General features: G+C 38.2%; 1 protein-coding gene, 3 long non-coding RNA genes and 1 other non-coding gene across 5 annotated transcripts; 2 read left to right on the forward strand and 3 right to left on the reverse strand.

Moving 5' to 3' along the window:
* Positions 1-28,977: 28,977 nt before the first annotated feature.
* On the reverse strand, positions 28,978-39,451 carry LOC123590877. Its single transcript, XR_006709012.1, has 2 exons — positions 37,448-39,451; positions 28,978-30,484 (listed from the first exon to the last, which is right to left on the reverse strand). It is a non-coding gene; the product is annotated as an uncharacterized LOC123590877 (long non-coding RNA).
* Positions 39,452-40,767: 1,316 nt separating this feature from the next.
* TSPAN8 (tetraspanin 8) lies at positions 40,768-72,519 on the reverse strand. Its single transcript, XM_045463776.1, has 8 exons — positions 72,098-72,519; positions 59,563-59,625; positions 54,727-54,864; positions 53,198-53,272; positions 52,993-53,100; positions 48,591-48,725; positions 45,728-45,811; positions 40,768-41,062 (listed from the first exon to the last, which is right to left on the reverse strand). Exons 1-8 carry the CDS (start codon positions 72,155-72,157, stop codon positions 41,009-41,011), a joined length of 717 nt encoding a protein of 238 aa, XP_045319732.1. The 5' UTR covers positions 72,158-72,519; the 3' UTR covers positions 40,768-41,008.
* LOC123590531 lies at positions 42,391-44,750 on the reverse strand. The gene is made up of 2 exons (XR_006708826.1): positions 44,207-44,750; positions 42,391-43,961 (listed from the first exon to the last, which is right to left on the reverse strand). It is a non-coding gene; the product is annotated as an uncharacterized LOC123590531 (long non-coding RNA).
* Positions 72,520-73,629: 1,110 nt separating the features above from the next.
* On the forward strand, positions 73,630-77,282 carry LOC123590532. Its single transcript, XR_006708827.1, has 2 exons — positions 73,630-73,757; positions 76,357-77,282. It is a non-coding gene; the product is annotated as an uncharacterized LOC123590532 (long non-coding RNA).
* Positions 77,283-111,806: 34,524 nt separating this feature from the next.
* On the forward strand, positions 111,807-111,910 carry LOC123592280. Its single transcript, XR_006709678.1, has one exon. It is a non-coding gene; the product is annotated as a U6 spliceosomal RNA (small nuclear RNA).
* The last annotated feature ends 32,269 nt before the right edge of the window (positions 111,911-144,179 follow it).

The raw sequence follows: 144,179 nt of genomic DNA on the forward strand, positions 1-144,179 counted from the left end.
CTTAAATAACAGAAATTTATTTTCTCACAGTTTGGAGGCTAGAAGTCCAAGATCAAGGTTCTACCGGATTGGCTTCTGGTGAGAGCTATCTTCCTGTCTTGCAGATGACTGCCCTCTCACTATGTCCTCACATAGTGTTTTTTCATATAGAATTTCTGGTATTTCCTCTTTTAAGTTCATTAATCTTATTGAATCCGGGACCCATTCTTATGACCTCATTTAACCTCAATTACTTCCTTGAAAGATCTCATCTCCAAATACTGTCACACTGAGAGGTTAGAAATTTAACATACAAATCGTGAGGGACAGGGATGGAGAGGACACAAGCATTCAATCCGTTACAAAGATTAAAGCCAGATCTATCAGATTCTGAAACTGGAGGAGAGGAGATGATTTGAAGAAAAACCTCAGTAGGAATTCTGGAAATTAAAAAATACAACACACTAGTAGAGAATTTTAAGATGGAAATGGAGGGAAAAGTAGAATGGTTCAGATAAGCTTGAAGGTTCTCTTTTACCACAGGGAAATCCAAAATCCACTGTATCTATCTCATTAAGTGAATTCACATTTCCTGGTTCCAGGATCCCAAGATGTTTGTGTCAAATGAACTGATGATAGGCAATATGAACATTTGTTGACATAATCCCCCACTCATCTTTAATTCAATCTTGCCCCATTCCCTTGACTATCTCCTTTCTCTCCTCACGCAAACCCTTAGAATTTGAAAACTGGTAATGCTTTTGAGTGTGCAGAGGTCTTTTGTCAGAAAAGCTCTGTTCCCCCTGCAAGCGTGAGTGCAAAATTTTCCCTGGCCAGAATATTTTCCAACATTCAGTTACCATCCAGGGTAACTAGTCTCAGATGCCAAGCGGTTGAGCTCAGGCGTTTTCCATTTGTGACGTCTTCAAGGAGTCTTTCCCCATTTTTGAAACTGAATTTGCTGGTAAGTAAATGCTTGATTCCTTGCTTTCCTATTCCCGGTGAATTAAAAAAATCTAAGGATTTTACTTGTAAATTTCCTCATCCAAATGGTTACGTATTTGCATTTTCAAATTAAAGCAACAATAAAGTGAAGCTATTAAGGAAGCACACTGGAAGAACCAGTTGAAAGAAATTTAAAAAGCCCTTCAGAAATGTCTTTTTGTCTGAGAAGGGAGTAAGCTAACAGACGATGCAGAGATAACGGTGCGGAACCATATATTCATTAACAAAAAGCTGTGTGGGAGTAAATAAAATGAGTCAGAAACTTGGGACAAGGGAGTTTCCCACAGCCTAAACAAGCCCGTTGCTCACTAAGTCTCAGTGTCCTCACCCCTTCCTGAACAGATATATACGTACTTGTTAATTGTTGTTCACTGCTTTCTGGTATAGGACCCTGATTTGTAGACCGTCTCTAGAGCAAGTTTTATTTCAAAGCTTTCCCCCTACTTCCTTGTATTTTAGGTAGTCAAGACAAATCTGGAAGCATTTGAGGAGAGTCTGAATTCCACCTATCTCTGTCTCCCCTGGACCAGATACTGACTTGCCCAGGTCTACATAAATCTACATAAACTCACAACCATCTAGATATACTCAGGTGGAGAGGTAGGGTCACCCAGGTGCCCTCAAGAAAATTTTTTTGAGCAGGAGAATGACATGAATCAGGTATTCAATTTTACACAGGGTGACTCTAGCGTGGCACCTCTGTGCATCAGAGACAATATTGCCTGAAACCTTCTGTGCACAAAGAGAAAATCTGAATTCAGTTAGTATTTTCTCAGACTTTCGGTCAAATCTAGCTTCTCTAATTCTGTGGTTACCTTAAAGCTTACCTTTAAAAAGCAGCTAAAACCTGATTAAAAATGGACTAGATCTCCATACTATGAGCATGGTAGATAGGAGACATGATGAGAGCAGTAAGTTTCAGGTAAACTATTCCCTCATAATTTTGTATTTCTTTTTTTTTTTTTTTACTTTGTTTTTTACTTGAAGAGTTCTCTTCCAAGTATAGTCAGTAATGATCTTTTGACTCTTCTTGTTCATATAGCCATAATGTGCAGAAATTGAAATTCATGCCTGAGAAAAGCATGAGGCATAAGAAGTAATGATATTGTTCCCACAAGCCACTTACAAATACCAGTCTCATGACTTAAAGTATTGTCTTATAAATAGTAAAGGAAAAGTATATCTGGAAAATATGTTTGCGGAGCACTCAAAGAAAAATAAGATATAATACCTTAACATTTACTTCTTTGTTTATAAAACTTAAATATGATGGTATTTCCATTCTGACACAATATCCTAAAACAAATGACATCTGATTTACTCATACCACTTAGAAATCATTCTAGCCCAGGGCGCCTGGGTGGCTCAGTCGGTTAAGTGTCCGACTTAGGCTCAGGTCATGATCTCACATTTCGTGGGTTCGAACCCTGTGTCTGGCTCTGTGCTGACAGCTCAGAGCCTGGAACCTGCTTCAGATTCTGTGTCTCCCTCTCTCTCTGTCCCTCCCCTGCTTGGGCTTTGTCTCTCTCTTTCTCTCTCAAAAATAAATACACATTAAAAATTAAAAAAAAAAAAAAAGAAATCATACTAGTCCTAGTTAAATCGCATAAAAGTCCCACTGATCTCTTCTATATGATACTGTGTTAATTTGGACCTCACTCCTCATTTCTTGATTTATTTGTTTTCTATAATAAGTCCCAGAGCGATGATGCTGGGTCATGAGCCTTGATCTTAAATTGATGATCATCATAGGTCAAAAGTCCACAGAAGAAAGAAAGGCAACATTTGCTGATGAAATCACATGGGTTGATAAAATCCATAAAGAGCAGCTGTTCTTTTCTCTTCCAGTTCACCAAAATTTCTTTAAGAGTAACCCCCACTTTTTTATCTTATTGATGATGGCCCAAGTTTTGTGCTTTGGTGTGTGTTTAAAAAGTTTCCTGTGTGAACTTAGGTAAGATTTCACAGAAATGAACTTAATAAGGTATTGATTACCTGGGTGAAATCTGTGACTTCTTCAGGAAATCCTTGATGGAAAGGAAAACCTTTGTTCCTTCATGGCTTGTTTATATGTCCTCTTATTTGCCTTTTATTATCGAGTTAAAATATCTTTCTCTTTGTGACCTTGCTACAAGCCAGTAAAAACTTCTCTGCTATACAAGAAAGAAAAAGGGATCAAGAGTAAAGCCAGATGCGCAAAGATTGAGCACACACTCATTAAGCCCCTTTTGGTCTGATCTCTACACAATATACTTTTCTAAATGTTTCAAAGGCCACATAGTCTTAACAACTGCACACATACATTGTGATTAATATTTGAGGATGATATTCCTTTCCCAGCTAAGAAGGTAATGGACACAGCCTTCAACAGTAGTTTGTTCAGTCCCAAATTGATGAAAGTTATACAATTTGTAGAGATTTTTGGAAGAATGCCCAAGTGGACTAGGGAGATTTCACTCCACTTAACTTTCAACTTCAACTTTTTTTTAACCTGCAAAATTTAATGTAGTGTCGTTAAAAATGGCATAGAATTATTATTTTCTTTGAGAAAGAGGAATATTATGGCCCTGAAACCCACCTAATTTGAGAAATATAAGATCATTCAACCTACAGTTTCTAGAAGGGACCAGTAGATGGATCATATGATGGCCTATTTTTTTTCTTAAAAATGATTTAAACGTGTGGATATTTGCACCTGGGAATGCTTTTCCCACTAATCAGCCTGAAAAGACTATGAAGTTGGTGTTACCCATTTACTAGCAGACTCTGAACTGAAGTGACATTTCACACATAATGTAACAGTCTTCCTTGATTCCAAACCTCCAAGCAGGGCTTGGACACAGGCCAGCACATCTGCTATATATCCCTGGATATATCATCACCATCTAAATAGAGATACATTTTGAAACTTGAACATTTTTAGAATAATTTTTTTCTTCGTTTCTTCTTTAGAGAATTTAAAACTGTTTCCTTGTCACTTTATTTTCATATTGCCAGACTGGAACATTCACACGATTTTCTTTTTTAAAGATCCTTCTAAATAAGATGTCAGGATAAACACCTATGTTTTGGCACTTTGGTTCAAGCACTCTGAGACACTGGGAATTTTATAGAAAGCATTATCTTTAAAATTTCATATTAGAATTAAAATATGCCCTAATGTCTAACATAAAGCCTTTTGGTTCTCTTCACACAACAGATATTCCTTACGGTTATGTGAATTCCAGGGACTATCTCTTCTCCCTAATGATCAGCCGATTAAGTATTCATGCATGTCCCTAAAGCTTTGCAGAGGATATTTAAACAAAATGTTTGGTTCCCTTCTACAAATCAGTAGGAGAAAGACAGACAACTGATTAAAACATGGGCAAAAGACTTGAATAGATAAGTCCACAAAAGAAGATTTCCAAATGGCCAATAACTAAACATATGAAAAGGTGCTTACGTTAGCCAGCAGACAAACATGAGAATTAAAACTACAGCAAAGTATGGCTAAGACCCACAATGCAAGAACTGCAATGATGTGGAGCAACCAGAGCTCTCACATTGCTGGTGGGAAGGTATACAAATAAAACCACTTTAAAGAAAGGTTTGGCAGTTTTCTAAAGCTGAATATTACATTTCCTATAACCCAATTACTTCCTACCTAGGCACACACTGAACAGAAGTTCCTGCTTATGCTCACCAAAAGACAGGCACTAAAATATTCCTAGCAATACTATTTGCAGAGATCAAGATCCAGAAGCCATCCAAAGGTTCTTCAATAAATGGAATGGATAAATTGTGGTATAGTCCTGTAATGGAATTCTGTCAGTGATGGAACGAACAGTCCTTGACTATATGCCACAATATGAATGAGCCTCCTAAGTGGTGAACACTACATGATCTCATTTATGCAAAGTACGAAAGTTGACCAAGTGGTTTAAGGTACTAGAAGGCAATGTAGTGGTCACCCTTGGGGGGTCATGACTAAAGAAAAGCCCAAGGGGAAGTTGTTCTTTGTTCTAAGTGCTGCTTCAATAAGCTGTACAGTTATGATTTGTGTGCTTTTTGTGAACATGTTATACTCCAATAAAAAGTTTTTTAAGGTGCTCAGACTGTTTTTACCATCAAGTCTTATTCTAGGAATTTAACCTAGGAAATGACAAATTACAATACAATTCAGATATAAATCTTGTAAGGACAGTCATTATGACATTAATTTAAATTGAGAAACAAAACAAAACTAAATGGCAAATAGTGGCAAATAGTAGGAAATGTGTTTAAAATTGTGGATATGTTTAAAAATTAAATTTTTCTAGCTATTTAAAAATATATTTGAGATAAATATTTATTACACATAAATTATTTTGAGATTAAAAAATGAAAAGAGTTAGGCTATGTGAGTTTGCTGGATATGTCCCAATTATGGGCATCAGGGCCACTGCCTCTCATGCCCCTGGAGCACTGTTGACATTTGTATCCTACGTGAAAGGCAATCCCAGCAGCTATGAAAAGCATAACCAGCCTAATTGTGCATGACCACCCTTCCAAGCATCTACCAAAATGTTTTTATTCATCTGTCTGATGAAATCACAGGCATTCTTATTTCCCTCTTTGTAAATTTTCTACACTTTCTGAAATTTCTGTAATGAAAATGTGTTACTTCTTTTTTAAATAAAAAAAGTTCAAACAGTACAAATTCCAACACACTCACTTCAATTGTTATACAAGAAAGCTAGAAACTATAATTCCATTATTTATTATTTTTCACCAATTCTATTCACTGGTGCTTATCACAAAGAGTGAAGGAAAATTTATTCTTTACCTCTTGAAACCTATGATCAAAGTCAACCAACAATAATGCAATGGATGTGTGGCTATCAAGTAGAAACATACAGGAAAATGGATGTTAGACATAGAAGCTATGCCTAACAAATACATTTTTACAAACATCACTCCTCTTGGTAGAACCCTCCACATTCTTCAATACTTAGTTTTAGCTCCAAACTCCTTTATGAAGAACTTCTGGGTCATGCCAGAGCAAATGAGCTGCCCTCCCTTCTCTAACTTTTTCAGTTTTTAGCAAATTCTACATAAGCTGTCTTCCTAATTAGATGGTAAACTTTTTGAGAGCAGGAAGGGCCAAGGTGCATTTTTACTTCTGAGTAACTTTTTCCTTTCCCCACTGAAGCTGCCCTAATTCTCTGTATTACAAATAAAATATCTATTAGTGCTCAATAAATATACAGTTCATTTGGTGAATCACAATGAAGTCTTCTATTAACCCTAACTGGTTAAGGAGGAGATCATGAGCTCCATAGGAAGGAATGGATGTAAAGAGATAATCAGGATCAGTTCTCACCACTTCTAAAATGAATGTTTGAACATAGCAGGACCAAGAATACAGACCATCCACTTAAACCGTTTCAGAGAGAGTCCAGTCCTCCCATGGGCAAAGAGGGCCAAATATTGTGGGAAGCTCTTGAAAGACTGTGTGGGCAGCTCCTGCACCCCCACGCCCTTCGACCCAGCCAGCAGGTGGAAGGGAGTGACTTCCAATGGAGAGGGTCCAGCCATGGACACTGTGTTATCGCTCTTCTCTCACAGCCACTCCAGCCAGATTTATCATCGAATGATAGTCTTAAAGAAGATCAAAGCTAAATTCTCAAGTAAAATATGTATTCAGGAATTAGAGTCTGTGTGAAGTCACTGTAACTAAAAATTCTGAACATTATGATTAACAGAGGCAGGAAAAAATGCAAACCATGACTAAAGTCTCTTTGACAAGTAAATTTCAGGGAAGAGTTTTAGGAAAACAAACAAGATCAGGTGTTCACTGGTCAGAACAATCGTATACATAATGGAAGAAGTTCCACGGCTGAAACTGGGCTCTAGAAGTGGGGATGGGACAGAGGTAGAAAAGGAGTGGGGAGTTTGAAAAGAGGTACAACATGAGGGCAGGCCATCAGACCAGAAAGTTCCCAGGCCTTAAATACTAGGGTTGTCTAGTACCTTTTCTATCTGATCCAGGCTTCAGTTCACCCGCTCTGTTTCTCTCAAGTTCCCTGGGTTGTTCTACAACTAAGATATCAATTTGCATGTGTCGGATAAACCCAACCAATGTGGGAAATCTAAGAGAATAGAGAGAAAAGATTTTATAATATCCATAGGTCAAGGTCACCATCTTTGCACTTTTCTATTTTAGAAAAGAGAATTTCAACATGGTTTTGCTTGTATTTCCTCACTGAAACAGCTAGTTAAAATAGAAACTCATATGCGTTTTTTTTTTCTTTTATGGTCGTTTCATTGATCAAAGTTTAGTTCCTCTTCCACTCAAAATAAAGCCAGCTGTCCTTAAAATCTTTATCATTTGCAGTTCTGCAAGTGACCCCCAGTGAACCAGTTAGTGAGTACAGATGGAGAACTGGAAGAGAAAGGGTGTGGGTTTATAAAAGTGTCTCCTGGGTTTTAACTAGCCTCAGGCTACAATAAAATGTTAATGAAAATATATTAGAAGAAACAGTCAGAGACAACAATGATTAACCACATGAAACACCCCTGAATTATTTAAAACAATGCCTCCCCACCCTCCATCATTACACCTGCACAGGGAGAACAGGTCAGATGGAAAAGATCTCATAGCATTGCCTGAAGGTCAAGGTTCTAGGGCAAACCACAGAGAGCAAAAAAATTCCAGAGGACAGGATGTAACATCTGCCTGAGGTCTGATTTGGGGAGGTTATAGTAAACATATTCCGCTGGATCCTGTCTGCAAATCCATGTTCCAATGCCTTCTGAATAAGAAGTGTTTCGAGGATGGCTAGGGCAATGCAGTCTCTGCTGAAGATGTGGTGTAGACAGTTTACGTGTTAGTAAGCCTAACCAAAATAATAAGAGCTAGTTTACACTTATTCTGCTTTTTTTTCCACAAAAAAAAGCATTTCTGTGCTTCATGCTCTATTCGCCACCATACTGAATGCAATCTAACGTGTCACATTTTGAGAAACTGATTTTGGAAAGAGTCTCATTTGAATGAAATGGAATGAAATGTTTTTGTAGTGCAGATGAGAAAAGTAAGATGCTCTTTCGAATGTTCTCAGGCCCTGGTCTGTCACATCCACAGGTCTTAAATTCCACCAAATTCTTCATGGGACAGAGTGACATTTGCTTTCCTAACCACAGAAGAAGAAACTCTGAAGCCGAAAAACTGTCCCCAGGGACACAAAGTACTGGTAAAGCAACATGGCAACACGCATAATGCAAAAAAACAGGTTAAATTTAGTGATGGATGAACATCAAATGATTTCTAGCTCTGTTTCAACTTAGATACTTATTCCAAGCATGTCGAAATGATATAAACCTTGTGAGCCTACATAACTGAGCTTAAAAATCTTTCTTTTCTGGAGCAGTTTGTCCTCACAACATCCCCCCCGGGCTCCCACCCGCCGGTACTTCTCCCTTCCCTCTCTTTGCCTCTTTGCATAGAAGAATCCGGAATGAAAAGCCAAGGAATACACAAATATGAAAACAAACCTTGCAGAGTTTATAAATATGGTTCTGTCTGTTAGGCTAAAGAAGGACTCTGGTTTTGTTCACTTAACTTTGCCTGCATCACCTAAACCTGATTCTCCTCATGCCACACAGGACAGGGAGCCAACATGCCAAAAATTCCCCATGGTCTTCGAAACATAATTTATGGATAATGAAAAAATATGTCCTCAACTTGGTTATAATGGCAATTTGCTTTCAAATTTTTAAAAGTTTGATTATTCTATTTTTCTAATACTTCAATAATGTATGTAAGAACACATATGTTTGTCCCTATCAAGTGTCACGCAAAAGACAAAAACTTTGGAACCAGTAGGCCTCCCTGAGATACCAGATTTGCCACTCAGTCTCTTTAAAGTGTTGCCTTCAATACTTTGGAAGAATATTAACTGTCTGATGCCCTTGAAGTTAAAATAAGAAAGTGGAAAGGGGCACCTGGCTGGCCCAGTCGGTGGAGTGTGTGACTCTTGATCTCAAGTCATGGTTCGAGCCCCATGTTGGGTGTAGAGTTTAGTTAAAAATAAATAAATAAATAAATAAATAAATAAATAAATAAGAAAGTAGAAAGAGTCACACCTGAAACTTCTAAAGAAAGTAAGAAAATTGTCATGTCGAATTTCAATATAAAGAAGGAAAGACGGAGTGGCTCTGGGATTTGTCCCAGAGTCATGGTCACTGGAAGACCTAGACAAAACCTTTGGAATTCTAGCCCTGTGCTCTCATTCAGTTCCTGATGTCAATGTTTTGAAATGTGCCGGGAGAAATGTTTACTCAATAACTCTTCACATGCCAAAAATGCTACCTAGCAAGAACAGGATCAGAACCAGAAGGAAGAATGGTGAATAAAAAACACAAAACACTGCCATATACCTGAAATTAATATAATATTGTATGTTAGCTATACTTCAATTAAAAAAGAAAGAAAAGATAATAAAATGGAGATCAAAAACAGAAAACAAATCTTTGGACAATCTAAAGCAAGGACTCTAACCTCATGCATTTTTCTTAAAAGAGAATCCTTAAGCCTTTCTTAAGACTATTTACCTTTCCTTTATATAGCAGTCTAACAACATTAATATGATTTGCGGACCTGTAATCAATCAGAAAAGGAAAAAGGGACCACTAGACAATAATGACAATAAATGACATTTATTGTTGAATGCATTAACATTGATGCCAGGGGCAAATTTGAGGCTCAGATATGCCCTGTATGAATTTAGATAACATTACCGCTGGTATCTAGCAGAACCCGAAAATTTTCATTGTGCAGAAATATGTCATGGGAAGAACAAGGGCTGTACATAATTAAAAATTGGACATATGCAGCCAACCATGTTAGATAGAATGAGAGAGGGATGCCACAGTATTCAAGTTACCTAGAGCCCCTGAATAAAAAAAAAAAAAAAATCACCATCATTTTAAAAGGAAGTCCAGAAACTGGACATGATGTATAGAAAAAAAAAAAAGTTGTTCTGGGGTAAAGCATAACACCTGGACTTAAGTCCCTCCATCCCATCACTGAAAGAGTATAATTTCGGGACTCCTAGCAACTCTGCTATAAGGAACACCAAGAGGGGGATGCTAGCCAAAGAGAGAAAGTTAAGAGCCTGAGACCCAGAGGCCCGTGGACCTACTACTACTCAAAGTAGTAGTATTGGAAAGAGCATCCTCAAAGGATCTATTTTATTGTTTGCCTCCTTCCAGTAGAATATTCCAGGAGAGAAGGAACTTTTGTCTATTTTGTTTACTGAGATAGCCCAGGATCATAGAAGAGTGCTTGGAAAATAGTAGGTGTTGATGATTTTGATGGGTGAATCAGTCAACAGACTTGTGCACAAAGTGCAGGCACTGAGTAGATCCCCAGCAATCAGCACGAGAGAAAGTGAGAGCAGCTAGAGCAGAGGAATGATAGAAGCTCGGAAAGCTGTGAATTTCCCTCTGAGGGAAAGAGCGGAGATCCTGTCACTTGACAAGTGGGGGCTGTTGATTCAGCAGAACTGAACACAAATGGGTAGGACGTCTTTGTTTAAGCACCACTAACTCATGGGATCCAGGGGATGGTCAAGTTATGAGTGCGAATAGTTCTATCAAACAGCTCTACGTGTATCAAAAGTTCTTGAGGTCATTACTTCATAGAAATGAAATTTAAAAAAAAATTGTTTATTTTTTTAGAGAGAGAGAGAGAGACAGAGTGTGAGCTGGTGAAGGAGCAGAGAGAGAGGGAGACACAGAACCCGAAGCAGTTTCCAGGCTCTGAGCTGTCAGCACAGAGCCCAACACGGGGCTCGAACTCATCCACGAGACCACCACCCAAGCCGAAGTCAGGCACTCAACCAACCAAGCCACAGAAGCACCCCCATAGAAATGAAATTTTAAAGAAAATGTTCCTGATGCTACCTTGAGGTACCAAAAAAAAATCTGTTATGTTCATTATGCTTTGGGAAAATCCATAATATATTTTAGAACTATTTTCCTCAAAAGTATCTAAAATATCAAGATCGTGAGGCTAGGTTAAGTTATCTGGGAATCTATGCTCTGTAAGACATCTCAACCATAGGCAATGGAGTAGTAACAATGGAGAATCACAGGATCAGTGCTCTGCCTCAGTCACACCAGGTATGATGCCTCCTGATTCGAGATGAACAGGGGTCTGGCATCACAATAGTGAAGATCAAAGCAGTCAATTCATTTTTTCCAACTTTGAGCACTTCACCGAAAAGGAACTTACAAATCTAGTACAAATAAATCTGTTCCGTATCAGTCCAGAATAATTATCCAAGCTCAAACCCAGTTCAGTTGGCCAATTATTTTATCTCAGTTATATTTACATTAACCTTATCAAAATCATCTCTCAAGATTTGGCTTAAGGGCTGCCAAATGAATAATAATAATTTTTAAAAAGTAACAACTTCATGTCAAATCCCACCTTTACCAGCCCTAGAGTGCTAAAAAGAACCTTCAGTATGTTACTGGATGTTGACTTCTATTGTTTTAATTAACAAGTCAATATGGGAGTCTTCCTGCTCTCTCTCTTCTCACAATCTCAGAGGTGCGTTCCCCTGAAAACAGACATATATACTGCCTCATTTTGGCATGATATAAATAAAAGAACTTGGTATGGAATCACTGATCTACCAACCCTCATGAGGGTTTTAATTTTTGAAGATTAACAAATCTGAGTAGGTATATTCATAACCTAAGCCAGATGTACTTTGCGATGCAGATTTTTCAGATTTTGAAAAGGCAATATGGCTCATATACTGAGCATCAGGTAGCCTCCCCTGGAAAGTCTGAGGAAACACCCAGACATATGATCTTGTCAGTGAAACTTATAAATAAATAAAGATTATCAATAGCCCCACATCAATTTAGGACAAGTTTTGTGCTCAAATGAATTCTGGAAAAAACAATTTTCTCTCAAGAACTCTTTGGATTTGGGAGTTGGGGCTAATGGGTGGTAGACTGGAGTGGGAGTAGTGTTAGAGTGTGAGAAGAGAACAAGGAAAGAGAATTCACGTTATTTTAACACTCTGCCATCTAGAGAAGAAGCTATTTTTGCATTTCTAATAGTTAATAGATTCTTTTGAGGGTTGATCCTTTCTAATTGAGACCTCACTGTCACATCTTCAAAAGGATCATTTGAAGTAGACAGCACGTGTATGTGCTTCCAGTGTAGACCCTATAGTAATTTACTGCTTCCAAACTCCATCCAGTTCCTTTTAAAATGTTCACAGTTTCAGAATTCAGTCCTGCTTAAGTCTGAAATAGCAGTCCACCTGGCTCCATTTATCCCCCTTTCATATTAAGGACAATGTAACCCAAAACCCTTATCTTCAACCTTGAAACATTTCACACAGACCATTTGGGAAATTTATTGTCATCTTAAAAAGACTTGTCTTTTTCATTCAGCATACCCCACTACAAAAACCAGCTCAGTACCTGTCGGCCATCTGGTCTCTTTGTACACACCAGGCCAAAATTTCCAGATTTCCTCCTTGGAATTTGCTCTGTAGAAGACAAATCCGATTAGGTGAAAAATAATGCTGGAAGAGTTACAAGCCATTATTCTGAGCACAAATGACATTTTCTTTAATAAGTGTTCCCAGTCTAAATAAGCTTTGAACTTCGTATCTGCCTGGGTGCTGGGGTATGTTTGCAATAGTCATGTCGCCAACATGACGACACCTCTGGCTGAGACCCAGATATTTCTAATCAGCAGAGCTGTAGTGTGTGAAACGGCTTCAAATGGTCCTTCCTTTACCATGTCAGAAATTTCCAGAAACCCAAGTTAGTGATTCTAGCACAGAGCAGAGAAAATTGAACCAAGCTTTGTTGCGTCATAACAGCCAATATGTACCAATAATTTGAAATCTAACAGGCTTTGTAGCAACAAATAGGAAAAGATTTACTTTTTGAGAATATATAGGATTGTATGGCAGTGACAGCACGTAGGGTGAAAGCTCAGGGGTCTAAGTAAGGCATTTTAGTAGTTTAGGAATGATTGCCCTTTCTTCCAGGTCATGGCTTTTCAACCCTACCTGCACATTAGACTCAGCTGAAATACATTTTATTTTATTTTATTTTATTTTATTTTATTTTATTTTATTTTATTTTAACATACCAATGCTCCACTTCATAGCAGACATTAAACCAGAAACTCTAGGAGTGCATTTGAGACATCTTTCTTTTTAACAGTTCTCTAGATGATTCAAATGTGCAGTCAAATTTGATAACAGCTGCTCTGAGCCATTCATTGATTCATTTGATCAATCATTCAACAAATATATACTGAGTATCAGCTATGTCCTGGGACTATTCTAAACGCTTGGGACTCAGAAGAAACATCTTCAGAGTGACTGGAAGATAGGCATCAAGGGTCACAGCTGATGTGGGACAGAGTGCAAGAGCTGGGTCATGCATAACCTTGAAGGACTTTGGATTTCATTCTAACCAATTGACAGCCATGGTGGTGGGTGGGGGAGTATCAAGCAGAGAAGTCACATGATCTGATTTATATTTTTAAAATAACATTTGGCTGCTCTTTGGAGAATACCATTAAAATTAAATCAAGTCCAAGGGCAGAGCAAAACAAGTTTAGTGAGCAAGACAATGGAAACTATTGGACAATTGCTTTTATTATTGCCCTTGTCTCAGACCCCAACAGAGTGGTATGCCTGCTGTTTTAGAAAGTCATCATTCCTCCAGGCCATGTTTGGATGAATTACTCTGGCAGCGACCCACTTAGTGACCTCCCAATGTTTGGAGGAGACTGCATGTGACTTCCTCTGCTACTAGACAGAACTCGCTTTCAGAGCACAGCACACATTTCTCAGTGTGATTATGCATGACTGACTGCTTCCCAGCTTAGGCATTCATGTAGTGATAGGAGTATAAAAAGAATAACAAGCAATGACTCTTCCCAGCTGAGACACAGATGCACCATGTAGAAATAGCAAGTTTGCTATGGGCTGTCAAACAGGTGCTAACATCTACAACCAGGGAGAAAGCTATGGTCTCTAACAAGGCTATGGGCTCTCTATCCTGTTTAGAAGATTATTGAAATAAGGTCTTATGTCTTTCTCATACATTATAATGCAAGTATTTTCCCTGTGGCATGGATTTGTGGGTCATACAAACATGATATAAGTCAAGGCCGATGAATTAACGAACCCAATTTACGTTGTGTTCTCAACCAGATCACAACTGGGAATCAGAGCATCACTTAGAGAATAGGAAAAAAGTAGAGACAACAGAACCTGGAAAACACAACCTGCTCTGGTAACACCTTTTATTTGCCATTGCACTCCTTTCTCTTAAGTTGAGACTGTTCTGAAGTGTGCTCCAAGCTAAATAGTGCAGTCAAGGCCAAGAGTCAGTGAAAGACTCAAAAAGGCTCCTGCATAAATGGGTACAAAGGCAAATGCACCACATTTAGGTTTGGGTCCCACCATTTAGATCCATCAATTCATAAATTTTGGCCAGCATTTGAAAACAGGCAAAAGGATTTTTATAAGCTGATGTCACTGAAATAACATGCACAAAATAATCTTACTTTGAATCAGAAAATCAGTAACTGCTAAACCCCATTTCTCAAGGAGTCACTGTGTTTACAATGCAAGTTTCAATGACACAAATTTCCTGGGAAAGACAATTTTCTCTTAAAGCAGAATAAAAAGAAAATGAAAAAATCATTTGAGATGAGGCAAACTCTACCACAAAGTTATATTAAATGTAAGCATATTTAGTCTGGAAAATTCATACATTGCCATCTACTGACAGATAATAATAACTTTAGTTGGAAATTTACTTATATTTAAAATGATGATCCCAGTTGGTAATGTAAATGAATCAATTAGTCAACAGTGATTCGATGGGCACCTATTCTAGGCACAGGGATAGAAGATAAGATCGAAGTGTTTCTGCGCATGGAGATTTTGTCGAGCTGAGTGCCCACTTGCTCGGTTGCTTCTGTTTCCTGGCCCTTGTCACTAACCAAGGCAATGCATTTAGTTGTTTATTGTCATACTCCTCAGCTATGTTCAAGGAGGAACTGACTTATTTATGCTGTGTCACCAGATACCCAGCTCATAGCTGCCTTTCCATAAATATCTGCTAAATAATGAGTGAATCAATAAGCTGAAAATCACATAATTTGTAAAATACAGAACCCAAACTCAAACCCTGATCCATCGGACTGCAGAACTCATGCCCTTCGGTTATATTCTTCCATAACGTGCACGACTTCTTTAATTACGATGCCCCTACATTGGAAACAACCTACATTTTCTACAATAAGGGTGCCCTTTTAAGTGAATGATAGAACCAATGAAATAAAGTTTTCAAATTACCTTAAATGATGCTGGCAATTGCTGATTACATAATTTTTAGAAAGAAAAAAAAAACCCAGGATATGATATTGTATATATAGCATGAGCAAAATTACTACAGGATATATGTCAAAGCAAGGATTGGAGGCAAATGCATGAAAATGTTTAGACTAGTTCACTCTGGATAATAAGACCGTGGTAACTTTGCTTTCTTTTTTTTTTTTTTTTTTTTTTACTTTTGTAAAACACTATTTTCCAAGTGTTCCAGTAAGGACACACAACCACTTATAACCATAAAAAGATAATTTTGACGCTTAAGAGATATTTTTAGTGGGATATTAGAGCAAAAATGGTGTGGTAGGTAGGGAGAATTTCACTAGCAAAGAAACAGAGGAAGAGATTTCCAGAAAATTAGTTCAGCTGGTCCTGACTCACTGTGTAAGGAGGTAGTAAAGAGACACTCTTTACCAAAGGCATTTTGGAGCTTGATTATAGGAAACCTTTCAGGCTGAGTTTGGGCTTCCTCTCCAAGTAATAGGAAGCCATCTAGGGTATTTGAGTTGACAGGAAAGTGCTACTGAATGCTCAAAGCCTAAGTAATTGTGAGAAAAGTGACACAACCCGAACATTGATTAACCTCCATGTTCATTATTCCCCCTTGCTGACATGTCTTTAACTTTAGCATTCTGTAATTATATCTTAAAGATTCACACAAGAACACATTTACTTGCCAAAAGGCTCTTTGCTGACAAATGTTGCCACTGCAAACGTGCAGTGTCCCTTGTGCCAATGCCTTTGAGGAGACTGGTAATCTTAGAAGTACAACAAACAAAAGATTTTTTTTTCAAGTTATAGGTTCAATCAGGCATTAGTTTGCTCTATTTCTATTTGCTCCTTATGAAATAAATTTATAACAGGGAACTGGGATACAATATAGGAATATACTTATTGTTGAATATTGAGTATTTCTGGTGAAAATTTGTCAGATTTTTAATGCGGGCATGTTCCTTTTTTTTTCTTTTTTTCTTTTTTTTTTTGCTTTTTGTTTTAACATGAATTTTTTTGGTTTTCTTGCACTATATCTAGAATCCAATTAGCCAGGAGCGTCATAAGATGGTAATAGACATGCTCCTGTTATTATGGATTCTTACAAAATCATTGGACTGATTAATCAAACTTTTCTTCTTCTTCTTCTTCTTCTTCTTCTTCTTCTTCTTCTTCTTTCCTCTTTTGCAGAGATAAACATCCATAGGAATTTAAAATCCAAGCATATAATAATTCTCTTTTCTAAGCAGGGATTCAGAAGCCTCACGAAAATAGTTCTGAGTTTTTTCACTCTGAAAAGGAAATACGTACATGTACTAACTTGTATAAAACCTGTCTTTCCACTTGTTCTGCCATTAAACCTCATTCTCACTCTTCCCTATCTGGTTTGCATGTCACTTAATTTTGGGAGGCCAAAGGTGTTAGAATTCTTTTGGTTTCAAGTGAAAGAAATGCAGCTCAAACTGGCTGAAGGGGGGCAGGGGAAGCCCAGTTTGTATAATTAAAAAGTCAGAGGGTGTTTGACTTACATTCTACAAAGCTTAACAACTCCCGCAGAAAAATTGCATCTTTTATCCAACAGCTCGGCTCCTTCAGGGAACCGTAGGTTTGTCTTTCACAGGACTGACTTGGGTATTTTGTCCTTCTCTGAACCCATCACTGAGCCTGGGCATGTAATGCTCTAATTGGTCAGAGGGAATCCTCTCTTGGCAGCCAGGTAGAAGATCCATTCTAAGCAGAGAAAATAACAAGAAAGAAGGACAAAGACTTACAATCAAAGGAAGGTGGAGTTTCTGGGGAATTACAAAGCACAGCATTCAGGAAAAATATTTGGAAAGGAGGAAAACATCGAGATGAGGCAGCAGAGAGAGTTAGAGAGAGACTACTGGATAATGAAGGACCTGGAATGTCCTACTCAGGGCTTGGAGTTCATCCTGAAACCAGGAGGGTAGCAACTGAAGAATTTAAAGCAAGAAAGTGGGATCATATTTGTATTATTAGGGTAGCTCATTCTGAAAGCCAGATGAAAGGTGGATTGGAAGGAGGAAAAGTCTACATATTTTTTAACCTATGTTAAAATACTTATACTATTAAGGATGTAATAGTATACTTAATAGTATAAGTATTTTAATATACTGGGTATATTGAATATATTAATAATATTAACAATATTAATAATAATGTATTAATATATTTAATATATCTGGTATTGCCACTATGGAAAGCAGTATGGAGTTTTCTCAAAAAATAAGAAATAGAACTATCATATGACCCAGGAATCCCACTTGTAGGATTATACCCCAAAGAAGTGAAAACATTAAGTCAGAAAAATACCTGCAGTCCCAGGTATTTTTAATACTGGTAAGTTATTTTCATAAATTTTTATTATAGTATATTATATTATTATTTTAAAATAGTAAGGTATGTTTATAAATAATAGTGCATTATTTATAGTAACCAAGACATAGAAATAACTTAAGTGTCCCTTGATGGATGAATGGATAAAGAAACTGTGATATATATACACAATGGAATATTGGCCAGCCATCAAAAATAAGGAAATTCTATCATTTGTGATATGGATGGGCCTTGCAGGCATTATGCTAAGCAAAATAAGTCAGGCAGAGAAAGACAAATACTATTCGATCTCACTTGTATATGGAATCTTAAAAAAAGAAATTCATGCAAAAGAGATCAGACTTGTGGTTACTAGAAATTTACTAGAAACCCGAGATGGCGGTGGGGGAGGAGGGGATTGGAAGAAGGTGGTCAAAAGGTACAAACCTTCAGTTATAAAGTAACAAATACTAGGGCTGTAATGTACAATATGATGACTACAGCTAACACTGCTACATGATACAGAGAAAAGTTTTGAAGAGACTAGTAGATTCTAAGTTTGTATCATAAGGAGAAGTTGTTTTCCCTTTCTTTTTATTGTATCTATGTGAGACAATGGATGTTAACTAAACCTATTGTGGCAGACATTTCCCAATATATGCAAATAACATCATCATGTTGTACACCTTCAAATTACACAGTGATGTATGTCGTTATTTCTCAGGAAAACTGGAAAAAATTGTAAGCCAATGTTCACGAGCTTTCTCTATTTTCTCTACTAACTGTCAGCTCCACTAGGGCAGGGCCAATTTTTTTTTCATCTTTATAGCCCTAATCTGTCACTGTAAATCCTTGATGAAACTCATTAAAATAAAAGAAAGTGACTTTTCAATGAAACGACCATACGTTTTTCACATAAATCAGATCTGAAAGGTGAAGATATTACTGCAAATTCTAAGCTTCTGGAAAAAAAAAACCCATAAAAATATTAATCTTCTTTTTAAGTTTATTTTGAGGGGCACCTGGGTGGCTCAGTTGTTTAAGCTTCTGACTTCGGCTCAGGTCATGACCTCGTGGTTTGGGGGTTCGAGCCCAGCGTCGGACTCTGTGCTGATAGCTCAGAGCCTGGAGCCTGCTTCAGATTTTGTGTCTCCCTCTCTCTGCCCCTCCCCCGCTCACACTCTGTCTTTCTCTGTCTCTCAAAAAATAAACATCAAAAAAATAAAGTTGTTTTTGTTTTTGTTTTTTTTTTGAGAGAGAGAGAGAGGGGGAAGAATAGAGAGAAAGGGAGAGAGAGAGAATCCCAAGCAGTCTCCACACTGTCAGGCCAGAGCCTGATGCGGGTATCAAATTCATGAACTGTGAGATCATGGCCTGAGCCGAAATCAAGAGTCGGACACTTAGCCAACTGAGCTACCCAGGTGCCCCATAAAAATATTAATCTTAGATTGGTTTCTAGACATTAAAATGTACTGAACTTAAGCCTTACACAAAATTTTTTTGCTGGGTTGAAAAGTTGTCTTTGCTCTAGAAAGAATATTATACTTATGTGGATCCTGAGAAACTTAAGATCATGGGAGAGGGGAAGGAAAAAAAAATAGAGGGAGGGGGACAAACCATAAGAGACTCTCTTAAAAACTGAGAATAAACTAAGGGTTGAAGGGGGGTGGGAGGGAGGGGAAAGTGGGTGATGGGCATTGAGGGGGGCACCTGTTGGGATGAGCACTGGGTGTTGTATGGAAACCAATTTGACAATAAATTTCATATAAAAAAAAAAAGAAAGAGTATTATACATTTAGTAGCCCATGCTCTATTTTATCTTCTTCATTTCATGCTCTACACCACAAATAGGCAGTTTTTTACTGTAAAAGATCAAAAAGTAATTATTTTAGCCTTTGTGTGCCACATGGTCTCTATTGCACCTACTCAAATCTGCCATTTAGCAAAAAAGCAGCCATAAACCATTCATAAATGAATGCAGTTGTGTTCCAATGAAACTTTATTCATGAACACTGAAATTCAAATATTATACAGTTTCGCATATCACAAAATATTACTCTTCTTTATTCTTTTACCAACCATTTAAAGTGTAGAAACCATTCTTAGCTCACAGGCCATACAAAAATGGGTGGCTCAGTTGGTTGAGCGACCAACTTGATTTCAGCTCAGGTCATGATCTCTTGGTTGGTGGGTTCAAGCCCCATGCTATAAGTGTGGAGCCTGCTTGGGATTCTCTCTCTCCTTGTTCTCTGTCCCTCCCCCCACTGGCATGTGCACACGTTCTCTCTCTCTCTCTCTCTCTCTCTCAAAATAAATAAACTTTTTAAAGTTTTTTCTTTTAAGTTTATTTATTTATTTATTTATTTTGAGATAGACAGAGGGAGTGAGTGAGGGAGGGGAAGGGAGAGAGGGAAAGGGAGAATCCAAGCTGGCTCCACACTATCAGGGCAGAACCTGATGCGGGTCTGGAACTCACAAACCGTGAGATCATGACCTGAGCCAAAACCAAGAGTTGGACGCTTAACCGACTAAGCCACCCAGGTGCCCCAACTTTTTAAAGTTTTTTAAAAAGGATGACAGCAGCTGGATTTGACCTGCAGGCTGTAGTTAGTTGCCTATGCTTGCTCTACTATAAATCTGGAGAAATTGATTTTGCTCGCATCAACATCATCAGCAAGTGTATTGAGTGCCCATTGTATGGTCATAGCCTCACATGTTTCCTTTGCCAAATGTAGTTCAGATTATATGTTTATTAAGTGATAGCACTGCATTATCATCTGTCTTTGCAAAACTAAGTTAAATATATATTCCACTATATCCTTTTAAAGTGTTTTAAACTATGTTTATTGAAAATAAATAAAAATATTTATTATTGTGATCATAAGAAGAGCAAGCCTTGAACCTAGCCTGATTCTATTTTTCCTTTAACTATGCTTTAGAATGATAATCAAGCAAGATGTTCATTAGTTTATAGCTGGCTGTCCGGTGAGTATACCTTTACTTACATACTTACTGATTATATTTATTAGTCATCAACGTATGATTTGATTTATGAGTAACTCAGTAGGAGACCAACTTGACATTAAGGAATGTGGGCATGTCCTCTTGCCCCACAAATACCTCCCTATATTCTCGTAGGTGCCAAAAAATACTTGACATTCATTTGTTTGGGTCTCAACCAAGTATTCCTTGCATTTTGTAGGACTTTCAGCTTTATGTTCTAGCACCTTAAAAGATAAAAAAAATAATAATAAGTAGTAGTCAATTAAAAGCCAAATATACACATAAAGTTGAAACACCAGATGTCGGCTCCAAGTTTGTGGCTACAGGGTAAGAAGAGGGTTGAAGGAGCAGTGGAAAGGAGGGTGCTAGGGAAAGAGTTCAGAAAGACAAGGTAGAAGAGAACGAAAGAAACGTATTTCTGACTTCACAGTTATGTCCAAGATGATGCCCCTAGTCCTGGATTTCTTCTGTGAGTCAGAGCACAATGTTTCCATTCTTAAAAATACTAGCTTTCCTTTTCATCTGACACTACCCATTGATAAGATTATTAAGGAAATAAATGGAATTATTCTTATTTCCTGAGCCTTTTATCCCCTTTCAAAGGGTTAAGTTCCTAGAGGATGGTAATAACTGAACCATGGTAGAGCAGTTTGTGGAAATTTTTACTTGACCTGTAACTTCGTTTTATAAGTAATTCTAAGCAGTTCTACAATGACTATGCCTGATAGGTAATTGCTCATTGTGGTAGCAAATAAATTCTATCTGGGCAATTCAACAAGAATATAATCTCCAAAAAAAAAAAAGACTTTCATTCAAAATTGTGGTTTCTAAGTATCATTGTTCATCAACTTGGCTAATAATATAACTTTGTATTTAGGAAATATACATTTTATATACTTAAAAGAAGAAGGAAAAAATACTTTGGTGTTCCAGGATTGTTTTTTGTTTTCTTTTTTTACAAGAGAACATAAGGAGAGGACATAGAGGGGAGGCAGGGCTGGAGAAGACGCAGTTAATGTAAATCAAGAAAACAAACCATAAGAGAGAAAGACATACGTACTGCAATCCCAGAATAGCTAAATAATGCTTTGATGTATGGTAGCAAAGGGAAGGAATAAAAAACACAATATGCTCCAGTGACAGAGGCTTTATTTTTCTTTGTTTCCCAATAATATGGTCTTCCTAATGTCTCCCTTCATTCTCATATTCCAAAATACTTATTGAATTTACTGAATACCAATGATTTGTTACATACTATGCAAGATGTTTTAAATCCTGAGACAAATAAGATACAATTCCTGACCTCTTTTCAGTTTTTTTACTATTATAAATAAGGTTTCTGTGAGCATTCTTGCGTATGACTTTTGGTGCACATAAACATTTTTATTTGTTAGGTATATGCTCCCAAGTGAAATATTTGTGTAATAGAGAATTCTTATGTTTAGCTTTTCTCAGAACTGTCAGTTTTTTGAAACGATTATTCCAATTTTTACCCCCCATCAATGTAAGAGAGGTTCACATCCTCAGGAATGCTTATTAACGCCAGTCTTTAATTTTCGCAATGCTAGTGGGTAAATTGTGGTATCTTACCATAATTTTCACTTGAATTTCTTTGATAATTAATGATGCATATATTTATAGGACATTTTGATGGTCTTTCTTGTGGATTGCCTCTTCAAGTCTTTGTTATTTTTAAATTATCTATCTTTGTAATAATTTGAGGGTCATCCTATATATCTATAAGTCCTTTGAATTGGAGTCTGATCAAAGACTCTCCCCATTCCCAGAACTGGAGGACTTGACAATAATTGGCTGGTGAAATTTCTGGATTTTTATAAGCCATCTCTCATTCTGTCCTTTTTATAATTAGATTGTTTTTGTTCCATCATTTATGTGTATTTTGAATATTTTTGCCCAGTCTCTGATTTACCTTTTCACCCTTTTATTGATGTTTTTTATAAACAGAAGTTTATACTTTATTTAAGTATATTTTATGAATTTTTTAAGGTTGATGGCTCTTGTGGCTGTTTAAGAAATCTTTGCCCATCTCAAGGCTGTCAGACTAGTCTGTTGTCTTCTAAAAGTTTGCTTTCTTTCATTTAGGTCTATGGTCCATCTCGAATTAATTTTATATATGGCTTGAAATAGTGGTTAAAGTTAATTTTTTATCACATGGAAATATAGCTGTTCCAATAACATTTATTCCAAACATTGCATGTGCCAATTTTTTACTAGTTACTGTCTTCCAACTCCAAACCCACCTAGCTGTATGCTGTTTTGTGATGCTGGGGCTGAGACTTTGCAAAGCATGTTTCTGCTTTGCCAGCTGGCTTGCTGTTAAGCTGTACCAATAGAACTTGCTAGAAAGAGGTGTCAAAGCTGGAAGAGAAGGAAAACCTACTGTTCCTGTTTGTTAGTTTGTTGTTTCTTTCCCGAGGGTTTCTGGGGCTGGTGGTCTCTTTGTGTGGCAGCCCATCAACACTTCATCCTTATGGTGGCAAAAGAATGTTTTGCCCTTGTGCAGCAACAACACTCCCTTTTCAGGGGCCTGGGACCCATCACACAGGTTCATCCTCCAGCTGAGGATGTACCAGCTGAGGCCAGCCCTCCTCAGAGCTGAGAAACTGCCCTGCAAGCCCTTTCCCTAACTTCTCAAGCTTTTCCCTTTGATCCCTCAACTACAGGGATGGTGGCTGTAGTTTGCTTTCTGCAGTTGTTACGCTTGGATTCTCTGTTTGCCCTTTTAGTAGTTAATAACATCGTACTCTGTGAGCAATGCTTCATATGATCTTCTCTTTGTTCAAACTACTAGTGTGGTTTCTATCTCCTTTCAGAACCTCGACTGATGCACCATCTGTTCACTCACTGAATTGCGGGGGAATGTCACCGCAAATCAGGTGACTTCATATAAAATGGGTGTGCTCTTGGCTTCTATTCTGTGTCATGAGTTTATTTGTGTGTCCTTGTGCCAGTACCACACTGTATTAATTACTGTATTATTGTAGTAAGTCTTAATATCTAATAGTCATGCGCTTTTGTTTTTCTACAAGTGTCGTCTTGGCTCTTCTAGACGCTACATTTCCACGAGAATTTAGAATCAACCCATCAATTTCCACTTAAAAATGCTCAGATTATTATTGAGATTGCTTTGTGTCTATAGACCGACTTGGAAAGAGTGGACATTTTACAATGTCGATTTTTTTCATGGTAACCAAAGGGATATATTCATGAACATGACAACTCCTACTTTGTATTTAAGACTTGCTTAATTCCTCACAAAACTGTTTTGTAACTTTCACCATAGTGTTTTTACATGTTTTTCATTAGGTTCAAACCTATGTACTTAATGGGTTTTGATACTATTGTAAAAGGCATAATTTTTCATTTCAATTTCCACTTGCTTGTTGTTAGTATATAGAAAAACAATTTTTCAGTATCCATCAACCTTGCTAAACTTACTTATTAGCTCTAATAATTCATAAGCTGTGTTTCTTTTTGTGTAGTTTTGATTAGTTGTGATTCCCAAGGAATTTTTCCTTTTAAGCTGAGCTGTGAAGTTTATCAGCATGAACTTGTCCACAGCATCTCTTATTATCCTTTTAATATCTGAAGGATCAATAATAGTATCTTCTTTTTCATTCTTCATATTGACATTTTTTGCCTCTATTTTATCTTGGTCAATACTACTAGGGGTCGATTGATTTTATCGATTTATTAATCTTTTCAAAGAACCAACTGCTCCCTTTGCTGATTTTATTTATTAAACATTTGGTTTTTATTGCATTGCTTTTTTCTTTCATCTTTAGTGTTTTTCTGTTTTTTTCTTTTTTCTTTTTTTGATTTCTGCATTTTGAATTTAATTTGCTCTCTTTTTATAGCTTCTTGAAAATGCAAGGTCCCTCAAAGCATTGCTTCAGCTGCACCCCTGCAATTTTGATATGTCATATTTTTATTTTCATTTAATTCAAAACACTTTCCAATTATATCTTTCTTTTTAAAACAAAATATGGGTCATGCTGCTCAAAATATGAGTATGTGGCTTAATTTCCAAACATTTGGGAATTTTTCTAGGACCTCTGCTGCTGTTACTGACTCCTAGTTGAATTTCACTGTGGTCAGAGAACTTACAGTCTGATTTCAGCCCTGTACAATTTATTAATATTTACTATGTATCATATGGCCTATTTTGGCAAATGTCCCATGTGTGCTGGAAAAGAATGTGTATCCTGTAGTTGTTAGATGAAATGTTCTAGAAGTATCAATTAAGGCAAGATAGGTAATAACATAATTTGAGTTTTCTATAAACTTTTTTATAGTTTCTTCTGTTAAATACTGAAAATATTTGCTAAAAGTATACAATTCTGAATGTGGGTTTGTCTATTTCTTTTCAAAGTCTTGATGAATTTTTCACTGTTATCTATGTGCAAACACATTTTGAATCATTATGCCTTGTTGGTGAATTTTATTGAAAGATATAAAACAGATGAGAGAGAGAGAGAGAAATGGGAAGATTTAATATTGTAAAGATATTAAATAGTCTATAAGCTAACTGCAAGACCAATCAATAGCTTAACAATTTTCTCTTGTTGTAGTTGTCAAGTTCATTCTGTAAATCACACAGAAGAATTAAAACCTAAAATCAGACAAAACAATTTTAATGAAAGAATTTTAAAGGGAAGGATTCACATTTTACTAATCTTTCAATTACAAACATACAGAAATTAAATCAGAATGAGATTCTACCAAGTTACATAAGAAAATTAAGTGAATGGAAAAGAATACTTAGGAACATATCTATATCTATGTCTGTATCTATGTCTATATCTATATCTATATCTATATCTATATCTATATCTATATATCTATATCTATGTCTACATAAGAGCTTGGCGTGTGATAGAGGTACATTACAAATCAGTGGAGAAAGAACACTTTAATTATTGAATAGTGCTGGTATAACTGGCTATTCATTTGGGAGGTTAAAAAAAATGTGTTATCTCTACTTTCTACACACAAAAAATAAATTACAGGTAGATTAAAGACCTAACTGTGATTTCTGTTTCTGGCACATTACAGAGTAGATATTTTGAATTAAATTGTTAAACTTCTAAGCAAATATGTAAATATTAAAAATCTTTTTGAAGGCTTTGCTAAGCCGGCAACAAACAAAACAAAACAAAACAAAAAGCAAGCACACAGAGGTCAAAACTGGTGGAATGCTAGAATTCTGTGATGCAATGTGTACCAAAGCAGGTTTCCATTCTAGGGTATCTGGCCCCAAGTCCTAAAGACTGTGAGCTTTTATTTTGATGGCTGCATGGGGCAAGGACGGAGGATAAGCCTTGGGTTTAGCTAAAAGGAATACCTAACACAGCCTAAAACTGGTTACCCAAAAACCTTTTTATCCTGTGTCAAAATGAAGAGGAAATAAACCTACTATACAGTAAGTTTACACTTACGGGAAGCTTTCCATTGAGTGAAAGTACAAACCAAAAATCTCCCCTGAGGATTTGTAACAAAGTCATCACTCACAGTCGTGTATGGTCCGAATTTCAGAACCAAGATGGTCTGAAAAACGTCAGTTCACTCAGATTGGTCGTATCCCCAGACAACTAGTACAAGCAAACACAAACCATCTTGGAGAGATTCAACTGCATTTGAGGCCTCAAAAAACTCAAACAAATGAAATAATAAAATTCCAAGGGAAATAGTCATCCAACAGTCAAAACACACAATCAGTGTTGGTTGGTGTGACAAGTAATGAGACGATTATCTGGGAAAGCAGTTTGTTGGTTTGGAGATGTGTGTCCCCGTGTGTCCCCCACAGTGGGCATGGTCCCTAGAGTAACTGTAGTATAGATGTGCAAGGAGAAATGAATATGCTCATGGACGCTGACTACAGCCCACTGGTAATTCAAAAGCAGCAGAAATGAATGAGCTGTTTCTCGGTATGTGAATAAACTGGGGTCACGGAATGCTACATCTTCTAGAATGAATTCACTCCCTTTGAACAACTCTCAGTATCACAATGTTCAATTTTTTTTTAAGTCAATTGCCAAAAGATGTGGGCAGGAGACCATTCATCTAATATTTTAAAACTCAAATCACAAGGTTATTTAAAGCATAAAAAAAAATACATGAGAATTTTAAACATTAACCTCTGGAAGAACATTTTCTTTGTGGGGAGGAAGGAAGAGAAACTTTCTACGAGGCAGAGGAAAATAAGACTTAAGCTGTGTCCAGAAGATTTACATCTTTTTTGTATGAGACAGACCTGTATCAAATAATGCATTTTAGTCATGGGAAGCTGTTTTGTTCTTTTTTTGTCTGTATGTTTTAAATGTTTCAAATTTTATAATTTGAAACAAAACAAAAAAGATAGAAAATCAAAGCGAAACCCATGTTGATAAAAGATATCCATAATTAGTTACCTTGCTCAATTTTACTCAGAGTCTATAATTAATGTCAAATAATTCTTTAAAAATAAGTCTCAAAGAAGAATCTTACTTAGGTGTGATTTGAAGCAGAAAATCTGCTATCCAATAAATATCTCATTTATAACCATATCGCATTCAACTTTCTATCAGTTTATAAGCTAGTATAATTATACTTTTAAAAAATATCTTCCCCAGATTTCGCTATCCCACAGGCTTCTCTTCCCCGGGAAAGGTAGAATGATTCATGTAATGGTAGATTAGGGCCTGCTATAACCTGGGCCTGCTTGGCTTAATTCCTCCTTTTTCCCCTTTGGAAACTGGTATATCTCTTGGGTAGCTCACTCTATGGCAGGATTTTATAATTTGGGGAGTATTACCTCAAATCCAACTGTTGGTGTATGTGCTTTGAACACTAAAAAATAAAATTAGGAATAGAACAGTAGACCAAAATAACACGTCAAGAGGATTCTCACAGGGCTTAGATTCGTGGGCCATGGACTTGAATGTGTGGGGAGGGATGTCCCCTTGGTGGTTCCATAAAGTCTCATATAGAGTCTGGTATGCCAAGAGGGTTTTTACTGTGTAACTGCTTCAGCCTGACCTTGGCAGGTGATTGCTGCTTCTGGCCATTGTGTCCACAGGCAATTAGCTGTTTTGTAGACCAGGATTGTACACATGGGCAGCTTCACACAAATCTTTGGACCACACAGTCCTCAGCAGAGGCATCAGGGTGGTAAGACCTGGGATGGGGTGCAGAGATCCAGTTCGAATTTCAGGAAAGGTATGTTTGTGCCTTTAGACCATCCTAAACCAGATGGTGGAAGCTTTAGAATGCAGGTCACCGCATCTTACTCCACAGGCACACCTGAAGCAAAGGTTCAAGTCTAAAGAAAAGACAACCATTCCACGCTAGACAATGGAAAAAGGAACAATGTTGGCTGCTTTCAACACAAGACTGCTGAGTTTAATATATGCTTCAGAACCCTGGGGAGATAATGGCTATATATTGTTAGAGCCAGTCTCTAGAAAGGCAGCACGGATCAACTGCCTCAAATTCCACTCTGAAGTTAGGGCCAAGATGGAACCCATGGAATGCCCAATGTTGAATTTATAAGGTTGGTACACAGGGTCAAGAGTGGAAAATATTTAATTACTTGATAAAAATATTTAATTACAACAAGGTGATCCTGTTGTAGGTGGTGTGCAGGTACTCTGAGGGAACATGCCTGAGAGAATTTGTGGAATTCAATAGCACAAGAGAAAAAGCCACTGGGGAGCAAGAACCAATTCTCGCTGGACTCCTCTAAGGGTGTGGTTCTCAGCTGCAGCTGCACATTATAATAACCAATTAATTCAAAGATCTTTAAAATAAATAAATAAATAAATAAATAAATAAATAAATAAATAAAATTCTCTGTAAATGGGACCCAGGCATTGGTATTGAGATTCTGAATTGGGGTGTCTAATCTTAAGGCTGACAAATAGTTGGGATCTACTGAGTAAATCTTGTACATGATATGGCCAATTTCTTCATGTACATGGTATGGCCTTTCATTTTCCTAGGATAAGTTACGTAAGGAATTTTATTTCCTTAATTATTTTTTAAATGTTTATTTTTTTAATTTTAAGAGATAAGGAGACAGCCATGAATGGGGTAGGAGCAGAGAGAGAGAGGGAGAGAGAGAGAATCTCAAGCAGAATTGGCTGTGTCAGTGCAGAGCCCAACACAGGGCTCGATCTCATGAACTATTGGATCATGACCTGAGCCAAAATCAAGAGTTGGATGCTTAACCAACTGAGCCACCCAGGCACCCTGTTACTTAAAGAATTTTAATTATGTTATCAACATTTTGTTTCACAACAGATAGTCCAACGTTGTAATTTAATCCAGCAATCTCAGAAAATCTTATATGAATAGCCATTTTTCTTTGGAGGCTTAAAGGCCTCACAATCCCAATACCATTCCTTTTTTTCCTGCTCCCCTGAAGTGAATAATTGAAATTTCTCAGTTCTTTCACCAGACACACATTACTACCATTTAACCGTAAAGATATAGGATAACTACATATGAGAATAATCTGAGTAGTAGGGAAAATAGAATTTCTGCTCAAATATATGCTGTCCAAGATATTTTTAGGCTTTTTATGGCTGGATGCTTCCCAGGAAAGAAAGTTGGTTCTTCCATCAGAAACTTGCTCTTTCTATCTAAGGATTTTTAGACCTTTAGATCTTTGGAAAGTGCTTTCCAAAGTCCAGCATTTTAAACCACTGAGGGGTAATTAATGAGGATAAAAAAGGTATTGGGAGTTTAGCCAGCATCACACAGAGCCAGGCCCACAGCCTGACTTACAACCCATGGCTCCGACTTTCAGACCCATGAGACTGCTTTTCCCAAGTCAACACATACTCACCACATCCTAGTGCTCATTATACACATTTGATTCTCATTTTGTTTCTGAGTACTTATTGGGCTTAGTTTTCTTGACTTGCCTGTTTCTATATTAAGCATTTTTGGGGTTATTAAAAAAAAAAGAAGTCCAATTGCCACTTATTATGGCTTCCAGTTATGAACGTATTAATGATTTCTTGCTTGTTTATGACATTCCTATTTCCATCTCAAAATTTGCCATGAACCCTAACCTGTTTTCCCAAATCATAATTTCTGCAGAGAACAACATGTTCTATTGGAATCACTTGAAATAGTGTCACAAATTACTTTTGGAGGTAGAACAATCCAGGTGCAATGTCGTGTTCGCCTTGGTTAGTTATTGCTCTTGGCTTTGCCACAGTTGATGCTCAGATTGTATTAAATAGACATGACTTATTTGGGTCTCACCTTGCCAGCAATGCCAAAAGAGCTATCTCGTCACTCGGCTTGATGCATGCTGTTGAACATCAAGGTGATTCCCGGATTACATCCCTTTTCATTTGCTGTCTGTCATTCCATGCAGCTCAGTTCCTGGCCCATGAGCCCTTCCCTGTCTTTTTGGTTTCACTGCTCAACATGATTGCTGGATAGCAGTCTTGGAAGGAGATTCTGAGAAGATTTATTATTCTGTGGAATATAGCTGGTGTCAAAATCCATTTTAAAAATTCAAATCTTTGAAGATGAAGTCTCTGATGGTTTTAAACTTTCTTTGAAGTGCGAACAAGCTTCATAATCAAAATCAAAACTTGATAAGTAAATTTTTAAATGCCAACGCTGTATATTTATTCTGATAATAATGATGATATTATAGCTGCTAACACCTACTGAGTCCTAACTGTACCATATGTCCAAAATATTTTGCATGTATTGTCCCATTTAATTTCACAGCAGCCCTGTAAAGAAACCCAGACAAATCTGATTACAGATTCTATAGCTCTTAATCACCACTCATAGATGGAGAAAATCAACAAACCCCTCTCATTAAAAAGGACAGGATATTCTAATCTGCAGATATTTCTGCAGTCAAGTAAATTGGTTGTAAGTCATAGGACTTGTCAACTTTCATTTATGGTATGGCAATTTTAATGTCTTTAAAAATGCAAGCACTCCTTATTCTTTCGTTCAATAAACATTGGTTGAACAAGTACCTGTGAGATACTACGCTATGTGTGGTGAGGACGTAAAGTTAAAAAGGCACACTTTTTTGCCTGAAATTGTCCGTAATCAGATTAAAGAGGCAGACATGGAAACAAAGCCTTGAAATATAGTGTAGTAAAGGTTGTGATGGAGGTGTGCACAAAATAGAAGGGTGAGACCGATCCATTTGGATTTACGGCAATATGTCAATATACTCTGATATTCAATTATTACCCTCAGTTATTTAGCTACTCTGGAAAAAAAACCTAAAACTCTGTTTCTTAAACAAATAGGCTTTTTCTCCAAGAGAAACACTATAGTGTTGTGGTTCAAGAATGGAAGCTGTGGAGCCAGGGTGGCTGGGTTTGAAGCCTGGCTCTATTAATTTTTGGCAACTTACCTAATGTCTCTGTGCCTCAGTTTCCTTATTTGTTACATAAAGATAATAATTCTAATAATAGAATCATTTTGAGAATTGAATGAGTTAACATATATAAATTCCTTAGAGCAACACCTGATATATAATAGTACTATATATAGTAGCTATTGCTATTATATTTTTAATAAAAATATTGATATTCAATGGAAGAGCTGTATAAAATGAGGATGGATAGCTTTCTTCAAATGGACCAGGTGGTACTAATGACAATGTATACTTATGAGCCTCTAATATATTCTAGGTACCATACTAGGGTCTGGGGAACAAATTCAATTCAAGATCTCAGGAATGGGGTTCCTGGGTGGCTCAGTTGGTTGAGCATCTGACACTTGATTTTGGCTCAGGTCACGATCTCAGGGTTGTAGGATCAAGCCCCGTGTCAGGAACTGCACTGAGCATGGAGCCTGCATAAGACCTCTCTGTCCCTCTGCCCCTCTCCCCTGCTCATGCTCTCTCTCTCTTTCTCTCTCTCTAAATTAAAAAAAAAAACCAAAACTTCTTTTAATTAAAAAAAAGAGAGCTCAGGAATACTCCAGAAGCATGTAATAAAATGGAGACAACAGAAAACTAGCCATAATACATCAGAATAAGTGATATTTAAATATAATGTGCTATGGAAAACTGCATATGAATGGAAAAATTCATTAGGTCCCCATGGACTCATAAAAACTTTATTCAGGAGGTCACATTTGAGCCAGACTTTGAAGGAATCCAACTACATAAGTAACAAGGCCATTCCGGACATAAGGAGCAGCATGGCAAAGATATAAAGGGATAACAGAAAAACAGAAAGTTGAAGGTTTGTGAGGTGCTTATGGAAGAGTGTGTGGAGATGAGCAGGGAAAAGTGGAATTAGTTCTTAAAAAAAGTTTTGTAGTCAATTCTAAACCTGGGAGAGAGTAATGTAACATGGTAACATCTGCATTTTAGAAATATCATTCTTGTGGCACCATGGGGAATAGGTTTGAAGAGAAAACAAAGGTAGAAAAAGACATCAAAAGATTATTACAATGATACTGAAGAGAAATGCAGATGTCTCATGCCTGGGCTGGGACTAGGGATGAGGAAGACAGAAGATACAGTAGAGGTGTCAAGATGGAGTGACCAATTAGATATAACAAACAGGAGGTGTTGAAGATGACTCTGAGACATCTGGCTTGGATGACCAAGCATTGGTTAATGCTGATAGCCAAAATCAGAAAGGCAGAAGGAGAAGCAGATTTGTCTAAACCATCTGTATTTGGCAGCTAAAAAATTCAACTCAGGGCTCAGGAGAGCAGTCCTCATAAGGGCTATGGATCTAGAAGTCCTGAGAGTCTGCTGGAAATTTGGAAATAGTTACGATCAGCAAGGAAGAGAAAGGGGAAGGACAAGAAGACTAAGACTAGAAGCCTGAGAAACTCCTAAGTGAAAGGGGTGCCAGGAGAAAGACAATAAGTAATAGAATATAGAACAGATACAGAAAGAGCAGCCAATGCACCGAGTATCTGACTGTGGGTTGGAGGGATGATGACAGTGTTGGAAGCAGAAGAATAAACAGGCAGTAGGACTATGGAAGCTACAAGACAAGATTTCAAGAAAGTTGTGGTGACCTGGAGGCAAAGAGGTCAAGAAGAATAGAAGTCCATACTCTCAATTCGTTGAAATGAATATAAAGAAATGTAACCAAACTTATGTTAGTGTCCACTGTGGGGAGGAGTGGAGAAGGACATGTAGTGTATAGAGGTAGAAACTCGATCTAAGCACATTTCTGGAAGTTTCAATGCCAAGATATTATGGGGGTGTTGGAGGAGCCAGATTGATTATCGCTCACCAGACCCCAGAATTGCACACAGAGCCCCATTAAAAAGACCTCATTTCAGTTCTCATGAACACTTCAGGGACAAATCCATACTTGAAGTAGAGGACAAGACTTTATTCCATTAGTTTGGTACCAAAATTGGGCAGGAGACTGGAACATTTACATGCCTACTCTATATATGCTGTGATGTCCTTCCTTCTGTGAGGGCTTGCTGCCTCCCCAGGTGCTTAGCCAAGTCTTACTTGGGTTCACACATACACAAACACATATACACACAGAGTCACACACAGACACGGTCACACTCACACATTTCTCCTCTCATTCTCTCTTGCCCACAGTTTGGATCTAGGAGATATCTGTTCTAAGATGGTGAGGGGTCAACAACGCCACAATCTCACCCACTTGCTTCTCCCAAATATTTGTCTACACTCCAAATACATAAAATGTCCCCAGGTGGGGACTGCTTACAACAACTGACAGGTTACTTGAATGAAACAGGCGCACGGTGGCGATGCCAGACTGGAGCTCAAGCAGCCCATCTCAAGGAGCAGGCATTGTAGTGTTCTGGCTAATTCCTCCTTGTGAAATTGCAGATCCAGCTGTGTCAGATCTTCCAGACTTTTATGTTACGTGTCCCAATTATTAACTGCTAGGGGCTATTAAAAATATTTTAAACACTGTGAAGCAATACAAAACACATCTGAAGGCAAATAGGCCCAGAACTCATGAATTTAAGACATCTGCCTTCAAATTTTAAGCTTTTGAATGCAAAAGCTAGAAGCACAGCAGACTATGTCTGCTTTCCATTTTTTCACTTCCTCCCTGAGGGTCTTATGTGCCTGAACAGTGTGGGCATTTAGGGGTGGTGGTGAGGCAGGGAAGAGAGAAAGACAGAGATAAAAGAATATAGTCTAATATGTAGAAAATAATATACAACACTACGGACAAAGAAGAATTCTAGCCAACAAGGGGCAGAAAACTAACATTTACTGTATGTTTTTGATATAACCAATAGCATACATATATTATCTCATTTCATTTTCATAATGGTCCTAATAAGTATGAACCATTTTCCCCAATCTACAGGTGAGAAACTGAGCTTTAAAGGGATGGTTTGCCTGTGGTTCTACAGTGATGGAGCTGGGATTTAAATCCAGATTTTTGTATTTTTTTGCAATATATGCACAGTTCATTTTCCTACTCAAACTGTTTTCCACGTGGCTGAATGCTCACTAATGACAAATGTGGATGTTGCTAATATAAAAATAAATGTGTTTAGAACCGTTTCTCTGTAGTCCAATGCCCGTTACCATCTTCCTTGGGGAAAGATATATGTCTGGGGAGCTGGCCCCTGTCACCACTCCAATGCCGTTAGTTACTATTTTCCTGGGTCCAAGTTCTTCCTCCAAATCTCTTTGTTCTTTCAGACTAACGAACCATCTAATCGAGAATGTCACTTAAAATGTTTTTTCTTTACATAAGTCCCCAGGGCTATGCTGAATTTTAGCATAGTTTTGGTTACTTACAAAGCTAGCAGAAGTAAACCCTAATTTCAGAATGTGTAAAAAAAAAGCCTGTGTATCTACATTGCATGCCCATGGAAGATACGACTTCTGTTTAACATTCCACTGGAAGTTTTAGTCAATGAGATAGAGTGGAAAAAAAAAAGAATAAAAATGTGTAAGTATTGGAAGAAGTAAAGCTGTGTGATGAGCCAATGACACAGTGATATATATTGAAAATCCTTAAATAAAATAAGCTATGGGTAAATTATTAAAATTAATTAGTAAGTTTAGCATGGTTACTGGATTCAAGATCAACACACAAAAATTGTATTTCTATATAATTTATTTGAATAATGTTTTATAAATTTTCTGTTAAAAGTCTTGCAATTATTAGATTCATTCCTAGTATTTGACATTTCATGACTCTTTCATAAATGATACCTTTTAAAAAATTTTTGTAATATGTAATTTTTGTCATTGGTATGTAGAAATACAATTTCATGTGTGTTGACCTTAAATCCAACAACTTTGCTAAACTTACATATGATTTCAAGAGAAATTCTAAAACATTATTAGGAGAAATTAAGGGGAATCTAAATAAATGGATAGCTATACCAAGGATGAAAGGTTTAATATTGTAAAGCTGTCAATTTTCCCCATTCTAAGCTATAAATTCAAAACAATTTCAATAAAAATTCTAGTAGGACTCTGTGTACGTGTGTGTGTGTGTGTGTGTGTGTGTAAACTGGCAAGCTGATTTTTAAATTTCTACAGAAAAGCAAGGGCAAAGAATAACCACAAAACTTATGAAGAACAACAAAGTGAGAGAGCTTATTCTATTTTATATCAAGTCTTATAACATTCAACAGTATGGTATCAATCTAAGGACAGAACAAAATGAAGAGTCCAGAAACAGACTCTGAGATGATTTGGAACAATATCCTACTTTGCCAGCTAACTGTGTTTGTCTAGTACTGAGGTAGCTCTAAGGGGAAAGTGTTTGAAAAAGGCTTTCATTATCACCCAAGACAGCCATTCTTCCTGGGGTACGGAAGAAGTTGCACTTTTCAACTGTGCACAGTTCAAATTATGTGACTCTTGCTCAGTTTAGATTACGAACATCAGACAGTGTCTATTATATCGATATGATAAAACTCTAATGCTCTAAGTTGGATCCAGTAAATCCAGTCGTTTAAAAGATGTCCTTACAATATTGTTAGATTAATTAAAAATTGGATCAGCCTACTACTGTGGAAAATGAGAAACACTCACTAATTATGTGTGTTCTTTGCTTGTGTGTTTGTTAAGTATGTTCAAGAGGAGTTTTGGGGCAACCTGGGTGGCTCAGTTGGTTAAGCGTCAACTTCAGCTTAGGTCATGGTCTCATGGTTTGTGAGTTTGAGCCTCACATTGGTCTTTCTGCTGTCAGTGCAGAGCCTGCTTTGGATCCTCTGTCCCCTGTCTCTGCCCCTTACCCATTTGTGCATTCTCTCTCTCTCTCTCTCTTTCTCGATCTCTCTCTCTCTCTCTCTCAAAAATAAATAAACACTTTAAAAAAGGAGTTTCACTACAGTAGGTGATGGGAAACAAAATATTTTAGTTGGGTTCATTGTACTCCAACAAGATCAGGATATACCAGTAAGGTAGACAAAGAAACAAAGGATGTTGAGTAGACTATTACTTGTGTCTATATCCAGAAGGATTGAAAAAGATCACACAGGATTGTAGAAACAGGGAAGCAGAGAAATGGACGGATTTGAGAAGCATTTGTCAAAATCTTATATAATTGTGTATATCTAAATTAGTGCAACAGTACAGTCTTAAGCATAATGAATATAATTCCTACATTTCTCTTAATTGGAAGAAGCATTTCTGTCTACATTATCAATGATCAATTTGATGACATTTACCTTTTATTATTTTATAGCTGTTAAGTAATTTAATATGTCTTTGAATATTGTGGTTAGTTCTGGGAGCCATGAAGGTAAAGTATGAGCTTATTCTGTTTTTTAAAAATTGTTTTTTAGTTTTTTGTAATGTTTATTTATTTTTGAAAAAGAGAGGAGGGGGGAGGGCAGAGGGAGAGGGAGACACAGAATCTGAAGCAGGCTCCAGGCTCTGAGCTGTCAGCACAGAGCCCGACACGGGGCTCAAACTCACAAACCACAAGATCATGACCTGAGCCAAAGTTGGATGCTTAACCAACTGAGCCACCCAGGTGCCCCAAGTATGACTAATTCTTAAAATGAATCTTAATATACTTGAAGAGAATGAAAGCTTTCCTCATAATCACCTTCAGTACCAAAGGCCAAAATTAATATCTTGATGAGCTATCACAAGCAGATAACTACCTTCTTGTAGGTAAAATTTCTTAATTGTAATTGAAGAAACTTCAAGTTAAGTGATTTGCAAAAATCATAAAGCCAGCAGCCTATCAGAGCCTGGTCTAGGATGACTCCTGACCCAGTCCATTTCACTTTCCATGGTAACATACCTTACTGTCCCCTGGAGAGAGGCTATTTTATTCAGATGCAACTCTCTAAAACAGAGTTTCTCAATCAATTACAACAGTGACTGATATGGGCAGTTTGTCCTGATAATTCTTAGTTGTAGGGGCACATTCCTGTGCATGATAGGATATTTAGCAGCCTCCTTGGCCTCTGCCCACTAGGTGCCAGTAACATTCTCCTTCTACCCCAGTTGTGACAACACAAACCGTCTCTAGACGTTGCCAATTAGTCCTCGAAGGACAAATGGCCCCCAGTTAAGAGCAGCTATTCTGAAGTCCTCTCTATCCTTAAAATCCTTAAATTTTGACCAAAACAGAAAGAATCCAGGAAACTGTATAATTTCTCATGAAAATTTTAAATGTCAATTGTACTTTTCACAATCAATAAAAATTCTAGTAGGACTCGTGTGTGTGTACGCGCGCGCGTGCGTAAGTTGGCAAGCTGATTCTAAAATTTCATACTACCTTTAACCATAAACTTCAGGCCCTTGTGCTTGCTCGCTGAATGTCCAGTTGCTAAAACAACAGTCTTCTCGGTCTGCTCAGTCCAGTCCTCGCCATTCTCAGCTTTGCTTTGTATGAGACGAAACTACATTTCCCAGGCTCCCTTGTTCTCAGGCTTCTAGATGAGTTCAGCCAATGGGAGGTACTGGCAAAAGGTTGGAGTGGGCCAGAGGGAAGAAGGCCGGCCCCTTCTCACTTTCTCTGTTGTGACAACAGTTTTTGAGTCACCTCCATAGCTCCTACTCCTGCTAGCCAGTCCTTCCCCTGTGGCCCCTGCCACGGTTCCATTTTCCACCTGGTGACCCTGGATCCTGGGGACACCATCTCTGTCCCTCCGGTTCTAAGGGTGGTATAACTTCCCACTGTTGCTAATCTCTGGTTTATCTTGCCATCCCATTTCTTCCTTCGCTTGTGTAAACAGTAGGTATGGACCCTCAAATTCATATGTTTGGGCTCTAACCCTCGGTGTGGTTATATTTGGAGTAAAGAAGTAATTAAGATCAAATTAAGTCATAAGGGTGGAGGTCTGATTTGATAGCATTAGTGTCCTTGTAAGAGAAGACAACAGAGAGCTAGTGCTCTCTTGCTCCTTTTCTCTGTATCTGTCTCTCTCCCTCTCTCTCCCTCTCTCCCCAGCTCTTGAGGACACAGCAAGAAGAAGGCTGTCTGCAACCTAGGAAGAGAGTTCTCACCAAAAACTTCATCTTACTGGCACTCTGATCTTGGACTTCCAGCCTCCAGAACCGTGAGAAAATTAATGTTTGTTGTTTAAGCCACTGAGTCTGTTGTATTTTGTTCTATCAGCCCTAGCTAATACAGCGATTCTCTGCATTGTATTTCCACTGTTTGAAATAACTAAGAGAATGTTTGCTTTCCTGTTTACTGTGACTGACACGGTTCTTTATATCATTGATACCATAAAATATCCTAGTATGTGCCTGACACTACATAAAATGCACTTCCATATTCATTTCCTTATCTAGTCTCCCAACCATACTGTAACGTAGAGCAAAATGACATGACATAAGGAGCACAGGTTTTGAGACACAGAGATGGAATTACAACTCCACCCTTTGCTGGCTGCATGACCTAAGAAAAGTTCATCTCATTCATCTCATTTTCTTATCTGTAAAATGGACCTAATAGTACTAACGGAAGAAGGTTGTTCTCGATTAAATGAGCTACTCTGTGCAAAGTGCTTAGATTATTTTTAGGTGTATATATATATATGCTTTGAATAATCTAAATATTATTTTTTAGCTACAATTTATTGAGCACCTATTATGTGCCAAGCATTGTGATATGTACAGGAGACATAAAGACAAATAAAAACAACGAATGCCCTCAAAAAGTTGCACTATACCAACAGAGACAAATATATGAACAATGATTAAAATAAAATGTGGCAAGTATATTAAAAGATATATGGGAAAGCCAAATGCAGCATGATCCATTTGGGAGGCAACTGTTTGGAAAGTTTGGAAGACGATTGTCAAGGTTTGGACCCCAGTTCTGTCAATTACTAATGCTTTTACTCTAGACAAGTTACCTAAGTTCAATAAGCCTCTATTTTCCCACTTTCAAAAATGAGGATAATAGGATCTAGCTCATAAAGGTGTGATGAGAAGAAACAAGATAATAAAAAATACAGTTTCTCTGGTATAGTTCCCAGATGATAAGTGAGCAGAAAAGGATTGTTAATTATCTTTATCAGTAATAGGGGAGCACAGAAACAGGCTGCCTAACCCCCGCTCCACCAAGTTTCCCACTCCTTCCCCACTCTGATCTATTTGATAACTACTGACTTTCTTTCCCTTCCTCCTCCTCAGAAGAGATTAAGTCTCCCCTACTTTTCTAGTATGAGGATAGATTAGCAGAACCACTTTAGAAAATTTCTTGGATAGGGGCACCTGGGTGGCTCAGCCAGTTGAGCGTCCGACTCTTGGTTTTGGCTCAGGCCATGATCTCATGGTTTGTGAGTTTGAGTCCCGCGTCGGGCTCTATGTTGAAAGTGTGGAGCCTGCTTGGGATTTTCTCTCTCCCTCTCTCTCTGCCCCTCCCCAACTCACTATCTCTATCTCTCTCAAAAATAAATAAATAAACTTAAAAAATTAAAAAGATAATTTCTTGGGCAGAATCCTTTAAATCTAAATATATGAATACAAAGCAATTCCACTGCCGCGTATCTATCCAGAAATCGGTACTTGTAAGTGCCAAAAGATCTAAAAGAATGTTTATAGCAGCTTTATTTATACTAGCACCATACGGGAAGCAAACCCAATGCCCATCAGCAGGAGGATGGGTAAATACATTGTGATATATTCATATACGATGGAATATTACATAGCAATGAGTGTGAACTAGAGTTGCGTGCAGCAATTAGGAATCTCACAAACAAAATGTTGAGCAAAAGAAGCCAGAGTACACACTTTACTGTTACATTTATAGAAAGTTCAAGAATGGGCAAAATGAAGCTATAGTCATAGAAATCGGAAGAGTGGTTACCTTTGGGGAAGTACTTGCTGAGAGCACTGGTATACTGATAAATGTTTAGCAGCCAGCTCTAGAAAGAAAAGCCTGATTTTACAGCATTTGCCAGGTCCCATGGTATAAATACTCCCACCATGGTGGATTTCAAGTTACCAGTGTGATATCACTGAGCACAGATTACGTCTACAGTCTGCCTGGCAAGCTGGTGTGAGCCAGCCTAGCACACCACTGGGGGGTGCATGAAGGGACAATCTGGTGTGCTGAAAATGTTCTGTATCTTGGTCTGGATAGTGTTTACACAGGTAGAGTCTTAAGAGTTGTTCTTTATTATATGTATATTATACCCCAATAATAAAAAGTAAAATGTAAAAATGTCTGAGAACTAGAAAGACGAAAGCAGTTATATCTACGTCCCAGAGGAAGGTCCAAAGAGGCACCAGAGATTCAAAGACCAAAAGGCAGCACTCGAGCTTCTTGCCTCACCTTCCCCACCCCGTCCCAATAAATAGGAGAAAAAAGAGATACCATTAGTAAACACGAGCACAAATGGAAAAGAGATGTTGACTTTTTTAGCTGGGCCACAATTTTTCAACCTGAGACTCAATTCCGTCTTATCACCAATGGTTGATACGGCACACAAAAGAGATTGTTGCTTCTGAAAAGCCCACATTCACTGCTTTAACTAACTATGGCCTTGTCTGTCACTTAGCAATGAAGATTATTCCACTGGGTGGCTCCAGAAGAAGGTTTTAAGCACAGTACCACCTGAACACAATGATCAGACATGAAAATACACCAGCACAACAGTGTTACTTTTATTTTAAGTAAAAATCACATTCATATCATTTTCCTGGGTCGCTCAAATCTTAAATATGTTCGGTATGTCTGGAATATATCAGTGATCTAGCTAAATGAGACGTTTTAATAAGACAGCTGCTCCTAACATGTACAGCACTCATATATTTAAAGTTACAAAACCAAAGCAAAATTTTAAAGGGGGTTGATGGGTGATACCTCGACACATCCACAGATTCATTTGTTCCCAATCTGGCAGTACAGGACCATAGAAAATACCAGACCAAGTATCTAGAAAATAGAATAACAAGATTAACATGGAACTTAAAATGATGGCAACATTATAAATAGAAAGAACATTACATGTGAAAAGATCCTGACTACTGACAGTTCTAATCTTATTTTATCTAAGTTATCTCTCTTCTTGGGAAATTGGAGCCTCCAGTGGGACAAAAGAGCATTGAGAAAGCTTTCTGAGTATTGTTGTGTTTCAATCAGGGTTTTTAGATGGCCGATCTGCTTCTAACTGGCCCAATTTGATGGTGCAGAACTGGCTACCACCAGAGCACCCTACCTTTCTGGAAAACACACACTGGATCTACACTGTGGGGCATCTACACTGGAGCTCTGGAGAAGTCAGGCCTCTGGGGGCTAAATACACCTACTGCTTCCATGAAAGGGTTATATGATCATCTGGTTTAGATCATCTGCAGAAAATCAAGGAGTCTAGAATTTCTCTTGCCATATTTTTAGGCATCGCCAAGAGGAATGAAGAAAGTAACTTTTTTTTTCTTCTTAAAAAGCTTCTAAATCTGTGGGGAATAGCTTAATTCAGGAATTTCCTTTGAAGTGAAAAAGTACAGCTGAAAATCTGGGGCATAATTTCCATCTCATTAAATGGCTCTCCCAAGGAATGAGGGACCCCAAAACTTGCCCTAATTGGCCCTGCAGTTAGTGCTTTGCATGCTGTGGCTTTGATGTAGAAATGATGGAAAGATCGAAAGTTTCCTCCCCACCGGAAGCAGGAGGATCATGAGGTGCCATTTATGCTTAGTCATCTCCAATGTTCCTACTGTACTGAGGCATCCTGCTTACTAAATCTTTCCTGGAAACGAATCTCAGATGAGAACTGATGGCCAATACCTTCTTAAAAACAAAGCAGTAGACACCAATTCTCTGCAAAAAATATATATATGATTTTCTTCCAGAATGTTCTAAAAGTCATTCTTTTAGAATGACCCGGAAAAGCACTGAAATTCAGTCTTTTTGCCTTTGTCCCAAGCTTGAAGTCTGGGAGACAAGTATCAGGACAGAGTAAAGAAAGTGGTCAAAATACTGGGATAACACAAATCTCTATTGTCATTCACTGTCACATCCTTGAAATGGAAGCCCACCATTCATCGGCAGACAAGACACTTAATGTCACACTTTCTTGCTTTGGAAAAGATAATTTATCGTTGCTCATAAAAATGGAAATAATTAAAAGGGATTCGTCATATGGTAATGCATGCTGAGACTCAGGATAAACTTGCTAAGTAGTGTGCGTGAATTCCCACATTGTGAAGCAGTCTAAAAAAATGTTACACAGTTCTCCTTTCCCTCTTTTAACTGCTCTGTTCCTGGGACCTCCTGCCAAGCTAACTTGTATCCTACAAAGTGGTGACTATCATTATCAACCGCTTCTTCTTCTTTTTTTTTTTTTTTTTCTAATTAAAATGAGAGTGAAAGCACTGCTTATGTCTTATGCTTGTAATTTGCTGTCGTCAAATAAGGAGAGACATGATAACCTGGTCATTTAATTCTGAACAAGGAGAATTCCGATGCCTATAGATAAAATTTTCTTACAAAATAAAGCATCCTGCATAGATCCCTAGCATCTTATCTGAGGAAAATTCCTCAGGTATGTGGTCTTAACAGAGCCTTGAAAATAACCATCGGCCACAGTCTGCTACAGCCTGTGACTAAACAGATTAACACCAAAAGTCTAAATGCCAGTGGGTAGTTTTTTCATGTGATATTTTTCTATGGAAATAGTTTGAATGTAATTTCTGCAGGAAGATCTTTGTTTCTTTTTCTTTCTTAAAAAGAGGTATTACGTGGGGGCCTGTGTAAGTCCTAACCTGTCTGTGGTTTGGGCTTGCTATCTCCCTCATAAAGCAAAGTAAGAGGGTTTGTCTTCTGGGAAGACAAAGTCGTATTCTCCTCTGAAGAAGCCTGCCATATAGTTGGCTTTGGCATCTTCTGGGAATTGGGAGGCAGGGATTGAGGCCTCATGAGTCTGGGTTTTCAGCTCAGGTAGAGAGAGAATACAGTGCTTGTAACCTCCAGGACTCATTGCTGTTAACCCAGTCTGGACTTCATGCGAGTCACACAAGTGGATTCCTTAACAATAAAATAGTAATAATACAGTTTTTTAAAAAAGCTATTAGAGTGATATTTCTATCTATGTATTTTTGTGTTTTCTCGAATTTGAATTTAGGAAACAGAATGGAGATAGGCCTGACTGTTAGGCAAGTAGTATTAACACCTGTAAGACAGACTAATGTACATTTTTTGGATACAGTTTTATAGACTAGATATTTTCAAAGCTCCTTTTTGAATAAAAAGAGAGGGAATATAAAAATGGATTTTTTTTCTCTTGAAATTCTAGAGGGAGGGCAGATTTTAGATTGAGGGAATGAACAACATAAAATGTCAAGCAGTTCTTTGAACTAACTATTTGCCATATCTACATATAGTCTAAAAATCACACTTAATTTAACTGGCATTAACTCATAAAATGGTTATAATTTATGATATTACTGTATAAATTCCATACCTATAAGTTACTCCATGGAAATTTTTTGTTAAGGTCTTTCCTTATACATGTCTTTAGAACAACCAGTAAAATATCTAAATATGCAACAAATACATGGAATATACCAATTTCATAAAATGTTATTCCTCTTATAATGCTATTCCTCTTGTAATCTCATTTTCCATTAGATGTATTTAGATTCTTGGCAATGTCTTTGGCTGAGATATGAGAGACATCAATCTTCCCAGTTGATTATGTCCTCATTTTCTCTGGCTTTGCTTTTGAGAAGATTCTTAAAAGCATCAGTGGGTTGTAGCCAGTCATAGTCAATTGTCTGAATTCGAGTCTAACATGGATTTGACACTTAATAATATTGACACTTACATTGAATACCTCATTTATTTATTTATTTTTTTTAATTTTTTTTTCAACGTTTATTTATTTTTGGGACAGAGAGAGACAGAGCATGAACGGGGGAGGGGCAGAGAGAGAGGGAGACACAGAATCGGAAACAGGCTCCAGGCTCCAAGCCATCAGCCCAGAGCCCGACGCGGGGCTTGAACTCACGGACCGCGAGATCGTGACCTGGGTGAAGTCGGACGCTTAACCGACTGCGCCACCCAGGCGCCCCTGAATACCTCATTTAAAGCCTGATCTTTCAAACATTCATTTGAAGTCTAGTCACCAACATATATTTGTGTGTGTTTTATGCTTATAAATGTATGAGTGCATATGTGTGTGATTCCTAACTCACCTCTACAACCAATAGGGAAAACAGAGAAACAAAGGACATTTTACAAAAGGCAGAATCAAGAAAAATAGACCTAGTATATGGCACCATTTGACTTCCACCATATATCAGACAAAAAGAAAGACAGCCATATCTACCAACAGAGAATGTGTCATATTTAGACCTATTCATTTGGACTACGAGGAAGCAATACTCAACAGCCTAACTTACTGCTTATAGTACCTACCCTTTCCCTAATGGTTGGTGGAAAACTCTACCACTAACCAAAAGACCACTTAGAACACTAAATTGCTTCATTCCCAGCTAAAATTCCTCTCTGTTGGAGGAGCGGTTGGGTGGCTCAGTCAGTTAAGCTTCCAACTTTGGCTCAGGTCCTGATCTCACGGCTCCTGGGTTCAAGCCCAGCATCAGGCTCTGTGCTGACAGCTCAGGTCATGATCTCGAGGTGCGTGGGTTCAAGCCCCGTGTCGGGCTCTGTGCTGACAGCTCAGAGTCTGGACCCTGTTTCTGATTCTGTGTCTCCCTCTCTCTCTGACCCTCCCCCACTCATTCTCTCTCTTTCTTTCTCTCTTTCTCTCTCAAAAGTAAATAAACATGAAAAAAAAATCAAAATTCCTCTCTGTTGGTAAAGTGGCACAAGTAAGAGGTAGAAAGTTACCAGAAATCCCAAGGAGGACATTGTACTACGTTCCATGACAGTGAAGCATAAGTCACTCCTCTGACCTAACCAGCCCTCAGAGGCAGTAACCAGGAAAACACATCACATATTAGAATTCTTGCCAATGTCCTGATAGGGAATCAAGAGTGAATTGACTCATTTGATATCTAAATTAACCAAAATCTGGAATTATTCAAAAAATACTTCTCTGAAATAGTTTTATTTCATCTTTTTAGCAAAGAATTTTAGGCCATATAGAAAGCATCCTTGGATTCTTTAAAAAGTCATGCCAAGAAAGTCCATCAAGATAAAAATCCTACACAGGATTTTTTTTCAACATCAGTAATCACATTGTTGAGAGTAAATATATAAACCTTAAATTTCCTTTAAAACTACTTCAAGTGAGTCCATAGTCCTTAAGGCAACTGTCTCTGGTTTTTAAAAATTGTTAGATTTATCTTGTTAGTCCTTATCTAGGACTAAGAACTGGGTGGAAATTAATTCAATTTTTGTTTCCCCGTAGAGAGATCATTCATAAATAATGGTCTCAGCCCTGCTCGATTGATAAGATTATAATCCTCTCCCCAGACCAAAGACTGCTAGAAAAAGATGCTAGACCTTGGGCGTTGCTACCCAATGTTTTTCTCAAGAACCCGGTCTACATTTGGCTCACTAAAAATATTTGTTGGAAGAATTAATGAATATACAAGGGAATGAATGAAGAATCAACATTGCAAGATAATACTATACCTCAATTACTGCCAGTCCAAACGCAATTCCAATTACTATGAGAATATGTTTCGCAACTACGTCTTTTATCAAAGAAATGCATGGCTGTTAAAAAACAAAACATAAGAAGTTACCTTGAATCAAAACTTGGACCTCACTTTAAGATATTTGCCCATTGGGTTGACTTTTTACATTACTACTGAGGAACACACTCAACCAAGAGGAATTGGATTATATCACTCTGCCCCTCCACACTCCTCAAAAGATTGTAAACTGTGGTTTGTTCATACATTAGAAAGCACCAAGAAGTAAATTTTTGCTTCAACTGTCTCATTGCTAAATCTAGGGATCTTTAGGCATAAATAATAATTTTATCCTAACTTCCAATTTTTCATTTTAGAGTTATTATCACTTTGACTGTGTATTTTTTAGGCTTGTAATCTGTAGCAAAGAGTTTCCTAGTTGGGAACTTTCATTTTCATTTTTAGAACAAGGTTTTTTAAAAAAATCCCTTAATAATATATATCAGGGTTATTTTTACCTTAAAAAGGGGAAAAAATATTATGTCCACTATTTTGTCCTTACTTTAGATAAAAAGAGAATTTAGAAAGCTGCTTATCTGCCACATTTATTGAATTTATTCAAGCTAGCATGCAATTTCAAGCTTATAACATTTCAGACCAAACCTAAAAATTCCAACAATTTTAAATTATATGGCTAATTTTCAAAATGGAAAAATACTACATAATGTAATAGTGGTATTATCCATATTGCCAGAAAATATATCACTATCCCTATGATAGTTATATATGCACAAAGGGCTAACAAAACATTGCTCTGGTTAATAAAATAAGAGTTCTCCGTAAAAATGAGTAAAACATTCTTTTCCCTCTCATTCTTGAATGTAATTGGTTTCTCCATTCACATCTGATCCAAAGTGGTAAACATTAGAGTAAATTATTATGTCTTTTAGGGTTAACTATGAGATTAATGATCTTATCTACTGAGTCACATTTATTATATTTGAGGAGCTTTCTCCCTCTTTCCCTTCCAGATAACCAGGTTATCTTGGCAAAAGGGAGAGGACAAAAAAAAAAAAAAAAAAAAAAAAAAAGAAATGTGAATTATGGCCATTCCAGATTTCTTATTTTTCCAGACTTCTTGCAAACTACAGAAGTTTGCAAGTACAGATGGAAGTATTTTATGAATTTATGACCCTCCTTTTGGGAAACTAGTGCAGCTATCAGCCTATCTTCAGCTGAATTATGTGTGAATTTGAAGGGAATGTCAATTACTTTTTAGGATAATGCTAGAGCTTTGCAAAATCTATCCTGAGGAAAAACATCTTTGAGTTGAATCTTAAACAGATAACAACTGCAACTGAATTTACTAAGTTCCTCATTATCTGAAGTAGAAACTGCACACGTTTACACCATATTTATTTCCCCCCTTCCTTGCAGATACTAAATTAGGAGTATAAAAAGTAAAAATAAAACTGTTTAGTGATACTACTTGGACAATTAAAAAAAACATGGTAGCTCTGTAGTCTGGTAGATAACTTCTCCACATGAATTATTTTAAATATTGGTAATAACAATTTTCCTTTAGAAAAAAGTCTCCTCATTTTGATTGGATTAGTAAAAAGGGATGTGATAGCAGGAGAGAAATTTCCCCTGAGATGCTTTCTATTTCCTAATATGTAACTAACCTTAGTAGCCATTAGTAAGCTAATGGCAAAATCAAACTAATCTTCAGGTATTACAGAAATTAATTCATTGGATTATAATAGCTTTAACATATCCCTCTGCCAACTAGATTATGATCTCCCAGAGGGTCCAGAAGTATGTGCGATTTTAGCAAGGGTCTGTCTGAGACATAGTGGGCACTGAAGAATACCAGCAAATACATTAAACATTAATATTAATTATCATTTTTGTATGCATTCCTCCCAGGCAGAAGGAACAATTTATGTAAAGCCCTCTGGTAAGAGACAGATATCATATCCTCTAGGATACCTTGAACCCTGAAGACTGAGTTAGACAGAGTTCCATAATACCTCGTGCCTGCCCCTATCTAAGAATTACCAATAATTCATTTGATTGAAGTTGCCTAATTATCTCTCTCTTTTCACTATTTGAACATCAGTTCCATGAGTGCAGACATTGTGCCTGTCAAGAATGGATTTCCAGTGGCCAATAAAAGGTCTGGAGAATCGGAGGGAGTCAATATTAATTGATGAATTAAGCAATAATAAGAAATATGACATCCATATATTGATGTTTACAAGTGACACAAATGTGACATTTACAACACATAAAAGATAAACCCAGCTTTTTCAATATACTTTCAATGTCTGAGGCAACTTCTCAACTGGAGCAAAAATTAGGCAGATTTTTTGATAACATTTAGTATCCAGAGCCCAACCCCAAAAGGGCAGGTCTACACAATTACTTGAGAAAAGGAACATTTCATAAGAAAAAGAGGTCTTCATTTGATAACTAAAGTGAAAATATAGATTTCCAGGATTTATGTTAAGATAGGAAAAAAAAAAAAGAGAAGAATAATGATTAAGGTCACCAAAGAAAGGACATGATAAACTTTCATCAGTTAGCTTGTACTTTCATTCTCCTTGCAGTGGGATGTTTCTTTGATCTATTAAAGTTGACTTCAAATGATATCAGACTCAGAAAAAAATGAACTAATTTCACTTTTTTATATCTGCTTTTATCTTTAAATAGGATTTATTTTTTATTTGGGAAATTCCTGGGACTTTTATATCATGATTCCTATTGTAATCGCTGCAATTTAATTTTTCTATAGAGACTTTCATTGTGAAAAAAAATTAATGGAACCACTTACTGTATCAAATTTGATTTGTCCTCACCTGTTTGTAAACATATTTGCCATCATACAATGTACAAGAAGAATCTGATGGACTTGGACATGCACATGACTTGGAATTCTGTTGAAAATTATTTCCCCAGTCAGCAGGTCCATTGACCAAACCACAGCATTTAAACTGTTGGATGAAAAATAGATATAAAAAGCTATCGTTAAAGAAGATAAAAATGTTGTCAATACACTGAATCATATTCCTCTAAAACTATTATTAAGATGTTTCTTATACTAAAATATCATCTAAATCACCTCACCAACTTTTCTGAATGTAGAAGCAAAAATACAGGAATCTTCCATTTTGACTTTAATATTAATGAACGAAAAATAGGGTTGCAGATGCATAAGTCTCAGGAAGTCGGAGAAAAGATGAAAAACCCACCTAGTTTTAAATGACAAAAGAGAGGGGCAGAATCAAATCTATGTATCCTAGATTTTGGGAAAGAAGCTTCCAAAGAGTTCATGAGAGAGTCAAGGTCTCTTTAAAGAACTTTTGCCCAAAAGAGATGAGAGGTTTTAAAAAAATGATATTTCCATCTTTGATCTTTGATCATTTTTGGAGGAGAGGAGGAAAAGAGTGAGAGGCTTCTCAAAGGACAAAGTGGCTTAGCAGGCTTCCCATAAGTCTGAATTTAACATGGACATCTGCAAAATGGGGGAGGGGTGCAAATGAAGGATGAAACTCTTAGGATAATGTCAAGGAAGTTTAAGGCCCAGAATATACTGAAACACTTAGAGAATTTGTGGTCGTGTTTTGGGAAGAAAAACAAGGAAACGAAAAGCCCAATGACTCAGGGTATATGGCACATCATATTATTAGATGAAAGAGAAAAATAACTGTCCCTCATCTTGTCCTATTTGCTCTTCATGAAGAGCATGTCCTTTTCATGTTCTATTCTTCATGTCCTATTCAACTCTTCATGAAGAAAGGTAGAAAAAAAAAATTGCTGAAGAAAACAGAACCAAGAGTACGTTGTTTTCTAGGCTCAGATGCATTGTAATGCCAGGATATTGAGAAAACCTTCACTTCCTCACTGGGTGATCCACATTACTTAACCTCTCCGTGCTACAGTTTTTTCAACTGTAAAAATGCAGATAATAGTAGTTGTTTCCAATAGTATGTAAGTTGTAGATTTGTTGTAAAGATAAAAATGGGAAAATTGATGTGAAGATTTGAAGTGCTTAACCCAGTGCCTGACTTGTAGGAAGTACTCAGTATATGTTAGGTATTATTGCTGTTGTTTCTATTTTGCAGTGGTTGTTGTTTCCATGATGCTCTCACATGAACATGATCTGTTCAACACTGATATCAATAATTTAGATAAATATTTGGAAAGTACCTTTTCAACTCTGTAGTTGATGTAGAGCTGAGAGTGATGGTTAACACATTGAAGACTGGAATCAAGTTCCAAAGTTAGTTCAAACAATGGACTCAAACCAACAAGTTCAACAGAGGCAGATATAAAGCCTTGGACTTTGGCTCAAAGACTTAATTGCACAAATATATGACTCATCAGCCATCCATATGACAAAAAGCTAAAGATTTCAGCTGGTCCCAAGGTCAATCCATATTAGCAAAGAGGGCAATCTTGAAATAGCCTCCTTTCTTGTCTTCCTATCACGTCCACGATAGACATGATTAATTGCGCATACTTTCTGATTAAATAATCTAGAATAATATTAATTTATATAGAGACCTAGATCAAAAAAGAGAAAGTCCCATTGTATGCACTCACAAATCAGTCCATATTTTGAATACAATATACCTCAGGATTCCTCAGGGAAGCCTAGGAACAGAAGACAGGGTAGGAGGTAGAAAGGCTAAACTTGGTATGATATCTGGTCACCAGATCAGTTGTGAGCCAAGTTGAAGAAAAAGTTGGTCAAAACTTGTTGAAAGTGTTATAAAAGCTGAATGAACAAGGCACTGTGCACGGAATAATACAACAACCTCTAGACAAATAGTCATCACCAAGAATCCGAGAGGGGCACGTTCCATTAGTATGTTAGCAGAGAGTTCATGTGAGAATTCTCTGAAATTCAAAGAGAAAACCACTTAGTGTCTACAATTTTTGTCCATGTGTGGAGGGGCCCCAGGTCACCCAGCCAGAGTTTGGTGTAGGACTCTTTATCCTAATCCTATCTGTTACTAAAAGGGAAAAACCCCGGTGGAAGAAAGAAAGAAAGAAAGAAAGGAAGGAAGGAAGGAAGGAAGGAAGGAAGGAAGGAAGGGGAAAGAAAGAAAGAAAGAAAGAAAGAGACTCAAAATGGACATTAAGAAAGAACTATAGTACTGTGAAACAGGAAGCTTCAGGCATAGGATTAGTGTACAAGAACAGAAGTATTTCAGAAGCGTGCTACAACACACAGAACATTTAGAATCCCATGGATGGCACTGAGATCTTGGATATCAGAAACAATGTGCAGCAAAGATGATTCAGGACCCAATCCAGAGATCCAGTGGATACCTACAGTACATTTTGTCTTAGGCCAACCACCTGGGGAGGATCAAGGATGCTCAGTCCCACCCAGGGAAAGAATTGGGCTGCTTAAATCATTCCTGCTTTAAACCTGGATTGGTCTGGGCTCTAGAGTAGGATGCTAGAGGGGAGGGGATCAAGAAATGCAGCTATGGGGAAGCCGGGAAAAGCACAACACAGAGGAAGTGAAGCAGGGACTGACTCCTATCACGTTTCAGCTCTTGGAAATGATGCTTTCAGCAGAATTTTTACAAGCTGGAGTCTATTCAAACAGGAACTGGGGAATGCTCTGGAATAAAAAGTCATCTGATAAATAGTTCAAGAAACCAAGGATGTTTCAACTTGAAAAGCAAAGCTTTTTACAAGTCATACAACAGCCATTGTCAAAGAAATTGCAATGTGCTAAAGCATCAGTAGATTTTCTTTTCCCTCTAAAACTCCAGAAGGAAGAACTAGATGATGTAAATCCTAGGGAAGCAGATTTTGTTTCAAATTAAGAAAAAACATGCTAATCATCAGACATGGACATAAATGGGATGGGATGGCAAAAATCGGGGCACTTTCAATTCTTCAATTTTTTAAAAAAAATTTTTTTAACATTTATTCACTTTTGAGAGTGAGAAAGACAGAGCATGAGCAGGGGAGGGGCAGAGAGAGAGGGAGACACAGAATCAGAAGCAGGCTCCAGGCTCCGAGCTGTCAGCACAGAGCCTGACGTGGGGCTCGAACTCACAGACTGTGAGATCATGACCGGACGCTCAACTGACTGAGCCACCCAGGCACCCCAACAATTCTTCAATATTTAATGAGAGACTGGATGAACATAAATATAAAATACTCCAATCAATGGATCATGTTAAATGAATCATGTCAAGTCACGTCAGGTCAAATGCCCTAAATGTCCAGCTCTCCTCTAAGATTCTGAGAATTTCTATATGTGAAATGAATCTGCCATGTAGCTAATATGATTTGAACTCCGAACAAAGAAGGTGTGATTAGGAGTTTCACAAAGCAATTTTTTAGACACACCTTAAAGCATGTGTCATATTTAAAAGAAAGAGAAAAGGAGTAAGTAATTTCGAAGATAAGGTAGGGAATGATGCCAAGTCAGGAAGGCAGAATTATGTAAGGGAGCCTGAGTAGACAAACCTGACTGGACTAGGGTGGTTTTGTGTTATTTTGTTTGATGGGGTAGTGCTTACTAATGTTAAAATATTAAGTAAGAGCCAGAGAATGTAACACCTTCAACATCTGCCCAAGTTTTGACTATACCCTAATGACAGAGAAGCAGTTTCAATAACTAAATAAGGGAGGGGTTGATTTGCCAGTTTAAAAAATTAACTAGTCAGACAGCTGAGTTCAAATTCCAATCCCATTACTTGTTAGTTGTCAGACCTCTCTAAGCCCTAACCTACTTATCTGTAAAATAGGAATAATAAAGATAATATTATCCATCTCAAAGAGTTGTCTTAAGAATGAAATGAGCTACCAAAGGTAAAGTCTAGTAACACTAAATAGCAATAAATGATAGGTACAATTATTTTTATGACAGAGGGGGCAGATATGGAGGCAGAGAGAGAGAGAGAGAGAGAGAGAGAGAGACTCTCAAAATGCTCCAAACACACTACCCTACTAAATGGTAAATATGAAAACAACTATTGATTTGGCTCAAGTGAGGCTTAATTGATCATAAAGATTTCTTAATCTCTGTCCTTCTAAACTGCTTCAAAACCTCATAAGCTGGAAACAGAGTTAGAAATATTCTTGGATTTTTACTATTGCAGAGTGACAGAATAATCAGTCGAAATCTGCAAAGTGGAGACATGTTTTAACGTTAAATAATATCTTTAAAAATTAGGTAAACACGAAACCTATGGCAAACTACCGAGATGACCTACAAATTCAAATTACCTCTTCTTGAAATTCAGCCAGGGCTTTCTGGAATGCTTTGGCATCATTATCTGCTGCTTCCAAAAGCTTTACATTTTCATAGAGAGTCTCATTCAGAATGCGCTCGGACTGAAAATTGAAAAGCATTGTTAAATTATTCATGCCAGAAAGTACTATTTTGATTTTTCAGACTTTTCCAAAATTATCATATGTCATGTGTACGCACCTCAGACTTGAAAGTAGCTCCTAAGATGCCTGCTGCTACTTGCAGAAGCAGGATCAAAAGCAAGCCTATGAAAAACTGGAAAAAGAAAGAAATGGAACACATATTATCTCCAGGGCATTCAGTGACATCTTGGGACATTTGAGCATGGCGTTTCTTTCTCCAGTCGGGATCATATTACTGTTGGAATAATAACTGTGTTCTTCATTTATTCTACCCTTTGCCTCAAAAAGCCAATTTGGGGGCCATTAGTGGTCAGAAACATTTGCTTCAGACACTAATCAAGCAGTGTTTAAAACAAAAATGTATGGATAGGATTGTAGACATCAGTGTGATGTTGAGTGGAGGGAAGTTTGAAAACTTAGATACAGTTACTTGTGTATTATCTTTCTCCTCTTTCTTCATCAAACACAAACTCACACAAACTTTAAAGCAAATTTCAGAAGTGTTCAAAACAAGTTTTCTACCGCTACCAAAATCACCTGGGGTCTTGTTATAAATGTAGACTCCTGAAACCTGTCTCAGGTCTACTGAATCATAACTTTAAAGAATGCGGTCCACAGATTAGGTTTTCTCTTTTTAAAACCAGCTCCTTGAGTAATTAAATTCCCCAAACTGCAAATGAGACCTATTGATCAAAAAGTAACCACTAGGGATACCATTAAAGTCCTGCTAAAGCTCTGTCTCTACCTTCTCTCTTAATAAACAAACAGTTAACAAATATCTTTTCAAGGACAGACACAATACTTATTTTATTAGAGGAACAAGCTTAAATGAGTTCTGTAAACTCTAATGTTAGATTTTATTTAACAAATACATCTTGGTCTTTATCTAATATTTTTCTACACCCATTTATCATTCTATTGTACATGTGAAAAGTAAATGTCTGTGGGTTATCCCAACCCAATCCATCCACCTTGAAGCTTTCTAAGTAGCAAACTGATTACTTCAGTCCCTTATAATTTTGTTACCATGGGATATGATTTGGTGCCGTCCACATTCAGACCCATCTCCCATCATTTACTGAAAGCAGCCTCTGCCTGCCACACTCCAGCCATACCCAAGGCCTTGTAATTCTCTAAATGTGCCAGCATTGTCCTGCCAGCCTCTCTCCCTGGAAAGCCCATCACACCCTCACCCACACAGCCACCTTATTCCCTTCTGCTCCTAGTTTGAAAATTCTCTCCTCTACTCTTGCCCTCCTCTTCTTGGACCATTCACACTTGTAGCTAATAATTTGTGTGTCAGTCTTCCCTAATGTCTTAATGTCTATGTCTTTTAGCACAGTATCTGGCACACAGCACGTACTCAGTAAGAGTGAATGAATGAATGAATAAATGAATGGATGAATAAATGAAATTTCTCAGGGTACCTCTAATCTAAGCTAAAAATAGTACTCTCTATAATCAAACTCTTTAAACAAAAGTTAAAGTTTCATCAATCTTGGCAAGTTCTTTTGACAGACAACGGGGATGGGAGATAATCCTCCCAAGTCTGAAGACTGACTATTTTGATTTGTCTGGAGAACTCACCAAAAGAAGCATGCAGCGGCTTTCTTTCACGGCACCACAGCATCCCAGGAAACCCAGAATCATGATGACAGAACCCACAGCAATCAAGATATTCACTGAAACATAGGGGTTAGTGCTAGAATCCCCAGGGCTGAGAATCTGAAAATAAGAAAGGAAATTAATGACAGAAAATCCCTTTCTTTGGTGTTTGTTTTTCAACAAATATCCATTGAGTACTTAGTATGTGCCTGACCCTATTCTAGAACCTTGAGATACTTCAGTGATCTAAACAAGCAAAAATCCTTGCCCTTCAGGAGCTTACAATCTATTGAGGTGTTACTTATCTGAATAACATTTCCAACTTCCATGTGGTATGGAAGAAATATAATAGGCTTTTAAAATACCAATTATTTTTAAAAGCTTAGGACAAGTACTCTCACCCATGATGTGATCTTTGGTTTGCATGTTTTGTGTTTTATATGTAAGAGTAGCATTGTAAAGCATGCATTTTTATGCCAATTTAATTATCTAAATTAGAAAGGCAAATTTCTCAAACTACTGACAGACGCGACAATATGAATGAATTTCAAAAAACATTGCGGTGAGCTAAATAAGCCATATTCAAAACTGTACAATTCCATTTATATGACATCCAAGAACAGGTAATTCAGAAATCACAGCGGTGCTTGACTTTGAGCGAGGTAGGAAGGAAAGACGGAACTGACAGCAAAGGGATAGGAGGGAACATCTCTAGGTTTATAAAAATGCTTTGCATACTGACTGCAATGGTGATTACACAGGTCTATATATTTGCCAAGACAAACAAAAACATTTAAACTAAGAAAATAGGGTCGCCTGGGTGGCATCTGACTCTTGATTTCGGCTCAGGTCATCATCTCACGGTTCATGAGTTCGAGTCCCACTTTGGGCTCCACAGCTGACAGCACAGAGCCTGCTTGGGATTCTCTCTATCCCCCTCTCTTTCTCTCTGCTGTTCGCACACTTGTGCACTCTGTCTTTCTCTCTCTCTCTCTCAAAATAAATCAATCAACTTTTTAAAAAGTTTGAAAAAAAACTAAGAAAATAAGTATAGTTCTTGATATTCCATATAATTCTATCTCCTTGTTCCCAGAAAGTATAGTCTGCAGAGTCTTCCAGAAACTCTTTATTTTGCCTGTTAAGTAATGGGATATTGAAGAAAACATCCTAGAGCTCTTTATGTTGGTTTGGGCTACCCATCTTCTGTAATTCAGTTCTTCTCTCCAGCAACACACATACTGTCCTTCATCACCTTCATCATACCCTGCCTCAATCTACCACTTGTCCTCTAGATATATCACAATCAAAAAGTGAAGCCTTGTGCCTGTGTTATACATGAGTACTCCATGTGGCCCATCTGTCTTGTATGATCTCTATCTACTGGGCTATTTCCAAGTGGAACACTACTTGTTAGACTAACTCAGAGACTCTGCCTCCTAGAATCTGCTGCACAGCATGTAAGTTAGCTCCCTTAACAGGAAATACAAAACAATGACAACAACAACAACAAAAAACAAAAACAAAAAAACTGATAATGATGCATACATTTTTAAAGACTTTAAAAATCAACTGATAGCCTAGAGGAAAGCTTCATTCAATGATCAGTGGAAAGTAATGTGTTGAAATTGTAAAAGCAGTAAAACAAAGATTTATATTCTAGTCAGGGTCCTTATATATAACTAAGTTTATTATTTATCCCTGGAACAGTCAACTAACCCTGCTGGGCCCCAGTTTCCCATTTATAAAGGAAATTGGGTCAGCCTCTGTGGTATCTAAGGCCTCTTTGTCTCTAAAAGTCTATGCTTACAGACAATGTTTCAACTTACAGATTTAGAAAGCTGTTATGTCCCAAAGACTTTTTTTTTTTCAGGTTTTTTATTTGTTTGATTTTTGTTTGCTTGCTCATATTGGAGCTAAGAAATCAGTTTTGTTAATAAACATGCATGATATCTGGGTCAAAATAGATAATGACAAGAAAAGGAAAGGAAAGGGAAGGGAAGGGAGGGGAAGAAAAGAAAAAAGAAAAGAAAAGAAAAGAAAAGAAAAGAAAAGAAAAGAAAAGAAAAAAGAAGGCCAGCATTAGGAAATCCACTCTACCCCCTCACCATCAAATACCCCTTCACTAGAATGCCGTGGCTGGTGCAGGCAAAACTTAAGGCTTCTGAGAGGAATAACTCACTGTCTGAGTTATCAGAACTCTGCTTAGATAGGCCAGATATAGAAATAACAGGTCAAATATCTACAAGTGTGATGGACGGTGCAACCAGCATTTATTCAGCAGGTAGTGAAGTACTTCCCTAAGACTGGTCTGGGCAGGGTGACCCCCTGCCAGGTACTACTGGCCAGAAAGCAGTGTGTTGGATGCCTGGAGGTCACTGTTTCAAGTCCAGCTACACAAGTGGCTATTCTTTTTCAGGCAAGAAATGGAAATCTGAGTTCAGCTGTTTGTTCCAGGAGAGGCACAGCAGAGTTTTAAAAGCTGTCTTGGATGAACAGTGTCTGTGTGTATTAGGACAAGGGGAGAATTTCTAATGGCTGAACCTTGATCTTTGGATTATAAGGGATCTCCTGGGACAAGAATGACTGTCCATAGGCTTTTTTCCCTGAGGAAAAACAAAGTGTCCTTATGAGAGAGACATTTTTAGCACAAAGAGATACGCTAGAGGTTGTGCACAAAGACCTCCCTGACATTCTTCCTTTCGGTGTTTACGCTCATGCTTTTCCTTCTAAAACTGTTGCCTTTGTTTTTCCACTGCTAAATTCGGTTTTTTGCAGTCTTGATTCTTTGTCACTGACTGCAGATAAAGACAAATCAAGCCAGTTTCACAGAAGTCAAGCTGGTTAATGATGTCCTGGCAGATAAGGACTTTTATTCAGGGTGTGAGGCTGACAGAACGCAAGAGTAAAAATGTAACCGAAGATGCTGCCTAGCTCTAGTAATTCATTCGTGTCCCCGGATGTGGAGTCCCACCCTCTCAAGGACAGCAGTTTTTCTCTTAATACATTCAATGTGTGGAATTTCTTAACAGACTAAACACCAAATTTGTTTACCAGAAGCACTTGGGGGAAAGAAAATGTTCCCACATCAACCAGAAATAAAAGAACATAAATAAAATACAGGCTGCACACATATCTTAAAAAGGCCAAAGCACCCTCTCAATAGGTGGCTGTTTAATCTCTGTGCTTAATTATGAGTTCCAAAGTCAGACATCCGCTTCTAGATAGCAGAGATTCAGCGCATCTTCAAATACCCTTCTAGAGTTCAAACCCAGAGCCCAAGCCCACCAGGAGGTCACAGTTAACATTTACCAGTATAAAAAAATACATCAAGTCTGGATGGACTAGGGTATTATCAACTAGTTGCTACACCTGTCTCCCACCCAATTTCTTCACCATGGGTAGGCACAGAATGAGGAAGCAGCTGTCACTGTGATTCCCTAGGTTCTCTAAGGGTAGAAAGCAAATTTTAAAAAGAGAAGACAGAGAATGAAGGAAGCGGGGGGGTGGGGAGGAAAGGAAGGGGCAGAAAAGTCACCCAGTTTAGGAAAGGAATCAGAACAGATGTTAATTCGTTTTCAATCTTTCTTACAACGAGGCTGTCTCCAAAGGCATTCAGCTTAATCATGATGTAATAAGTTTTTACAGAAAATACATTACTTTAATTGCTGGCTTAATATATCTTAATGATTATCAACTAAGAATCAAAATTCCTCTTACAGAGGGAAATTTTATTTGGGCAAATAAATACCTTGAAAGGGCGCTAGCAGTAGAAGATGTGATCCTGAATACTGGCAAGAGCCCAGACAACAAAGAACAAGGGGACTACGGTGCATAAGGTTAAAAACAATAATTTAGGAATTTTGTGAGGGTTGGGTGGAGGGAGTGCTCCTGAGAAGAAGGGAGAGAGGAAAATGGGAGCAGGAGAGCCAGGAAACGATGCCAGGTATTATGCCGGGTAAAACCAAGAGAACAGCCTTACACACCCTCCCCTTTTCTCCCACACACTCTCTTTCCACCTTCACAAATGTGTGCGTGGTATGGAACAGAAACAGCACACGTGCAGTCGAAAGACTGGAGCCAAAATTGACTCTATGAACTAAGCTTCCTCCAGACCCGTGGAGATCTTGGTAAGAGCTTTGCCACAGGGCGTGGAATGGTGCATGGTGAAGGAAAGAGGCTCGTGCTAATCTTATCTAGAGAGCAAGAAGCTGGACACCCCCAGCCAGCTGCTGAGTCACACTAGTGTGACCAGCTTCTTACTGCTATAAGGAGTTACCCTCAATGCCAGTTGATGCAGGAATTGCCAACCATCATGGTACCTGTTGCCTTTAAAACACAGATCCAGATTCTTCTTCTCCAAGAGAACTTCTCACCTTCTTTACTTTTGGACCAGCCTCCCACCTTGGGATCAGCCAAATGATTGTCAATACCTCGTATCGCAAAATTTGTTCTTGGTGTGGAGGAATGGTAGTCTGTACCCTCCAGCCACACTTCAGCCTGGCCTATGCAAATAACAAAGGAGACTGATTTCCATTTTGGCCCCTTCAACCCCCACTTTCACGGCAAACTCCCTATCTTTGGCATAACACCTCTCCCTTCTCCAGAAGGCTTGATCCATGCCTAGGAAAGTGCCAGGCACACAGTGAGTGAGTGATCTTGATTAATTAAACTGAATTTTTAAATGATAAAATCACATACCAGCACAAATGACTACATGAGGCAATTAAGGAATATGCTACAGAAATATTTACATTATTATTGTCATTACTTTCATCGTAAGAGAAATAAACTGTTTTGGAAACAGAGAAGCTTATTTACCTCTTGACCGTCTTTGCTTACTCGTACCCAAATCGCTATTGCCAGGATCACGATGCCACATAGCTGTAGAAAGGAAAAAAAAAAAAAATGTTAGACAACCAAGGCGAACTGCAACTCTGATTGAACACACTCCCAGCCTTCCGGTTACGATGGTTTATCATTAATTATATATTACCACCTAAAAGAAAATCTGGTATATTCACGTGCAGGTAATTGATAAAATGTTCTGCTGTGACTGGTAAATTTGATAAGAATAATTCTTTTTCCTGCCCATGATCCATTCATGGGTCTACAGACAAGAAATCATCACCACTACAGGGGAGGGGAAAAATGATTTTTTCATGTTTCAACTCGAACTCTGTTTTCGCTAGATTGTAATACACAAAAGATAAGTCACAACAGCTTAAAGGCAAAATATCCTTACTAGAGCCCTGGGTTTGTTTCTAAGAAGCTGTCTTGAACCAAAAAGGAAGAAAATAACTAATTATCAAACATTCCTTCAAGATTCAAGAAGCAAGAAATCAGGATAGACAGGGAACAGTAGGACATCTGACAAAATCTGCAGGTAAACAACAAGGGTTTACAACACTTTTTGTACCCAAATAAACTCTTTTAAAAACCAGCACTTTTAGGTTGTAAAGCTTACCCAGAGAGGAAGAACAATGAGCGACAGTACTTAAACTCTTAAATGCATTTAATGACTTTACCAGATTATTTAATTTGGACCAAAGCCAACACATAAAATGTGAAACACATTTTACTTTTGTGTAAAGAAAACCCTTGTCTTTCAGGGTTTGGTTTGCTTTTGTTTCGTTTCAGATATATATGTTGCAGCCTCGAAAAAAAAATCAAAGATCTATTATCAAATAGAGATGTTGAGAACAAGCTTGGTAACATAACAGACACAGGAGGCCTTGCAAGACTTTCTAGACTATTCCAGCCGTATGGTGCTCTGACGGAGAAATGCCCGAGTCCTCTGAAGCCCGGTGACCTTGTAGTATCATTGCTTTTGTGCATGGTTGAGCCATATGCTTGGAATGTCAAAACAGCAGTTTCACTTTTTTTGTAATGTTTATTTAATCTTGAAGGACAAAGAGACAGAACATGAGTGGGGGAGGGGCAGAGAAAGAGGGAGACACAGAATCTGAAGCAGGCTCCAGGCTCCCAGCTATCAGCACAGAGTCCAACATGGGGCTTGAACCCATGAGCTATGAGATCATGACTGGAGCTGAAGTCAGACGCTTAACCGACTGAGCCACCCAGGTGCCCCCAACAATCTCACTTTTAATGGCGTCTCGTGAAGCCTGCCGTGGAAATAGAGTCAAAGCCTTTGGGAATAGGACATACCATGAGCAGCTGAATAAGGGCAGAATATCTGTGTTCACTAAAAGATCTCAGAAAACATCATCTGAGTTCAAACCCTTCCTTTCAGGTAAAGAAGCTAGAACCCTGTGAGATAACAGTCACATCCTGAAAATCTGGCACCTCTCCTGATCCAATCCCGCCTTTCTATGTGCTCCAACTCTTACAAAATAACAAACGCAGTAGAAAACCAAAGCTCTTTCTCAAATCGCCAAATAACCTATACAATTTAATGATCTTGTAGGCACACACTCGCACACACTACAAAATACAAACCACTGAAAAGACAGCTTTAGAGCCTGAAAACCCTCATTTTTTTCCTCCTGTTTTCCACTAAATCCTAATTTCCCTTGCAGATGGAGATAAATGCTCATTTTAGCAGTTCTGTGTTAATAAGTAAGTCTATAAAAATTTATGTTGAATGACAATGAGACCCTCTGAGGTTTTCAGTAATCTACAGCAGTTGGATTTTTGTTATTCAATTTGTTCATTGATATTTTCTTTCTTTTCTTCTCAAGCAGATTTACACTGATTGCCTTAATAGTTGGCCTGGCTTTTAGCTTAACTGAAAATAGTATTAATTATCCAAATAGGTATTATAGTTATTATCGTTATCTGATATTTATTTATGAGACTATCAATGAGAAAATTGTAGGAAGTCCTAGAGACTAAGACTGTGGTTTTTTTTAAACTCTTAACTTTTTTGCTTGTTTCTGTGTGACTTTTTAGTTTACTTTTTCAATGCTTTTAGATCTCAAATCATTGAGAAATCTTATGAAATCAACTCTATTTGCTCCCCAAATGATAACTTTTAGTCTTCTCAGTCACCAAAAGTCACCTGTAACATTCATTAACTTTAAAAGAAGGTGTATCAAAATGAGACACTATTACTCGCCCACTGAAATGGCCAAAATCTGAAACGCTGACAACCCCAAATGCTGGCAAAAATGTGAAGCGACAACAGGAACCCTCCCATTCGATGCTGGTGGAAATGCAAAATGTCACAGCCACCCTCAAAAACGGCTTGGCAGTTTCTTACCAAACGAAACATGCTCTTACTATATGATCCAGCAATCATGCTCCTGGGTATTTATCCACACAAAAACCTGCGCAAGGATATTTACAGCAGCATTGTTCACCCTTGCTGAAACTTAGAAGCAGCCAAGATGTCTTCTAGTAGGTGAACAAATGAATAAATAATCTGTGGTACATCCAGACAAGAAAGCATTATTCAGACTTAAACAATATAAGCTATCACATCATGAAGAGACATGGAAGAAGCTTAAAAGCATAGTACTAGGTAAAAGAAGCCAATCCGAAAAGGCTACATACTGCATGATTTGGACTATATGACTCTCTGAAAAAGGCAAAACTATGGAGACAGTTAAAAGATTGGGGGTTGCTGGTGCGGGGGGGGGACAGAATGCAGAGCTAGAGCACAGATGATTTTTAAGGCAACAAAAATATTCTATAAAACATTATAATTATGGATACATATCAAGGCCGTTATACATTTGTTCAAACTCATAGAGTGTATAAAACCAAGAGAGAACCCTAATGAAAACTATGATCTTTGGATGGTTATGATGTGTCAATGGCGGCTCATCAATTATAACGGATGTTTACTGCTCTGGTGAGTGATACTAATAACAAGTTAGGTTATGCATGTGTGAGGGTAGGGTATATGGGAAATTTTTGTACCTTCCTCTCCATTCGGCTGTAAACCTAAAACTGATCTAAAAAATTAAGTATTTTTTTTAATGTTTATTTTTATTTTTCTAAGAGAAAGAGCAAAAAGAGAGAAGGAGACAGAGAATCTGAAGCAGGCTCCAGGCTTCGAGCTGTCAGCACAGAGCCCAATACAGGGCTCAAACTCATGAACTGAACGGTCAGATCATGACCTGAGCTGAAGTTGGATGCTTAACCAACTGAACGACCCAGGCACCCCCCCCCCCAAAATTAAGGTTTTTTTCCTAAAGAAAGAACATCCAATTATTTCAGGAGTCAAGAGTATTTTGCCCAATTTCAATCTTTACAATTAGATCAATTTTCTTAGAAGTCTTGAAGTCGGGCAAACTATCATTTCCATTCCTATCTCTCTATTTTTTCTTCAAACTTCCTCTTAAAAACAAAAGAAACAAATGTTGAGAACACGCCATTCTCATCTTTTTGAAGATACTGGCATGTAAAACTTAGTCTTAAAGATATAAAATTATTAAATTTTATGCTGACTGACTTTAAAAGTAAATTGATTTTCTGTAGAGAATAATCATTCCAGGGGCGCCTGGGTAGCTCAGGTCATGATCTCACAGTGTGTGAAGTTGAATGCCAAGTCCAGCTCTACACTGAAGTGCAGAGGCTGCTTGGGATTCTCTGTCTCCCTCTCTCTCTGCCCCTCCCCCATTCTCTCTCTCTCTCTCCCTCTCAAAAAATAAATACACTTTAAAAAAAAAAAAAAAAGAATAATCATTCTAGAGTCATGGTTGATATTAACCTATGTTATCCCAGTTGTTAAAGACTGGCTATCATAATGGTTCTTTGAGCCTTTTTCCAGTTTGGTTTTGGGCGTTTGTCTCCAGCCTTCTTATGTTGTTTAAATAACTGAGAGTATAAATCAAGAAATAAGTATCCAGCTCTGTCCTACTTTCTGTTGATCAGGTTGTAAAGGAAATGAGTAGATATTTTGGGCCTCTGAGCCCAAAGTAGACGTGGCAGAACAGACCTCCTTCCCCCCAGTGCCCATCTTCTGGCTTCTCTTTGAAGGAAGATCATTGTGGTTGCTACTCAGCTCTCATAAGACCTCTTTCTTTTTATGGAATTAGGCTGCATTTTGTCTGAGCCAGCATTCTAAAAAATTAGGTAATAATTTTGATGTTTGCTTTTGAGCATGCTATGGACTGAATTATATCCCCCCAAATTTACATATTAAAGCCCTACCCTACAGTTTGACTGTATTTTGAGATAGGACTTTATGAGGTTAATTACCGTTTAATGGGGTTCTAATCTGACATTACTGGTGACCTCATAACAAGAGGAAGAGACTTCTGTGTCTCTGTCTCTGTGTCTTTCACTTTCTCTCTGCATTGATGCATGGAGGAAAAACCATGCGAGGACACAGCAAGAAGGCAGCCATCTGCAAGCCAGGAAAAGAGCTCTCACCAGAAATCAAATTGGTTGGCACCTTGATCTTGGACTTCTAACCTCCAAGATGGCGAGAAAATAAATTTCTGTTGTTTAACCCACCAAGCCTGTGGTATTTTGCTTTGGCAATCCAAGCAGACTGAGACAGGAAAGAAGCTGAAAACTACAAAGTGTCAGGAAGAAAAATGGAAGCACCATCTAGATCAAGGATAAATGGCATAGAACAAGCTGATTTGTCCTCTTCTCTGATAGTGTGTCCGCCAATCATCCCTACTCCTTCCTCTCAATTCTATCTTTTTTCAAAGTTTATTTATTTATTTGGGGGTGGGGGATGGAGGGCAGAGAGAGAGAGAGAGAAAACAATCCCAAGCAGGCTCTGTGCTGTTAGCACGGAGCCTGACACAAGGTTTGATCTCATCAACCGTGAGATCATGACCTGAGCTGAAACCAAGAGGCAGACTCACAACCAACTCAGCCACCTAGATGCCCCTCAATTCTATCTTTGGATTTTATCACATGGTATTTGAAGAGTGTTGCACATGGAGGGAAGTGCATAGCACTATGCTATGAGGAAGCATGGATTGTGAGCTACATCATTATTGGTCCAGAATGGATACATTTTAGATAAGCTTAGGGGAAAGCTTCCTAAAAGTTTATGAAAGAATAAGAACACACCCAAACGGATAGCCTGGAAAACTACAAGATTTGTCTTTATGGTAATCCCAGGACACTAGACACCATGATGACAGGCGGTGAGAATCCCAACAGCCCTAATATTTTAGGACAGTACTAACATTTTAGGAAAGTTGTTAATTTTCAAGTTTCTTCTTCTCTTAAGCATTTATTTAAAAGTCTAGTTTCATTGCATCGTGGTAAGATAATGCAGAGTGTGCAACTTTTGCTTATGTGAATTTTTTATATTAAATTACTTGTTTTCCATTTATTGTATCCTCTTCCTCAGGAATACAAATTGCCCTGGCTTTCCGTTCTCTGTTCTACCGTCTTCTTCCACCTCATTTATCTCTTTCTGGTTTTCCTCTGGGAGAGCTTCTCAATTTGGGATTCTGTATCACTGCATCCATTTCATGTAGTTTCTGGAGTGGATTTTAATTCTACCATTGCATATCGGGTTTACATGAACCATTTCTTTATTGTATCCATTTTCCTTTTCTTCCCATTCTATGCTTTTCCGGTTAACTTTTTTTTTTTCTCTCATGGCCTCTCTCCTCTGTTTCACAGGGAGTTATTATTTTCTGGCACTGCATTGTGGAGACCGATTTCAGGATCCTTCTTCCACGATGCTGGAGTGTTTCAGGGATGTGTGCTTGTCCTCTAAGGTTTCAGAGGGACATTCCCTGTCACTTGTTCCTCAGTCCTTTTACTGGGACTTGGGCTAGATTTTCCTTTATTCATCCTTGAATAAGATGAGACCTTGTCTGCTATATTATTCATTGAGAGTAGGGTCTGCGCTTCGCCTCACTCTCTAACAACGTGGGTCATGGTAATTCTCAGACTTCCTGTTGGAGGAGAGGTCACTCTACATTCTCTCCACAGCCATGGCCTAATGCAGCTCTGATTTACTGACACGGCCTCCTGCCACTCACACACGGCTTTTCTGCTCTAAACCAGTGGAGTCAATTAAAAACTTCAATTCTTAGCAGGCTCTGCCTTCATGGTTTTTCTATCTTCAGCCCCAAATGACTGGTATTTATTGTAACAATGAGTATTAAGTACACAGCAAAGTGTCTCTATAGTCGCATTCATGGGTATCTTCTAAACCTAGTAAGTAAGCCAAACGCCCAGTACAACTGCTGCAAATTCTAATTTCAAATAGCTCTAAATGTAGAGGAAAGAAACCAAACACATTCCTTTCTGACATAAGTAGGGTCTGGGTGAACGTGCTTCGGGTTATCTTTGCTGCATGAAAGCACACAATCACTAAAATTTACATAACTTCAAAATAGGTAAAGAGAGATGTTCAGCATTTGATTACCACCCGAATGTTTCTGAATCATAAAACAGATGCAAATTCAGGGATGTTTTTAATCGCTTTGTGTCAAAAGCACAACTGCCATGGCAGTAACAGCTGCAGACCTGAACATACGTTTGCAGGGCCCCCCGGGGGGCAAGGACACAAATCACAGACGGTCCACAGACCACAGGTCTCTATATTGAGAAGTTAGAATTCACAGTAATAAACATATATAAAATGTTTCCTAGCTTCAACCTTGACAAGGGTGCCCACTTAATGACCTGGAAGATGAGGTTTGATTTAGAGTTCTCTGACTCCTCAGAATCTGCTACCAGCAGCTGGTGGCCTGGGGAGAGCCAGCCGCGCCGAGGCCCTCACTTCCGGGTTCCGTCCTGAACTCTGAGGGACATGATAGGAATGAGCGTGGATACCTCAGTGCAAGCCAGCTCTGTTACAACCTGCTCCCCTTCTGCCAAACAGCTCCCCCTCGATCGCTTCAGGAGAAGGGCCTGTGCAGACTCTGGAAACAGGTTTGGAGCCATTTGGGAAGGGAAATTTGGGGTCCCAAATCCCCAAAGTGGAGGCCAGGCTCAGAGTGAGCATAGTTCTCTAGCCCCACAGATCCCTTGCCCCATGAGGCGAGAAGAGGACCAGAGTAGGGCTAAAATAATATTTAAGTTTTAAAAGCCAATTAGGTATAAAATGTTACCATACCAGATTCTAATACTTAAAATGAAAAAGCAATATAATGGTTGGAATTGAGGAAAATTGCATTAATTGAACTATTATTGCATGACAGTCCTTGGTTATAGGCTTTCAGAAAGTATCTTATTTAATCTTCACAATTAACTCTGCTGGGTAAAATTATCATCCTCATTTTACAAATACAGAGACTGGGGCACAGAAAAGTCAAGGGACATGTTCCAGGCCACAGAGCAATATAGAGTGAATTCAGGATTTACATCTCAAGTCGGCTTACAAAAATATGCTTTCTTTCCATTCCCCTAATTTGTAATAGAAGAATTTCTGCCTTCATCATAATTCCTGCCATCTTATTTCCTCCTCTGTTTCAAACTCCAACATTGGAATTGATTTATCACTACACAGAGTACTTTCATATTTTTGTCTCATAAAAATGTCTATACAACATTGGTCGAAATGTCCGTTTCTTGAACATTTCTTTTGCGTTGTTCTGAGTTCTTTCCTATGCATTAACTCAATCAATGACTTTCCCAGCAACGCCATGAGGTAGATACTACTATGATCCCCAGTTTTAAAGATGAAGAACTTTAAAGCACAGAGAAATTAACTAATTTCCCCTAGGTCACACAGCTAGTGATGAAGGAGCTGAGGTTCAGTCTGAACTCTCAACCACTGGGCTTCCATGTTGTAATTCTACACTGGGCTTCTGTCATTGTTGTAATTCTACACTAATGGCACAGTGTCAGAAAGCCACTGTATATAAAAAGTTCACACATTCTAGCCACAGTCAAGTCTTTATCATGGGAGATTTCAACAACTGACAGGATGTAATATAATTGGGCCTGATTGTTTGTTTGTTTGTTTGTTTCTTTCTTTCTTTCTTTCTTTCTTTCTTTTTTGGGAGAGAGAGAGAGCACAGGAGTGAGGGAGAGAGGCATAAGCGGAGAGAGGCATAGACAGGAGAGAGAGAGTACTAAGCAGGCTCCATACTCAGCACAGAGTCCAACATGGGGCTCAATCCCACGACCCTGAGATCATGACCTGAGCTGAAATCAAGAGTCAGAAGCTCAAGTAAATGAGCCACCCAGGGGCCCCTGGGCCTGATTTTTTCAGGTTCCCCTATCTCAGTTATGTCTGCCTTAACTCTCTTCATTGCTCTCAGCACAGCCAGCCAAGAGACCCAGGTACCACATAAAATACAATGAGGAATATCAAAATTCTGGTTCCTGGACTCTCTCCAAGTTCTGACTTCCTTCTGCTCTCTTCACACTGCTTCACACACTGGCTTCCTGCAGTTGCTGATACATTTGGTTTTTACAACCTGGCTTCTCCTTCTCCCCTTACCTCATTTGGGATTGGTAATGTGGCTTCACTCTGCTTTCCTGCACACAGGGCTGGCCTCTCTATAGCTCTCTACTTCTGGCAGGAGTTCCACTGCATCCCTGGGCTAACGGCTGTGTCCCGTGTTTATCTGGACAACCACCATATCCGAGCATCTACCATATGCCCCAGCATCTACCATATTCCCTCTCAGATATCTGAGAGGAGCACAAGAAAATTTGGGCGTCTCATCTGTTCACACACAAGACTTGGAGAAATAGACTTTGAACCTGGAATTTATCCATTCTCTATGGCACCTTCCATTCACTGTAACTTACATCAAGTGCTAGCATCAGTGATTAAGAATGATTTCTGCTTCCACGTGTTCTTCTTCAAATGCTAATTCTGACAAATGAAAATTGCTGCCTATTTATGTGACATATCTCAAGTTCTCTCACAAAAGAAACTGGTATGTTTAGCTTACACGACCATATGCATATCTCAGAGATATTTCAACATCTGGCCCTACTTTGCAAAAGCTTAGTTTTGAAAGTTATACCAGAAAGAATGCATTTGAAAACATAAAGCCATGGATATCTATAAGAAAACCACATCAGTGGGACCATTAAATTTTTACTTAAGTAAACATTAGGAATATGACAAATCGCTAATTTCCTATGAAGAGTCATAAAATCCTAACTGAGAACTTTGGGCTGGGGGATAGAGGGGAGAATAGAAATAGCAGTGATTCCCTAACCTCAGAGACTCCTGCTGTCTAGATTTTGAATGAGAATATTGATGTCACCTGTTGGCTGAGAAGTTATCATTGGTCTTTACCACCATTGTTCTCACTCAAAGACTACATTTCAAGATATGTCATATAGAGATTGTAGGTCATACCAATATGTTGATGGAAAGAACAAGGCCTTACCCCCAGTGAAATTAGAAATGTCTAACTGAAATATAATGCATCAGAAAGACTTTGTATTCATTATCAGAAAACAAAGAGACAATAGCAACCATAAAATAATCAGAGGTCCCCAGGAAAGCAGTGACAATATCTAGGTTCAGCATGGTACAGATCTCTAATCTTACATATATAACCCTAAACGTATAGCATGCCCCTTTCCTAATGTGCCTTTATCATTTCAGTTTAAAATTCAGATCTATTTCAAATTCCCAATTAGCTATTTAATGAAACATTGACCTCTGATGTATTCATAATAGCAACCGGCAATTTATATGCTATTTTTATGCAACAAATATATTTTGATGATTTCATGATTTGAAGATTGCCACCAGTTTAGGCACTTTAGAACATCTTATTAAAGAACATCTTATTAAAATAGGAGCCATGCACTTATTAGCATTTTCACATTTTGGTTGTTTAAATGGCCCATGTACATTGTGTACCATAAAAAGACAATGGTCATAGTTTCTTAAAAACAAATATGAGGACCTCTTGAAGAAAAAAACTGATTCTAGGTGTATTGCAGGAACCAGTGAAGTAAGCCTGGAACATCTTGTCATACCAAATGGGGAAGAAGTTATGTTGTTGAGATCATGTCAAAAGGTCTCACTGAAAATACTCCCCAGTGGTCAAAGGTAAAACAAATTGCACATCAACAAAGATAAGAATGGTGATAGAGTTTAAATCTACTATATCATAAGGCTACTTACAGAAATACTTGCTTATTACTGTTGTATGATCCTGCAAATTAACTCATCATTTTGTTAAGTGAAGAGTAAGAAGCCTTTATGCTGCCTTTTTTTTTAAAATAAAAACTGGATACTACTGGTAACCAATCAGTAAATGCCAAGTTTCTCTTTATTGAAAATATTCCAGCTAATAAATGAAGAAAAGGTGATAGACATAGAGTATCACCAGTTTGTATATGTGCTGCCGAAGCGAGCACAGAGTATCACCAGTTTGGAACTCTTAATGGACTGATTCTTAGGTTCTCCAGCATCAGTGGCAACTAACATCACAAAATGTGACATGGTCAGAGAAGTGTGTGAAGAAAGAACACAACGTCACTTATAAAGTAGTTGTGCTCCTACCCAAATAGCAACCTGAATGTTTTCAAGGTGACAAATGCCATCACTAGATTGGAGATAATACGGAGGACAGGGGAACATGATAAACTATACCATGGATATGTAAATGGCAAACTCCAGCCCGTGGGTAATGTGATAACACAAACAATGACACCAATTCATAAAATTTCAAGGTGGGGAGAAAGAGATGAAGACAGAAGGGGAACCTAAAGATGAAAATGGACATAAAGGATATATCAACCAATCACAATGTCTGAACCTTATTTAGATTCTGATTCAAAGAGGAATATGTATGAAGCAATTAAAAATTTAAACCCTAGGTGGATATTTGATAATCGATTAAGAAATCCTTATTAAACTTTAACATTGTGGTTATATTTTTTAAAGAATTATTTCTCTTTTAGAGATATATATTAAAATCTTTATAGGTGAAATATCTAGGATTTGCTTCAATTTACATAGGGTGGAGAAAGTGGATGAGAGCACCCAGAAGGATTGCCATGATGTCCTGGCTGTTGGGGCTGGGTGATGGGTTGATTATCCTTTTCTGTTCTGTGAATGTTCAAAATTCTCCGTAACAAAAAGCTACAAACAAAGCCAATCAAAAGTACAGAGACATTCCTTTGTTTATATTCTACTCTCAAGCTTTAACCAATTTTAAATATTTCAAGGGAAGAAATTAATCTGGAGTAACTTTAAAAAACTGGTATATATTCATGACCTACATTTAATATTTGCAAAAGCAGCCCATTTTTCCTAGGGAAAAGAGGAAGTAAAAGACAAATTTTCTTCTTTATTTTATTTTATTTATTTATATCCTCATTTGCTTACTTCATCAATATTTCATCTGTAGTCATTAGGGCTACTGACATTGAATGAAAGTAATTTTGGACAATAAGACTGTATTCCTGCAATTGAGATTAATTAGGTACATCATTTTAATTGGACAGAAATTTACCAACATAGATACCAGCTGCCTGTTTACCAAAGGTAACCAGGTAAAAAACAAAACCAGAATTCTCTCCTGCTTACACCGCATAAGCCATTTTTTAATTCAGTATACAAAATGACTTTTTCATTTAAGAACTTTGGGCTATTTTTAATGATTTACTTCTGAACAATCTTTAACTGTACCATATATACTAAAAGTGATAATGGCAATTTTCCAACATCCCAGCCTGCCTTTTACCTTTTGCCTTCCAGATCTTATTTTTCCATTTTTTAACATTTGATACTACTTACCAACTTATTTGCTGTCTTATGTCAATAAGCTTTAAAAAAAAAAAAAAAAAAAAAAACACCTAAGAACCTGCTAAAATACCAATGCTGTTGATTAAGAGGTGGGGTGATGACACATCAAAATCAAAATACTGACTTTCAGTGGTTGATATAAACCTAGTAAGTTTAATTTTTATTTTTTCCATGATGAAAGTTTAATTTTTCCTTGATTAAACAATTTTATTGTTTCCCTCTCAAGTTATTTTATGACTCACTGTTTCTTCTTTGGGTCTCTGAAAACGATCCCTTCTTTATGTCTATCATCTGACAACCCACCACTCACCTGTTTCAGACCCAGATGTAAAGATTAGAATTCAGGGGCTGGGTTCTGGTGGAATCAGACCAAATTTTTCCCACAAGGTCCTTAAAACTAGGGAGGCCTATATGATATACAACTAAGAATAGTTGTCCTTTAATTAAAGGGTATTTTTTCTCCTGTGATTGTTTTGCAACAATATCAAAACATTTATGAAATGTTTACCCTCGCAGATCCTGAAGTCTACTTTCTTGAGTCACTGGCTCATTTTCAATTACTGAAATAACCAAAGAAAGAACAAACAAATCCAAACAAGTAAATGGAAAATACATTTTCCTCCTCCTCCTATTTCTCTAGTGCAGAGTCTGTTCTTATTTGTGCTATTGATATCAAGATCCCCTTTCTTGCATAAAATTGATAATTAGAAAAAAAAAGAAAACACTTACCCAGAACAAGAAGTTGAAGATAAACATAGAATATTTCAAACAGCCACTCACACCTGCCATGTCGAAGAAAGATCAGGAATCCAGATGCTGCAAATGTATCTGTTGGTTATAGGATTGTCCTGCAATATGCTCAGGAGTAATGTGCCTGCAGAGATTTCTGTGCCCACGGCTTCCGAGCAGAAATAGAAAGCAAAGGAGGGGTGGAGGGGAATAATCCAGTTATTAAAGTGGATAAAAAATTAACCCACACATTTAAATATCACAAGGGCTATCTCTAGGCGAGTACGTTCTTTTGCTTGTCATGGCTCCTGGGGCACTGGGCCAGGATATTTATGATCCTTTCTCCAAAACTGCCTCCTCTAAAGTAAACAGATATCAAGTTAAGGAGTGGCGCTGGGTCGGGGAGAGAGTGGCACAGGGATACTTGGTTGTTGGATTTCAGAACCCACAACTTCCCTGCTCTCTATTTCCACTTTAGAGAAGTAAGACTGGTTTTGCTTACAGATAAAGGGGCATTGTGCCTCAACTCGTTTTTGCATTGTATTTTCTCAACAATGCACAATTTCTTCCGTGTGCAATAAAATACATTGAGAAATCTGCAAAATCTGAAGGCTTACACGTAGCCACCTTTCATTCTTAACCCCAGAATAGTGGGAACAACCATTACAGGTACCACCTTGCAAAGCCTCTAAACTAAACTCAAAACAAGTCCACGGAGCTGCTATGAATGACTCATAGAGGAAGTGAGGAAGAAGAGATTGCCCTGCCTATGATAAGACCATCCGGTTTTTATCTTTATTTCTTACAGTGGAAAAGAAAAAAAATTCAGGAGTCATTCTCTGACTGCCCCATTATGTTCATTTTATAATGTGTAGCTATTTTGATAGTTCAGTTTACTGTTAAGGCAGGCACTGTACTTTCCATTCTCTGATAAGTTATACCTAGCAACAGCTCCTCTCCACCAACCCAGTTTCTGGATTCCGGGTCCTCTCGGACAAAAAAAAAAAAAATTCAAAATGTGAAGGTGGTCATAGTTCAGTGACCATAGATGGTACAGTTTGTTTCTAGTGCTAATAGAAGGCAGCTGCTGCAGGTAAAGGCAAAATTCTCTGACCTAATCAGGGAGGTGTGGACTGCTTTTGTATAAACAATTTGGGTCATGCTAATTTTCACATCCTGCATCTAAAAGGGAGTTCTTTTCCCCCTAAAGGAAAGAACCCCATACTTCAAAATGCTGTTGGGGGAAATACCTCTTTAAATCTTTGTTAAGTTCTGTACAATAAGCAAGTGTGGGCTAGTAAAAAAAATGGATTAGTTAGAAGAATATTTTTCTACTTTTCACAAACATACAAAGATGCTTTTGAAACAATTCCACTCCCTGACTATAAACAAAATGTATTTTTAATGTATGAGCACCAATAATGTTTAGTGCTCAGGCCAAATTTAGGATTAGCTCAAAAAGAATGGCTTAATATTTAAATAATCATTAAAATTGTTGGTGTTCTATGCTATTTCTTCTAGAAAATGGAAATAATTTCACTCCTACTTCTACTGAGATAATAATGCATATAGAGCATATCCATCGCTGAAAGAAGAGAGTTTTTGATTAAACTGAAAAACCAAATGGATTTGAAGTCCTACAAATGATTATCATTTAGAGGTAAAATCAAAAGAAATATATAGATAAAAATGCTGTTTGTTGACAAGAATGTATTGAGTACTTATCAAATTTCAGTTTGGAATATACTTTTTTAAATCTGCTTGTAAAGAATATAAGCCTTAGTTAAATCACTGTGGAACCCTGAAACATAAAAATCAATGGATGTGTTTTACAGAAAAATTACTCTTTGTAAAAGAATCCCCAGTCCAATTCAAAATCTGTATGAAGGAGTTCATTCTTCTGAATTCCTATCCTGGTAAATGTTATGATCACATAAGACTTGCCCAAGCTAAATATTGTGGAATCCCTTTGTGGTCCTCTTTTTTTCTTGCCTGGTATCCAGTCACTCCCCACAGTTCGCGGAGCTCCTCAATTTCCTTCAAATCTGGTTCCCTCATCTCTCCTTTAGCTACTGTCATTATTCAACCTGTTATCATCTCATACGTGGGCCATTCCCCTAGAATCTTAATTAGTTTTCCTGCCAGTCTCTTCCCCCTCTTATCTGCCTTAACACTCCAGAATTTTCTCTCTTTCCCTTCCCATAATTCTTTTCATGAATACTTATTGACTATGTAATTCTCCTGGTTAAACACCATTCTAAAGGGCTCCTGGGTGGCTCAGTCAGTTGAGTGCCCGACTTTGGCTCAGGTCATAATCTCACTGTGTGGGTTCAAGCCCCATGTCAGGTTTGTGCTGACAGCTCAGAGCCTGGAACCTGCTCCAGATTCTGCGTCTCCCTCTATCTCTGCCCCTCCCCCACTCACACTGTCTGTGTGTGTGTGTGTGTGTGTGTGTGTGCATGTGCATACACGAGCGTGTCTCTCTCTCTCTCTCAAAAATAAATAAACATTTAAAAAAACATTCTAAGGATGGCTTCCTGTCACAGGAAAAATTTCAGATTTCTTAGAATGGCACTGATAGCACAGGGCAAGCTGTCCTCTACCCACCTCCCAGAGAAAAGATTATATTCTATTTTGTGTTATATATTTTCCCATCATCGCTGTCACTATATAGTATATTGTTTTTTTAATAGCATTGTAAATATTAATTTCCTCAAAGGCTAATAGCACTAGCGAGAGAAATGATGTTGAAGTTTCTCTTCCTTATGACTACTTAGGTGTGGGTGTGTAAGTGCATGAAGACATGAGGTCATGCATTCTAAATAATTAGAGTGAAGAGAAAGTTCTGATGCTCTTTAGCATTTCTCATTTTGAAAAAAAAAACTTTTTTCCTAGTTTTGGAAAATAAAGGTTGCTCACTTACAGGTTTTATGATCCCTTTCACAGGAGCAGAGGCCTGGCTCTTGTCCTCTAGGCCAATTCCAACATTCCCAAGACCAACATTTTTCTTCTGTTTTCATTTGAACATAATACTCTATGCTTCCTATCCTGTGTGCTTATGGAGCCTAGCTCATAAAAACCTCTTGCATATTCCCACTGGGGATGGGAAGCATCTGGTATGAGAATGATCTGTCTCCTTCCATTGCAGGAAATTTTGAAACAACAGTATCTATTTGTGGTGTTAATTCCAGCTCAAAAATAAATGCCTTAGAATTGTCTTTGTAAAGTACCAAAATGGTGTTCATGAACAATGGATAGCCAATGAATATTCTTCCTCTTTTACAGATATTTTTACTCTAAAATTGTCATGATTTGTACCTAGACATAAAGTCACTAACCATATTGGTTACAAAAGGAAAAATATGAAAACGTGCATAAGAAAATAGACCTTAGATCACCAAAATCCATTTTTAAGTGTTTATTAGTGAAGATTGAGGCAAAATAGTACAGTGATTACAAATGCAGTTTTTGACCATGATGGATTAGAGATGCCCATGAATTCTTATTCGATCTCACTACAGTGTTTATACTCTCTTCACACTTTGCAGTAAGATGAGAAAGGGCCCAGTTGCTCGTTGGGGTCCAGGGTCGGGTCCTTGGCTTGACAGCCCCCAAAGCTCAGCTTTGCCAACCTTTCCTGAAGTGATCTGCTTCTTAGGACAGATTCACTTTCAATGATCTCACAGGAGCCAGAATGTCAATTTCTTAGTTTATGGTGAGAAATGTACCCATTAAGCCATCCAGCATAAGACAGTGGCTGACCGGAAAAACCACTCCCTATCAGAAAGCAGCACGGAAGCCAGAGCATGCACACGTGGTCTCTTGGAGGGGAAATTCAGTAAAGGAGTCGGTGGATGCATTGCTAAGATTTGATAGGCTGATAAGTCTAGCACCATCTCAGGGATCTCACAGCCAAACCCACCAAATGACACCCTCAGCAGAGGCAGCAGCCTCTCCATGAACATTGCTGTGACAAACCACAAATTCCTTCTCCTCCAGATTGCCTTCTCTGTCCTCTGTTCAGTCCATGCCCTCTCTGTGATCACAGTCTACCCCCAGGCAAGAGGACGTGAACATTGGGTATCCATTTACTCGACCATAATTACAATTCAGTCCTGCTTCCAAGATCACATTTTAATTGCATTTTACATATTTTTAAAATTCTTCCCTTAAAAATGATTGCTCTCTTGGTCCAGTCCTATAGATTTTACTAGTTGGTCTCTTCGAGGTCAATCCTATTTTCCTTCTCTCCAAATCAGGATGTGTGCCCACATACAGACTAGAATACTTAACAGGAGAATGAAGAATACAAAACAGAGCTCTGTCATCTCCAGCCCAGGATCATTGGATACTCCATTTTCGTGCTGAATTTGCCTGGCTGTTTGCTTTTTAAGTTTAAAGTGTAAATGCCAACCTGCTTTTCTCTGAGTTCTCTCTGAATCAGTCCTTTGTTTGGTCAGTTCACAAGGTACACATTAGCTGCCAGGCATGATTAGGCTCTGAGGTAACAGTGATTAAGAGGTAGGGAAATGAGCAGAGGCCACCAACACAGAATTTAAAAAAGAAAAAGAAAAAATACGCGGGTGGGGATGTTTCATGCTTATATCAGACACCAGTTTCTCAAACTGAAAGAGCCAACAAAACGTTACACTGAATTTAACACAGGCGTATCCCATGACTGGTCAGAAATAAACATAGACGTTTTACTCATAATGCTAATTAGGATCTCACAAGTGACTGATTCTAAATTAGAAAGGTTTATTCAACCTCACACAGTGGGAATGTATTGCATGGCTATTCTAGTTCCCGGGAGAAAATAAAATAACAGAAAGTCGCTGTAAAAGGTCATTTATGAGGAAATCCCAAACTTCCATTTCACACCTTTATAAGAAGCACCAAATATATCCCAAATTAAGCCCAGGTAGAAAACAACTCAGACTCTGTTTTGAATTTTTTTTTTAAACTACAGAGAGTCCTATTTATATTTTCCCTGAGCACTTGAAAGACTTGATTTTCCCTTACCGTGAGAAAGCAAAACTGAGAAAACCAGAAAACCTGTGGATAAACACCTAAACCATCGTTCCCACAATGACCATGCCTGGCTGCATTTTCTTCACTATCATACTGTTTAAATGGATCACCCCAATCTCAATCCACATCAAATAAAACTTTACATATTTAGGAATATAATATCTAAATGCACTATTTCCAGAAATGGAATACAGCATTTCTCCCAGAATTCTCTTCTAGTTCCATTTTTCATTTATATTCAGGTATTAAAGTATCCTTCCCTAACTCTTCCCAGTAATTATTTTATGATTAACACATTGATTTATTCAGAAAATGCTTCATCCGTAGGCGAATCATGTGAGGAAGTCAAAAAAATTTTAAATAAGATACTCTTGGGGTCATTAAAGTGTCTATGGGTAAAACAAAGCTGAGGAATTGTTTTGCTTTCTACAGAATCAAGTTGACCTCTCATTTAGCCTACACTAATCATTAAACCTTAAGAAAATATTCCAAAAGAGAACTTACTGATTTTTTTCTAATTGTGGAATAGGTCCAGACTCTTTCTGCATACTAATTTATTTATACCATATTCATACTTGAGGCTTCAGATAGCCAGAAAATTCCCGTAAGTGCTCTGCTCTGTTTCCTATTCACTCTTCATGGCTTCTTGAATCCACGAGTGTGAAGAGGTGCTGTGAAGCCAGGAAGATTGGCCTAGCCAAGGTCCCTCAAAAAGGAATGTGCAAACCTGGGAACACATTCCAGGATTTCTAGCTACCAGCTCAGGGCCTGATGTATAAGAAATAGCCAGAAATTTCAAGTTTCTTGAGAATCACAGATTCTCAGCCAATCCCCTAAGGAGCTCTCTGAAAAGGAAATAGTTCATAAAGCAATTCTCTGTGCAGTAAAGGATTATGTCACTCCCATGCTTTGAACGCTCTAATGGATTCCCATCACAATTAGAATCAAATCCAAAGCCACACAAGATGGGCCCTTGGCTGCCTCACTGACCCCATTTCCTCCCACTTTCTCCCTCACTCATGCTGCTCCAGCCACAGCGGACTCCTTGTTGATCCTTGGACTTGCCAAGTATATTCCCGACTCAGGGCCTTCCCACTTCCTCCTCTTTCTGGAATCCTCTTCATCTATAAGAGCTAGATGGTTCATCCTCTCCACTCACACCATTACATATTTATTTATTCATATTATTGTCTGCTTCCTTTCTGGAATATAAATGTCAGGGGATCAGGAGCACTTTCTGTGTTGTTCACAGAATAACATATCCCTTGGGTTCAGAACATAGTAGGTGTTCAATAAATATGCATTGACCGAATGTCTAAATAGCAAGTTATCTAACTATATTTTCTAACTTATTTTTTAAGAATAACAAAGAGCACCTGTTTGTGTTCCCCATTATATTCCTACTGCCTACCACAGTGACTAGCAGATATAATCACCACATGTGCTAGGATGCAACACTGCAAAAGGAAATTAAAGTCCACAATGTCCTTATGAACTTTATATTCCACCAACTTGACACACACACACACACAAACAAATATACAAATAAACATGCAAGAAAACACTAAGAAGAGAAAAATGGCAGGATCTCGTGTTGCAAAGTAACTGAGGCAAATACTTTACATTAGATGGAACCCTGAAAACTTGACATTCAGACTGAGTCCTGACTTGGGTCAAATCATGAGGAAGCACAAAACAAGCCCAAATCAAGGGCATTCTATGAGATAACTGGCCTAAATCATTTAAATGCTCAGACAAGGAAAGTTAGGAAAGACTGAGGACTTATTCCATATTCAAAGAGGCTGGTGAGAGACACGGTAACTTGGGGGAAATGTGATCCTGAATTAGAGCCTTTGCTATAAAAAAGTTGTTACTGGTGAAATTAATCAACATGACTGGGATCTCTTGGCAGGGAAACATGGGGATTCTTTGTATCAGTCTTGTAACTTTTCTGTAGGTTCAAATTGTTTGGAATAAAGATAAATGGTCTCCGTGAGGGGAAAATAATTGAGGCAGAGAAAAGTTAAATAACTTTCCCGAATTCCCATAGTTTGTAACAAAGCCTGGATGTGAACCCAGGCAGTCTAGCTCCAAACTATGAAATTTTCAACCACTATGCGTGTTGTTTCTATCAAATAGGACATATAAATGTTTAGCACAATGCCTTATGCAAAGTAAGCTCTCAAGTGATACCCTTATTATTAAAAATGAATACACTGTAAACAAACAGAGTCTTGCATGAGAAAAAGGCACAAGCCATGTTAAGATGTATGGTAAGAAAATTCCACACAAAGGCAACAGATAGTACAAAGACCCTAGGGTGAGCACAAACATGGCATGCTGGAGGAAAAAGGCTGATGTGTATGTAACATAATGAGTTAACAGGGGGGCAAGGTCTGAGATGAAATCAGAAGCAGATTCAGGTCAGATCCTATAGAGAGGTGTAAGATAGGGAAAAGAGAGTGGATATATTTAAGTGTTATTAGAAATGTAGGGTAGGTGTTATGGACAGAATCGTGCTCCCCAAAATTCATGCTAAAGTCCTAATCCCTAATAACTCAGAATGTGACTATATTAGCAAGATCAGAAACATGCTGGGGTAGGAGGCCCTGGACCATCCTTCTGCCCACAAACAGACCAATTAAGCAACAATTCATGAACAAATGCTCTTTATGGGAAATCTAGAAATTAAGTGAAAGGCTCTTGAATGCTGGGCAATCACGAAAGCAGATTTATTGATATCAGTAAGGAGATTCAGGACACTTTCTTCCTGGAGTTGCTTCCCCTGGTGCTATGTCACATGGTCAGAAGGAGATCTCCCGGCTCCCGGCTTCTCCCAGGTAAAGTAGAGGTTGGTTTGCCTATCCAGTACTCTTTTTTGAGGGGCCTCCCCAGTAAACTGACCTACCAGTGTTGGACTTAGACCCAATTTTAAAATGTGCTAAGGACTTGAGTAGAAATTTTTCCAAAGAAGACATACAAATGACCAACGGGTATATGAAAAAACGCTTAGTCACTAACCATAAGGGAAATGCAAATCAAAACCACAATAAGATATCACCCAACACCTGTTAGGACAGTTATCATCAAAAAAAAAAAAAAATCCAAGAACTTAACAAATTTTGGTGAGGATGTGCAGAAAATAAAACTCTTACATACTATTAGTGGGAATGCAAATGGTACAGCCACTATAGAAAACCGTATGGGGGTTCTTCAACTAAATAAAAATAGAACTACTGTATCATCCAACCATCCCACTTCTGGGCATATATCCAAATGAATTGAAATCAGGTTTTCACTGATATATTTGTACTACATGTCCAATGCAGCACTATTCACATTAGCTAGGATGAGGAAACAACCTAAATTGTGATCAGCATATGAATAAATAAAGAAAATGAGATACAAACATAAAATGAAATAATATTCAGCTTTAAAAACAGGAAATTGTGCACTATGTGACAACAGGGATGGACTTCGAGGACATTATGCTAAGTGAGCTAAGCCATACACAGAAAGCTAAGCAAGTACTACAGGATTCCACTTAAATGAAGTACCTAAAATAATCAAATTCATAAAAATCAGAGACCAAAATGCTGGGGACTGCAGGAGGGCAAAATGGGGAGTTATTTATCAGAGGCATCAAGTTTCAGTTTTACAATATTGGGCCTATATGCAATAATAACTTATTGGACACTTAAAATCTGTTAATAGATCTCATGTTAAGTTTTTATCTCAAAATAATAAACAAACAAACAAACAAACAAGATGTGGCTATATTTGGACACAAAGTCTTTAAAGAGACAATTAAAGTAAAATGAAGTCATTAAGATGGGCCTTCAACCAATACGATTAATGTCCTTATAATAAGAGGAAATTAGGACACAGACACACACAGAGGAATGATTATGTCAAGACACAAAGAGAAGACAGCCTCCTACAAGCCAAGGAGGGAGACCACAGAAGAAATCAACCCTGCTGACACCTTGATCTCAGACTTCTAACACCCAGAATTGCAAGAAGATTAATTTCTGTTATTTACGTCACCCTGTCTGTGGTAATTTGTAACAGCAGCCCTAGCAAATTAATACAGCAGGTTTCAAGCAGTTGCAGTGACATGATGCAGTGATCCAGGCAGAAGATGCTGGTGGCTGGTCTAGGGTGACAGCACTGTAGAGGAAGAGAAGTGATTGGATTCAAGACTTTAGAGGTGAGAGGAACATTGAGAGGGGAGAGAAAGAGAGGAACATGGATGGCAAGATTTTAATGTGAATAACTTGGTGGATAGTGATGCCACAAAGATGGAGACAACTGGGGGAGAAGTTCTATGTTGAACGTCTCGTATTTGAGATGCCTATTAGACATCCACGTGCAGACGTCAGGTAGGCAGCTGACTATATGAATCTGGAATTCTGGGACAAAGTCAGAGCCCGATATAAACCTGGGCATCTTTGCCACATGGGAGATATTTAAAGCCAAAGTACTGGATAAGATGATCTAAGGAGAAGCCATACATAGATAAAACATGAGAACCCTGGCCCAATTCCTGCAGCATACCAATATTTAAAGTTTAACAAAGGAGTAAGTACATCAGACTAAAAAGCAGTTACAAGTGATGCAAGAGGAAAACTAGCAGAGTGGTCTCCAGGAAGCGAGAAAAGGAAAGTGTCTTATGGAGAGATAGGGCAGATGTCAAGAGGTCTGGAAATATGAGCACTCCCGATCACCACTGGTTTGGGCAGCATGGCGATTACTGCTGCCTTTGAGAGAAGACTAGTCTTAATCACATAGTAAAGACAGAGTCCAATTAGAAAGGGTTGAAGAAGGAATGAGAAGTATGAAAGCAAAATCATTTACTTTAGACAATTATTTCAAGTTTCACTGTAAAGGGGAGCACTCACTGGGAATTTCAGAGGGATGTGGAAATACGTTCCCACGTAAATTAAATTGGAGGGTTTCTTAACATATGTACCATTAAAATTATGATGTTGTACCATGTAGAATTAAACTCTTCATTCATTCTATAAAAGTCTGTAGGAAATCATAAATGCAGATCACAGGTTAGTAAACTGCAATATATAACAGTAAAAATAGAAATATAGAGTTTCTTGGATACTAAATTCTTATAAGTTCTTAGGTAAATTTCCTCTCAAATGCTTTGGTAACTAAGAATCGTAACTTACACAATAGATATTAATAAGAAAGAAACATTACTTATCAACAGAATTAATAAATCCAATCAAATATTAACAGTATTAAATGGGAAATTAAGGAAAACTAATGGTCAGAATTTTAATAGCTATATCATACCATGTTCCAGAAAGAACAACCTTCTTAGGCAACTTACAGAAATATACATGTAACAGGGAGAAACTTAGCATGTCTGACTCCATATTGCTTCTATTTCCTTTGTTGCTATGATGTATAGCTTAGAAAGTTCTGTTTAACCCTGCACATTGGCATGTTACAGCTAACATTTGCAAATACCACTCTTTACCCCAAACCTACTTCACCCAAGGAGATAAGAAAGGTACATACAGAACTACCTATGCTATGTTTAAGATTTTCAGGAATGACATGACCAGATGCCGTACGCAAAGATCAACTAAGGATGAAGAAGTTACATGACCTTCCTTAGATGCCTACAGATGCCAGTCACCTTTTCAATCCAACCCCGTCCTGCTTCTCCCTTTCACTGACAAAAGAAGCCCAAATTTCATACTGACGGGAGATACTTCTTTGGGACAATAGTCCACTATCTCCTTGATTTGCTGGCTTTCCAAATAAAGTTGCTTTCCTTACCCCAATATCTTGCCTCTCAACTTATCAGCCTGTCATACGGTGAGCAGAACGAGCTCAGACTTGGTTACACATACATAATTATAAAATACCTGAATAAACAAGGAAACTTAAGGTTAAGGAATGAATAGGGAGTGGAGGCAAGACTTCTCATGGTATATCTTTTATTTTCTTTTGATTTTTGAACTATGCAAATGTATTAACTATCCAGAAAATTAAATTTTTAAATTTAAATTTAAATTTGAGTTCCAATTCAAAGCTGAGGAGACAGATAACTGGACAGATGCCAGCAGACAGGCTTGCAGATAGCATTTAAGATCTGCTTTGGATCATATCAGAGGGGAGCCAGAAAGGAATAAGCTCTATGCCAGCTGGGTAGAGACAGAGTCTAAATACATAAAGGGGAAGTCAGTGATCAAGGACCAATCACATACTTAGGAAATTTTTCAGGATAGGGAAAGGGGGCTTAATTATATCAGGAGATGATGCAAGCAGGCAGATATGTATAAAAGAACAATGTTCTATGAGCATCTACTGTGGGACAAGGCCACTTTGGCCCATGCTTTGATTACAATGGTATTCTCAGAGAATAAAGACCAATTTGGGACATGTTAGATTACTCTCCGGAAGAAAAAGAAAATGAGTTCTTCCAAAACTAGAAGTTAATGATGACAACAGGGCTAGTTCCTCTCAAACCTGCTGGAGGCTTGAGGCCTAGATATGGCATGTCTTTCAAGAGGTATATCAGTCAGATACAAGCTGTATTCTGAATGTGGTGGTCCCTCTATTCTCACCACCAGGATAAATTATTGTTATCAGTTTTGTTGCTGCTTTACCCAGTATTTTGTTGGCCTTCCTTGGTGGGTCACTTTTGACCCTCTGTTTAATTGCTTTATGTGCCTTACTGATATCTTTATATATCTCAGGACCTCAAACTCAAAACTATCAAATTAAATGAATTTGCTCTCCCAGTCACCATCTTCCTCTTTACTATTTTTTTTTTAATTAATAGACTTTATTTTTATAGAGCAGTTATAGGTTTATAGAAAACTCGAGCAGAGTGTAGAGTTCCTCTAATCTCCCTCCCCTGCCCCCCACCAGGGGGCTTCTTCCTCTTTAGCATCTTGCATCAGTAGGGCACATTTGTTACAACTGAGGGGCCAGCATTAATACATTATTAATAATTAAAGCCCATAGTTCACATTAGGGTTCATTCTTGGTGTTGTACCTTCTATGGGTATTGACGAATGTATCATTACAGGCACCCACCATTACAGCATCATACAGTAGAGTTTCATTGCACTAAAAATGCCCTGTGTTGCACTGACTCATCCCTCTCTTCCTCCACTCCTGGCAACCACTGGTTTGGTTATTGTCTCCATAGTTTGCCTTTTTCAGAATGTCATATACTTGGAATCATACAGTACATACCTGTGGCATAATAAGGAATATATTTGGTCTTTGTTCCCCTGGGTTCCCGGCACACAAGCTCCTAAAACCCCTGGAATCTCAGAAGGAATAATAATGTCATCTGCATGCTAATCAGGTAATTGGTAACATGGGTCCCTAAAGGACTTCTGGATAGTGGCTGGTTGCCAGAAGACCAAGGCACAATTGCAACTTTCAGCCCTACCCCCTGGCTTCCAGGGAGGGTAGGTTAATTCAATCATCAAGGGCCACTGATTTAATCAATCTTGCCTAAGTAATGAAAGCTCCATAAAAATCCCTAAACAATTGTGTTCAGAGAGCTTCCAAGTCCGTGAACACATTGAGGTGCTGGGAGGGTGGCATGTCTAGCGAGGGCATGAAAGCTGTGCACACAGCAACTGCCCCCATACCTTCTCCTATGGGTTTTCCATTTGGCTGTTCCAAACTTGTATTTTTTATAATAAGCCAATAATAGTAAGTAAAGCACTTTCCTAAGTTCTGTGACTCATTCTAGCAAATTATCAAAACTGAGGAAGGAATGTGGAAATCCCAAATTTATAGCCAGAATTTATATACAGGCATACCTTGGAGATATTGTGGGTTTGGCTCCAGACCACCGCAATAAAGTGAATATTGCAATAAAGCAAGTCAAATGAATTTTTTGGTTTCCCAGTGCATATAAAAGTTATACTTACACTATACTTTAGTCTATTAAGTGCAATAGCATTATGTCTAAAAAACAATGTGCATACCTTAATTTAAAAATTATTGCTAAAAAATGCTAACAATCATCTGAACTTTCGATGAGTCAAAATCTTTTTGCTGGTGGAAGGTCTTGCCTTGATGTTGATGGTTGTTGACTGATCAGGGTGGTATTGATAAAGGTTGAGTTGGCTATGGCAGTTTCTTTTTTTTATTTTTTAATTGAAGTATAGTTGACATACAGTGTTATATTAATTTCAGGTGTGCAACATAGTGATTCAACAACTCTCTACATTATGCTATATTCACGGAAGTCTAGTTACCATCTGTCACCACATGATGTTATTACAATGTTATTGACTATATTCCATATGCGGTAATTTTTATCCCCCTGATTTATATATTTTATTCTTCAAAAAAATTTCTTTTAATGTTTATTATTTTTGAGAGAGAGAGAGAGACATAGAGCAAGCAGGGGAGGGGCAGAGAGAGAGAGGGAGACACAGAATCAGAAACAGGCTCCACACTATGAGCATTAGCACAGAGCCAGATGTGGGGCTCGAACTTAGGAACAGCAAGATCATGACCTGAGCTGAAGTCACCCACTTAACTGACTGAGCCACCCAGGTGCCCCTATATATTTTATAACTAGAAGTTTATACTTCTTAATCCCTTTCACCTCTTTCACCTACCCCTCCCCCCCACCAAATCCCTTCCCCTCTGGCAATCACCAGTTTCTTCTCTGTATTTATGATTACATTTTTGTTTTTTGGGGTTTTTGTTTTGTTTTAGATTCCACATATAAATGAAATTATATGGTATTTGTCTTTCTCTGCCTGGTATTTTACTTAGCATAATATCCTCTAGGTTCATCCATGTTGTCTGTCAAAAATGGCAAGATCTCATTCTTTTTTATGGCTGAGTAATGTTCCATTGTGTGTGTGTGTGTGTGTGTGTGTGTGTGTGTGTGTATAACCACATCTTCATGATCCATTAATCTCCTGATGAACACTTAAGTTGCTTCCTTATCTTGGCTATTGTAAATAATGCTGTAACAAACATAGGAATGCATATATCTATTTTTTAAATTTTTTTGAAATTTTATTTATTTTTGAGAGAGAGAGAAAGCGTGAGCATGAGTGGGGGAGGGGCAGAGAGAAAGAGGGAGACACAGAATCTGAAGCAGGCTCCAGGCTCTGAGCTGTCAGCACAGAGCCTGATGCAGGGCTCAAACCCACAAACAGCGAGATCATGACCTGGGCTGAAGTCAGATGATTAACCAACTGAGCCACCCAGGCGCCCCTGTATATATCTTTTTTAATTTGTGTTTTCATTTTCTTTGGGTAAATACCCAGTAGTGGAATTTCTGGATCATATGGTATCTCTATTTTTAATTTTTTGAGGACCATTCATACTATTTTCCACAGTGATTGCACTGATTTCTATTCCCACCAATAAAGCACAAGTTTTTCCACATTCGCCAACACTTGTTATTTCTTGCCTTGGATATGGTGACATCTTATTGTGGTTTTGATTTGAATTTCCCTGATGATTAGTGATATTGAGCATTTTTTCATGTGTCTGTTGGTTATCTGTATGTCTTCTTTGGAAAAATGTCTATTCAGATCCTCTGCCCATTTTTAATGGTATTGCTTTTTGGTGTGGAGTTATACAAGTTCCTTATATATTTGGATATTAACCCTTTATAGGGCATATCATTTGCAAATATTCTCTCTTCGTCAGTGGGTTGTATTTTTATTTTGTTGATGGTTTTCTTCACTGTGCAAAAACTTTTTATTTTAGTGTAGTCACAGTAGTTTATTTTTGCTTTTGTTTCCCTTGCCTGAGGAGACATGTCTAGGAAAATGTTGCTAAGGTTGATATCCAAGGGATTACTACCTATATTTTCTTTAAGGATTTTTATAGTTTCTTTTAAAAAAAAATTTTTTAACATTTATTTATTTCTGAGAGACTGAGAGAGACAGAGCACGAGCGAGGGAGGGACAGAGAGAGAGGGAAATACAGAATCCGAAGTAGGCTCCAGGCTCTGAGCTGTCAGCACAGAGTCTGACGGAGGGCTCGAACTCACAAGCAGTGAGGTCATTACCTGAGCCAAAGTCAGACACTCGACCGACTGAGCTACCCAGGCACCCCAAGGATTTTTATAGTTTCAGGTCTCACATTTAAGTCTTTAATCCATTTGAGTTTGTTTTTGTGAATGGCATAAGAAAGTGGTCCAGTCTCATTCTTTTGCATGTAGCCATTCAGTTTTCCCCATACCATTTATTGAAGAGAGTGTCTTTTCCTCATTATATATTCTTGCCTCCTTTGTAGTAGATTAATTGACCACATAAGTGTGGGTTTATTCTGTGTCATTGATTTATGTGTCCATTTTTTGCCAGGACCACGCAGTTTTTGTTTTTGTTTTTTTGATAGACTTTTTTAAAAAAGTTTGTTTATATTTATTTTAAGAGAAGGGGGCAGGGGCTGGGTGGCTCAGTCGGTTAAGCGTCCGACTCCAGCTCAGGTCATGATGTTGCCGTTCCCACGTTTGAGCCCCACATCGGGCTCTATGCTGATGCTCAGAGCCTGGAGTCTGTTTCATATTCTGTGTCTCCCTCTCTCTCTCTGCCCCTCTCCCACTTGTGTTCTCTCTCTCTCTCTCTCGTGCAAAAAATAAATAAACATTAAAAAAATTTTAAGAGAGAGAGAGAGAGAGAGAGCAAGCAAGGGAGGGGCAGAGAGAGAGGGAGAGAGAAAGAGTCCCAAGCAGGCTCTGCACCACCAGTGCAGAGCTAAAGCAGGGCTCAAACTCACAAACCATGAGATCATGACCTAAGCAGAAATCAAGAGTCAGATGCTTAACTGACTGGGACACCAGACATCCCAATACTGTTTTGATCACTATAGCTTTGTAGTATATCTTGAAATATGGGATTGTGATTCGTCCAGGTTTGTTCCTCTTTCTCAAGATTGCTTTGGCTATTCAGGGATTGTATGGTATATGATTATTTTGTAAGAAACTGCCAAGCTGTCTTCCAAAGTGGCTTCACCATTTTGTATTCCCACTAGCAATGAATGAGAGTTCTTGATTCTTCACATCCTTACCAGCTTTTGGTGGGGTTGGTGCTGGATTTGGGTTATTCTAATAGGTGTGTAGTGATATCTTATTGTTGGCTTAATGTGCAATTCCCTAATGACAACTGATTTCAGTGTTTTTCATATGCTTATTTACCATCTGTGTATCTTCTTTTGTGAGATGTTTTCATATCTTTTGCCCAGTTTTTAATTAGGTTATTTTCCTATCGCTAAGTTTTTGGAGATCAGTCTTTTTATCTGATATGTGTTTTGCAAATATTCTCTCCCATTATGTGGTGTACCTTTCATTCTCTTTTTTTAAAATTTTTCTTTTAATGTTTATTTTTTTTGAGAGAGAGAGACAGGACACAAATGGAGAAGGGGCAGGAAGAGAGGGAGACAGAGAATATGAAGAAGGCTGCAGGCTCTGGGCTGTTAGCACAGAACCTGATGCAGGACTTGAACTCATGAACCACGAGATCATGACCTAAGCTGAAGTTGGACGCCTAACTGACTGAGCCACCCAGCTGTCCCCCTTTTAATTCTCTTAATCCTATTTGTTATTAATGAGATAAGCATCATCCCATGGGAAACTGAGGCTCAAAACCCATTATTTTTTTAACGTTTATTTTTGAGAGACAAAGAGAGACAGAGCATGAGCAGGGGAGGGGCAGAGAGAGAGGGAGACACAGAATCCAAAGCAGACTCCAGGCTCTGAGCTGTCAGTACAGAGCCTGACGTGAGGCTTGAAGTTGGGAATGGCAAGATCATGACCTGAGCCAAAATCAGACTCTCAACAAACTGAGCCACCCAGTCACCCCTCAAAAACCATTATTTTTAATGAATTATTTTCTCAATGTATGGATACATTTTGTCAATTCTATCTCTAGAAAATGTTAGACTTATGTCCACTACCAATACTTTACAGCGCCTTATTGAGTTATAATAACTGTCTCCTGGAACTTCAAGATTTCAGCCTGTCAAGAACTTTGAAGGCTAGGAGATTTTACCCCACTTACAAATTAACAAGTTAATTTGCTACAGTTTAATGGTTGCTGTCAAAAGACATGAGACTCCCAGGTCAGGAACAAAGGACTTCACAACTCACAGCACAGCAAACTCTATGAGTTTCATGTTTATATCAGGTCTCTTGATCCCTATGTCCCATAGTGAAGATGCCCAGCAGTCCAGATGAATGCTGAGTACACAGTAAATTTGTATCACACTGAGGAACTCTGAGTTTAAGAAACTCCAATCTCTTACATCTCAATCCCCCTTAAAAATCTTCCCTCTGCCTCTAACTTCCAAGGACATTCTTGGAAAAAAAACCAAAAGCTTTCAATGTCTTTGCTCAGAAGTTGTGCAGAAATGTGGGACCCATGAAGAATTTTCTCCCAAAATAATCTTTCATCACTCATGGTAAGAGTAAAAGTAAGAGTGAGGTAAGAGTAAGAATTCAATTTTTAAAATTTCTTAACAAAAATATCTTTTATAATTCCCTATTTCCTAAACAAAATATAAACTCCTTAGCAGAGCATTCAAGGCCCTTCAATACCAATCTCCCAATCTCCCCCTCCACTCTTATATTCCTAAGACTTCCAGGGGGACGTGGATGGCTCAGTCAGTTGAGCTTCTGACTTCAGCGTAGGTCATGATCTCGCAGTTTCAGAGTTTGAGCCCTGCATCGGATTCTATGTTGACAGCTGGAGCCTGCTTCAGATTCTGTGTCTCCGTCTCTCTCTGTCCTTCCCCTGCTTGAACTCTGACTCTCTCTTTCTCTCGAAAATAAATGAACATTTAAAAATTTTTTAAAAAAGACTTCCCAACTGGTACCACCAATGTCAACCAATATGGATTTTTCTTCCTTTTTCCTGTTTTTATCAGCTCTATCCTTTTATTCCTCCCATTCTCCCTGTCCCAAGTGCTCTCCCATGTCAACAACTCAATCATACAATCAGATCTGTTCAATTCTGAATTCAAATGATACCTCTCACATGAGGCTTTTTTTAATAGATCTCTTCCTTCTCTTGAACTCTTATAGCATCCCCCCCCCATAAGTCAATTTAAACATTCTCCATTAGACTTAGTTGTCTATTTGTATTTTCTCTCTACTAGCATGCAAGTAACCAGGGTCTAGATTTCTTCAACGTTGTGTCTGTCTTACCATGAACTGTGTCAACCACATACTGAATGAATGGAAGAGTAAATAAATGCTTTGATTTTTGTTTTTTCCCTCAGGGATTTCTAAGGAGATACAAGGGTATGATAAAACCACCATCTTTTATCAATAAAACAACTGTTCCCCAAATCACCAACTTCTTCTCATCATCACCATAATTAGAGATATTTTTTAGACTTTCTAGTTGTTTTGGCACAAAACTCAGTGTTTCCTTTTATTAAATTTGCTGTAATATTTTAACCTAATGTGAAAGTAGCAAAGCAAAACCAAAAACTGCATTCTGACTTGTCAACATCCCTCTATTTAATCCCTTTTATCTCTTAACTGAAATCCTTCACCAACTTTCCTATTTGACATCCTTCGAGTGCTTTCATGTTACCATTGCTTATCCTGAAGTCACCTTGCACGACCCAGCCCTCCCACAAGGAGAGCAGTTTCCAATTAAGCTAACAGACAGCAGGTTGAAAACAGTGTCCACTGACATCAGAATAACACGTTTTCAAGAATGAAAGGCTCACAACTTTTTTTCCCCAGAAACAGTAACACACAAGGCAGCTCAGCTTGCAAAGAAGTCTGCACCAGAGACTGCGAAGCAAATTGGCAAAAAAAAAAAAAAAGTGGGGGTGGGGGTGGAGGGGAAGAGCACGGGGGGGGGGGGGGGGGGGATGCTGAGCTATCCAAAGAGACAGAGGTACAAGTCAAATGCTCTTGGCAAAAGCATGGGCTTTGCTTCAGAGTCCTGAGCTGAAAAGGAAGAATCTGCTTCGTACCATCTCAGAGAACTTTGTTCTTTTGTCTAGTCAACAAATATTTTTAAGTGCCCATAAAGTGTTAGATTCTGGGTATGACAGTCAGTAGAGCAAATACAGTCTCAGCTCTGGTAAAGTTTACAATCTAGCAGTGCATAAACACAAAGCAAATAAACCAACAAATCAATTTGTACTTACAAATTATAATGAGTGTTATGAAGGAAAAAGGTGTCAAAAGCATCAATGACAATAAGAGCCCTACTTTGAAGAAACCTGTTGGGAGGTCATGAGTTAGTTAATATGAAAAATAAGGAGCCAACTATACAAAGAGTGTGGGTGACATGATCAGAGAGAGGACATGATCAGAGAGAGGACATGATCAGAGAGAGGAAAAGGTGTTTTGCTTCATTCTTTTTTTTATATATTTATTCATTTATGAGAGACAGCACAAGCAGGGTAGGGGCAGAGAGAGGGAGACACAGAATCCAAAGCAGGCTCCAGGCTCTGAGCTGTCAGCACAAAGCCCGATGCAGGGCTCGAACTCACGGACTGTGAGATCATGACCTGAGCTGAGTCGGATGCTTAACAGACTGAGCCCTCAGGCGCCCCTGTCTTGCTTCATTTTTAAGATGGGTGCTCTTGTGAGAGTTTATTACAGTATATGTGCAGCCGAAGTGAGCACATGAAAGTTTATACACAAAGTGCTTGGCACAGAACTGGCCTTCGTAAATTCTCATAAGTGATCATTCTTGTCATTGCTATGGCTGTTGAGCATATATACCTGGTAGCCATGTATAAAAGCCTACAGACCACTGAGAGATCTTTTAAACCCTAGCAGACACTCAAAAAATAAGCATTAGTAGTTACATCTTTAATCTAGAAGAAAATATATATCAAAAATTTTGTAAAACATAGAGACAAATCTCATGAGAAGTTTAGTATCTTTTTTCTCTTCTTTCTTTGATTAGTCCTTCATCTGGATTTCTGTATTATGACAAAACCTTACTAATTCATATGCTGATAATTAGGGATTTCACATTTGTTCTGTGAAGCAAATAAATAATGCAATCAAAATGTAAGGGGCAAAATGCTAATTTAATTCAGGAAACCTGTTGTTTTCGGGCAGCTTTAACCACATACATTTGCATACAATTAATGTGCTGATTACAAATGACTTGAATTTTCTCATTAAAGCAAAGCTAGTTAAGATCTTACTCTGTAACACTTAGCCTTTGTAAACTTAGATTTCTTGTCAAAGTTTGCCATAAATAAGGCATGCCATTAACTCTCATTTTTTTCTTCAGTTGGTCCAAATTAGTTTTCTGTATGGCCAGTCTTAAACTGACCTGCTTTCCTTGAGTAGCTTTTCGTAATTTATATGTTGCATTTCCCAGAAGTTAGTGGATCTAATTAAGGTGGACTCCTTTATGGTTAAATAATCTTTGTAATAGTTACAATTTGATAAAGATTGAAAGGGTGTTTGAGATGTAATTTTCCTTTCTTTATTATTCTGCCAAATCTTCCTTTCTATAATCCTCAAGACTATCCCCACATCTCTGATTCCATATGCCCAGAGGCCCATAAGGGTCCCATATGATTTTCTACATACTTAAAAAAAAGTTGTCTTTGTTCTCTGCCTCATGGGATAAGAGGAGTTATTAGAAAAGTTGTGCAAGTTTTAGCACACAGATCCTGAAGTCAGGCCTCCCATTAGACAAAAGGCTTCAAACGTGATCCTGTATGACTAATGTGTTTTATTCATCTTCAATGATAATCTTGATGCCCCATAGGAGGGATGGTTTCAGATCATCTCTAGAATGAGTTTTATTTAGACCATCTCATAAAATATTTTAAAATTTCCAAGATCATCATTAGACAAGTTTGGGTCACAGTTAAAGAATTAAAATAATAATAATAATAAATGTCATAATACTCATATAGATATCAAATGAAGATGCGTTAAAGATTTTATTTAATTCGTCATTAATGAAGCAGTTGATACGAAGTTACAAGTGATTTCAGGGAGCCTACGTGGCTCAGTCGGTTGAGCGCCCGGCTTCGGCTCAGGTCAACATCTCACGATTTGTCATGATTTCATGGTTCGTAGGCTCGAGCCCTACTCTGTGCTGATAGCTCAGAGCTTAGAGCCTGCTTCGGATTCTGGGTCTCCCTCTCTCTCTGCCCCTTCCCTGCTCATGCTCTCCCTCTCTATCTCCCCAAAATAAATAAACATTAAAAAAAGTTATAAGTGATTTAATGAAGACTCTAAAGACAGTCTGTAGGTCAAGAATATTGAAAGGAATGTGCAAATGAAGGCATAGTTAGCTACTTCAGGAGTGAGAGAGAGAAGTCAATTGAATCTCTATTGTGCTTAATTTATTTTCATGCCTAAAACAAGAATTATTATTCATTGCTATCAATTGTCTACAATTTACAGGATTGTAAAGTAGCTCAAAGGCAATAAAAGGCCCAGAGCCTCCATAAAATCAAAACTGGTTAACCCAACCCAGTAAGGAAAGACCTAACCTAAGCAGAGTTTTCCATTGGAGCACTGAAGTTTTTCCATTGTAGGGAAAATTTTTCCCTACAGTGCAAATGACACATATACTTTCCACTGTTATTCCCATATCTGTTCATCCACAAATGTATACTGAAATATTCCTGTATGCCACACAGAATGCTAATCTCTGGAGACTAAGACATGAATCATTCATGGTTCCTACCCTCAAAAAGCTTAAAATATGTGTGAAAACAAATGAGGGCAAAAAAAGTCCCAGGGGGCTTATAATAAAGGTTTATACAGAACACAGTGGAGACAGAAATAATAAGTAAACTTCAGACTAAAAGAATCTTCTTCAGAGACCCTAGCCAGCCAAAGAGAAAAGACCTTAAAAATACCGACATCGAGGATTCCCCAAAGAAACAGGTTTACCTGACTCCTACCACCATGCCCATGGTCCACAGTGCAGAATGTACCCTATTCTCCGAGAATCTGCCATCAGTGTGTAGTGCTGCCACCTTAACACGAGCAGACAGGCAAAAATCCCCAAATGATTAAAGAAAGCCTCTCGACAAATAACCGACTCCACAGGGAGCTGAAAACCGTAAAAAACTACGATTCATATAGTCAGAAAGTGTACTGCCCTTGAAATATGAACAAAATGTTACAAATAAAGGGACAACCAAAGAATAAGAAAGAGCCCTTGAAAAAATAAAAATGTTTCCAGAAACAAAATACTTAGGAAGAAGGTAAGAAGATATTCAGGAAATCTCTAACATAGAGCAAACGATAAAGGGATAGATAAGAGAGAAAAGAACATTGGAGAATTGATCAAAGAAGCCCAATGTCCAAATAGTGGACATTTCAGAAAGAATGAACAGAGAAAATGGAGGAAAGGAAATCATCAAATAAATGTAAGAGCATTTCCTATATTGAAAGCATCTGTAGAGAGCCCAGAAAAAAACAAAAGAGGTACAAATATATTAGTATCAGGCACACTGTGAGAAAGTGTAGAACACTGTGGACCAATCTACGTTCCTAAAAAGCAACTGGAGAGAAAAAAAATTTTTTTTAAGTTCAAATTTACTTTGAAAGAGAGAGAGAGAGAGAGAGAGAGAATCCCAAACAGGCTCCACACTGCCAGTGCAGAGCCCGATGCAGGGCTCAAACCCATGAACCATAAGAACATGACCTGAGCCAAATCTAGAGTCAGCTGCTTAACTGACTGAGCCACCTAGGCATCCCAGAGAGTAGAAAATTTTAATTAAAATATAAATAAGATTAAGTCACACGCAAAAGATGAGGAATTAGCATAGCTTTGGATTTCTTAGCTTCAAAATTCTAAAAGTGATTTCTGACTCGGAATTCTATATACAGCCACACCACCAATTAAGTGTGCTGATAGACTGCACACATTTTTAGACATGCAAATACCCAAAATATTTACACACACACACACACACACACACACACACACACACACACACACCCATGCATCCTTTCTCTGGAAATGACTGGGAGTATTCTACCCAAATGAGGGTGTGGAAACAGGGAATCCACCTCAAGGGTGAGGCAGAGGAAATCCTGAGTGATGAAGAGAGATTCCAGAAGGACAGCTGTGTGCCAGGTGTGGGTCAGAGCCAGCCCAAACCAGAGCAGGTCAGAAGGCTCCAGGAGAGAAGTCTGCAAAAGGTGAAATTGATAGAATCCCTGATGTGTTTGAACACAGTGAGAACAGATTTAGACAACTGAGGACGGGTTAAATAAATACACAGAAGACTGAGCAAATGAGGGAAATAAAAAATGTTAACTCCAGGAAGTAGAAAAAGGTGTGTGGCAAAGGAAATATCATGTCATTCACCTATGCATGACATTTGACAGTTATAGTTGTGTGACACCAAAATTAATATATAACTATATTGGAAAGGAAGGGCTTGGAGTACATGTGTGAAGGATGGTGTTAGAGAGAAATCTTCATCTTTCATAGAACAGAAATGATCAACAGGTGTTGCTGACAATGGAAAATAGTCATTTTAGAATAGTATGTTTTGCAGGGATACGAAGAATACAAAGATAAAGAAAATTAAAGCATATTGCCTTGGGGAACTATTTGGCTATTTAAACTGAGATTTTTACCAAATTTTACACTTGGTAAAAATATAAACTAAATTAAAAAAAATTTTGGTGTTTCTTTATTTTTGAGAGAGAGAGAGACAGAGAGAGAGAATGAGCAGGGGAGGGACAGAGAGAGAGGGAGACACAGAATCTGAAGCAGGCTCCAGGCTCTGAGCTGTCAGCACAGAGCCTGATGTGGGGCTCGAACCCACAAACTGTGGATCGTGACCTGAGCTGAAGTCGGACACTCAACCGACTGAGCCACCCAGGAGCCCCTAAACTAAATTTTTAGCAAGTGAATAGGAGTTAAGGATGTAAGGATAAGCACACAAGATTTTTGGATGAATTTGGTGAGAAGGGAAAGGTAAGAGATAAAGAGGTAGGTAAAGAAGGACAAGAGTTTTATGTTTGTTAGATATCCATGAGAGGCTCGAGCATGTACACCAGGTGCAACATTAGGGTCAGAAAATGAGAGATTGAAAATACAAATGAGAGAGGAAACAATGAGAGAAAAGGGTCCTGGCCTTGACAGAGGTGAAGAGCTGACCCACAGAGCACAACCTTTGCACAGGAGAGGAGACACCTCTTCTTCTGAAACTCCAGTAAAGGAGGGAAGGTGCATGTGGATGAAGACAAAAATGAAGTGATGTCAGCAGTCAGGAGAAGGGGATACACAGCATTCTAATGCTAAATTCTCAAGACCCAGTGTTACTAGACATTTGAGATACTCTTCCTAGTTTTCAAGATCAGTCTCCAGTATTTATGTTTTTAAAGTTCATGGCGGGGGGGGGGGGGGTTGCCTGGGTGGCTCAGTCAGTTAAGCATCTGAGTCTTGATTTTGGCTCAGGTCATGATCTTACGGCTTGTGAGTTGGAGTCCCACACTGGGCTCTGCACTGACAGTATGGGACCTGCTTGGGATCCTCTGTCTCCCTCTCTCTCTGTTCCTCCCCCACTCATGCTGTCTCTCTCTCTCTCTCTCTCTCTCTCTCTTTCTCTCTCTCTCTGTCCATCTCAAAATAAATAAATAACTAAAAACTCAAACATTAAAAATAAATAAAAGTAAATAAATTTCATGGGGTCAATGCACCCAACAATCCCTGGTTTATTTTCTTGCTTCCTTTCAAGTCACTCCTACAACAGCAAATGTGGGCTTGTACTCATGTACACACACACACACACACACACACACACACACACACATCCTTTACTCACTGATAGGCACCTGCTTACTGAGAATGTCTCTTCAGGAAAAACTATGCTGATAGCTTAGCAAAAAGGTTTTTGGTATTTTCTTATAATTAAGAAATTTTTTTCCTATTTGCATCTCTCAAGGAGACTAAGACAATAGCAGTATCAAGTGGTACCTACCAGCTCAGGCCCTGGAAACTCTACACTTAATTTTGGGACTAATTCAACAACAGGTTCGTCACATTGCATTTTCTATGCATTTCTAGTCCTACATGGATCTGGGATGCCATCAACAATGTCCTCACAGGACATTTGGACATCTTCCAAATGATAAATCATAGCCCTGGAGCTCCACCCAGGAACCTCCACCCTCTTCAGTTTCAATTTTTTCACATTAATGTACCTTTTATTATGAGCCATTCCTGTTTGCATTTCAAACATAAAAAAGCTAAACTTGATAGAGACTATGATAGAGAATACACAATATGTCAGATACTGTGCTAAGATTTTCACATTCATATATACGTTTACATTCATCAACTTCGGTTACTCTCCTAAGCGCCAAGTACAATATTAGCCCCACTTTAAGGAATTTGAAGTGACCATCCAGAATGCAAGACCATCTTTCTCCCTCCAGAGTCCTGGAACATCAGGTGTACTGCCACTCTGCCTCCCATGGTCCAGGGGCAGAAGAAAGGGCTCAACCCTGCATAATGGTCCACTGGAAAATGTGGCATACATGCTTTCTCCTCCTGTGCTTTCACTGCACAGCACTTTTGCTTCAAGTCCTTAATACAGCTAACACTCACTGAGAAGTTATGCAAATACCCCTTCCTGTTACAAAGATCTTTCCTGAATTCTTTAGGGTTTGGAGATGACCATGTGTAGGTGTCTGTTGGTGTATACGCATTTCTGTTTGTATGCCAGAAACTGTTTACATCCCACTTTGTCAAATCTGACAATAACACTTTGAGTTATATGTTGTAATCCTTGTGTATGGAAAAGAAAATTGAGATTCAGACTGGCTCAGTGACGTGCTTGAGACTGTGGGGCCAGACAGTTTGGGTGAAAGTGCAATGCTGTAGCTGGCAGTAACTCTGGGAAGGGCTGCGTTCCTCCTCCCTGTCTCTCTTCTGCACATGGCCCAGGGGAGTTGGTAATATGTAAATATTTTGTTTATTTTTTTAATAAAAAGGCCATACCCATTCAGGAAATGATAAATGTATACTATTATATAGAGATACACAAAGTGCATGCTATTCCCCATATGATTTAAATGCAGGAATTGATAGGTTAAACCAGCTTACTGTTTTTTATAGTATAAGAACAGACCAAGGATGTTAAGTACTTATAAATATAAGATCATATAATAGCTATTCCTTCCTGAAGGTTACGTTATGCAACACGAGGTTTAATAATCCCACGTGGATGCTGCAGACAGATGTGTCTGGTCCCTTTTAAAAGACAAAGGCATTTCCCTGAACAACTGCATTTCTTTCCTACGAAAGCAGTCATGCTAACCGTGAACTTCCCTGTCTTGCAGTATTCAAAGGACAATCTTTTCTCACAATGAACCAGGAAACAATACTGTTTTCTATGGAAAATTTGTCTCAAAAAATTATTCTGACCTTGAGATGTTTTTGATGTAGAATCAATGTGAAAACTGTCTTTGGGCACTCCCTCTTCAAAAAAATGTTTTGTGAGAAATTTCCATTACCTGAACTGTTTAATTATGGTTTTGACTTTCCTCACATCATACTCTTTGGCTGTTGAAAGGGCCCTTCTTTATTTATTTCAGTTGGAGCAGACAGAAGGACTGGCATAGCACGGGGCCATTTTAATAATAAACCATGCCCTCAGGAGTTAAAAAAAAAAAAAAGAATAACTCATTTCTCTTAAAATCTTGTAAAACTATATTTTCTTACTAATGCTATTTTGCCATAGATGCCAAATCTACAAATTAAGGACATCAAAACACAGAGAATGTATATCTATGCTATATAATCCATCTTCAGAGAGTTAAGCCCACTTTAATGGACTTTTTTTTCTATAAGGAAGATTCTAGAAAATAAGCATCTCTTGTTAGACAATAAAAAAGAATAAAGTTGCATACAGATACCAGCTAAACCCACAACAGACTTTAAAACAAAACAGTTCCACATTCATAATTATGCAAAGCATTCCAAATATGAGGCCGTCACACCCAAGGGAAGCACACAAATTTAAAAATCTCATCACTTGTGTGACTTTTGGAGACTTGCACTCTTCTCCCATTTCATGCTACATCATGTGTTACAGTTTCATCAAAGCCAACAGTTTGTTTCATTTAAAATGTCTTCAATGAGCTTAGTGAGAACAGCTGCAATGCAGGTCTCTCTCACACAAATACTACTGAGTATTCCTTTTTGGTCCATTTCCAGTCTAGACTTAATTAACTGGATCTGTAAAAAGTCTGCTCAGCCACCTGTCTCCATGTTCAAAGTTAATTGTTGTTTCTCCCAGGTGAGTATAAGAGTAAGTGAACAACATTAGTATACTCTTTATAGGGAGAACAAACAAACTATTAACAGTTAAAAAGGAATGAAGGGAGGGAGGGAGAGAGGATGAATGGATGGAAGGAATAGAGGAAAGGAGGAAAGAAAAAGGGTTTTCTATAAGGGTTTCCTCTGGTCTTTCTTTTTTTTTTTTTTCTTTTCATGACTAATCAACATAACAGTTGCATTATTTTTAGCATAAGACAATTACCCTTGGACAGGAGTCAGGATAGAGACAAAAAGTATCCATTTGCCCTGCTGGCCTCAGTTAATGAAACATAGGAATGAATCTTACACATATTACCTATCATGACATCACTTGGCCAATAAGAAGAGGTAAAGAGCACCCCATTCCCCATTATTTGAATAATCTGACTTCACTACACTATGTTTCAAACTGGTTACAATTCAACAAACTGTTTTCCACAACAAACAAAGACACATGGACAAAAGTCAAAGAACAAATTAAAGAAAACATTTTAGCTGTTAAGACAAACATAAATACACTCTGCTTTAATAAACTCATCAGATGTTCATCCATACAATGCACATAGAATCACCATCAATAATATAGAACTCCCAAGACAAAGCCCTGGAAATCAATTAAAGGAAATGCTGACACTAAATTTACACACATTTTGGATGTACAGCATTAATCCTTTAATTCTCTTTAATTTCACACATCTGGTCCTCTTTTTTCCTGAGGATTTCCATATATAAAGAAATACTCGCTAAGATCAGAAGTTTTGCATCGTTCTCCAAAGCAATACTGTTCCTTTTGAGTTGCTTAGGATGCAACTTTGCAAACACATGCCTCCTGGTTGGGCAACATATTCAGAAGACTGGAAACTCATCATCTCCAGGAGGTATGGTTACAGTTCTAAAAACCTAGCAGTGCAATAACTCCAGTGTCAAAAGCCATTAATTCTAACTCACACTGCCAAACCACTGCTAGCCAAGTATTTGTACACAGCATCCCTGATCACAGGTGTATCAATCACCACCTAAGTATATCCTGTATCGTGAGAAGTTCTTGTCTGTAGAAAAAAAAAAAACAATCTATATTCAAACTAAATGTATGCATCTGTGATCTACTGATTGGGATTGAAATCTAAGGGCCACAGATGCATTTGATATTAATTCCAAGCTTCATCTAGCAACAATCTCATCCTCTCAAGTGAAGAAGTTAGAAAACATTTCCCCCCAAGATCCTGTTAATTTCATTACCTGCTAATGGAAAAAGTGGATAGATTAGGCCTAATTTAAATTAGCTAAATCCCTTCACATTGCTTTTTCAGGGAAATGAGCAAAAAGAAGAACCCCAGTCTGAAATCTATAAAGGTATTCTTCACAGTTTTGTACAGATGGCAGTTTCATCAACAAGAAACAGTGTAGTGCAATGAGGTGTCGGGATACCTGGTTTCCAGGCCTGGTTTTACCATTCAGTAGCTATGGGGTGTTTGGAAGGTTGTTGAGGTTCTCTGGGCCTTCATTTGTTCACATTTTCCAAATAGAGAACTATATTTGTTGGTCTTGCTTTGCTTTGTTCCCATAATGGCTTTTAAACTCAGTTATAGAAATGTGTACAAGGCAGAAACATTACATTATAAAACTAATAATGTCAATGGTATTGTTAATGTTCACTTGCAGTTCTATCTCCTATTTTTATCTCATCATTTCCATGTAGGGAACTGGTAACACGTCACCATTGCTATGCAACCTAGACAGTTCAGTGGCACGGGCAAATATGAGCTTGACTGTCCCGTATTAATACCCACTGATGCAATTAATCAAGCTGGGAAAGCTTCCTGGGAAAACAAATGGCTACAAGGGTAAACTGGCATGGGTCTGCTTCACAATGGTTTCCAGGCAGCCCTCTTAGTTGGTGCCAGATGAGTGACCAAATCAGGATTCAGCAAATTTTCCTATAAAAGTCCAGATAAAAAATATTTCAGGATTTGCAGGTCTTTGTCAAAGCTATTCAACTCTGCCATTACTACCCAAAAGTAGGTATAGGCAACATGTAAGTAAATGAGTATGGCTGTATTCCAACGAAACTTTATTTATGGTCGCTGATATGTGAACTTCATATAATTTTTATACATCACAAAATATTATTATTTTCTGAGTTTTTTTATGTTTTTATTTATTTTTGAGACAGAGAGAGACAGAGCATGAGCAGGGGAGGGACAGAGAGAGAGACACAGAATCCAAAGCAGGCTCTAGGCTCTGAGCTGTCAGCACAGAGCCCGACAGGGGGCTCAAACTCACAGACTGTGAGATCATGACCTGAGCTGAAGTTGGATGCTTAACCAACTGAGCCATGCAGGCACCCCAAAATATTATTATTTTGATTTTTATTTCAATTATTTGAAAATGTGAAGACCATTCTTAGCTCTTGAGTGTACAAAAGCAGGTGTTGGCTGGAATTTGGCCCAAGAACTTTAGTTTGCCAATTTCCAAATGAATGTTAGGAAATTAGACAGGTTTTTCATTTGGACTCTGTTGAGATGTCTATTTGGGTTACATTTTGCTGTTATTAATTGTCTTCAGCACCAGTAACCCTCACAATGTATGGTGATTGTGTCCATGGATCAAAGACACTGCACTAAGTAAATACAGTGAGAGAGGGAAAAAAAATCTCATATGTGGCACTGAAATAAAGACAAGCAGCAGAATGCAGCAAGTCCTAAGCCAGGTGGCAAGTACTCTGATCTCTGATCCTGCCCTTGGCACAGAATCACCATGAGACTAGAGGAAAGATAAAGGCAAGAGTCCAGACACAGTAAAGGCAAGGCCATGCTAATGCCTGCAAATGAAGTGCAGTGTTCTCTCTTAAATAGCTCATCTAATATATCAATAGTCACCTGCTCCCAAACTGGTCTGACAGGTCTTGGAGGCCTCCTGCTCATTGTGGCTAGTAAAATTCTACCAGGTACACTCAGTCTTATCTTTATCCTCCTTTGGAAATTGTAAATACTTATGAAAAGAAAATAACACAAATCACCAATGTTAGCGTTGATCAGGTTATTTTACTCAGGGCTTGGAGCAAACAGCAACAGCAGGTAGGGTCTAGGGGTGATCAGGCATTCGAGAAGGAGAAAGCAGGTCAACAAGAAGGAAGCACTCAAACTTTGCCAGTTTCATAGTTCAGGCTAAGTAGATCCTTGTCATTCATTCCGTAGCATTTATTGAGCTCTTGCTTGGGCCAAAGTGCTTGGCAATCAGAACCTTCACCTTCATGATGCTCGCAAACACAGAAATATGATTGAGACATTCTTCCTGTGTTAATAATAGCTAAAATTAAGATAAAAGGTCAACTGAACTCTAGTAAAAAAGCCAAAGTTTACTGATAATTTTGGAAATATCCATTTTCATTCAAAATAACCCATAATGAAATGTGCAGTATAATGATATATTAAGCTTACAGCCTTACAGATTCTTTTCCTTTTTTCCCCCACATTTGTAACCAGAATACATTGGTTATTCAATACTAACATAATGGTTTTAATGGTTAATCAACCATGTGTAAGAAAAATATGTAAGAGGAATAATCCCAATTTAAGTTTGGCAAGAATTTCTACCATTTGCTTCACTAATATTTGGTAGTAAGAACAAAGCTCAAGAAATTCTCTGTGGAACGTTCAGCTCATTAAAATACACATCAGTTACCATATTGCCACTAACTGTGTTGGAAAGGCAGCTCAATTGGAAATGCCTAAAAAATAGGGGATAATGCTTGGGGTAAAATAAACATTAGCGTCAGATGGGCCCAGATTTGAGTTCCGCCTCAGGTATCTAACAGTAGTGTCACCTCAGACAAGTGATGTCCACTCCTCAAGCCTTAGTGTCCTCACCTGTCAAACATGGGTAGGAATTCTACCCATGGGTTTGTTGTGATCATTCCAGACACACTGTCTGTAAGAAGACTTAGGACAGCATCCAGAACAGAACAAGTTTCCAATCATGGCCAATTTTAAGAGACATATTATGCTGATCTCTACTTGAAAGCCTTGAAAAGTCAGGACGGAGCCCATGTAATTGGCTTTCTGGTAAACTGAGGTTACACAGCAATCCCCCTTCCTCAATCACTGTGAGACCTGGATTCACTTTCTTACTTCACTAAGCAAGCCTAGAGGGATATATTTAGGGATTTTTTTTTTTTTTTTTTGTAACTGAGGACCCAGCAATGATTGTGTCTAGAGTTGAATCCTATCATCTACTAGCTACATGACCTTGCAAGTTTTTTAACCCTTTAAATGCCTCATTCCTCTGTCTTTAAAATAAGAATACCTAATTGTTAAGCTCTTAGGGTTGTTGTATGGAAATATATATGTATAGAAACATATATACACACATACGTACATATACACAAAGCTTAGCAACAGTAATAACCCTACTGGAGTTTGTAAGTATTAGCCATTATGATTAACATTAACATCTGGGACATTGGAAAAAACACTGAAGCTAAAAGATTGAGAAAGTGTAAGGGAGTTGGCAAAAGGGATGGATGGCAAGATTTATTTACTTAAGAATTATAATTGAGTACTATACTGTACCAGGCACTGTTCTATTTTTGGTTACCTTTCTTCTAGGTGAGAGGAGACACATCTAAGCTGTACTTTCAAAGTTATTTGTTTGTTTTTTTAAATTTAAATAAATCTCTATTGGAGAGTTATGCTATGGCCATTTGCCTCTTTCTCCTAAAAATCTAAAGGGAGAGAAAAACAATTTAGTCTGCCAGAATTTTCTTCTTAGTTGTGGTCCTATTATAGGTGTGTGCCTTTGGTTAGTTCTGTAGGAGACCTCTCATCTCTCACCTCTCACCTCTCACCTTAGATTCTTCATGAAGGCTGAACCATCCTTGCTATGTCCTTTGTGAAGCCCAGTAAAGGATTCCTTGCACATGGAAGCTGCACTCAAATGTACTTTATATGAAGGATCTACCATCCTACTTAAGGCTAGAGGTAGCTGTGGGCCAAGAACAAACTTAGTTTTTAAAAACCCAAACCCTGAGTTGCTATGACAGACTCATAATGCTGGGAGTATGAACACCAGCCTATGTTAACTAACAGCAGGAGAGTAAGTCTTTAAAGAAACCGTCAATTTGGTTATCGTTTTCTTTCTTCCTTTCTTTCTTTCTTTCTTTCTTTCTTTCTTTCTTTCTTCCTTTCTTCCTTTCTTTCAGGGCTGAGGAGAGGTAGAGGTGAGGAGACTTCTAATATGTTTAACTCAAATTAGTATTCAAGATTTAAAATATCTCTTTTTGCTAGAGATGAATAAAAAGTGAAATCTGAAAATGAATGTTCCAAGATCAAGATGGGTACTGATTTCCTAACAATAAAAGCCACTGGACTTGGACTTCTTTGGATGTAGGCTCCGGAGACTGCAAGAGTCACCCTCTAAGGTTCTGCGAATAAAGGACCCCTTCATCCTTATCTGTCCTGTGGTAGCAGCAGGAGCACAGGGTCCACCCTCCTAGTTTATAACTGCTCGCTTTCTGGTGACCTGTACGGCCACTTGCCAGAGCACTGCTCCTTCCTTTCCCACATAAAGGACTCTTCCCAACATCACCTTCTCCCCCAGGCTGGAGGAAATTTCCTAGATTTTGGTTTAAACACATCAAAATATAAAAGAGCTAGTTATACCCTTCCATCAGGAAAACGATTCTTATTTTCTCACACTTACATAGTGAGGTAAACCAATTAAATGTTTTCCACAGAATAAGGAAGATCTGCCTTATCCTTTCCTGCAAATAACAATCAAACTATCTGAGTTTGGGGTGGGGGGAGAAAAAAATCATCTCTGGAGATCTCTGGCTAAGCATTTGCTCACAACAACTAAAAGGTACCTCCAGCTGACCTGGAAGAATTCAATTTTGGGAAATTCTAACCATATACTAGCTACCACGGGCTCAGAATACATTTTACCATACTTGTTTTCAAAAACAGAAAAGACCGGTTTGTGGTTTATCATTTCTCCTCGGAAAGGTTGCATTAAATCAAAAGGGTAACTTGACATCCATGACATCCTAACATTGAAAAAATATGCTATAGAACCTTTCCTTAAAGTCCCAACAGAAACCAGATTGCGACTATCCATTTACGTGCAAAGGACTCCATTCTGGAAAGTAAGGGAGGGGTAGTATGGGTATTTTTAACAAGTGAGTAGATCGAGTTGGTTTTACTATGGTAAGTAGTCAAACCCCAGTAGGGGAAGGACTAGAGAGCAAGGTCAGCAAGTTAGAGGCTGTTTCTCTGGGAAAGAAAAAGTTGGAGAAAATCCAAGAGACACTTCAGCAACCACACCTACAGCACACGGTCGTCATTCTAATATAGGTCTCATGGTTGAGGGGAAAGGGCAGGCAGATAAAGAAAATTACACTGATCCTATGATGTAGAGGAAGAAAGCTGTACCCTCTTTTCCTTCTTGGTTCTTCGTCTGGTCTAATAATTAAATTGACACAATACGGATTAACAGGAGAAAAATAACTTCAGTATTGTATGCACTGAAGCCTCAAAGATAGATGACTCAGAGAAGTGGCCAAGCAGGCAGCTTTTACATCTTTTAGACAAAGAAACAATTATTTCTGAAGATTTGACAAAACAAAGGAATATGGGCGTGGGGTAGCAAATTAAGGAAGAAGTGACAAAGTTTGTGTATACAGCCTTCTCAGCCTCGAATTCCTTATCTCTGGTGATAAGGATGCCTCCTACCGTCTTTGTATAGGAACGCTACCCTCACATGGGAGCCTTACTTCCTACTTCAGGGGAATATGGAGGTCAGAGTGTCTTTCCTGTACTGGCTGTTTCCTAAATAACTTTAATTCAAAATAATCAATATGCCAAAGTGGTATATTTTGGGGTGGTGTATTTTGCTCCCCTCAATATTCTCCAAAAATAAAAAAAAATAACCGTTGGCTCTAAATATTGCTGTGTGCATCCAAGATACAATAGGATCAGGGAGGTCAGAGCTGCTAACTGCATGGAAAGAGGCCAGGAAAGGCCTTGCCACAGAGTGCCTAAGCCCATCATTGAAGGAATAGGAATTCATTAGGCAGACAAGAAAGACTTTTCTGACAGGAGGCCATAAGAAACTATGTTCTGTTTTAGGAACCTAAGTCAGAAGATGGGATGTGGCAGATCATAAAAGAATTTCATGTTAGTTCTGTTTGGTTAGCAGTTCTCTTCAGTCAGGAGAAACAGAATTTTGCCAACTTATGCCAAAGAAAATAGGGAAAAGGAGAAGACAATTAATTAAAAGAATGTGGATAACATACAGAAGCAAAGGAAACATTAAATAAGCATGTCTTTGAAAGAATCCAAGACAGCCGAAGGGATCCAGGTAATGGTTGCGAAGGACAATCTTCCTAGAGTGCCTTAATCTATAATACATGTCAGCAACAGCTTGAAACAAACCACTTCCAACTACTTTCAATCTTTCCTTCTCTTTATTGAAAATTTCCAGGAGAAAATTGGCCTATCTTGGCCGGGAGAGCAGAGAGCTCCTTGAACAGCAGTCCTACAAAGCCTACAGGCACTGGAATCTGATTGGATCTGCAAACTAATAGTTGTATGGCTCCCAGAAGAACCGAGGGTGGATATTCCACAGGCAAAAAGAGACCCATGAGAGGCCTGAGTGCTCTGTCAAGGAGTTTGGACTTTATCCTATAGGCAGAGGGAAGCCACTGGGGGATGTAAGAATGGAGGTGACCCATGCTTATGTTCTCTTTGGGAACACAAGACACTGTGGAATGTAACAAATAAGATCATAAAATGAGTGTCATGCGGTTTTGTGTGTAGGTTACCATATATAAATACAAATCCTCATGACATCTATTGGCAGACACTATCTCAGGATGTTAGAAAGAGGAGTAAATTTAGAAATCATTGAATGAATCCAATTTCATTCTACAGGTAACTATACAGAGACTCAGCATCTGTGCCTTTCCTTGGGTCACAAGTCTACTAATCAGCATTCAGGATTTGGGACTAATTTTCTTCAATCATCAATGCCATCCCGTCAAGCTGTTATGGAAAAAAAAAACCCATTTAAAAATATCATTCTTCATGAAAGTATTGTGCTCTAATACAGATTCTGTGGTGCGTTTCATTATGTCTTTATAATATATAATATAGGGCATTTCCCTCACCATTATTAGAATACTTAAGACATAATGGTGCCTTCCACTATCTTTCACTGTTTTATTTGTTTAGCCAGGAGCTAGTAAGTATCAGGCACTGTACTGACTGAAGGCACAGAGACAGTAGTAATGACATTGCTAATAATGACATGAAGGATAATAATGGCCATTATTTACATAACACTTACTTGGTGCCAGACAATATTCTCAGTGCTCTTCATATAGTAATTCATTTAATCATCATAAAAACTGGTAGGCTGGAATGGGGAGTGATTATTTATGGGTTCAGGATTTCTTTTGGGGACGATAAAGATGTTCTAAAACTAAATTGTGGGCATGGTTTCACCAACTGTAAATATGCTAGAAAACACTGACTTGTACATTAAATGGGTGAATTTTATGATATATGAATTATATTTCAATAAGGCTGTTAAAAAAACAGTAAAATCCAAGACATAGATCATGCAGATAGTAATTTGAGGCACACAGAGGTTATATCATTTAACGAAGGCCACAAAGCTACTAAGTGACAGGGCTGGGATTTCCCATACAGGTAGTCAAAGAGGCAGAGTCCGTACACTAAATACTATACAGTCCTTGACCTGGAAGAACTCACAATCTGGGGCATCTTTAGAAACATGAGGCATAAACATCTTGCCCTTGTATCTAAATTATGCAGATCCATTAAACACACACTCAGAAAAAAAGGAGAAGTACACAAAGGAAAGCCAATAGCTGACAGAATGCCAAATATCTGTCGATGCATCGTGTCTAAAGCCTGATTCTGCTCCTGATGATGCTGATGGAATCAGGAAAAAGTATCAAAAAATAAGCTACATTGGAAAAGAGGATAAAGAGGGAGGTTGCTCACCGTCCATTAACATAACAAGCTAAAGCTTCCCTGTGTGTGTGTGTGTGCCTGTGCATGCATAGGCATTTGACCACTCGGGTGTGTGTGTGTGTGTGTGTGCCGGAAAATTCCCCTCCCAAAAGGCATACCGGTTCTCCATCATATACCCGGAACCTGGTGGGGCACATGGGAGATAAATGGATGATGATGAATGAATGACTTTCAGCTAGTTAAAGAATAGCTTAAACTGATCTCCAACTTCCTGGACTTTAGAGTGGCTCGAATCTAGACCATAAGTAAGGGAAAAGATCTGCACTGGAGGCGGGCAGGCATTAAATGACTATTAGTCACTTGGTGAGTGCGTGGTTTAATGAGGTCACAGCTCCAAGCCTTTATAGGTCTGGTTCTCACAGAAAATCCTTTTGAAGAACACAAACTATCGTTGTGTTGAAAATGTATTTAACCGGTTATGAAAAGGACCGGGTAAGAGAAAATGGGTGGTTGAGCTCAAAATCTATTCTACTGCAAAAAAAACAAAAAACAAAAAACAGCAAAACTCAGTACGTTCCTAGCAACAGTGATCTAAGAGCAAAGTATTTTCCTCAGAGTACACTCAACCTATTAATACAACCAAGATGTAGCAAGCAGGAATAGAAGATACCTAAACCAGAGTGCAGTGCCCACATTTCAGTTCCACAAATGGGCAGACGTTGCTCAAAATTTTTCTCAAGAGCATTAATGCTCAAGGACTCTGCTAACTGTTGGATAAATAAGTCATGACCTCTTGTGCTGAAGGAATTCACAGAACAGGTGTTTCTACCTCCTCCAAATTTTTAGAATTTCTGTGTTATCACTTAGTTGAATATTCTTCACATTGGATAACAAATTATGAATGTGACATTCCCCAGACCCCAAACAGGATTCTTCTCATCTTATGAAAAACCAAAAGAGCTATGTGAAAACTACTAAGGTCGATTTTCTTACTCGAGTTCAAACAAACAAAAAAATACTAGTTATCATTTAAATGACAGAGCAAATAAATTTTAAATAAGGTAATAAATACCAAATAATTCATATTTAGTAGCTTTTTAACATTTAAAGAAAAACGATATACTTTCTTCTTGGATCTAATTCCTCCATCTGCCACAAATTTTATTTATTTACTTTTTTAAGTTTATTTATTTTGAGAGACAGCGTGCAGAGGAGGGGCAGAGAGAGAGAAGGAGAAAGAGAATCCCAGGCAAGTTCCATGCTGTCAGCGTAAAGCCTGATGCGGGGCTGGAACACAGGAACCGTGAGATCAGGACCTGAGTCGAAACCAAGAGTCGGACGCTCAACCAACTGAGCCACCCAGGCGCCCCCATCTGCCACAAACTTTAGACATTCTTCTGTTGGCTTGCTTATTGTATGTACCACAGGCTGGGGAACCAAGTGGTTAAGAGCTAGAATGTTCGTGCAGTGTATTATCCAAATCACAGCACTTCTGCGAGTGAATAAAATCACAATAATTACATTGGGGCAACAGAAGTAACCTGGGACCATCCCAGGCAAACTGAGACATATTGTCACCCTATTAAAAGCTTCTGCTCTGATGTCAGAATTTGATGCTGGGCAGGGAGAAACAATTGAAAGCTTTTGAATAGTGTTGTTAAATGACCATAACTTCAGGAAGTTTAGTACAGAAGTGAGTTTTGGCCGGAACAGACCGGAAGGAGACTGAGGATAGGAAAGCCCCATGAAAACGTTCTTAGGGCGCTAGGAAAGAAACAACAAGAGACCCAGCGAGGATGGTGTCAATAAAAAGAGAAAACCTATAGGAGACGTCGGCAGTTAAAGAAGTCAGATAGGTTATACTACTTGTGCAAGTAGTTAAAAAATATTACACACATCTCGAAGGACTTGACAGGTCAACGACAGGCATAGCAGAGCACCTGATAGTAGGAAAAACCAAGGGAGCTCCGATTCTAGGGAAAAGCTGTTTGCTCCCTATCTGTTCTCATACTTCCTGTTCATGTCAGTGCCGGGCTCACAGGTGTGCACTTCATGCCAAGGAGAAGGGGAGCCCTCCACAGACCGCTTGCTACCATGTAAAGTGTAGGTAAGCCAAGAGCTTCCTTCACTGGTAGGGTAACAAAATGCCACCAACAATTGCTCCAGACACCACTTGGTGGCACCAGTACCCTGAAATGATTGAAATGTAACCTGCTATTCTAGATCTTAAACGGGGAAACTTTGCACTCATAAAAAAAAGTCTTTGGCCAACCCTCAAGTTCAATTTTTTTCATGATTATCTGACTTCTTCCAGAACTTTCACATCCTCCTTTACCTCAATCAATGGAAATCCTGAAAACTAGAAGATGAGAATGTTTTATTTTAATGATTTCTTGTTATTTCAAAAATTCCTTTGTAGGCATATACACATATAATTTGCATAAATGTGACCACACCAGATGTTTCTCATGTTAGGCTTTTCCTTTCTTGTTTATTTGCCTCATGTACCACCCCTATAATTCCTCCTTACCCCCTTCCAGACAACCCATTTAACAACCTAGTATGTATCCATTCATGTTTGTTTCCATTACCATATGACATTATACAAATGCATGTACAGACAAGAGAGATATAGACAGAGACAAATGTATACCTATAAAAGTGTTTTAGATCAATGATTTAGAAAATGGGCTCTTATAATTTACTCTTTTGTACATCTTGCTTTTCTCCCTCCACAGTATCTGATGGTAATCCTTATAAGCAACTAGTGTTGTTCCGATTCACTTTTTTGGGAGGTTGCATAATATTCCATGGTATAGACATACATTAATTTATTCAACAACAGTCCGTTATTAAAGGGTACTCACTTGATTTCAAATTTGTTGCTGTTGTTTTGCCACAATACATAATGCTGCTGTGGAAATCTTGCGTTTATATCCTATATAGTAGTGTTCCTGTCTCTATAAGTTAGATTTGCAAGAGAGGAAGGATGCATTGAAGGGTAAGTATATACTTTCAATTTTAAGAAATGTTGCTAGATTTACATTCAAAAAGGCTCTTTAAAATCCCCATTTCCACCAGCAACATATGAAAGTGCCCTTTTCCTCACATCTCCACTAGTGATGTGCAATGTTGCTTTTTTCTTTTGCCAGCCTGATGAATATAAAGTGAGATAACATCATTATTTAACTTTTTGTTTTCCCAGCTAGTTGTGATTTTGAGCATCCTTCCAGGTGTTTTAGACATTCTGATTTGATTCTTCACAGCTCTTGCCCAAAGCAAGGATATTTTACAGGGGGTTTTGCTTAGTAAATAAGCTATAAAAATATTGCTAAAATATTATAGAAAATAGAAAAATAGGTTTTTTCATGGTCGCCATTATCTATATTTGATATCTAACCCCAAAAGCACTTGGGTGCTCGCTTCAGCAGAATCTATACACTGAAATTAGAACAATACAGAGAAGATTAGCATGGCCTCTGTGCAAGGATTACATGCATATTCGTAAAGCATTCCCTACTTTAAAAATACATTCATACATACATGCATACATACATAAAAGCACTGGGATGCCAGAAAATAATCTTGTGAGTACTCTTCAATTCTGGAATGTCTACTCTAAGGGCAGATGTTGGTTATTCTTCTCTTCATAAGGAATTGTCTCACTCTGAGTGCTCTGCTTCTGATTGGACATTCTACTGCTGTATATGTTTAAGTAGGAGTTGGTATTAAATAGAACCAGTCCCATTTATTTGAATGTCATTCAAAATACTTGCTTTAAAAAAAAAAGAACAAAAATCAGTAGGAAAAGAAATTGTATTTTTAAGCTTCTAAGAAGATTTTATAAACAATGTAGCCCAGAGAACAAAAAACCTCGTAAAATGACTTGACAGTGTCCTTTTAAGTGAACATATGTGAGTTTATGCATCCATATGTGTTCACATATGTCCTACATATGCACAGCCAGTTGCTAACCAACCAGATTGTTCAATGTGTATGTTTACTGTAAAACAAGCCGAAAGTGTTTGGTCTCTTTGTTAGAGAAACAGCTCATAATTTCAAGTATACAAACGTCAGTTGTTTCTCCTTTCTTTTTTTTCCAAGCCAAATGAGCTGTTGATGCCCAATTTGGCAGGATCCTAACTGAGGCTGATTCTTGGCCAGCTGCAGAAACCCAGCCCTGAAGGTTCGGGAAATTTTTACAAGAATAAGGAGCTTTTCCTAATGGCTCCTTAAACCATAGGAAGTTTCCTTAGAGCCTCAGCCAGTTTCTTCCCACTCAGTATCCCAAAGGATAATCATTAACGTTCTTTGGATACTAATGGATGGACTTAGGGTGTGAAATGAGGGTACCAAGGTCCCCCTTACTTTGGTCAAATACTCTTTCAAAATCCATTGTTAACAGAAAACATCCTGGGGATGTAGAGATTATTTCTGTAACAACAACTTTATCTATGACTCCTCAGTATCTCATATTTTATTTCAGCCTTTATGACAGTGCTCTGCAACTTACAATGGTGAATGAAATTTGACCCAATTTCCGGTTGAAGATGGAGACTTTGAACCAATTAGACTACTACTTCTACAATCACAGCATTAAACCCAATTATCACTATTACTATCTTCTAATACTCACATGAATATTCTCTGAATAGCAGAAAGAAAAAGCATGTAAGGAAGCAGGCTATAGAGAAAAGAGTTTATGCTCTGGAGTGGGAGAGTTTGTCTAATCCTGGCTATCATTCCCTGGCTCTGTGGCCTTAGTAACTTCACGCTTCCAACTTCAGTTTCCCCATAAGCTACATGGGAATAGTAATGCCAATTTTCTAAGCTTCTGATGAAGATGAAATGAGATAACCTATATAAAGAATAATGCACAGTAATGGGGACACATTAAATGCTCAATAAATGTGAATTCCCTTCCTCTCCATCTCTACTTTCCTCACTCTAGTCCCAGCAAAAAAGGGAGAGATGCGAGAACCAGGAGTATTTCTTGGTCAAGGAGATAATCCCAAAGTCGCCAATCCTAATGATGGGGGGAGGGGGAAGGGCAGGCAGAAGAGAGGCTCAATCCAACAGAAAAAAAAAAATTTTTTAATATTGTCTTTTGATATCATTGAAACTAGACTGATAAATATGTGTGTGTGTTCATTAATGCATACTCACTTATTTAACATCTACTGTGTGCCTAGAATAGTGCTTGACATAAGTGTCCATAAACACTTCTTAAATAAATAAATGAAGACCAAGCCCTTAAAGCACCATCATAATTTCTTTAGAGATGCTCAGTTTCCTGGAATTATTTTTATAAGTGATGATTCTCTGCTTTCTAAAGTGAATGTCATAGTAAGGAAGAGGTATGAGTATCTTCCGTCATTGTTTTAGTCAGCCCCCAAAACAACTAGAAGTATCCAATCCATCTTCCAGTCGGCCAACACAGGCTCCTTCTACATCTAACCACCTCTCATTCCTTCTTTCCCTTCCTCCATTCAACCTTCCTAAAGCTGTCCAGTATTTCACCACAACTGAAAAATAGAATTTCTATTGCTGCAGGTGTCCGTGTGTTTGGGGCAAAATGAGCCACTGTTGACAATTGTAAAGAAAGAAAGAACAGCTGTTTGCATCTGGATCGCGGGTAAAAAAGAGAGAACAGCTGGTGGCAGCTGTGGCAGACAAGAAAGTGAGCAAGTGAGCAGCTGCTGGTAATTCAGAATCTACTAGACTGCCCAGAATAATTGAAATCCAGAAGAAGCATGCAAGACTCGACTTAACTGCTCCACTGTATCCTGCTCTTCATTAGATCCTACTTGTCTTTCATTAGAGACATTCCCATGATAGCCACATGAGGACTCCCAGTAGGAATATCAGCCCCTCCTCCCCATCAATAACCCTTTAGAGAATCAAGCCAAGAAAGGTAAGATGGTACAGACATTACTTCCAGTAAGCCCATGCTCGTTTTTACAAGAAGGAAGCAGTCTATGGTTGACAAGGGAAGGAATGTTACCAGTGATGGATCTATCACAAGAATGGGCAAAAATAATTCTTTCTACCTTACAAGATATTGTGGTCATTTTGATGATGATCCCACACTTCAGAATTCAGCAGGCTAACATAAAAATGTGATAAGTGTAATATAAGCCTAGAAAAATACATTTTGAAACCTTGTCAGTGGTTTCAGTGTTCCTATTTTCATGTGCATGCAATCTTGTGAATGTGTGTACATGGAAATATTCCCCTCTATTTTCTTTTTTCTTTGTAATAAAAAGAGGAGAAAGACATTTTTGTATCATGCATCTGGTGACAAAATGTTTGGTTTGTTTTTGTGCCTCCCACTGGTTCTTCTAGTCATCTGGAATTCTATGCTAAACTGAGTGGCTCAAAAGTATGTCACTATTTTTTGTCTTGCTCAACACAGAAGTAAAGCATCTCAGCACTCCAATTTATAGAATTTCAACTCTTTAGTTTCTAAGGTAAAGTTCAAGAGAAGAAAAAAGAAACTACTACAATGTTATATATTGAGTTATATACAACTATCTGCCCGCCAAAAAAAGAATAATTAGACATGTCATATGTCAAGCTATCTGCATTTGCAGAAATGATGATTTTGCAGATAGTGATAGGGAAAATGCTTGTGATGTAACATTCATGGAGAAGAGTCTGCTAAGATTATTCACACATGAAAAGTTAATGCAAAATATATACCATGATTAAAACTAAGGTAAAAAGACAGGCATAGGACAATGATATAAAAGGAACTTGTTAAAATAGAAGAAGCCAAGGGGCACTTGGGTGGCTCAGTTGGTTAAGCATCAGGCTCTTAATTTTGGCTCAGATCATGATCTCATTGTTGGTGGGATTGATCCCCACATCAGGGGTTCTCTCTCTCTCACTCTCTCTCTTTGCCCCTTGCTTGCTCACACATATTTGTGCTCTCTTCCTCTCTCAAAATAAATAAATAAACATGAAAAGAAAAAAGAAAAAAAAAGAAGCTGAAAGGTGATAGCAGAGGAGGAATTTTAAATCTTATTTCTTTTCTCTTCTCCTTTTGGTTGATAAATTATATTAATATAAAAGATCTAAATAATAAACTATTACAAAAATTACTAATAAAATCACTAAACTATAACTTCTATTAAGGACTGGGTCCTTCCATGTTTTTGATCACCTTTATCTCCAATGCCTACTGCAGTGCCTAATTACCAATAAATATTTGTTGAATGAAGTCAATGAAATAAGTGAATCATCTGCATTTGTAAATGACACTTATAAAAGAGAATGAAACACTTCCCCCAATGGCATATGTGTGACTGAGAAAAGAAGGCCTGCTCTAGTCTAAAGTTCAATTAGAAACATCCCTTAAGATGTGCACTCACAGCATTTTGAAATCAGCTCTCTCCTGGTGAGATACGTGGCCCAGCCAGACCTCGTGAGCCCCCAAATTCTGAATTCTAACCAATCCAAATATGCTCCCAACTCTAAGATATGATTCTGTGACTTAGATTAGGAGAAAAGGGAGAGGGAGTAGTTGCCACAGGACTGATGTCACAAGCACCTGGCCCTTAATTTACCAACCAGAATGGCCCAGGACAAAGTTCCTAGATGTGTTGTGCTCCGGGTGAGTAGCTTTCTTCAAAGCAAGTGTGATTAACATTTCTATCCACAGCTCCTCTCTCTAAAGTCCAGGCTTTGTTCCCTGGTTTGGCATTGAAAGAAGTGCTTGAGTTTTAAGTAAGGTAGTGAGAGTATAAGATGCCATTCAGTCTTCATTTTACTGTTCCATATTCCTGCAACATTAAACTCCACAGATTAAGGACTTTTCACCAGGTCAAAGGCTGCCTTTGAATCGGCCTCCTCCCTGGGGGGAGGGACTACTAACCTCCTCCCTGGGGAAATTGTGATATACTCATCATTCCGATACGAACATCTTTATACGAAGTCTGTTTTCCAGATATTTTGAACCTTCCCCAAGCCCTGCTTATATAAAGTGTCAATGTTCCGTGTTGATGTAAAGTACTCCTGCTCTCTGAGCATAGAGTAACTCAAGACCCTGACAAACTTGTATGTCATCCAAAATATGTTTGCAGACTTTTCCCTCTTGCCTATAAAATAGCATGAAAGGAAATGTCTTGCTCCATAAATATAACTGTCAAGTGTTTAAATGACTTGCACTTCATCATCATCATCACCAAAATCATAAACTGCCCTTTTTTGTCCAGGGCTGGGATTGTAGTATACTCGGCATATTCAACAGATATTTGAGTAACACGCTGAGAAGATGTAGCCACTAAGTTTTTTATGAACCTTCCCTAAAGAGACCATAACATCTAGTTATTTCCAGATACAATTTCTGTATTAGAAGTGTGATGGTTAATTTTATGTATCAACTTGACTGGGCCATGATATATCCAGATATTTGGTCAAATATTATCTGCTGTTTCTGTGAGAGTGTTTTTGGATGAGATGAACATTTAAATTGGTAGACTGAGGAAGGCAGATTGCTCTCCATAATGGGAGTGGGCCTCATCCAATCAGTTGAAGGCCTGAACGGAACAAAAGATCTGACTCTCCACCAAGTAAAAAAAGGATTCTTCCTGCCTGAAGGCCTTCATAATGGTACCTTGGTTTTCTCCTGCCTTTGAACTTGAACTGAAATATTAATAGCCTTTCCTGAGTCTTGAGTCAATCAGCCTTCAGATTGGAACTACACCATCCATTGGCTCTCCTGGTCTCCAGCTTCACCAGCTCATCCTGCAGATCTTGAAACCTACCAGCCTCCATAATCACATGAGCCAATTCCTTCTAATAAATCTTTTCATATACACATCCTATTGGTTCTGCTTCTCTCAAGAACCCTGAATAAAACAACACATAAGATTTAACATTTTATTCAACACATAGGATTCTATTCACTAATAGAGGACTCTGGGAAGATGGCAGAGTAAGAAGCACCAGGGATCTGTCTCTCCACCTAGATAGCAATTGCACTGGCAGAATCTCTCCGATGTAACTATCTTGGAACTCTGGAGTCTGTCAAAGGCTTGTAATTTCCAGGGGAAGACTTGGATGGTAAATTGAAGTTAATTTCAGTCAATTTCAGTTCTTAGCAGAGTAGTTGCTAACCATCCTCCACCCTCTGTCCTGTGACAGGCTGCTCTGCCAGCGATCCTGGAGCAGCCTGCACTCAGTTTCCTGGAGTTAGGCTAGGCAAAAAGGACACTGTCTTCTCATTATCGGAACTCTGTGTTCTGCTCATTGATTGCTGCTTCTGATCAGAGAGGTGCAAAGAGGCGGCCAGCCATTATTGTTGAACCTCCCCGCCCATGGTTGCAAGCCCCTCCCCTGCCAGCTGAAGTGAATTCTAAGGGATTTAATGAAGCAGGCTTCACTTTTCACTTCTTCCCCTTTCAGAAGCCAGACATTGAAGACTAGGCCATTCAAAAACAGTTCCATATTTGGAGAAAATTAGAAAGTGACTGTGCATGCCTAGGGAAAAGCTCAGAAACAAACTACGAAAGACCTTAGGCTTACACATCAGGCTCTTCTTCAGCATAGAGACATCCTACAACAATCAAAAGCAAACAAACAAAAGACAAAGACAGTAACAAAAACCAGTCAACACTGGGGAAAAGTGAAGATCTAATTTCCAGAGTTACCATGTTATTATGTCCAGGGTGCAACAAAAAAGCACAAAGCGTACAACAAAATAGGAAAGTATGGCTCATTTAAAGGAAAAAGTAACTCAACGGAAACTCTCCCTGTAAAGACTTACTAGCAGATCTCGTAGACAAAGACTTTAAAGCACCTATCTTAAAAATGTTCAAGGAACTAAAGTAAGATGTGGAGACAGTCAAGAAAATAATATGTGAACAAAAATGGAAATATCAATTGATAGGAAGTCTAAAAAGACCCTCTTCCCCCCCCCCAAAAAAAAAATTCTGGAACTCAAAAGTACAATAACTGAAGTGGAAAAAAAAATCACTATAGGGATTCAACGGCAATTTGAACAGGCAGAAGTAAGTATCAGAGAACCTGAAGATAGGACAATGGAAATTATCAGGTATGAGGAACAAAAAGAAAAAAAAAGATTGAAGGAAAGCAAACAGAGCTTATGGGGCCTGTGGAACACTATAAAGCTAATCCAGTAGAACTAGATGTGCAAAGACAATGTAGCAATCATTTTTTTCTTATCTTTATTAATTCAGTCTCTTCCAGATTAAATAATTGCTATCTGGTAAACGCTCAATACTTCAAGCTTTCTCTTTCTCTCTTGGTCCTACAGCATATGCCATTGTGGAGTACACAGCCACTGATGTGACTTCATGGTGGCAGGGAGTAGAGGATGGGACATCTTGAATCCCATTCACCATCTGAATTCTTGTTAGTTCCTACTGTGGAATTGCTACCTAGTTCTTGAACTGATATCTGCTAAGGTGAAACCGAAACAGACTGTCTTCAGGGCATTGCACTGGCATTTGCTGCTGAAGTCAAGAACAGTGGCCATTTATCTCTGGTCTTGAACTTTTTCAGGTCCCCCCATTATGCTCTTTGTCTAGTCCCTCAGGCTTCCACACAATCTGGTCTCATTCCCTTCTCTGACTTCTTTTCTGTCATTCTTCCCTTTGCCTACCCTTCCCCAACTACATAGACCTCTCTTTTCCTTGAACATACCTGGCATGTTCCTGTCTTAGGGTCTTTATGCTGCTAGCCCCTCTGTCTGGTATCATGGTTTGCTTCTTCACTGTGTTTGAGACTTTGCTTTGATGTCACCTTCCATATAATATATTCCTTGATCATCTTATTTAAAACTGAACATCACTCCTGGGCTCCCACATTCCCTTGTTTATTTATTTCCATGGCAATTGTCACTATTCAATATATCATATAATTTACTTATTTGTTTGGTTTATTGTCTATCTCCCTCCTTAAGAATATAGGCTCACTCTAGACATTAGGGCTGGCAAATAGTGCAGAAAGCTCAGAGTTGATGTGGTACCTCCTCCATGACCATGAGATTCAATGAAGCACATCAAGCCCCCAAGAAAGCATGAACAATGAAAGGTGCAATAAACAAGATTCTGAGTGAGATGGAGCCAGTAACAAGCTTCCCCCTTGCATTCATGTTCTTCACTTTTCAGGTTTCCATATTTTCATCATCTCAGTCTTTACTGGCTTTCATTTTAAAACTCCAAAGCTACCAACAAATGACAAAAATATCTTAATTTTTGTCAAAAAATTATTGAGGGCCTACTTAAATTTTTGCATTAGTGAAGATAAACACTGTAACTAAAACATTTCAACTCTTCGCTGGGACTATCAGCCCAATATGTTATATACAGCTGGGAATTGAGGGGGTTGAAGGACCCAGGCATTTCCAACTTATGGCTCCATTCTCCCTATCAACAACCAGGAGGCAGAGAAAACAAAGGGTGAAATAGATAGCAGTTGCCTGACCACCTTGACCATACACATTACTTCTGCTCACATACCATTGGTCAGAACTAGATCATGGTATGGGGTCCCTGGGTGGCTCAGTCAATTAGGCATCCGACTTCTGCACGGGTCATGATCTTACAGCTTGTGGGTTCGAGCCCCATACTGGGCTCTGTGCTGACAGCTTGGAATCTGGAGCCTGATTCAGATTCTGTCTCTCTCTCTCTCTTTCTGCCCCTCCCCTGCTTGCACTGTTTCTCTCTCTCAAATATAAATAAACATTAAAATAAGTCTTTTTTAAAGAAACTAGATCATGGTATAACTGGACGCAAGGAGTCATGGAATTAGTCTCTGCTTGAGCAACTCTTTCCCTGTGCTGATTCCATGCCATGAAAGGAAAAGCACAGATCTTGTTGGACATTTAGCTCTTTTAATCATGCATGTCTTACGGTGTGTGAGCATTCTCATGTACATTCTTTCATTAATTCTGTCAACATCTTCATCAGATATTAATATCATTCCCATTATACAGAGGAGGAGACACACCTAGAGATAGGTGCCCCAAGATTTGCATTTTTAATACAGGCTTTCTTGAGATATACTTTACATACTACACAATTCACCAACTTAAAAATACACTTCAGTGATTTTTAGTATATTAATTCACAGAGTTGTGCAACCATCACCATGGTCAATTTTAGAACACTTTTATCATCTCCAAAAGAAATGTGTGCTCAATAGTATTTCCTTCTCATTTCCTCCTTAGTCCCTTCCAACCCTAAGCAACCACTAACCCACTTCCTGTATTTATAGATTTGCCTTTTCTGGACATTTAATATAAATGGAATCACACTGGGTGACTCAGTTGCTTAAGCCTCTAACCCTTGGTTTCAGCTCAGGTCATGATCTCACAGTTCATGAATTTGAACCCTGCATCAGGCTCTGCGCTGACAGGGTGGAGCCTGCTTGGGATTCTATCTTCCTCTCTCTCTCTCTCTTCCCCTCCCCAACTCTTTCTCTCTCTCTCAAATATAAATTAATTAAAAATAAATAAACTATTAAATGGAATCATACAATATGTGGTCTTTGTGACTGGCTTCTTTCACTTAACATAATGTTTTCAAGGTTTATCCAGGTTGTAGCATGTATCAGTATTTTATTTCTTTTTATTGACCAACAATATTCCATGTTATGGATATGCCACAAATTTGTTTAACCATTGATCAAGTGATAGACACTTGGATTGTTTCCATTTTTGCTTCTCATGAATGATGCTGCTATAACCACTTGTGAACAAGTTTTTATGTGAACATGTTTTTATTTTTCTTGAGTATATACCTGGAAATGAAATAGCTGGGTCATATGGTAACCTGTGTGTTACCTTTTTTGAGGAACTGTCAGGCTGTTTTCCAAAGTGGTTGTGCCATTTTACAATCTTCATAGCAGGGCAGAGTGTTCTATTTTCTCCACAGCCTTCCCAACACTTATTATTCATCTCTTTTATTATAGTGGGATTTGCATTTTGAAAGATGACTATTTCTGTCAACTTCAAACTTAGGATTGTGGCTCAGTTCCTCTGGTAAGAAGGTAGGTAAGGACAGAGAGCCATAAAAAGAATTTTAAAGGATTTCTCTTCTGTGCTCTTTCTCCCAGGTACTTAATCTGCCATCTGGATGCCCAGGAACCTGAGGTTATATTGTGGGATTCCATGAATGCTTGCCCTCCTTGGGTTTACCCCATGTTCCAGACTTTTCCTAATCACTCCTTTCTTGACGCTCACTATAAATAACTGGGTGCAGGAAGTTTTGAGCCCTTTGTTTTAACCCATCTATTCAGATCCAGTTGACTCTCTGATCTGAGAATCTTTTGACTCCTGTATTTAGGAGTAGAAACCTTTATATCAAAATTATGTTTACATGAATGAATACTCACTCATTTAGAAAGTACTTTTTAGAGCTCATTTGTATTAAGCTTCTTTAATTTCTCTTTTTAAGTGTTTATCTCTTTATTTTCAGAGAGCACATGTGTGCTTGCAGGTGAGTGGGGAGGGGCAGAGAGAGAGAGAGAGATAGAGAATCCCAAGCAGGCTCCACGCTGTCAGTGCAGATGCAGAGCCAGACATGGAGCTGGATCCCAGGAACCATGAGATCATGACGTGAGCTGTTACCAAGAGTCAGACACTCAACCGACTGAGCCACTCTGGCGCCCCAAGCTACTTCAATTCCTTGATAAAATTTTTATTCCAAGGCATTAAGGCATTTCTAAATTTTTTCCCTTTTGATTTTTTAATTTACTGAAATTCCTTTCATTGGAATCAATTATTTTCCACATAAGGTTTAAATGAAAATGTTATTCAATGTAGGGTTTTTTTCCTTGCCGTTCATATCAAATTTTTCCTGAATATAGTTTCTGCAATTGCATGTGCTCTTTTATGGTCACTATTTGTACCAAGTCCAGTTGTCTCAGGTCAAATTATTCACACCCAAACTTAGTCAAAAAATTGGATTCCTGCATCAATTTTTACGCAATAATAAGTTTCAACATGTGCCAGTTTAGCTGTTGGCAGTTTTATTTCATGTTGATTACTTTTGCCAAGTCTAATTTTTCCCTGTTCAATATTTGCATGTTTCAATGCGAGCATCAAGACATGATTTGTCATCAGATTTTCATCTCTGACAAATTTTAACATGTGCAGTTCAACCGTTGACTTTTCTTTTGTGCTGATCATTCCCACCAGTAATATATAGTATAAATTGGATAAAGGACTGATAGTTTGGATTTTTTTTCTGTTTTAGCTAATACACAAGAAAACTGTAAGTTCCCTCAGCTATGCCAAAGTTTATTCTGCCTTCTGGAATTTCTCTATATTGATGATCTAATTCTTTAACATATTTCCAATCAACATATTTAACATATTTCCACCAGCCACCCATGCTGATGGCCCAGCAAAGAGCAAATGGTGGGATCAGAACACCCTTGGGGCCAAATGTCTCTGCATCATGATATTCTAGGGGCTAAAACAATCCAGTGTCACAAAATTAATCTTTCCAATATGCTCTATACCTGATTCATCATTGGAGTCAGCTGGGGAAGTTTTTTAAAACATATATCTTCCTAACCTATCTCTTCCCATCCCTGTCTGTCCTAGGCCAGCAAATTTTCACTTCACAGGTCTGGGATAGGTTCCCAGCATCTGCAATTTTTAAAAAAGTTCCTTTAATGATTCCACGGGGCATCTGGGTGGCTCAGTCAGTTAAGCATCTGACTCTTGATTTCAGCTCAAGTCATGATCTCACATTCATGAGATGGAGCTCCATGGTTGGGCTTGGTGATGACACTGTGGAGCCTGCTTGGGATTCTCTCTTTCTTGTTCTTTCTCTGTCCCTACCCTGCTCTCTCGCTCACTCTCTCTCTCTCAAAATAAATAAGTAAACTTATTTAAAAAGGTAAAAAATAAAAAGTTCCTCTAGTGATTCTTATGTCTATCCATAAAGGTTTGGGTGTCTTCTGGGCTAACCATACCCAGAAAAGGGCTGTCTATATGGATCATGCATATGTCACAATTCTTTCAGTACTTGAACTTACAAAAAAAAAAGAGAGAGAGAGAGAAATAAGGCATTAAGGAGGAAAAGGAGACTGCTGGTGGCCAAGAAAGTGTGCTAACTGGAAGGGCCTGGTAAAGAGGTAAGAGGTCAGCAGGCAGTGGTGGTCAATATGGAGGTCAAGAGAAGGAAGTAGAAATAAAGCAGTACAGTTTAAAATGTGTGTTCTCGGGGCGCCTGGGTGGCTCAGATGGTTAAGCGTCCGACTTCAGCTCAGGTCATGATCTCACGTTCCGTGGGTTCCAGCCCCGTGTCGGTCTCTGTGCTGACAACTCAGGGCCTGGAGCCTGCTTCGGATTCTGTGTGTGTGTGTGTGTGTGTGTGTGTGTGTGTGTGTGTCTCTGCCCCTCCCCCGCTCACACTCTGTCTCCATCTGTCTCTCAAAAATGAATACACATTAAAAAAATTTTTAAATGTATGTTCTCAAACCATAGGCACCATCAAGTCTTTCCCTTCTTGTAGCCCTTGTTCTGCTTTGACTGGTTGGGAGCAGACTTTTAAGGCTGGCCAAGATGTTGCCTTGCTTGGTGACTAAATCATCAGGTAACCTGATATAGCAGGTATAAATCTCAGTCTACAACTCAAGATTGGAAAAAAATAGAACTTTATATTCTGTGATTCAACTTATTTTCTATTTTTGAGATGCCCGTTCACTGTAGAAAGAAAACTAAGTTCAGTGAGTTCAAAGTTTTTCATCTTTGCCCCAAAGTGGGTCTGAAATAGGATGGTGGAACAGTGGTTTTAATGACAACGTGTTTCAAAGGAAAGCCTGTTATGTCACTTGCAGAGACAGGTGGCTCCCCACCCAAAGTTTGGTTTTGGATGTTGATACTGATGCTATCACATACACACACACACACACACACACACCCCAAAAAGGTATAAAAAGGCTCATTACTAACATAACTGAGTGTCTGGGAGAGCAGGGCAGGCCTCTCAAGCAAACCTGAAATGAGAAAGCAAGGGAAGGAGACTGGTGTAGGTTTTTAATTGTAGTGAGGGTTTGGGGCTGAGGATGAGAGTCTCCATAAAGCAGGAGCTTGTGGTTTTACTGGTGCCAAAATTGTGAGCGCCCAGGCTTCTTATCAGCTTGTCCAGATGTAGACATAAGGGGAAGAGGGAGAAGTGAGATATAACAGCTGTCAACAATCAAATACCAAAATACAGAGTCTGAGCCTTCATTACAAAGTCATTAGTCTTTGATTTCATTTGTCCACACAAAAATCTTCTGAAGCAACGAGCATCTTGCCTGATACTTGGTCTTCAATAATAATTATTATTATGGTTATTGTTACTGATTAATATCAAAGTCCCAAGAACTGCCATGTTTTACATGCACATTTCATTTAACCTTGATTGCAATCTTAGCATGCAGGTAATATTATTATCTCACTTTACAGGCGAAGAAAGTGAGGCACAGAGTTAATGGCATCTGACCCTCTGGAAGGAGTCAGAGTCAGGATTCCAACTCACACTGTCTGGTTCTATACCTCTGTTTCCTATCTTCCTGATTCTTCTCATTCTGCCATGGTATGGTATAACCAAGCTGCTTTGGTGCATGGGGACTTCTATGACACTGTCCCTAGACAGTCTAGAGCTTGCTGCTTCCATGTGACTCTAATCCTGGAATCAGGGCTCTGGGCCCCACTCTGTAGAAATGGATCAGCCAGGATCCTGGCAGAAATCAAGTGCACTTCCAAGCTGGGTAATTTATGATTTCATAAAGGAAATGTTAACAAAAATGTGGGCAGGAGGGGACAGGGAGCCATCACCACCCTATACCCAGCCAGAATAAATGAGGGGAGGAAGTGGCTATGGGAACCAAAAAGTGAGCAGTGCAGAAAGAGCCATCTGACAGAAGCTGTGGCTTTTATTTAAGGAGCACAGCTGGGAAAGCGAGGGAATAAATATCCTGTTCTTATTTTCCTCCCGTTCTCCAGATCTCTTGCCAATGTCTTCCACTGGCCAAACCCAATAAAAGAATGGAGGGCAAGGAAATTGTTCATATTGCCCATATGGATAGTCACCCAGGCACCAGGCAGGATGAAGGGTGTGAAGTGGATCTGTGGGGTAAAGTATACAATGACCATCATAAGCTTTTATCATTGCTTTCATCATTCTTCCTCACTATACTTTTATCATTCCTCTTCCTTTTCCTTCTCTTTTCTCCCAAGGCTAGGAAAAAAGTAATATACATACATAGATATATATATAGAGAGAGAGAGAAAGAGAGACAGAGAGACAGAGAGACAGAGAGAGAGGGAGGGAGAGAGAGAGAGAGGTGGGAACTGGCAGAGGCAGAAAGGAAATGCTCTCTCTCTCATTCTCCACTCTGCCTCCCCATTTCCTAGGAACCCATTCAACTGCAAATACTACCGTGTCTGCCATATATTGGCTTAAACACAAAAAGGTTTATCTGGGTCACATAGCTAGTTGTATGATCCATTGGGCTACCAAGGACCCAGAGCCTCTCCATCTTTCCGCTCTAGAGTCCTTGACATTTTTGCTTTCATGCTCACTCTGGTTGTCTTATGGCTCATCTAAGATGGTTGCTCCTCCTCCAAGCATCATATTTGTGCATCTACGCACAGACAGAAAGAAATATTAAAGTATAAAAGCATAAAAGAAAAAGAAGGAAAAGACTCTCAGAAATACATCACTTACATCCCATTGGCTAAATTGTGTCATATGACCAACTTAGACTACAAGAGAGTATGCCCTGCAAGGGGCTTTAGATGAAAGAATGGGAGTTCCCTTGAAAAAGATGGAAAGGAAATAGACTCTGAGTGGCAAGCTGTCAAAATACTCATCATTTTATCTATATCACAGATCTGCTCTGCTCTCATAACTTCTTAGGCCTTTGGAAATTAAATCCAGAAAGTGATTTATAAGCTAGAGATGAATAGATAGATAGATAGATAGATAGATAGATAGATAGACAGATAGATAATATAGACATAAAGTACGTGAATGCTCAGTTAGTACAAGTTTCTCAGACCTTCTTGCAGATAGGTGTGAACATTTGACCAACTTCTCAACAACTGAATATGAGCAGAAGAGGTGTGTGCCCCTTGAATTTAGGCATTAAGACACAAGACATTTGTTACTGTGCATCTTCTTCCCTTTTCTATAGACTAAAAGCTAGTGCCTGTCACCAGCTTCTGTTGTGCTTTAAAGGACAATGGACCAACAAGATTGCATACCTCTAAATGTCCACATGGATCAGAAACGTGTCTGAATCTGGACTGTTAAATCAAGGACTATTATGGAAAGAGAGAAGAACTTCTTTGTTCTATAAGCTACTGCATCTTGGGGTCTCAAAGTTACAGCTTTTATCCTACCTAATACAGTTTCCATCTCAAATATGATTCTCTAGGATGGTTACAATTTCATGCAAAGCTGTGCCTGGGTTTATGTGATATTTTTCTAGGCTTCCCAAAATCAGTGTTTGAATTCTTGCCTCTTTTGTTTATTTGTCATTATTCATTTTCCCAGGACTTTCTCCCTTTTCTAAGCATTGTTCCATCCTTCTCACTCCCCTGTCTGGAGTTCAATTAGAAATAGAAGAAATTAAATTTGTAGATCAGCAGCCATTGCTTGGGCAGTGTGGATTTTGTCAAGGATGAAGATAAACAGTTAGGAACTAAAGCCATATGCAAGACGGGTATGGAGCAACATCTGAAGGAGACCAGGCCACACTGGGAATTCTCATAGTCCCTCCTTTAGGTTAATGGGCATACTGAGTCTCATCATTTATCCTAGTCTTGGTTTGTTCAGTTTTCTAGATCTGTACCACTTGAGACAGCTATAGTCTCAGACTCTTTAGTAGGACTGCCATTAGGGCTTTTTTTTTTTAATTATACCTGTCCTTCTAGTGAATTCTTCCTTTGTAATCCAATTTTAATCATTTGTCAGTGAGTGCCTGAGTCATTTAAAATTCTAAAGAGAATATAGCAAATGACTGTGGAGATACATATGGACATAAGAATTATAAGAAGGCCTTGGACAATGCCTCTTAGCCAATATCCTACCCCATCTGGGATTATCCCAGAAGAAAAATTTTATCTCCACCCTGAATTTACAGAGAAGAAAGGTTTGACATCAATAGGATTGTATAATACTTTTCATTCCCCTGATTTACCCAGAAAAAAATTATACGTGTATTAAAAAAAAAAAAAAAAAGACCATGGTGGGGCATCTGGGTGGCTCAGTGGGTTAAGTGTCCAGCTATGGCTCAGGTCATGATCTGACGGTTCTTGAGTTTGAGCCCCACATGGGGCTCTGTGCTAACAGCCTGGAGCCTGCTTCAGATTCTGTGCTTCCTCTCTCTCTGCCCCTCCCCTGCTTGCTCGCTCTCTCTCTCTTTCTCTCTCTCAAAAATAAATAAACATTAAATTAAAAAAAAAAAAGACCATGGAAAGAAACTTTAAGAATATCAAAGATGACTATGAAAAATAGGAGAAAGAGATGAAGGAGTATATCATAGTCAATTACTCTTGGGGTGCAAGGGTTTTGAGCTAGTGACTTTGGATAGAAGCTATCAACATCCAGCAGGCTGCTGCTTGGTTGAAAAATCTTGGAAAACTATCACCTTCATGATGTCACCTTCTGGAAGATTCTAAAGGATTCTCAGTTTTAGATCTCCTGTTGACACAGAAGTCCAGGGAATAGATGTATTATAACTATTTAACTGGGAGACAAGGATCCAAAGATTGGGATTCCCTAAAGTTTTACTGCAGTCTATGTAGGTAACAACACCTGATATGGTCCTTTACAATGAAGTTTGAGAATAGTCTTATGTTGTTGCCATTTCCTATAATCCGAGACTCAAGTCTGAAGGACATGCAAGAGTTCCCGTGGAGTATCATTGGGAAAAGCTGTTTGGACCTGTTGATTATAAACTTGAGTATGCTGCATTAATCCCTTACAATATTGTGCCATGTTGGACTGAAAAAGAATAGTTAAGATAGAGGGTAAGATCTCTAGATTCAATGTGTATCCAGTGACTATTTAATATAGGGATAGTCTATAGGTTTCTGTGAGACTGGCCCTAACATCCATGAGAATTATGAACAAAACCTTTGGCCTCAGTAACGAAAGTTCCTCAGATAGTTTTACAAGTCTCAGTTGGTACCTCTATCACCAAACAAATAGGTGGGTATTGCCAAGTGGAAAACACAAGGTCTTAAAGTTTCTTTGCTACTATCAAAGCATTTGTTTTATGGCAATGAAAGTCTTCTAGAAGACCGAGAAATAAAAACAATAGTAAGGACATACTTATAACCACATGAGATGAGTAACTGAATGAAATTCATCTGTAAATAGATGCTCAAAATATCCTAAAGATTTTGGCTTGTGTTTATGCCCCAGCTTTACAATTTTCTCAAGACAGTAGGTTTGACAGATGAGAAATGCACCAGAGGTATCCTCTAAAATCTTATTGAAGTGTCCCCACCAATGCTTATTTATGATGTTGTTATTTTTTTAATTTGAGAGAGAGAGAGAGAGAGAGCACAAGCAGTGGAACGAGGCAGAGAGAAAGAGAGACAGGGAGGGAGGGAGGGAGGGAGGGAGGGAGGGAGAGAGAGAGAGAGAGAGAGAGAGAATCTTAAGCAGACTCCATGCTCACTGAAGAGCCCAACATGGGGCTTGATCCCACAACCCTGGGATCATGACCTGAGCTGAAATCAAGAGTCAGACGCTCAACTGACTGAACCCCCAGGTGCCCCTATGATGGTTTTTTAAATTTCCTTTCCATAATGAGTGATAGCATGTAACACTTTTTGAGAAAATCCATTTCAGTATTTTGGGGAAGACCAAGAGACTATCTTGGTGCCATCATAGCTACCTGGGAGGAGAAAAAATTTAATCTTTTCCAATACATTTCTTCATAATCAAATGCTTGATACTAAAATTAACTCAAGACCTAGTGCCAACAGCTAGGAGTTAGTTTTGGCTTTGACTCTTAGCCTTGTTGGAAAGCCTGGAGGTGTTAAAGCAACTCATTTAGTATAGTAATCTGCTAAAGCATTACCCTTTGCTTCTTGAGTCTGCTTTTTACTATGGGACCTAACCTTAATACAGCCAGTTCCTTTGGAAAAACAAAGCACTAATGGGAATTTTATGTGAGTACCATGTTTAATTGAAATACCAGATGCAGTTAAGCCACATTGCCTCCAAAGCATACCAAAATCACGAACTATCCCAAAACCATATTTGCTATCTGCATAGTTAGTTCCTCTCTTATCTTTGCCTAATTAGAAGGCTGTAGTAAGTGCTACAATTTCAGCAACTTGTACAGATTTGGCCCCTGGGAAAGGATAATATTTGAGTAAGTCTAAGTAAGTTGCAATCACATACTGAGCTTGACAGCTTCCTTGTTCAGTTCTCTAATAGGCTCCATCTATAAACATTTCTAAATCTGGCTTGTCAAAGAGTTTCAAAGAGATTAGAGTGAAGTAAGGAAAATTCCTGAATAAGTGCATTACAGTCATTAGGGTTTTTTCTCCTCTGGAAGAGAAAGAAAGTTGTGGGGGAGGGCAGGCTAGGGGCTACAGCAATGGATAGAAATATGTGTGAGTGAAAAGCGAAGGATTTCATAGAAGGTCAATCTCAAAGCAGAAAAACATTGAGTGTTTTCATTCAAGAGTGAGATCTGAATGACATGAGGAACCATAATGTTAAGAGGAGATCCTAAAACTAAATCAATAGAAGCCTCAATTAACTGTGCTACTGTTGTCACTGAGGGAAGACAAAGAGGGTAGGCTTTTGCTATAGGGTAAAATGAGAGGCTACTATGCGTGATGAATGTCTGAAGCCCATTGTGCTATTGAGTTAGAAACCTTAAAGTTTATCTTTGGGTGCTTCATATACAAAATAGAAGGAAAGACCTATCTACGGTAATTAAGGAGTGCAAGCACAGGAGTTTTGAAGAGCGTTTTTAAGTTACAGAAGGCTCTAGGTGAGTCTGTCTCAGGCAAAGTCTCTGGTACTGGGAAATTAACCTGTGCCAAAATAAAATAATCTTTTCTTCCATGGAGTTGCAGAAACAGGTTGCCCAGTCCACATTTGAGTGGCACCCCATTTGCAAAGTAGACCTCACTCCAATAGATCCACCAGAGTGGAATCATTATGCAGAAAAGCATGTTGATTAGTGAGAGGAGTATCTGAAATTCTTGCCATTTGGTTACTCCAAGGAAGGAATGATGGTAAGGTAAGTTTATGGTAGAATGTGTAGGTCCGGTGTCAATAAAAAAGAAACATGCTTGGAGTTTTTGCAACTGCATGGAAATTTCTCCCTTTTGTTTTAAAGGTGATTTTGGACAAACCAAAGGATCTACTTACTCAAAAGGGAGGCGTTTTGTCACAAAAAGTTATTTTAGATTCTTTCAGTTGAAGACAGAGCAAGGTTTTTTCCAGTGTCTCTTTTCCTTATAACATCCACATATATCTTTGTTCCAACTGGCTATAGACAGTTTTTGTTCCTGTGTTTATCTAATTGCTTAATCTGGAGAGTTATTAATTTAATCTGTAATTTTTTTCTGAGCCAAAGTATCTTCAAAGTGCTCATCCAGCTCTTGTAGTTCAGAAAGAAGACAGTCTACCATTCTGCCTCTGTTTCCTAACTAAATCTGTCACTTCAGGTTTAAAACCATCAACAAAGAAGGTGGTTAGGGCAGTTGTGATATCTTTGATCCTATTGAGAAAAGAGTATTCTAGAAGGTAGTAGCTATGCCATCTCTGAAATTAGGGATGGATCTGCTTTTTTTCCCCTCCTTCCATAACTGGATTTTTGACCAATTGGTTTTGACAGGAAAGGCCTCAGGAATAGCTACTAAGACAGCTTGTCTTATTTGCACACTTTTTATATCCACCTGCAGTTAAATTTTGTCACATTTTTTTCTACCATTTTATTAATCAATCCATCATGCTTTTCAAACCAAGTGCTAGCATCTCTGGCTCCCACAAAAAGATGAGCTAATTGAAAGAGATCAGGGAGTCCCTGACTATAGGTGAAAAGGTTTAAATTCTTAAACTAATTTTTGACTTTCCTTAGAAGGGATTAGAAAGTCCTTTGCTACATTATGGAAATCTGACCTTGACTAAGGTTTAAAGCTGTGGGACCATTCTATCTACATTAAAAGATATCATGAAGGGACATTTTCCAGTGAAAGGACTATATTTAGGAAGGGACAGTGGAGAATAGGAAAGAGGGGGTGAGAGAATGTGCAGGAGGATAAGCAAGAGGAATAAAGCATGGGAAAGAGGAAGTTGAGAGACCAGAGGCCAGGAGGAAAGCCAATCCAAAGATAAGGCAAAAGAGAAAAAAGAGAACTTAAGTTTGCATTTTTATTTTTTTTTTAAGTTTGCATTTTTAGATCCTCCACATTTGTATTAGCTTTTCCTAAAGAGTCCTTAAGAGAAGTAATTTAATTTTTCTCTTAGAGGATTTTTGTCTTTAAGAGGCCTCTTCATACCAGTTAAAAACTTGTTGACCATTAAATGTTTGGAATCTTTGAATCCTTTGATGCTAAGTTACCATAAAAATGGATTGCCTTATTTGTATTCCAAGTTCCCCAGGGTGGCCACCAAAATCCTAGAATACTCACAGAGCTTCCAAAGTTTAGTGTTATTGGCTTTATAATGTTACGCCTATATTCAAGTGCCCTGAACAAGCTAAGAAAATCTCCTTAGCGTCATGGCCCCACTATGACTGAAAACCTCATTAGTAGAAAAAATCAAACTAAGAGATGTATACAATTTGTATACAAGAGGAAGAATAAAGGCTTAGACAGTGCTTTAAGACCAAGAGAGCCAGGCACTGGTCTAGTCCATAGAAGGAGTTGGTCCTCTAACGAAGTGGCCTGGGCTGAATAGCAAAGGGGCCAATCCGGCCTGAATCGTAGCAGCAAAACTATGGAATAAAATCAACTAGAGAGCCATTAGCATAAGGCTCTGAAGGAAGGCTCCAAAGAACCATTTTAACTTGGAGAAGGACAGCGGAAAATTTTGCATGGCTTTAGCAGGAGGGGGTTGGCCAAAATTCAGCTAGACTTAGCAGGACAGGGTTTGGCTGCAGTCCAGCTAGTTTCGGAAATGGGAATACAAGGATTGTTCTTGTGGAATAAGAGTCACTTTTGGGGCAGTCTGGATTTTATTGAGAGAGGTGAAGAGGAAGAATTAGGGGTTAAAGTCATTTGCAAGAGGGGATGGGAAGGAAAAGCTATGGGGTTCAAGAGATTTGAGGGTGGGGGTACAAGGATTTGTGAAAGCCACAGTGGAAAATTCTCCAGTCTTAATTCACTTGGGGTCTCTTATACACAAAAGCAGTAAAACTTGTTTTCACAGGGGTCTTCAATGCCTTCATTCAAAGTAATTTCTAACAGTGACCATGTCAGTGGGAGCAATGTCTTATAGCAGAACTCCCTTAAGTCTCGTTAAACTGCTGGACTAGGCTGTGGATTGGGGGATTCTGGGAGAAGAGGAGGAGCTTTTCTCTGGATTGTCTCTTCTTTATACAGATGATAATTCAAATTTGTCAGGAATTCTGCAGGGTAAAATTCAAATGGGAAAAGGTAAATCCAATGGATAAATTCCTCCATATTACTCTATATCCAGATAAATTTGAAAACCTTTTAGAATTGAGCAGTGGTCTTTTATTCTGTCAAGATCCCAGGATAATGAAGCACAATTTTGAGGAAGAGAATTCAAAGTACTTGAATGTTTGCTTATTTTGGTTCAGGGGAATGCTGGCACCCCTAAAAGACTAGCCCTTAAGTATGCGACATTGGAATGGAAGTCAAGTAGGAAAAAGCATTGGTTCTTCTTACATAAACTTTAGTTCAGTATAACTTTCTCATGACATTTCAGCTCCCCCACCCCAATCTTGGATGGAAATGAGTGAAAAGATAGGACCAAAAGAAGAGACAATGTTGAAAGATTTTCCAGATGCTTTAAAACCCTGGAAAGCATTCAGTTCTGGTTTGATCTGGGGTATAAGTTAGTCCACTCATTTTTTTCTCTGAGTCATACAACTGGTTCCTGAACTGAATGTTCATTTGTGCCCTTGTGAACAAGTTCCACAGCAGTTAGAGGTGAAATTATTGGAAAGACTTCCATAGATCTGAGTCACTGAAGGGAAATCGTGTTACTTTTGTCTTTTCTCCTCTTCATGATTAAACAAAATTTTAAGAAAAGCGTTATTTTTGCCATAATTTTTTAAAAAGGTCTTGGCAAAAGTGTCATTTCAGTAACACCTTATTCCAACTTTGAGACAGATGTAGAGTAACAGGCTGTAGGTGTTACTTGTCTGTAGTTAAGAGTCTCATGAAATATAAAACCCATTCATTATTAAATTTTAGTCTTGTTTGAGGTTTATTTGAACTTGTTTTCTCAAAGTGCATGCAATATATAAAAATTGGCTTTGTCCAAACCATTCATTTAATTGCTTTTGACTGCTGGTGAGCGCACCATGTACCAGGCATGACAATGTTTTATGTTAAGAGAGTGTAGTTCTGAAATAGCAGAAAACCAAGGATAATATTGTCATAGTTTAATACAAAATTCATCCGATGTAGGACAATGATGTTCATTATTTCATTCATGTTTCCCTGAAAAGGCTTAATGATTAACTATGCACTTCTCTACACCAGTTGGTTCTTTCAGAATATATACTTTCTTCTTGTCCATTTGCCATTCAGCTACTACATTCCACCAAGTCAGTATTTAGAACATTTTTCAATTGCTTCAAGAACATAAACTGTAGAAGTTCTGTAATTTTTAGTACTATACTATAAAAATTATACAGAGAAAGGTAACTTTTTTTTCTGTACCTATTAGGTCTACTTAGAGAAGCTCAATTTAACAAGCTTATGTCAAGTTAAGTGACTGGTATTGTGATATATCTTATAGATATACTATTTTTTCAAAGATAAGATTAGCATATTTGCTTATACTTACAGGGATATTTAGGAGAAAGTTACAAGAAACATTAGAAAACAATATAAGACTTTACAAATGTGTCAAATCGGAGGTTCAGGTAAGCCTTTAATTAAAATTGTTACATAGGTACGTAAAATAGGTAAATTTTATCTTCCTTTACTCTCCTCATCCTTCTTCATGACGTTTTTTCTCAGCTGTGAACACAATTATTCAGTTAGTTGTATAAACTAATTCACACTAAGGTTGTCTTGAATAAAATCACTAAATATGTGTTGAACATCTCCCCATGGGCCAAACTCTGTACTTGCGGGTTAAAAACTATCTTTCTTTGATCTTCAACCCATCCTCCAAAGCATCAGTATTATCTGCAAGCTTGTTAGAAATTCAGACTCTCAGACCAACTAAATTGGAATCTGCATTTTAACATAATCCTCAAGTGATTTGTAAATACATTAAAATTTGAGATACTATGGTCTAGAATGGTGGTTTAGCCTAATCAGAATCATTGAGGTGCTTTGTTATAGGGTCTACATTTGGAGAAACCTCAGGTCTAGAGGATATAAAAGAAGCCAAGATTGATCTTTGCCCTTAAGTGTTTTATAACATAGCTGGGGAGCAAATTGATTACACATTGAGCACTTAATCATGCCAATCTGGATGAGTTTTACTTTAATGCAGTAGTTTTGAGAAAAGAAGGATTAGTGTGGAGTTGAGTTATCAGGAAAAGTTCTGTTGGCTGGGGAAATGGTGGCACCACTGATTAGGTGGTGGGGCACCTGGGTGGCTCAGTCCATTAAGCGTCCTACTCTTAGTTTCAGCTCAGGTCATGACCTCACGGTTTGTGAGTTTGAGCCCTACATCAGGCTCTTGCTGACAGTGCGAGTCTCCTTGGGATTCTCTCTCTCCCTCTCTTTCTCTGCCCCTCTGCTCACTCTGTCTCTCAAAAATAAGTAAATAAAACTTAATTTAAAAAAAAAGGTGGAAAGTATGGCAAATTTGTAGGAAAAGATGATATGTTACATCACAGATATATTGACCTAGAGAGGCTGATAGACCATCAAGGAAAGTTCAAGCCATTGACACTAGAAATGCATAATCCTGGTGCTGCTAAAGATAAAAGTTGGAAAAAGACTATATGCACCTTGAGAACAGGAACCCTACCTTACTCACTCTTCTATCCTCAGTGCTAGTGGTACACCTGACACATAGGAGACATTGAATAGCTTTTTGTTGACTTAATGAATAAATGAATTTAGGGCTCCTAAAAGCCATGACCCTTTACACACTTCCCCCACTTAGATGCATTTAGTCCGTGAAAGAAGACAATAGTAATAACCAAAAAGCTTAACTCAAATTGCAAATCTTTAATAGTGGATTGCCAGGTCCTGAGGAAGCCAGAAGAGAAATATTTTGATAGGTGACATTTAATTTACTAGATTACCTATGGATAAAGCTAGTATACAGGGGACTCTACACACATTCATTCTATTTTGTGTGTGTGTTTGTCATGTGTTTTGTTAGAAGAAAAAATGTTAGCAATCTTAAACACTCCCAGAAAGCTTTTAAAGTGAAGTTGAACTTTCTGATTTTCCCATTATCATTGTTGAAAAAAACTGGGTGCTACTACATGCAAAGTCTCCTTCTCCAAGCCAAGAAAAACCCACATATTGTGGGAAGAGAGAAATGTGGTTGCTAGCCAATTCTTCTATAACCATCCATCATATCTCTTGATTTCCAGTCTTTCTCCTTTGAGCCTAGTTAATATACACCATGTTGAGTTTGCTTTACTGCTACCATGCACAAAGAGAATTCTTCTACAATAAACTAAGGTCAGTGTCAGGGTCAGTATGTTCCATTGCTGAACTCATTCTTTGATCTAAGGTAATATTTACTGAGTTGGGGGATCCTGTGATATGATTGACATTATTTCTGGGTCACTGAAAATAACTAAAAAATTATTAAATATATGGTCTAGCTTTCAACAGAGTAGAAAAGGGGTAAAAGAAAGAATCATAGCACCTTCTGTTCTCCCCTGAAACATGATGGATGAATCACATATACAGTTCCAGTCAGCTTTTATGTCTGAGTTCCAATCAAATGTATCATGCTTTATTAATTTAAAAGCAGGCTGTAAGTATACAAACAACATGTGTAAAATATCAATTAAACTTAAACCTCTGTAGAGGTTTACAATTTGGTAAACAGCTTTCTTCTTTATTCTGTTATAATCAGACAGTTTCATACTTGCAAACGCATACCATACACTTCACACATACACAGAAATGATTATCCTACTGATACTCTATCTTCTGAACCAGAATCACCCATTCCTACTGCTTTAGAATCACCCATTCTATCTTCGGAACCAGAATCACCCATTATAAGAAAAGCCTACCTTTTTTTTTATTTTTAAAAGAACTTTTTTTAAATGTTTATTTATTATTGAGAGAGAGAGACAGAGCATGAGCATGGGAGGGGCAGAGAGAGGGGGAGACACAGAATGCAAAGCAGGCTCCAGGCTCTGAGCTGTCAACACAGAACCCCACAAAGGTCTCAAACCCACAAACTGCGAGATCATGACCTGAGCTGAAGTCGGACTCTTAATTCACAGAGCCACCCAGGTGCTCCCAAACCTATCATGTTTTTAATTCCTTATAGGGCAAAGGTGAAGAAAAAAAAAACCCTAGAAGATAAAACCAGTTTAGGGGAGCTGACTAACTGGTTTCCTCATCAGAATGACATTAAACCTGAATTCATTTAGGTTAGAAAAGCATCTTCTCTTTAAAGTGTAAATACCATTTTGAAAGTTATGTGACTATTTTCCAATCAAATTTTAGTATGATTTGCTTGACCCAATTATTTCCCTTGTAGTGATGTGTTGAAGTGAATAGCACTCTGGTTTGGGAGTTTTGACTGGATTGTGGGAGGAAGGTAGTCATGGCATATGGATCCGTGGAGGAGGAGGGTGTCAGATATTAACAACTTGCAATGGAGCACTTAGAGCAGTATGGCAGTTCTAAGGATTGAGGCTAAATGGAAGGAGACAAGTGTGGAAAACAAGGTGAGGCAGTGCCAGAATTAAATCTCCTGCATTACAAAATTTTGTTCTGCTAATCCAAAAAGAGAAAAAGAAACTCTTTTTGTTCTTTTTCACATACCCCTTCCTAGATGAATCCTTTCTCTTAGATTCCAGAATTTTAGTTAGTATTCACAAAAAAAAAAAAAAAAAAAAAGATTTTGTCTTGTCTTTGCTTGGTAAGCTCTTACATACACAATGACCTCAAGCTTGTATTTCTCAACAATATGCCCATTCCCTATGTAAACTACCTTATGGGCAAAAGCTCCCTTTCCACAGGATTTACTGTTTACACTATTATGAAATCATATCCATGGAGGCTGTGAAGATAATTGTTTAGATGCACATACTTAAATTCAGAAACTTCAAAACTTTGATGATACTATCAGGATTCTAAATGCAAAGTTGGTGCAATTCGCTTCCCAGAAGGTCACCAAATACTGTGCTTTTTCAGTTTAAGCCTTGAAGTAATATAAAGTTGCAAAATTCCAAGAAGATTAAAATCGGTTGCATTGCTAAATTGAAAACTAATTCAACAAAAGCCAATTGCACATGAGACAAAATTCTTCCCCACCACACCCTAATCCCCAAAACATATTGAACAAATTATTTGGCTAAAAAAGTGGTAATACTATTCACAATTACCTTATCATCAAGGAACAGCTAGGGACAAACTTTGTTCTAAAAATTGGAAGCCAATTTTGAACCATGTTGGAAGTCTTCACTATACCCTGCAGAATGTCTTGTCTATGGCTTATTGCCTATTGTCTATTGAATTGAGTGAAGTTGAAAAAAATAAAATAAAAGGGAAAATCCACTGTTGCTGTGTTTTAGCCTTAAACAGAAAGCAAACAAGAGCTTTAGTTCAAAGGGTCTTAGAGTTCAGAAATGAGTTGAGATACATATTTATTTATATATTTATTCCTATGTTTATTTATTCATTATGTATTTGATATCTTATATATATGTGTGTGTGTGTGTATATATATATATGTATAGTATGAAATCAGATTCATAAATACAACTTTAAATTCCCTATCTAAGAGACATGATTTCTGGTTCGATTAAGCAGCTTTCAAACTGAATGTGCAAGTCACAAAACGACTTTAGACAGCTAGCCATTTGGGCTGTGTATGTGATAGAAAATAAATGTGGTGTATGTGAGTTTCCTCTAGTTTGGACAGGATAGACCCAATAATATTTTTGAGAAATGTTTTACTGCAGGCTTTGGTTAGGTAATAAGGACCCTGCAGCTCATTCACATTCACTGGCATGCATCAAGTCCTTTCCAACACCATTTGTTTGCTCTTACAAAAGCAGAGACTGAGTATCAAATCCCAGTAGTATTAGACTATTAATTGGTGTGGAAGTTTGCAGGACACAAAATTAAACTGTGGCAGTATTCTTCAAGACTACATGACTACAAAGAGAGAAAAAGAGAGTGTGCTATTTTACCACTGTTGGGATTTAAAATTATCACAGCCAGTTTCAGAAGCATACATTACGCTCAAGAGTCTAGTATACCTGAGAACACGATACTCTCAATAGGAATTTATTTAGCTTCCAAATGAGCCATTAAGAATGCTGTAAAGTACAAGAAATGTTCTCAACTACTGTTTAGAAAACAAATTTTTTAGTGCTTGTAGGCGAGCCCAAAAGACACTAGTGTATAACTATAATAAAAGTTATGTGTCCCAGGACCTTTTGCCAAAATCATTTATGTTTTACTTTGTTAGCCATACTTTTGAGGATTACCCAGGTTCTCTGCCTTATGCATTTACTTTCCCTCCTGAAGGAAATGGAGGAAAGCATCCCCTCTGGAAAACAGCTTTCACCCCTCCAAGTAAAAGGCTAATTTCTCATACATCCATATATCACTTCCCACCTAATTCTAAAGATGTGTAAGAATAGGTATAAACTCATTTATCTGCTATGAGTTACTATGTATAAAAGATAGTGAAGATGTTCCAACTTGCAAAATTTTAAATTCTCTCTGGATCTTCATTTATGTGCATTCTTTGAAGATGATAAATAATGGTTTATTCCTTTAAAACATCTTTGTCTTACACTAATTCAAAAAGACATATGCACATCATGTTTATTGGAGCATTATTTACAATAGTCAAATTATGGAAACAGCCCAAGCGTCCATCAATAGATGAATGGAAAAATAAGTTTGGCATATATATATATATATATATATATATATATATATATATATATAGCGGAATATTACTCAGCCATAAAAAAGAATGAAATCTTGCCACTTGCAACAACATAGATGGAATTAGAATGTATTATGCTAAGTGAAATAAGTCAGTCAGGGAAAGACAAATACATGATTTAAGAAACAAAACAAATGAACAAAGGAAAAAAGAGACAACCCAAAAAACAGACTCTTAAGTGTAGAGAATAAACTGATAGTTACAGAGGGGAGGGAGATGAGGGGATGGGTTAAATAGGTGATGGGGATTAAGAGTACACTTATCATAATAAGCGATGAGTAATGTGTAGAATTGTTGAATCACTACATTGAACACCTGAAACAATATAACACTGTATGTTAAATATACTGAAATGTAAAAAAAAAAAATTAATGAAAAAAAGTATTTTTCTTTATCATCAGCTAAATCTTGAACTTCACTTCAGGGTTATAGAATTGTGTAAATAGACCCAACAGTTTCTCATCAGTCTGGGGAATCCCAATGAATAATGGATTATTAGGCTATAATAATGTCATTGAGATTGACCGGAAATTCTATTCTAAAGCAAATTATAAATCTCTATTTAACTAAGGCCAAAATAAATTCAATGTTATTTACTTAAAATAAAGATGACAAGGCATTAGTTAATCTTTATATAACAAATTGCCAAGAATGTTATATGCAAACATGGCTTTAAAAATCTATAGCTGGGGCGCCTGGGTGGCTCAGTCGGTTAAGCGGCCGACTTCGGCTCAGGTCATGATCTCGCGGTCCGTGGGTTCGAGCCCCGCGTCGAGCTCTGTGCTGACAGCTCAGAGCCTGGAGCCTGTTTCAGATTCTGTGTCTCCCTCTCTCTGACCCTCCCCCATTCATGCTCTGTCTCCCTCTGTCCCAAAAATAAATAAACGTTGAAAAACAAAATTAAAAAAAAAAATTTTTTTTAAATAAATAAATAAAAATCTATAGCCAACACCTTCCTGCCAATTTGTTCCTGCCGAAAACGGCACCCCCAGTCCTGTTACTCAAGCCTTCTAGAAGCCTGGGAATCTGCCATCTCCCTTTGCTGCCCACATCCCATCCCCACGTCTTTTGGACTCCATCTCCTAAATATTTCCAGAACTTAACCACTGACACAATGCCTATCCAGCATTGACTCCCACCTGGGTAAATCCACAAGGTCTGCCTCCAGGCTTGCTCTCCTTTTGGACATTGTCCAAATAGCAGCCAAATAATCTTTCTAAAATAATATCATCTTTTTTTTCTCCTGCTAAACAACCATTAAATGATCTTCCTCAACCCTTGAGATAAAAGCCAAACTTCCTAAAGGGGCCTAAGTCCCTCCCACCTTGCCTCCTTCTGCCTCCTCCAGTCTTATCTGTTGACTCCATGTCCTGCTCGTTCTTACTTCTTCATCCACCTGCATCAACTTGATCCCTCTAAACTGAATAAGATGGCCTACGAAGAACACCAATAGCTTCCTGTACCTACTTCCCTAACCTAGCACATATCATATGTTTTTTGATATCTGCTTGTTTAATTTTATGTTTTTTCTAATATACTCTCGAGGCTACAAGAGAGCTGGGGTTGGTCTGTCTTTGTTCAAAACTGTATCCTCAGCTCCCAGCACTGAGCCTGACAAAACTTAAGTGCTCAATAGATGCTAGTTGAACAGATGGATAAGGCAAAACACAAAGAAACAAAAAGGAGGGTACAACCAACTGGGGGAAAATACTTGATTCCAATACAATAGACCAAGAGTAATTTCTTTTTGGGGCGCCTGGGTGGCGCAGTCGGTTAAGCGTCCGACTTCAGCCAGGTCACGATCTCGCGGTCCGTGAGTTCGAGCCCCGCGTCAGGCTCTGGGCTGATGGCTCAGAGCCTGGAGCCTGTTTCCGATTCTGTGTCTCCCTCTCTCTCTGACCCTCCCCCGTTCATGTTCTGTCTCTCTCTGTCCCAAAAATAAATAAACGTTGAAAAAAAAAATTAAAAAAAAAAAAAGAGTAATTTCTTTTTTAGCTAATGACTGATACCAAAAAAATGAATACAATATATGAATGTGTACCAGACAAGGAAAAATAGTTCACGAAAGTGTAAATAGGACTCTACAGTAAACATTTAGGTAATTTAGCTACACTTCAGTGAAATAACCTCTTATCCATGTAAAATGACTGGGAAATTTTGTTTTCTAATAGAAGGCACTGCTAGCCCTTTAGCAAGGGCATGGTGATAGGAATAATGCCATATAAGTTAAGTTTAAATTGGCCCAAATGTTTTTGAAACAAATCGATATGTAATTTTAATGGGCATAACCCTTAGGAACTCATCCTACACAAACAATTCTAAATGTGAGAGATTTATAAAACTACACAAAACAACCTTATTTTTAGCAGTAAAAAAAAAATGAGAAGCAATCTAAAACTTCAATGGAATAGACATGATGCATTCTCTTCTTAGATTATTATATAATTTTTATGAGAATGGTAAATAAGCAATCAAAAAATATGCTTATGACATACCTAAAAATAATATAAAATGTTAAGTGTAGCATGATTAAATATATAAAAACTATGAATAATTAGTGACTTAAAGTATTTTTGTTTGCCAGTTACAATTTTTCTGTTAATTCAGTGAAAACAGAACTTGTGCCTGAATTGTCCTTAAATTTCCACTTTACTTTGTTTTTGTGAGATCATGTAATAATTGTATCTTTGTTATGAAGAAATAAAAATACTTTTCATTGGCTCTGATTTTTCTATTTTGATAGGTGTTTGGGGAAACATGAGAGAATGAATCACAATGACTCAGAACCATGTCATTTACGCATGTTTCCTTTGTTTGCATGTTATCATCATTCTTAAGAGGATAGTTACTCAAGCTCTTTAGAAACAGTATCATAAAAAGTATCAAATGTGTTTCTTACAAACCATTCCTATATTCATAAAGAAAAAAATCTAATAGTTGGGAATGTCTGTGTTGCAATATGGTATAAAACAGGTTATTGCTTATCCCCATGTAAATGGATACCACAGATTGATAGGAAACTTAGCTACCAAATTACAAAATCATAGAAAAGTGTCCCAGTGCAATCTCAAAGGGATCCTTCTTCAAAAAGGTCTGGTGTAAAATCAGGCATCCAGATAGGATTAAACATAAGAGGTTTGCTGGAAGAAATACCTGTGAGGGAAGATTAGGAGGGGAGCCAGAGGAGGCTCGGGCAACCTGTCAGACCATGATGCAAGTCTGACCCCCACAAAGGAAAGAAGGAAGAAAGTTTGGGTAAGAAGCATCTTAAACTGCAGTGCAATTCTAAGGAAGTCCAGAGAGATTACCAGGAAGTCCTTGAGAAAAGTGTCACACCAAAGGAATCCTTTCTCTCCTAGGAATCATCCTGCCTTAGTACTTCTACCATGTTCTATCACAGATTTAAAGCAGCCCATGGTAAGTGTGGCTTCCACATGAAGGTAGTGGTAGATGTAGAGTACAGCAGCTGGGACCATCAGTTATTATGCCCTCTACAGCAGGAGCTTGGAGAGGCTCTTTCTCCTGGCTGCCACAGGCATCAGTATTTAATTACATTCAAAATAGAGCATTTTGTAAAAGAGCATCTATCCAATGTTTCCTCAAAATAGCCACCCAGTTATTTGATGGCAGATTTTGATGTAAGATGACCAGGTGTCTCCCATGGCAAAAGCTCCAGGCAATAATTAGGTAAGCATATACCTCCATTGTTTGGGTAGGGAAACTGAGGTATGGAGAAGCTAAAGCACTTAACAAAGTTACAAATAAGTATCAAACTAGAATCCAAATCACTGTGGTTTTAGTATAGGAAGATTCCTTCCCAGGGTGCCCGGGTAGCTCAGTTGGTTAAGTGTCAGACTCTTGATCTCAGCTCAGGTCATGATCTCCAAGTTTGTGAGTTCAAGCTCGCATCAGGCTCTGCACTGTCAGTGCAGAGCCTGCTTGAGATTCTCTCTCTTCTCCTTCTCTCTTTGCCCCTTCCCTCCATCTCAAAACAAAATAAATACATAAACTCAAAAAAAAAAAGAAGTTTCCTTCCTTTTTACATTCATATATGTAGAAATACGATAGCAATTTCAGGATGTTAACATAGATAACACATAAACATCCAAGGCCAATTGGCTCTCTCGATCACTGTTGCATATTATAAGAAATGAGAGTTTACAGTTAAATACACTTATTTCAGAATAAAATCAAAGGACCCAGCTGTCTATTCATAAACTTTCTTGAGAGACATTGATTTTTCATCAATTATTTCATTCTCTGACTCAGCAAATTAAGGAGAAATCTTAAGGTTTTCTTCAAGAAGTCTTGAGAGTGCATACTCAATTTTGAAATCTAACTGAAGAAACCTAATGTCCTTCTCGCCATTGGGCAAAGAAGTTATTTAATGCCTTTAAAATAATTCTTAGTTCCAAATATTCTGATCTGACCCACATAGAAAATAGGTTTCTCTTTTAATTCTATACATGTAATGATGTGTTTTTAGATAATTCCCACCCTAAAAAATGACTGTTTTGCT

The sequence above is a fragment of the Leopardus geoffroyi genome, chromosome B4 (genome assembly GCF_018350155.1).
Source record: "Leopardus geoffroyi isolate Oge1 chromosome B4, O.geoffroyi_Oge1_pat1.0, whole genome shotgun sequence".
In the NCBI taxonomy this organism is placed as follows: Eukaryota; Metazoa; Chordata; class Mammalia; order Carnivora; family Felidae; genus Leopardus; species Leopardus geoffroyi.

What these genes read in the sequence shown, in the direction of transcription:
- TSPAN8 (XM_045463776.1), bottom strand. Translation starts at nt 72,157, where the DNA reads ATGGCAGGTGTGAGTGGCTGTTTGAAATATTCTATGTTTATCTTCAAC. An exon ending in TCTTCAACTTCTTGTTCTGG is followed by an intron (nt 59,626 to 72,097) that starts GTAAGTGTTTTC and finishes TCCTTTCTACAG; the next exon opens with CTATGTGGCATCGTGATCCT. An exon ending in TGGCTGAATTTCAAGAAGAG is followed by an intron (nt 48,726 to 52,992) that starts GTAATTTGAATT and finishes TTCATCCAACAG; the next exon opens with TTTAAATGCTGTGGTTTGGT.